The sequence below is a fragment of the Mobula birostris genome, chromosome 9 (genome assembly GCF_030028105.1).
Source record: "Mobula birostris isolate sMobBir1 chromosome 9, sMobBir1.hap1, whole genome shotgun sequence".
NCBI classification, from domain to species: Eukaryota; Metazoa; Chordata; class Chondrichthyes; order Myliobatiformes; family Myliobatidae; genus Mobula; species Mobula birostris.
The window spans coordinates 53698379-53820274 of record NC_092378.1 but is presented as its reverse complement, the minus strand read 5'-3'; the positions used below and the strand labels follow the sequence as shown (position 1 = coordinate 53820274).

At 45.2% G+C, this 121896-nt stretch overlaps 1 protein-coding gene across 7 annotated transcripts; it reads right to left on the bottom strand.

The window, feature by feature from the left end:
* Positions 1 to 2123: 2123 nt before the first annotated feature.
* On the bottom strand, positions 2124 to 101241 carry LOC140202761 (aldo-keto reductase family 1 member D1-like). 7 transcript variants are annotated; one of them, XM_072268065.1, is made up of 10 exons: positions 101183 to 101241; positions 67083 to 67219; positions 49534 to 49701; positions 43678 to 43794; positions 31553 to 31630; positions 19884 to 20006; positions 11240 to 11349; positions 6463 to 6628; positions 5714 to 5796; positions 2124 to 2624 (listed from the first exon to the last, which is right to left on the bottom strand). In XM_072268065.1, exons 1-10 carry the CDS (start codon positions 101193 to 101195, stop codon positions 2582 to 2584), a joined length of 1038 nt encoding a protein of 345 aa, XP_072124166.1. In that variant the 5' UTR covers positions 101196 to 101241; the 3' UTR covers positions 2124 to 2581. The 7 variants fall into 7 exon arrangements, with proteins under 7 accessions (XP_072124166.1, XP_072124167.1, XP_072124165.1 ...); XM_072268066.1 differs by lacking the exon at positions 101183 to 101241 and adding an exon at positions 73884 to 73964 and having other exon boundaries at positions 67083 to 67224; XM_072268064.1 differs by lacking the exon at positions 101183 to 101241 and adding an exon at positions 73824 to 73935 and having other exon boundaries at positions 67083 to 67224.
* Between the last annotated feature and the right edge of the window lie 20655 nt (positions 101242 to 121896).

Below are 121896 nucleotides of genomic sequence, written 5' to 3'. Positions count from 1 at the left end.
CCAGGAGAAGTGCAGGGAACAACAGAAACCCCACTATGTCGCTTTCATCGACTTGACCAAGGCATTCGACCTTGTCAGCAGGGATGGGTTCTTTCAGACTCTCCTCAAGATCAGCTGTGCCCCAAAACTCTGAACTATCTTCAAGTCATTCCATGCCGACATGAGGGCTACTGTTCAGTATGATGGCAGCTCATCAGAACCCTTTGCTATTCGTAGTGGAGTCAAACAAGGATGCGTGTTGGCCCCAACATTATTCGGCATCTTCTTTCTGCTATTGAAGCACGTGTTTGGGATGTCAACAGAAGGCATCTACATCCACACCAGGTCTGATGGCCGGCTGTTCAACCCTGCGCGTCTGAGAGCAAGAACAAAGGTGTGAAAGATCTTAATATGCGACATGTTCTTTGCCAATGACGCTGCTATAAACTCGCACACCAAACAGCAACTACAAGCTCTCATGGACTGCTTCTCTAAGGCTTGCAAGGACTTCGGGCTTACCACCAGCCTAAAGAAAACAAATGTCCTTGCCCAGAACGTAATGGAGACTCCAGTCATTACCGTTGACAATACGATCTAGAAGTGGTCCACGAGTTCACATACTTGGGGTTGACCACTAGCGACACTCTCTCCCTTGATGCTGAAATCAATAGGCTACCGGCAAAGCAGCATCGATCCTTGCTCGACTCTCCTCGCAGGTCAGAGAGAATCCAAAACTCGCTACAAAGACCAAGACTGCTGTGTTCAATGCATGCGTTATCAGCACCCTCCTGTATGGTAGTGAGACTTGGACCATCTACTCCAAGCAGGAGAGGAAACTCAATAGTTTTCACCTGCACAGTCTTCGCCGCATCCTCGCATCACCTGGAGAGACAAAGCCCCAAACTCTGAGGTCCTGTCCCACGCTGGACCTCCCACAATGTTCACGCTTTTAAGACAACGCAGACTGCGCTGGCTGGGCCACGTCCGTCGTATGAAGGATGGTAGACTGCCAAAGGACATCCTCTACGGAGAACTAGCAACAGGCAAGAGGAACACTGGTAGACCCCAGCTTCACTTCAAGGACTTCTGTAATTGCGACATGAAAGCCTTTAAAGTCAACACAGAGAGCTGGGAGGATACAGCAGATGACCGCAACAAATGGTGAGGTACTCTTCAGCAACACCTAGAGCAAGGAGAAAGAGTGATCCTGAGTCAGTTTGAGGAGCGGAGAGCTAAACGGAGAGCACAGCGGACAGCGGACAACAATTCCACGATGCCCTACACATACAGCAACTGTAGCAGAGCCTGCCATTTCAGGATCAGCCTCAATAACCACAGTCGACGCTGCTCGACAAGCCAGTGACTACCAGAGGTGCAGTACCCATGGTCGACCACGACCGACGGAGGCCACACACAGTACACGTGACAAGAATAAACCAATTTACTAGCTTATGTACAGCTCATATACTGTGTCAAGAATTGGCAAAAGGCAGGATTCTGTGATAGAGGGATCTCAGTATCAAGCCAAACTGCACCATCCATTTGGCACTTTTGATAAGTGCAGCAACCAGAGCTTTAGAATAGTATTTGTCACTCACCCATATCTGTGTTCTCTTGTTCCTCATCTAGAGGAAACAATCTGCCATTGTGTACCTTAAACTTTTCATAACTTCCCCTAAAGTCTGAGTAAGTGTTAGGAAAAACTGATCTGTCTGGGCCGGCTGTTGGCGCAATGACATCAGCACCGGACTCCGGAACGGAGGTTCCTGGGTTCGAACCCAGTCGGGTCCACTCCCGAGTGTGCTTTCCATCCGTGCCGGGTTGAGTGTCCAGATCGCAACTCGACCTCATAAAATAAAGGGAAAAATACTGCGAAATGTCTGTGTGAGGAGTGGCGTGCCACACAGTCTCTCTCTCTCGCTCCGCGCCTTGTAAAGGCATGAAAAAGATATTGTCCCGCCAACATCGCACACACACGGACACAAGCACACAGACGCACACACGTGCCAAAAAAAAAGGAAAAGCTGGTTTGCGTTTCCGACCAAGCATAATCTCATCTTTGTCCATCCCTAGGTGTGCCCAGAAGGCTGCAGACCGTTACCTACACATCAATAACATACAGACCGGGATTTATGCTGATGCAGTTAGAAATTTATATTTTTTATTTATTACATTTCAGAAATTGTATTACATTTGTGGGCTGCAGTAGAATAGTGATCACCCCTCATTTGAGGTGCAGTAGACAAGACACAGCGTCCTTAGTGGTAAAGCTGAGAGCAGCCCTGCTCAAAGGATCAAAACAGAGGCAGAGAGAGCCCAGGCATTTGATACAGCACAACTACTGATCAGGCACCAAATTTATCCGGTTATATCTACTACTGTGTGAAAGCGCTAACTACTTGTGGCAAGTCTTTGTGTCTCGTGAATTCTGGGAAATGTGATCAGGCACCACTAAAATGTGAAACTTTGTCCTTATTTGCATTTGCTAAATTTACTACTATGTTGCGGTACATATGTACTGCCAAATTAATTTCATTTTGCTCGATTCAGCACCACAGCTTCCCTTCTGCATTGTTGCAACACTTCCAGCAGACTCTCCAGTTTAATAGTCATCATCGAAGGGGTATTCTAGGTGATCCTTCCATCTACAGTGGGAGAGCAGAGGGTGACAGTGTGAGGTTTGATTACAAAAAACACAACCAGATTCCGCTCTAATTCCATCTATAAATTTGCAGATTATACCACTGTGGTGGGCTGCATTTCAATAACAATAGGTCAGACTACAGAAAAGAAGATAACTTAGTAACATATACAAGAGAGATTCTGCAGATAGTGGAAATCCAGAGTTACACACAAAATGTAGGAGGAACTCAGCAGGTCAGGCAGCATCTATGGAAATGGATAAGCAATTGATGTTTTGGGTCGAGACCCGTCATCAGGATTGGAAATCATTCTGGTATCTTTGCCCTTTCCTTCCAGTCCAGCTGTGGATTTTTTTTTGAACAACAGCTGCTCCAATAAAGTTGGCAGGTTGTGTACTTGAAGTAGGTTGATCATTATCTGCTTGTACCTTATTAATGCTTTGTTAGTTCATCCCAATGGAATGGTTACATCAGTGGGAAAGGTCAGGGGAAAATCAAAGCGGTCATTCAAAAGAAAATAAGAAACATAACGGATTCTGCAGATGGTGGAAATCTTGAGCAAAACACACAATGTGCTGAAGTAGGTCAGCTACCACTGTCTGGTTAAAGAAATTGCTCCTTACCTCTCTTCTATAGGGATGTCCTATTATGAGGCTGTACTCTCTGGTCCTAGATTCGCTCACTATTGGATTCATAGAAACATAGAAAATAGGTGCAGGAATGGGCCATTCAGCCCTTCGAGCCTGCACCGCCATTTAGTATGATCATGGCTGATCATCCAACTCAGAACCCTGTACCTGCCTTCTCTCCATACCTCCTGATCCCTTTAGCCACAAGGGCCATATCTAACTCCCTCTTAAGTATAGCCAATGAACTGGCCTCAACTGTTTCCTGTGGCAGAGAATTCCACAGATTCACCACTCTCTGTGTGAAGAAGTTTTTCCTCATCTCGGTCCTAAAAGGCTTCCCCTTTATCCTTAAACTGTTCTGGACTTCCCCAACATCAGGAACAATCTTCCTGCATCTAGCCTGTCCAATCCCTTTAGAATTTTATATGTTTCAATAAGATCCCCCCTCAATCTTCTATTCCAGCGAGTATAAGCCTAATCGATCCAGTCTTTCATCATATGAAAGTTCTGCCATCCCAGGAATCAATCTGGTGAGCCTTCTTTGTACTCCCTCTATGGCAAGAATGTCTTTCCTCATATTAGGGGACCAAAACTGCACACAATACTCCAGGTGTGGTCTCACCAAGGCCTTGTACAACTGCAGTAGTACCTCCCTGCTCCTGTACTCGAATCCTTTTGCTATGAATGCCAGCATACCATTCGCCTTTTTCACCGCCTGCTGTACCTGCATGCCCACTTTCAATGACTGGTGTATAATGACACCCAGGTCATGTTGCACCTCCCCTTTTCCTAATCGGCCACCATTCAGATAATAATCTGTTTTCCTGTTTTTGCCACCAAAGTGGATAACATCACATTTATCCACAATAAATTGCATCTGCCATGAATTTGCCCACTCACCTAACCTATCCAAGTCACTCAGCATCCTCTTAGTATCCTCCTCACAGCTAACACTGCCGCCCAGCTTCGTGTCATCCGCAAACTTGGAGATGCTGCATTTAATTCCCTCGTCTAAGTCATTAATATATATTGTAAACAACTGGGGTCCCAGCACTGAGCCTTGCGGTACCCCACTAGTCACTGCCTGCCATTCTGAAAAGGTCCCGTTTATCCCCACTCTTTGCTTCCTGTCTGCCAACCAATTCTCTCCAAACCAACTCTATCCAAGCCTTTCAATATTCGGTGGGCTTGAATGAAATCCCCCTCATCCTTCTAAACTCCAGCAAGTGTAAGCCCAGAGCCATCAAATGCTCCTCAAACATTAATACCTTCATTCCTGAGATCATTCTCGTAAACCTCCTCTGGATCCTCTCCAATGCCAGTGCATCCTTCCTTAGATATGACACCCAAAACTACTCACAATATGTTAAATGTGGTCTGACCAATAACTCAGCTTAACAGCCCTGCTTTTATACTCTAGTCCACTCAGAATGAATGCTAATATTGCACTTGCCTTCCTTACTCAACCTGTCTGTTAACCTTTAGGGAATTATGCACGAGGATTCCCCAAGTCCCTTTGCACTCTCATTTGTGAATTTGCTCTCCATTTAGAAACTAGCCAATGCCTTAACTCCTTATACTGAAGTGCAAGACTATACACTGCCCTTTTGTCCCCCTGCACCTGCGTCTCAGTGAGTTCCACGCCCGCCTTGACGGTGACTTCTTTATCCACTCTCCTCGGTCTCCTGTGCTCGAGGGAGTAAAGTCCTAACCTTTTCAACCTTTCCCTACAATGCAGGTCCTCAAGTCCCAACGACATCCTTGTAAATTTTCTCTGTACTCTTTTAATCTTATTAATATCTTTCTTGTAAATTCTGACCATCAGTGTAGTATATTCTCCTTCACAGACGCTGCCTGATTCCAGCTCCAGCACTTTGTGTGTCTTATCAAATAGGAAGTGTTGTGAGAACCAAGTCTAGAACTGGGTCTGGTTGAGATTAGTGAGATTTGTGTGAACAAGGGACCGCGTCACATTAAACAATCATCCCTCATTGTTCAATCAAAGTGATGCACATCACAGAAGCAGGCCCTTCTGCTCAAAAACTCCATATTGCCCATTGTACCAGTTTCCATTAGTTCCACTTTACTGCACAGGTCAGTGCCCTTTTATGCCTTGGTGATTCAAGTACTTGTCTGGAGGTTTGTTTTTAAATGTTGTTAGAGAATCTGCCCCTACCACTTCCTCAGACGGCATGTTCTGGACTACTGTGAGGTAAAACTTCCTCCTCACGTCCCCTCTCAACTCCTTCCTCTCACCTCAAACCAGAACCCTCTTCCCTCTTATCTTTGCCACCCCCCCCCCCCCCCCAAATAGAGATCCTATCTGTTCTCCTTATGATTTTGTATATCTCTATCAGGTCACACCTTAAGGCTCAAAGAGGACACAAGCCCAGCCTCAAGTAGGTGGATGCTCTGAAATGAGACTGCTAGCAATGAGATCTGTTCAACAAATGGGAGGCTTACATTAAAAGCTCCACGTATCGTTGATTTTTGTTGAGTGCATCAATGGCTTTCATCTCTTCATCCGCTAAAGAAAAGTCAAAAATCTACAAATAAAAAGAGAATTCAAAGCAGTAAGATGAAAATAAAAGTTATTTGGTTTTTATCGACTGAAGTTCGCCTTTAAGTTATTCCTTGCCTGGATAGCAACCGCACTGTTGCTCTCGCTTCCTATTCATCCTGAGAGGAATGATTGGGCTGACATTGTGTTTGCTTCTACCAGAAACATTTCGGTGTCTATCCAGAGACCAGAACGAGAGTAACAGATTCGGTTGGGAATCTAGGACAAAGTTGCCCCCACAGAACAGGTAGAATATGAAGCTAGCTGTGACACAAAGTAATTGAAGTGTGTTACGCTGCACGGAACAAAAATGGTGACGGAGTAAGTGGGAATATGGGGTATTATTGAGTGATGTCAGCCATGGTACATGTGGGCAGCCTACAGCGCGGGAGCAATGTACTGGGCCTGCGAAGCGTAAACGTGCGCACCCGAAAGTCTGCAAAATCAATTCACCATGTGATCGATTGGCCACATGCTCACCTGCCATAGTCTTGCAATCGATCCAATACGGGTTCAAGGTGAATAAGTAAATTTAAGTAAAGGAGTTGGAGGAATATAAAGAGGTTCATATGGTGCAAAATCATTGTCATGGGTATATTCATGCAGCTGTTTGAAGTGTTTATCTCGTCATAAAAGAATCTTAAAACTTTACCTCAAAATTCTGCTTGATGCGCTCTGGGTTAAAACTTTTTGGGATGACAACAATTTTGCGTTGGATCTGGTAACGCAAGGCCACCTGTGCAGCGGTTTTCTTGTACTTAGTTGCCACAGCATTGAGGACAGGATCTTCCAACAAGGGGGGAATCTTCATGTTCACCCTGCCGACAGAAAAGCAGCATGTCATTGGAGAATGCAGTGGCCGTTCCCGAGAGAAAGGTGTCCTGTTCTGCGGTGCTGCGTATCACCTGGCGCCTGTGAGGCAAGATAGTAGTTACCAGGCCAAGCTGTTCGGCACCCATCCCGACTCTGCACACAGTCGCAGTCGTGGGAAGATTGAACAGTGGTTGGCAGTGGGAGAGCACAAGAAGAATGGGAATTCACAGTAGAGATTGGTGTGGGGAGGAGTGATGGTGGTGATAATCCTCCTTAATTCTCCCCGACTCGGGACACGTGACTGCGGTTCACTCAGCAGAGAGTAGGAACTGAACCCCAGTATTTCTGGCTCTTTCCAGTCCAGTGGATTTGATCATGTGATTAATTTGCTGTGACGACATTTGAAACCACAGGCTTGTCACAGTAGAACGAACAGTGCGCACTAAGAGACAGGGAACACCTGAGTGGTATTGGTTTATTATACAGTACTGTGATACAGCTAAAAGCTTGTCTTGGATACTGTTCACACAAATCAATTCATTACTCAGTGCATTAAAGTAGTACAAGACAAAGCGATAGCAGAATGCAGAACAAAGTGTAAGAGACGCAGAGGAAGTGCAGTGAAGGCAGACGACAAGTTGTAAGGGCCATGTCGAGGGCCATGTGAGGTCGGGAGTCTATCTTATTCTACTAGAGAACCATTTAATAGTCTTATTGCACCGGGATAGAAGCTGCCATTTAGCCTGGTGGTATGCGTTTTTAAGCCCAATGGAAGAAGGGACAAGAGAGAATGTCCTGGATAGGTAAGGTCTTTGATTATGCCGTGTCTCCCAGGCCCCAAGGTCAGCTCTTGGGTACATGGAGCCTCCATTTTCCTCCCACCCCAACTTTCCTCTCTCATCTGACATGACCAGCCCTTCTTCCCTGCTCTTCGATCCTAGCTCTCATCCGGTCCGGATATTCACAATTCCCTCTGACATTCCCCTCTCTGAGGCAGAACATTCTGTCCTCATAGGGGCCTCACCTTTTGTCCCCCTGCACCTGCGCCTCAGTGAGTTCCACATCTGCCTTGACGGTGACTTCTTTATCCACCGCATCCGTCTCGGAGCCTGCTTCTTTGCAAGGACTCTCCAGCCCGCGCTGATGACCACTTCTCCCATCTTCAGCACTCTTCCTCCTCCTGAATGCCCTGCTCTGGTCTTCTGCCTGTTCTGGATCTTTTCATTGCTGCCACCAAGACATCAACCATCTAGACTTTATCACTTGTCTCCCCAATTCTAACCTCACTCATTCCGAACGCACTGCTCTCTACTCTCTCCGCACTAATCCTAACCTCACCATCAACCCACAGTAGTCTCGTGGACTGACCTCTACCTCTACTTCTTCTTCCCCTCCCCCTACCTTCTTTTTCTGACTTCTTCCTTTCCTTTCCAGTCCTGATGAAGAATCTCGGCCCGAAATGTCGACTGTTTACTCTTTTCCATAGATGCTGCCTGGCCTGCTGAGTTCCTCCAGCATTTTGTGTGTGTTGCTTTGATTATGTTGACTGTTCTACTATGAAGAAGAGTCAACAAGAGTCTATGAAGGGGAGGCTGGTTTCCATGATGTGCTGAACAAGCTGCAGTTTCACAAAGTGGTTGACCCTGGATACGGAGTGGGGAAAATGTGATATACAGCGTTCTAAACCACAAAGGCAAGGAATGGACATATGGTGATAAATAGCAAAGAAATAAAATTGCATAATTTTTTCAGTATTATGTGATTGAAAATTGATTTTTCCTCTAATGAGATATCACATCATTCTGAAAAGTGATTTTGGCATTTCTGGGTGTCATTCAGAATGACTTTATTCCTTGAGCAACATGTTCTTACCAATACGCCGCTGAACAGGCTCTCTGCAGTGGCATCACACCACTTATGGCCACAAAAGCACACCAGTGCCTTTACCTCCTCAGGAGACTGAACATGTCCCCTTTGACCCTCACCAATTTTTATCGATGCACCATAGAAAGCATCTTATTCAGATGCATCACAGCTGGGTATGGCAAATGCTCTGCCCGAGACCACAAGACACTGCAGAGATTTGTGGACACAGCTCAGCACATCACTAGACTTTCCTCCATGGACTCTGTCTATACTTCTCGATGCCCCAATAAAGCAGCCAACATAATGAAAGACCCCACATACCCCAGACATTCTCTCTTCTCCCGGCTTCCACTTGGCAGGAAACATACCACTAAGCTCAAGGATGGCTTCTATCCCATTCTTATAAGGTTATTGAACAGTTTCCAAGAACGATAAGATGGGCTCCTGATATTACAATCAACTTTGTTACAGCCTTGCACCTTATCATCTGCCTGCTCAGCGATTTCTCTGTAACTGTAACACTTCATTCTGCATCTGTTATTGTTTTTCACTTGTACCAACTCAATGCACTGATGTGAAATGATCTGTACGGATGGCACATAAAACAAAGCTTTTCCCTGTACCACAGTACCTGTGACAATAAAAAGATAATTTACCAGTTCTTAAAAAAATCAATTTACATACATCCTTGAGCCTCCCACCCTGTTTTGAGCAACTTGTATCACCCCTCAGCATGTCCCAAACCTTCCCCACGAATGTTGTGTTCGCATCCGTCACCATCTCCTTCTCATCCTGCCACACAGGCCTGAGTTAGGTCTATGACCTCTGGTCTCTTAAACCCACACCTTACTAAAAGGTTTCTGATCCTCACACACGATTCCTAACCCGTTCCGGAGGACGAGGCCAAAATTTGAAGCTGAAGAGGTTGGCATTCTGTTGGTTCACCATTCTAGGAGAATCTAAAGAGTAGACTAGAGTTCCTTTAGGCAACTCAGTTGTCTCTGAGAGAGGTAAGTTACAAAGAAAATGTCAACTTTATTGTCATGTGCACAAATATATGTATGCACAGGTGCAATGAAAAACTTACTTCTTGCAGCATCACAGACACAGAGCATCAGAGAAACAACTTTTACAAGAAAAAGTGAAATTGAGCAACAATGACAGAAACAACACAATAAGAACAAAAAGCCCATGTCGTGCAAAGTGGTCATAGTCTTCCTATACTGAGGCAGTAATTAGTGTTCTGCAGGTTGGTTCAAGTACTGAATGGTTGAAGGGGAGTAGCTGTTCTAGAACCTGGTGGTGTGGGACTTCAGACTTCTGTGTCTCCTGCCTGCTGGTAACTTCAAAAAGATGGCATGGGAGATCTTTGATGAAGGTTTTTGTCTTTGATGAGTCAGCTGTCATGCAGATGCTACTGATGGTGGGAAGGGGTGTGCCTGTGTTGTATTGGGTGGAGTCCACAACACTCTACTCTGTCTTATTGATAAAGGCACTTTTATTCTGTCCATGATTACAATGTTCTGTCCATGATTACTATGTCGTGTCCTTTTCAGGGTGGTTAGTCCACCTTTGGTCCCCACCTGGCACTCAGCTCTCACCTGTGGCTCCCCGTAGCTGTTTGCATGCGACAGTGGCCACACCCCGGGCAACGGCTTCGACAAGCCGGCTAAACCAGGTGAGGGTAGCTGACGGGTCTCAAACCCTCGGTGAGATGGGGTGTTGTCTATCCCAGCATGTGAAGACAGACTCCGGCGGATTGAGCGGACAAGACCAATGGAAGGTCCAACGGTCAAGAATGCGGTCTCTGCAAGCGTCGTGGAACGTGTCGAGCAGGACAAGACACAGAAGACGTCCTAGTCATCCACTGCGCCTAGTCCCATCTCCAGACGTCTCGACTCTGTCTTGCCACTGGACCCAGATGGGAATTGGGAAGAGAGAATGAGGCTGACGCTGCGCAACTCTCCCTCACTTAAATCCAAATCACGTGCTAGTCTCGACACCATCATCATGGTGGCGAGGTCCTCATCGACATCAACGATGGACAAACAACAATGTTCATCCATTGTCAAATGTTAAAGCATTAGATTCAAGGTGAGCTGAGGATAGAATTGGAATTGGTTTATTATTGTCTCATATACTGAGATACAGTGAAAAGCTTGCCTTGTGTACTCTCCACACATATGAAATTATCACACATTGCACTGAAGTAGTGAAGGATGCAGAATGCAGAATAAAGTTACAGAGAAAATGTCGTGGAGGTAAACAGTAACATGAAAGACCATAACGAGGAAGCCTGTGAGGTCAAGTGTCCATCTTATTGTACTAGGGAACCTAGAAGTCTGATAACAGCAGGGTGGAAGCTGCCCTTGAGCCTGGTGGCACATGCTTTCAGGCTTTTGTATTGTCTGCCTGATGGGAGAAGGGAGACGAGAGAATGTCTGAGGTGGGTGGGTGTTTGATTATGCTGGGTAATTTCCTGAGGGAGCAAGAAGTAACTGGATTAGAATGAGATGTGGGTTATCTAATTGACTGGTACTGTGTGCTGACTCATGCTATAACACGAAGGGTCAATAAATGTGTATTACAGCAGTCTGTCTTAGGAGGATATCCACCCTCATCAAGGATAGCAGCTGAGGCACAATAGCCAGCTGCATCTTGATGGATACTCCATGTTCTGTCTGAAGGACTGAAGGACTTGGGAGAAACCTCAGCAGCTCCCACAGAAGGAAGTTAGTGACTCTGCTTACCATGTGGGGTCACGGCAGGTGCCCAGAGGGCTGTATCCCACGATGACGATGCCGTGGAGGTTACAGAATTCCCTCAACTTGGGCTGCGTGAAGTATGGGTGACATTCGACCTGAGCGGAGACAAAGACAAAAAAGAAAAGGCTCTTCTATGTTCGACAAGCCAGCAGGGGCATTTGTTCTGTAGCAGCAGGAATGAAAATAAAACAGCTCTGCCGTCTACTTTGGAGTATCAAAGTTAAAGAGTCATAGATCACAACCGCACAGAAACAGGCCCTTCTGCCCATTGAATACATGCTGAACTATTATTCTGCCTAATCCCATCGACCCACACTTGGACCATACCCCTCCCATCCATGTACTTATCCAAACTTCTCTTAAATGTTGAAATCCACCACTTCTGCTGGCAGCTTGTTCCATGCTCTCACCACCCTGTGAGTGAAGAAGCTCCCCCTCACGTTCCCCTTTCACCCTTTACCCATGATCATTACTTCTAGCCTCACCCAACCTCAGTGGAAAAGGTGCCTGCAGTCACCCTATCTATACCCGTCACAATTTTGTTTTCGTTTTTATATAATTTTGAAGTCAAAGTCAAAGTGAATTTATTATCTAAGTATGTATACGTCACCATTTACTGCCCGGAGATTCACTTTCTTGCAGGAGAGTCAGGGAATCAGGAGCTTAGCGGTCAAGAGCAGAGAAAGTGTGTTAGGATTCAGTAAGGACATTCAGTTCTGTTCACCCCCCATTATAGGAGGGATGTGGAGGCTTTGGAGAGGGTGCAAAAGAGGTTCATCAGGTGGCTGCCAGGATGACAGAGGATGTGCCCAATAAGGAGATGTTGGGAAAACTTGGCTTGCTTTCCTTGGAGCGGCAAATCCTGAGGGGAGATTGGATAGAGGTTTATAAGATTATGAGAGGCATAGATTGGGTAGAGAACTAGTATCATTTTCCCAGGGTTGAAATGTCTAATACCAGAGGGCATGCATTGAAAGTAAGAGAGAGAAATTTCAAAGACATGCAGGCCAGGTTATTTTTATGCAGTGTGGTGGCTGCCTGAAATGGGCTGCCCCGGTGGTGATGCAATCAAATGACTCTTACATAGGTACATAAATGTGCAGGGAGTGGAAGGATATGGGCATTGTGCAGGCAGAAGGGATTAACTTAGTTAGGTATTTGATTGGTAATGTAAGGTATTCAGTTTGGTTACAAGGAAGATAGGAGAGACGTTAAAGGCATGAGTTCGTGAGCTATAATTTGTTGGAGATGGAGACGGACAAAACACTTGTAACGTTCACTTATATTGGCTCGTGTATGTCTAGGGGAAATCCAGCCCAGCACACCCAGTAAATTTTAACAAATACACTTTATAGATATTACTAATTCTATGACATTAATATACATTTGATACAGAGAGGAAAGTAATGAAAAAAAAAGGCGCCAACGCTTATCAAAGTCCAAGTTCTTTGCGCGCTACGTTGGAGCTCAATTCGACTTCAGACGACCACCCGAATTCCGTCGACTCACGGCTCGGGACCGCCCTGAGTGATCGACCGGAGCCTCTCCACACGTCCGCGGTCCTCCTCGTCTCTCCTCCGACTCCCCGCCAAAACTCAGTCCACAGTCATATCATACAGCATGGTATCCGAAAACAAAACGATACATAACCACCCTTTGGCTACTGGCACCTCCCTTGGGGCCTCATCTAGCTCCTCCTCCCTGGCACCTCCTCACTTGCGTCCTCGGTCAGCCGCCCGAATCAATCACAAACATCAATCATCAGTTTGGGATTTGATGTTTACTACAATCCATTACATGTCCAGAATAACAAGTATGTTCTTAATGATTCATGGTAGATTAAAGAAGTTGCTCACCATTGTTGGACTGGGTGTAGAATTGTTACTTTTCTTGTAGTTTAACTTTCCTATGCTTGTTTGTATCTTTATATAATCACCAATATACTGAAGATGGAATTATACAGTGAATTTTCCAGTAATTACAGTACAGTTGTTTCTATATTTTTTTCTGGCAACTTCTTAGTTTTCAGTAGCAGGAGTCATGCCACATAAAACTGCCTATTTTATATGTTAATTATTATCAATGGAATTTTATTATCTCTAGTCTGATATGATATGAACATAACTACTTTTTAGAAAACATAGAAAACCTACAGCACAATACAGGCCCTTCAGCCCACAATGCTGTGCTGAACATGTACTTACTTTAGAAATTACCAAGAGTTACCCATAGCCCTCTATTTTTCTAAGCTCCATGTACGTATCCAGGGGTATTTTAAAAGACCCTGTCGTATCCACCTCCACCACCGTCGCTGGCAGCCCGTTCCACACACTCACCACTCTCTGCGTAAAAAACTTACCCCTGACATTTCCTGTGTACCTATTTCCAAACACCTTAAAACAATGCCCTCTCATGTTAGCCATTTCAGCCCTGGGAAAAAGCCTCTGACTATCCACATGACCACATCATCTTATGCATCTCCATCAGGTCACCTCTCAAACTCTGTTGCTCCAAGGAGAAAAAGCTGTGTTCTCTCAACCTATTGTCACAAGGCATGATCCTTGTAAATCTCCTCTGCACCCTTTCTATAGTTTCCACATCCTTCCTGAAGTGAGGTGACCAGAACTGAGCACAGTACTCCAAGTGGGATCTGACCAGGGTCCTATATAGCTGTAACATTACCTCTTGACTCTTAAACTCAGTCCCATGATTGATGAAGGCCAATGCACCGTATGACATCTTAACCACACAGTCAACCTGCGCAGCTGCTTTGAGTGTCCTATGGACTCGGACACCAAGGTCCCTCTGATCCTCCACACTGCCAAGAGTCTTGCCATTAATACTATATTCTGCCATCATATTTGACCTACCAAAATGAACCACTTCACACTTATCTGGGTTTATCTTATCGATGTCCTGCTGTAATCTGACACCCTCCACACTATCCACAACACCCCCAACCTTTGTGTCATCACCAAATTTACTAACCCATCACTCCACTTCCTCATCCAGGTCATTTATAAAAATCACAAAAAGAAGGGGTCCCAGAACAGTTCCCTGAGGCACACCACTGGTCACCAACCTTCATGCAGAATATGACCCATCTACAACCACTCTTTGCCTTCTGTGGGCAAGCCAATTCTGGATCCACAAAGTAATGTTCTCTTGGATCCTATGCCTCCTTACTTTCTTAATAAGCCTTGCGTGGATACCTTATCAAATGCCTTGCTGAAATCCATATACACCACATCTACCGCTCTACCTTCATCAATGTGTTTAGTCACATCCTCAAGAAATTCATACTCAAATCAATTCAATCAGGCTTGTAAGGCACGACCTGCCTTTGACAAAACCATGCTGACTATTCCTAATCATATTATGCCTCTCCAAATGTTCATAAATCCTGCCTCTCAGGATCTTTCCCATCACACTGGTTTATAATTTCCTGGGCTACCTCTACTCCCTTTCTTGAATAAGGGAACAACATCTGCAACCCTCCAATCCTCCGGAACCTTTCCCATCCCCATTGATGATGCAAAGATCATCGCCAGAAGCTCAGCAATCTCCTCCCTCGCCTCCCACAGTAGCCTGGCATACATCTCGACTGGTCCCAGTGACTTAGCCAACTTGATGCTTTTTTTTGGGGTGTGCCTGCGTGTGTGCGAATCTGTGCGTGTGCGTCTGCGTGTGCGTCCATGATAATGTCTTTTTCATGGCTTTTGTTTTACAAGGCATGGAGCGAGAGAGAGAGACTGTGTGGCACGCCACTCCTCACAGAGACATTTTTGCAGTATTTTTCCCTTTATTTTACAAGGTCGAGTTGCAATCTTGACACTCAACCCAGTGCAGATGGAAAGCGTATTTGGGAGCAGACCCGACTGGTTTTGAACCCGGGAACCTCCGCTCCCGGGTCCGGCGCCGATATCATTGCGCCACCAGCCGGCCCAACTTGATGCTTTCTAAAGGCTGATTTATACTTGTGCGTTAAATGTACACCGTAGGTATGGCATAGCTGCGAACCCTACGTAGTATCTACGCTGAACCCTACGCCGTAGCCTAACGCGGACCTCTCCCAAAATGTAACTACGCGTCGCGGCATCGCAGACTGCAACAGCTGTGATTAGTCCGCTTGGTAGCATCGCATTTCGTCCTGCGCTGTAATGGCTTCCCATTGGGCGACTGAAGGGCAAGGAAGGAACTCTGGCTGCAATGTTTTCCATAAAGCTTTACAGATCTCCGAAATTATGGAGGACCCTGTGCTTGATGCCAGTTTGTAGCTAGCTGCTACAGCCTGTTGACTTCCACCCGAAGCTAAAACTGGAATGGTGATTGCCAGTCCCTGACTATACTGTGCGTACACTGATGCGAAATAGATGGTTGGAGACGATGAACCAAATCGTCAAACCTACCTGCCGACATCTGAAACTATTTGAAATGCATTTCCTCGTCCATGTCTCTCAGTGGCCGGACAAGCACAGAAAATTCACCCTCCTTCAGTTTCAGTTGCCGTTGTTTGAAGTTTGAGTTTCTTCATGTTGAGTTTCAACATGAAGAAACTCAACACAGTGGCATAGAAACCCCACCGCCAACTAGCATTTTGGTGGTGAATTGCAGAGTGACGCAGACACACCAACGCACAAGTATAAATGCTCACAACAGCGTAGCCAACTTGTGTAGCCTGCAGCGTAAGCTAGTAAGCACAAGTATAAATCAGCCCTAATAGCTCCAGCACATCCGCTTTCTTAATGTCTATATGCTCAAGCTTTTCAGTCCGCTGTAAGTCATCCCTACAATTGCCAAGATCCTTTTCTATAGTGAATACTGAAGCAAAGTATTCATTGCATAGCTCTGCTATCTCCTCTGGTTCCATACATGCTCTTACATGCTCTTCCACTGTCACACTTGTTTGGTCCTATTTGCTCACATCTTATCCTCTTGCTCTTCACATACTTGTAGAAGGCCTTGGGGGTTTTCCTTAATCCTGATTGCCAAGGTCTTCTCATGGCCCGTTTTGGCTCTCCTAATTTCTTTCATAAGTTCCTTCCTGCTAGCCTCTAGATCTCTATCATTACCTAGTTTTTGAACCTTTCATATGCTTTTCTTTACTTATTGACTAGATTTTCAACAGCCTTTGTACACCACAGTTCCTGTACCCTACCAGCCTTTCCCTGTCTCAATGGAATGTACCTATGCAGAACGCTAGACAAATGTCCACTGAACATTTGCCACATTTCTGCCATACATTTCCCTGAGAACATCTGTTACCAATTTATGCTTCCAAGTTCCTGCCTGATAGCCTCATATTTCCCCTTATTCCAATTAAACGCTTTCCTAATTTGTCTGTTCCTATCCCTCTCCGATGCTATGGTAAAGGAGATAGAATTGTGATCACTATCTCCAAAATGTTCTCTCACTGAGAGACCTGACATCTGACTAGGTTCATTTCCCAATACCAGATCAAGTACAGCCTCTCCTCTTGTAGGCTTATCTACATATTGTGTCAGGAAACCTTCCTAAACACACCTAACAAACTCTAAACCCCTTTCTCTAGGGAGATGCCAATCAATATTTGGGAAATTGAAATCTCCCACGACAACCCTGTTACTATCACATCTTTCCAGAAGCTGTCTCCCTATCTGCTCCTCGATGTCCCTGTTACTATTGGTGGTCTATAGAAAAACACCCAGAAGAGTTATTGACCTCTTCCTGTTTCTAACTTCCACCTACAGAGACTTAGTAGACAGTCCTTCCATGACTTTCTCCTTTTCTGCAGCTGTGACATTAACTCTGATCAGCAGTGCCACGCCCCCACCTCTTTTGCCTCTCTTCCTGTCCTTTCTGAAACATCTAAAGCATGACACTCTAAGCAGCCATTCCTGCCCCTGAGCCATCCAAGTCTCTGTAATGGCCACAACATTACAGCTCCAAGTACTAATCCACGTTTTAAGCTTATCCGCTTTGTTCATGACACTCCTTGCGTTAAAATAGACACATCTCAAACCATCAGTCTGAGTGCATCCCTTCTCTATCACTTGCCTATCCTCCCTCTCGTACTACCTGCAAGCTTTCTCCATTTGTGAGCCAAGTGCCATTTCCTCCGTCTCTTCAGTTCGGTTCCCACCTCCCCCCCCCCAGCTTATACTCTCCCCAACAGCCTCAGCAAAGCTCCTTGCCAGGATATTGATCCCCCTTGAGTTCAAGTGCAACCCATCCTTTTTGTACAGGTCACGCCTGCGCCTAAAGAGGTCCCAATGATCCAGAAATCTGAAGCCCTGCCTCCTACTCCAACCCCTCAGCCACGCATTTATCTTCTACCTCATGCTATTCCTATACTCACTGTCGCGTGGCACAGGCAGTAATCCCAAGATTACTACTTTTGAGGTCCTGCTTCTCAACTTCCTTCCTATCTCCCTGTAGCCTGTTTTCAGGACCTCTTCCCTTTTCCTACCTATGTCATTGGTACCAATATGTACCATGACCTCTGGCTGTTCACCTTGCCACCTCAGGATATCGTGAACACGATCAGAAACATCTCAGTCCCTGGCACCTGTGAGGAAAAACTACCATCCGCATTTCTTTCTTGCATCCACAGAATCGCCTGTCTAACCCCCTAACTATAGAGCCCCCTATCACTGCTGCCAGCCTCTTCCTTTCCCTACCCCCTGAGCCACAGGGCCAGACTCTGTTGCTTCCCCCAGGTAGGCTGTCCTCCCCCCAACAGTACTCAAGCAGGAGTACTTTCAACAGCCACAGTGGTACGCTCTAGTACCTGCCTCTTGCCCTTCCCTCTCCTGACTGTTACCCATTTATCTGTCTCCCAGGGTCCCGGTGTGACTACTTGTCTATAGCTCCTCTCTATCACCTCCTCACTTTCCCTGACCATACGAAGTTCATCAAGCTGCAGCTCCAGGTCCCTAACATGGTCCCTAAGGAGCTGCCACTTGACACACCTGGCGCAGATGTGGCTGTCCGAGATGCTGGGAGTCTCCCAGACTTCCCGTATCTGACACCCAGTACAGAACACTGGCCTCACAGAACACCATAAATCCCCTTACCCATTTTCCTTGGAGAAGGGATGGAAGGAATGATGATGGAGAGCAACCAGAGGGATGATTTTATTAGAGATTGAGTCACAAAATAATGCAGCCAATGCAGAAATGTTCTGGATTTTAGAGGATTGCCGATGAGGCTATTGGAAACAATAATCTATTCCGAATGACTTTGTAGCAGATGCTTTTCCAGCAGTGGCACAGGAGTGGGCATGGCAAGAAAACAGTAGACCAAGATGAAGTATGATATAAGGGGTTTATCATGAATGAACTCGGCATCCCCACTGACTCCTCAGAAACTCTGGCCCATAATGAAGAAAGAGCGTTCAGAGTGGTAGTGAGGACCTCTGAGTCAATGCACCAGATGTCCCAAGGAAGGAGTTGCCATGTCACAAAATCCCCACTGGCCTGCCCAGCAGCATCAGGCTCCATCTGCTAGAGAGGCAAGCCCTCTACACTGGCCTCATTAGTTACTTCCGAACCCAAAAAAACCGGAGTGGGAGCAAATCACCTTGACCACTGAGGGATGTCAATGGAAAAGATCAGTGGAATGTTGACTATACTGAGTTGGACAACAAGGCACAGGGATAGTCTTTGAAAATATGTTTGGGACTTAGACCATTAGACTATAAGACATAAGAGCAGAATTAGACTGTTCAGCTCCTCAAGTCTGCTCCACAATTCCATCATGGTTGATTTATTACTGCTCTCAAACACCATTCTCCTGACTTCTCCTTGTAACCTTTGACACACTTTCTAATTAAGATCCTATCAACCTTCACTTTAAATATTCCCAATAATTTGGAATTCACAGACATGTGTGGCCATGAATTCCACAGATTCACCAGCCTCTGGCTAAAGAAATTCCTCCTCATCTCTGTTCTAAAGGGATGTCCTTCTATTCCAAGGCTGTGCCCTCTGGTCCTCGACTCCCCCATAATAGGAAACATCCTCTCCACATCCAGTCTATCTAAACCTTCCATTATTTGATAGGTTTCAATGTGATCCCTCCTCATTCTTTTAAACTCTAGCAAGTACAGGCCCAAAGGCACCAGACTTCTCCTCATTCAATAACACTTCCATTCCTGGGTTAATTCTTGCAAACCTCTTCATGACCCTCTCCAATGTCAGCACATCCCTTCTTAGATAAGGGGCCTGAAACTTTAATATGGAGGAAGACGGTAAGTTGGGGTAGGAAGCAGTAAACAAAGAAACAGGAGCATTCGGTACGAAGTGGAGATTGAGGTAACTGAGGTGGTGAGGTGAGTCAGTGCAGGGGCTGAGGGAAAGGGAGCAATGCAGGCACACTCACTATGATTCCTGGGTGTTAGACTAAAGTCATGATATGAGAGCTGAGAAATGTAGAACACTGAACTGCTTCAGAGAAGGTGCCAGTGGATAAGATGGCCACGTTCTGTTGACTATCACAACACCGTCATCACAATGGTTTGACCAGGAAAACAGAGGAAGGTGTACCTGGGCAGGAAAGCTGTACTCAAGGTAAAGGTTTCATCAGATGAGTTTGGCAAGGTGTGATTATGATACAGTGCCGCGACTCTGCTGTTCTCATGGGATGGTACCTGATTAACTGCTGGCTTGTACTTCAGGCCCTTCTTGTGCAGAATCTGCTCCAGCTGCCTGCGATTGAAGTTGGACACACCGATCGACTTGACCAGGCCGGCATCTTTACACGCTTCCAGAGCCTAGCAAATAAAAAAAAACCCTTATTCAAGAGTGTAACTCCGTGCATGTTCCAAATCCAAAATCAGAATTGGAATTATTATCACTGACATTGATTATGAAATTTGTTTTGCGGTGGCGGTACAGTGCAAGGCATAAAATACTATAAGGCACAATAAGACATTAAAAATATTAAGTAGTGCAAAAAAGTGAGGTAGTGTTCATGGGTTCATAGACGATACAGAATTCTGTTGGTGGAGGAGAAGAAGCTGTTCCTATAATGTTGAGTGTGGGTCTTCAGAATCAGAATCAGGTTTATTATCACCGGGATGTGACGTGAAATTTGTTAACTTAGCAGCAGCAGTTCAATGCAATACATAATCCAGAAGAAAAAAAATAAATTAAAAATAATAATAATAATAAGTAAACAAGTAAATCAATTATAGTATACATATATTGAACAGATTTTTCAAAATGTGCAAAAAACAGAAATACTGTATATTAAAAAACAGTGAGGTAGTGTCTAAGGATTCAAGCAACACACATCAAAGTTGCTGGTGAACGCAGCAGACCAGGCAGCATCTCTAGGAAGAGGTACAGTCGACGTTTCAGGCCAAGACCCTTCGTCAGGACCCTTCTCGGCCTGAAACGTCAACTGTACCTCTTCCTAGAGATGCTGCCTGGCCTGCTGCGTTCACCAGCAACTTTGATGTGTGTTGCTTGAATTTCCAGCATCTGCAGAATTCCTGTTGTCTAAGGATTCAATGTCCATTTGGGAATCGGATGGCAGAGGGGAAGAGGCAGGAGGTACAGAAGCCTGAAGGCACACATTCAGCTATTCAGTGACATTAATGGCCAAGTGAGAGATTTGATGTGGTGAATCTGATTGGGTCCTTTACCATGACCTCGTTCAAGCTCACTTTGCCATTAATATCACTGAATCACCGAGTGTGCGCCTTCAGGCTTCTGTACCTCCCACCTGATGGTAGCAGGGAGAGGACATATCCTGGACGGTGAGGGTCCTTGACAATGGATTCCGCTTTCTTAAGGCGTCGCCTATCGAAGATTTCCTCAATGCTGGGGAGGCCAATTCCCACCATGGAATTGGCTGAGATTACAAACCTCTTTAGCCTTTTCCAATCTTATGCTTTGTTGCCTCCAGACCAGAAAATGATGCATCAGTCAGAATACTCTCCTTGTTACATCTCTAGAAATTTAGTAGAGTATTTGGTGACATAAATTTCCTCAAATTCTTAATGAACTATAGCCACTGGTGGTGCCTTTTTCATAGTTGCATCAATATATTGGTCTCAGGATTAGTCTTCAGAGATGTTGATGTTCAGGAACTTGAAACTGCTCACCCTTTCCACCTCTGACTTCTCAATAATGACAAGTGTGTGTTCCCTCGAATTCCCCTTCCTGAGGTTCACAATTCATTCCTTAGTTTTATTGAGTGCAAGGTTATGTCGCACACCACTCAACTGACTGATGTGACTCACTCTTGTACACCTCCTCGTCACAGTTAGACTGAAAGGTTGCCTCTATTTACTCTCCATGGATGCTGCCTGACTGTTCCTGCCACCTCCTGTTCTTGCACACTGTAATAATCTTGTTCCTGGAAACACTTCTAACAGAGAAAGAATTGGGGAGGGGTACCAGAGAAAGGACTGTTCTACATAGCCAATAAAGATACAGTCATAGCTGGAATCTTTGCAAGTGTCTGTAGCTGCACATTTGAGGTGCAAGGAGTGCAAGAATTCGAAGAAGTGTTCAGAATAAGAATAAGGTCACTGGGAGGATGAGAGATTTCATGTACTGGAGATTGGGTCCTTTAGCATGACCTCATTCAAGCTCACTTTGCCATTAATATCACTTTAGTTTTTTACTTTAATTATTAGAGATGAAGAATTCTTTTTGAGTATATATATAGTTTCTTATAAGACTATCTTTCTCACCTTCTCTAACGCCAGAGGATTTAGACACACTGTTAAACGTAAGGCTTTATTCTTCTTTTTAAAGCAGCATAAACACATGGACTTTTCTTTTAATCCAAGAGTCACACTCTGTGACTGAAGACATTAAACTATGGAAATCCCAGTGGGGGAATGATGTTTGGTTTTCACATGATTCTGAACATTCTGCAGGTGTTCTTACTCTGATGTTTAGCTTTAAAGGAGATGTTTTGCACTTTGAGGCAGATACGAATGGACATTTTTTGGTTCTTATTGTTCAATATTGTGGTAAAATGTTTCTTATTGCTAATATTTATGGTTATAATATTAAAAATGATAATGATAGATTACTTGGGATCTTGGAAAAACATTTGGATTATTGGCTTTTTAAATTTCCTGATCTGTTTATTGTTATGGGAGGAGACTTTAATATGGTTTTAGATGAAAATATTGATTGATGGCCACCAAGGCAACTCTCTACTTATAATAACTTCACAAGCTTTATTCAGAAGTTTAATATCATAGATATCTGGGGAGAGCACTTTCCTGAAGTTAGAAATTATACCTGGACTAATAAATCTATTACGTGCATGTCTAGATTAGATTACTGATCACTGTCCAATACCTTAAGAAATAATAATGTCACTTTTAATTTTTCTCCCTCACCTTTAACTGATCATAAAGCTATCTCTATACAAATTGCATTATCTTCAGCTGAATCCAACTTTAAATCTTATTGGAAACTAAATAATTCCATTTTGGGGCATGAACTTGACTCTTTGCACATTAAAAAGTTGACAACCTACTTTTTACATAAAGCGATGGTAGAAAATAATTTCTCTACAAATTGGGAACTTTTAAAATTTGAATCTGACAAATTTTTTTAGGAAATACAGTAGTGATTTAGTAAAGAAAAGAAAATTGGAAGAACAATTATTGATCTCAAAGGTTGCAAATTTATGTGAATTGTTTCCAGATAACCTTTCAGGGAGAGATAAAGAGGAGCTGGCTTTGTTAAAGGATGAGCTAAACCATTTTTATCTTATAAAGGCAGAAGCTGCATATGTGAGATCTAGAAAAAGCAGCATGCCCAATTCAATTTCATTCATCAGTTTAATATTGATGGTGTGACCACAGAGGACTCTAAAAAAAATAGCAAAATATTGTTCTGCTTTTTATAGTCTCTCTCTCTCTCTCTGGCTATCCATCCCATAGGATGATGATGGTTCCTTTCAGTCAGTTAGTGGGGTGGTACCCCACTCCTCAGAAAGGAATAGCGTGTGCATGAGTGGATTTTAGGTGAGTGGGGGGTTGCACAGGTCCAGACCCACCCTCTCGACATCCCCTCCCGGATCCAGCGGCATGGTGGAGTCCAAGACAGCTGGGGGAAGTTCTGTTGCAGTGAATGGCCAGACCAAGCTTCGATGCAAGGAATGTCCTTTCCACGCTCCACGACACGTGTTTGCTAGATAGAGGTTGACCCTACGAGAGGGTTCATCTGCCCTTTGACAGGTCTTGTTCTTCACCCTGCGGGGTGTCTAGCCACCCTCCTCACCAGGCAAGCCTGGTGGGGGAGCCGGTTTAGTCGCCAACCACCCGACCGTGCGACGGGTAGTACTGGGTTACATGGTACCGGTGGCACTCAGACAAGTGACCCGACCTGACCTTTTTCTAGTAAACTGTATAGCTCAAAATATTGTGAAGCATCTACACTAAATTTCATGAATGATATTAATATTCTTAGGAACCTGTCCAATGATCAGAAAGACCTGTGTGAGGCTCTTATTACCTTGGGAGAGGTTAAGGCTGCCATTTCAAATTTAAAAAACAATGAGCCGCCAGGTGTGGACGGTCTGACTGCAGAATTTTATAAGATGTTTTCTGACACCTTAGCTCCCTTTTTGCTGAAATTGTTTTTAGAGTGTGTTGATAAAGAATTTCTTCCCACTTCTTTAATACAGGGCCTTATTACTTTAATTCCTAAACCAAAAAAAGATAAATTATTTATCAATAATTGGCATCCTATTTGCCTTCTCAATAGTGATTATAAAATTCTGGCCCAAATCTTTGCTAACAGAATGAAAGTAGTTTTACCATTTATTATTGATGAAACACAGTCAGGTTTCATGAGGGGTCGTCATATCTCTAATAATGTCAGATTAGTTTTAGATCTTATTGATTATTCCCATCTTGTTCAAAATGATAGTTTTATACTGTCTTTAGATTTCTACAAAGCTTTTGATATTATTGAGCACCCATTTATTTTCTCCGCTCTTGGCAAATTTGGATTTGGTCCATTATTTTGGAAGGTGGTTAAGGCTTTGTACACAAACACTAATAGTTCGATAAAGTTGAAGTTGGGGACTTCACCGAGGTGTGATGTGAATTGGGGGTGGGGGGTGAGACAAGGTTGTCCTATCTCACCTTATCTATTTCTTTAATGTGCTCAGCTGCTCACCTGTTCCATCAAGTCTAGTCCTCTAAAAGGCATTTCCTGTGCAAATTCCAATTTGCTGATTAGTCAGGTTGCAGATGATACGACTCTTTTTAAATGGTGTTTCTGAAATTTCATTAGCTTTAAATTGCATTTCCGTTTTTTCTAAAGCCTCAGGTCTCTGTTTAAATATTCACAAACGTGGATCGTTTCCTCTTAAAGGTTGCACTCAATCTATAATTAATAATAGGTATTCCAGTAAAAGATAAAGTCACATATTTGGGGATAACTATTGTTAAAAATGAATACATAAGGTGTGTCCATAATTTTTAACCTCTTATAGACAAAACCAAAAATAGATTAAACCAGTGGCTTCAAAGGGACTTATCTTTGGAAGGCCGGGTTTTGCTTTGTAAAGCAGAAGCTCTTTCCAGGCTTATATATTCAACTCTCTCCTTATACGTTGATAAAAAAATTTGTAAGTTTATAGTATGACGAAAAACCAAGTTATCAGAAGATTGATGCTGATGAGAGAGATAAGGGAGACAAATGGAGAAACGTTCAAAATGTTAATGACAGAGGAGAGAGATAACGAAAAGAGACACAATGCAGAATATTGACAGACCGGTTGCTTTGAACCTGAACTGTTTGAAGTTTGATGGACAGGCGATACCCCAGCAGAGGGATAAAAAGAACAGGTTCGCTAATGCATGACACGCCACAAGGTCACGAGACAATGAGACCCTGGAAGAGTGGTGTGCCCCCACAAGTTGGTGGGAGTTTGGAGGTCTGGTTCAAAGGAACCGACCATAGACTCACAGGGTGAAAAGGGACGATTGGCGGGAATCTGGTGTGTGTGTCCGCCCTTGCCTGGGTGCTGGGTTCACCATGGAAGAACGGTCGTATCCGGAACAGAGGGGTCACAGTTGGTGACCACAGCGGGATAGAAGACATAAAAGCGTTCGCCTGAAAGCTAACTGCGAAGAACATCAAAGCTCTGTTTGAATCAAAATTTGCATTCTCTCTCTCTCCAATGGCACAACAGCGATTACTGCGAACTGTACTAAGCTGAACTGAACTCTGCGTCACTTGAGACTGATCATTTTACCCCTAGACTGCGATAGAGCTTGGTTGATTCCTATTACCCTAGTTCTGTGTACATGTGTGTTTTATCATTGCTAACCTGTTGCATTTATATCCTTACGATTAGAGTACTGTGTTACTTATTTCTTTAATAAAACTTTATTAGTTTCTGTTAAACCAGACTTCAACATGTGGTCCATTTCTGCTGGTTTGGCAACCCATGTTGCTTAAATTTTTATGGAAAAACAAAGTTCATTATGTTAAAAAAAATCTGCTGTCATGAATAGTTATGACAAAGGGGGGTCTAAATTTTCTTGATTTTGACAGTCTTAATAATACTTTTAAAATTAATTGGATTGAACAACTTTTACATAATCCTACTTCTATATGGAATTGTATTCCTTTTTTTGTCTTTTCCAAGGTTGGTGGATTGAAATTTTTTCTTTTATGCAATTACAAAATCGACAAAGTTCCTCCCCATTTATCTCAGTTCCATAAACAGATGCTTTTATCTTGGTCTTTGATTTACAAACAAAATTTTTCTCCTCATAGTTATTTTATCTGGAATAACCACAACATAATTTATGAGAATAAATATTTGTTTGATAAAGGTTTGTTAGTTAAACAGTGAATTTCCTGTGACTTCAAAAGAACTTGCTGTTGTTATGACCTGGTGTAATTATGTTGTTTAGAAATACATCATATTTGGTAGTTGAATTACCCAGCTTGGATCCATCCAGTACAGCTGTAGGAAAGATTTGTTTTCTTCCATCTTTTTTTTAAAAAAATAGAGGTATTAGAAGTTTGTTTCAAAAAGACATCACTTCTATTCCTACAGCTGTCAGTTTTTGGAATAGTCGCTTGGGGAATCTGAGGTGGAGGAGTATTTGGGGCTTATTTAATAAATTTTTATTGAGGAATAAAATTAAAGAAATTTCTTTTAAAATTATACATAGATATTATCCAACCAATGTTTATTTGACAAAGTTTAATTCTGATATTGAAACTAACTGTTCTTTTTGTGGTTCTGTGGTTTTGCAGTAATCTGAATGATTACCGTCCCGTTGCCCTGACCCCCATAGTGATGAAATGTTTTGAACGGCTTGTCAAGCCTCATATCACAGCCAGCCTCCCCTCATCACTGGATCCTCTGCAGTTTGCTTATTGTCCAAATCGCTCTACGGAGGACGCAATATCCTCCACACTGCACAGCGTTCTCTCTCACTTGGACAACAAAGACACTTATGCCAGAATCCTGTACATTGATTTCAGTTCAGCGTTCAATACCATCATCCCACAGAGACTAGTGGGGAAACTGTCGCTGCTTGGCCTTAGCACTGCCATGTGTCGCTGGATTCTGGATTTCTTGACAGAGAGACCACAGTCAATCTGTGTTGGCAGGAACATCTCTGACTCCATCACACTGGATCCCCACAAGGCTGTGTGCTTAGCCCATTGCTGTTTACACTGCTAACACATGACTGTGCAGCCAGATTCAAGGAGAACCTGATCATTAAATTTGCTGATGATACCACAGTGGTGGGGCTCATCAGCAAAATTGATGAAACTATGTACAGGGAGGAGGTCAAACACCTAGAGAGCTGGTGCAGGGATAACAACTTGATGCTTAATGTCACCAAAACCAAGGAGATGATCGTCGATTTCAGACGGTCTCAACCTGAGCGCACACCCCTCAGCATCAGCAGCTCCACAGTGGAGAGAGTGGAAAACATCAAGTTCCTTGGGGTGCAGATCTCGGACAATCTCATGTGGTCCAGGAACACCACTGGGATTGTGAAAATGGGCCCAGCAGAAATTGCATTTTCTGAGGAAGCTTAAACAAGCATCACTCCCCACTAACATCTTAACTACATTCTACAGAGGCATGGTTGAGAGTGTGCTGACCTTTAGCATCACAACCTGGTACTCCAGCTGCAGTGCTGTCGACAAAAAAGCCTTGCAGAGGGTGGTTAGGGGAGCAGAGAAGTTGGGGTCTCCCTACCTTCTGTCCAAGACCTCTTTCAGAGTTGATGCCTCCAGAAGACATGGTACATCATTAAAGACCCCTCACACCCTCTCCATGAACTGTTTGTTCTTCTGCCATCAGGCAAACATTACAGGAGCATCAAAACTAAAACCACAAGGCTACTAAACAGCTTCCTCCCACAGGCAGTCAGACTGCTAAATAGCTGCCCTACCTGACTCTGCCTTGGACACTTTTAACTTGCACCGGACACTTATAACTGATTTTAACTGACATGTGGCTGTTGTGTTTTACTATTTATTGTTATGTTTATTATTTAGTGCTGCATTTGTTATGTTATGATTGCACTGCTCCTGGGAAACGCTGTCTCATGCTGCCCTGCAGAGCTGATGTACAGTTAGAATGACAATAAAGTTTTTTGAATCTTTGAATCTTATATCTTTATATCCAGAGGATTTATTTAATCTGTTTTGGGATTGTGAATATGTTAAAACTTATTGGGTCGATGTTTGTCAATTTATAGATCAATATATTAATGTGGATTTTACATTTTGTATTGAAAATGTTTTATTTCGGTTTACTAATAATATCAAATTTCATAGGGATCATTTCTTTATCATAAATCTTCTGTTAATTTACAGCAAATTTTATATCTATAAATGCAGATAGGCATCTGTTAGTCTCGTGAGACCATGGATTTGCGCCTTGGAAGGTTTCCAGGGCACAGGCCTGGGCAAGGTTGTATGCAAGACCAGCAGTTGCCCATGCTGCAAGTCTCCCCTCTCCACGCCACCAATGTTGTCCAAGGGAAGGGCATTAGGACCCATACAGCATTGGTCGCAGAGCAATGTGTGGTTAAGAGCCTTGCTCAAGGACACAACACGCTGCCTCAGCCAAGGCTCAAAAAAACGTCCTTCAGATCACTAGACGAACGCCTTAACCACTTGGCCATGCACCAACATGCAAATACAGCAATAAGAAACCTTAATTTATATTTTTTACGTTAGACTTCAAACTATACATTAATACTTTGAAAACTTCCCACAACCAGAAAGCTGTAGACTGTACAAATTTGTCAATGTTTCGGATTATTTCTGTAAATGGTTTTGTTTTGTGACTCTCTTTAGATATAGTTCTTTCTATCCAGCAGTATTTAGAGTGGATTTTTTTTTGTTTGTATATTTAAAATTAATAGCTATATATTTGTTACTGCTTAAGTGTGATTCCCTGGCATTGTTAGTATATGTTCAGTGTTTTTGGTTGTGTTTAATAATTTTTTTAAAAAATCACTTTAACTTTATTTACAGGTATTGTATTTTATTTAGAGATAGAGCATGATAACAAGCCCTTCTGTCCCAATGAGTCTCTGCCACCCAATTATCCTCACGAACAGGAGAAAATCTACAGATTTGGAAATCTGGAAATCCAAAGCTACACTCATAATGAGATCTGATGAAGGATCTTGGCCTGAAACATTGACTGTTTGCTCTTTTCCATAGATGCTGCCAAGTTCCTCCAGGATTTTGTGTGCATTGCTAACCTATTAACCTATATGTCTTTGGCACACACACAAAGTACTGGAGTAACTCACCTATTGAAGGGAATAAACAGTCAATGTGTTGGGCTGAGACGCTTCATCAGGACTGGAAAGGAGGGGAGCAGAAGCCAGAATAACAATGTGTGAGGGGTGGGGGGGAAAGAACTAAAAGCTGGCAGGTGATAGGTGAGACCAGCTGAAGGGGAAGGAGGGGGTAATGTGGGATATAAAGTGAGAAGTTGGGGGAAAGGGAAAGGGCTGAAGAAGAAGGAACCTGCCAGGAAAGGATAGTTGACTATGGGAGAAAGGGAGGGAAGAGGGGTGCTAGAGGGAAGTGATGGGTGTGGGGGTGAAGGAGCAAGAGGGGAACCAGAATGGGGAATAGAAAAAGTGAGGAGGGGGAGGAAGGAGAAATTAACAGAAGTTGAAGTACTGTGTGGAGGGAACTGGGCAGTCAGAGGAAATGCAGGCAGTCACAGAGACAACGTATACACTACCTTATATACAGCGGCAGAATTGAATCCTCGTTGCTGGTACTGTAATAACATTATGCTAATCGCTATATGACCCAAGATTAAATCCTGTCTCAAATTGTTGCTGGCCCTTCATTGCTTTAAGTGCAATGTAGTTATATTTCCAAATGGGCTCTCTTATTATTTTGTGACAGTAAACCCAACTCTCTCATTTCAGCACCATGAAGAGGCAATGCCTTCTACAAGTCCCTTCCACACCCTCCAGCACACACCCCTCACTCCCACAGCACTTTCCCACGGTCCACGGGGATTGTTCTTTGAGTCTTCCCACCCCACCGTCCATGGACACACACTCGGCGTGCCCCACTCAGTTTGTTCCCGGGAGCCGAGGAGACTGCGGGCAGTCGATGGTTCTACTCGAGTTGGATACCTGCCCTTCTCTCCCTGGAGAAACAGCACATGGTATCCATGGTACATTGAAGGTCTTCCAAGACCGATGGATGCCGGTACGTTCAAAATAGAGGTGGCTGTGTTGTGATATGAAGTTGGTGTTTGCAAATAGTGTGTATAGTGAATCACTGTAGTGTCATGAATGCTTTGGATCAGCAAGAGACCTCCAAGGGCTCCAAACCTTGGTATTCTACTTCACCTGAATATTGCTAATTTACCTTATTGTAGCTTGTTAACTGATCCCTGACCCCCCCACCCCAGCCCCCTGCTGTTTATTGGTAACAGCGGGTTTCTCGTGCGACCTTGTACAATTTAAGTTACGCATGCTGAGCACTCATCGCTTAGTCTTGAACTAGCCTTTCCACAGTGGCCTTCGTTCCGAGTGACCTGGGTATCTTCGTTGATTCTTCCGTGAATAAATTCTCGTTGGTGTTTTCACTCGAGTCTCTAGTTACCCCGTGCTTGAGTCTGTTACACTGTAATACTGCAATAACATGATGTTGTATTCAATGAACTAACTGTGAGATGGAAGGGTGAGGCTGATCTTGGAGCAGATTGACAGGTTGAAGGGCCTGTACAGTTCTACGTTCTATTCATGAAACAATGAACCTTACCTTGTTATTCTTTTCTTTTTGCACTTTTTTTTGTAACTTATAGATTTCTGTTTTTGCACTACCTCTGTCACAAAGTAACAAACCTCACTTCATATGTCAGTGATAATAGATCTGATTTTTTGGAAAAGGGGATGGGGGTTGCAAGACCCACTCCTTCTAGGTCAAGCACTCATTGCCTGTGTAAGGGGGTTTCGACTTTTATGTTACCGCAGAGGCTAATTAAAATGGCGTCTTTGTTATGTTAATCTGGGGAATGCGGCTTTGTTGTGTTAAACGCTGAGAAAGTTTGCGCTAGCAGCTTGTTTTGGTTTAGAGTGTGATAAGAAATATGTTATTAACCAATTGGGATAGTTGTTACGTTTTTGGTTTATTTGAAGATACTGTATGTGCGGGGTTTTGGGGGCAGAAGGCGGGAGAGCGAAACAGAGGATGGACGAGGTGCTGTGATGTCCGCTAACGGGGTTGGACCCCGAGGAGGGCGTTCGGTGAGGAGACGGAGACGGACTCGTGTGGAGTGTCTGGTCGACCACCGTTGTTGGTCCCAAGTGGCCAGTCGAGGTGGTCCGAGGGGTCGCAGGGTGAAGAAGAAGGTTCTTGAGCTCCAACTGTTTTGTGCACGAAGAGATTGAACTTTGATAAGTGTGGCGCCTTTTATTTTCCTTTAATATTTTATTCTCTCTTAATTATATAGTTCCAGTAATATCTATAAACTGTAACTCATTTAATCGTATCTGGTGTATTGTCTGTTATTTGGGCGGGGTGGGGTACCTCACACAGCATCCACACAAACGAATTATCCAGTTTGGCGGGGCTGAGGCTGTTTCCCTAGACGACAGCGAGCCGAGCGACCCTGAGGGTGGCCGGTGGGGGGGGGCTACACCGGCGTTTCGGTCAATTTATCATGCTGCATTCACTACTTGCAGTGTGACCCCGCCTACTGTGAGAAATCAGAAACTGACTGGGTGACTGTTCTGCCAAGACCTTCCGCTCTGCACGCAACAGAACCGCAAGTTGCCTGACGCTTAGGCTTCCCTGACCTTACCTCCCAGGTGGCGCACAGGTCTGTCTGGTGATACAAATACTTCCTATTTTCATCTTGTGGATAAATCGCATCCCCAGGCTGGAAAAGATACACACAAAGGTTTACAAGACGTGAAGCAAATGGACATCAGGCAGCATGTGTGCAAACATGAATTAGAAGCTGGAGTAGGGTACAGAAATCAACGCCATTAAACAAAACAGCCGTTTATCTGATGGTAATCTCAGCTCTGTATGCCTCTCTGTGCGTAGTGACCCCCCCCGCCTGTTTATCGTACCTACCTCTGCCTTAAACATATTCACTCTGAGGATAAAGACTAACTTTGTGTGTCACAAGTACATCAAAACATAAAGTGAAATGTGCTGTTTGCATCAAATCAAGTCAGCGAGGATAGTGGTAGACAGCCCACAAGTGTTGCCTTATTTCCAGCAGCAACGTAGCATGCCCACAATTTAACCCTAAACATATGCCTTTGGAGTGCGTGGGGAAACCGGAGCTAGAGGAGGAAACCCCCACGGCCACGGGGAGAACATACAAACTCTTCACAGGCAGTGGCGGGAATTGGTCGGCAATCGCTGGCAGGCGCTGTAAAGTTCTGTGCTAACCGCAACACTACCGTGTCGCTCGTGTGGAGGGAGTGAGTTCCCAGGGTGCACGATCCTCTGAAGAGAAAAATTTTTCTGTCAAGTGAATGGGTGATCTCAATGAGTTTTTGCACAGCAACCTTCCAGTTCTCTCTCAAGGAAAAACATGCTGTCTGAACCCGGTCTTTCAGGACGCCTCGACACCTTGAATGTTTCAGTTAAATTGCCCGTTAGTGTTCCCAACTCTGGTGGATAAATGCTATGTTTAACTCTTTCCTCGCAACCTGCTCATTCCGGGTATCAGGGTGGTAAAATGTTTTGTATTTTTCCTAAAGTAAGGGCCCAAATACTGTTTTCAGGCCATGTCTCCAAGAAAATGTCAGAAGTGGTCTAATGAGTGCTCGATATATTTTCCTTCCCTCGGGAAGCCTCTGGGATTGAGGATTCCTTGTATTGCAGAATAGGCTTTGAACACCTACTGCTGTGGTGTGAGGTGTTAGCTCAATGGCAGGGGCTCTAAAACAACTCTATAGTTAGGGGGACAGACAGGCGATTCTGTGGATGTAGGAAAGAAACATGGATGGTAGTTTGCCTCCTGGGTGCCAGGGTCTGAGATGTTTCTGATTGCATCTACGATATCTTGAAATGAGAAGGTGAACAGCCAGAGGTCGTGGTACATATTGGTACCAACGACATAGGCAGGAATAGGGAGGAGGTCCTGAAAGCAGACTACAGGGAGTTAGGAAGGAAGTTGAGAAGCAGGACCTCAAAGGTGGTAATCTTGGGATTACTGCCTGTGCCACGTGATAGTGAGTATAGGAATAGAATGAGGAGGAGGATAAATGCATGGCTGAGTGATTGGAGCAGGAGGAAGGGATTCAGATTTCTGGATCATTGGGACCTCTTCTGGGGCAGGCGTGACCTGTACAAAAAGGACGGGTTGCACTTGAATCCGAGGGGGACCAATATCATGGCAGGGAGGTTTGCTAAGGCTATTGGGGAGACTATAAACTAGAATTGCTGGGGGGTGGGAACCGAAATGGAGAGACGGAGGAAGGGGCAGTTGGCTCACAAACAGAGAAAATTTGTAGGCAGTGTGAGAAGGAGGATGGGCAGGTGATAGAAAAGGAATGTGCTCAGACTGATGGTTTGAGATATGTCTATTTTAATGCAAGGAGTATCATGAATTAAGCGGATGAGCTTAGAGCATAGATCAGTACTTGGAGCTATGATGTTGTGGCCATCACACAGATTAATGGCTCAAGGGCAGGAATAGCTACATAGAGTGCCAGGCTTTTAGCTGTTTCATAGAAACATAGAAAACCTACAGCACAATACAGGCCCTTCAGCCCACAAGGAGGCGCTGAACATGTCCCTACCTTAGAAATCACCCAGGGCTACGGTGGGAAACTTTGTCACATGATGTGAGCAGAATTATCTGCAGCTTAATGTGAAAAAGACTAAGGAGCTGGTGGTAGACCTGAGGAGTGCTAAGGTACCGGTGACCCCTGTTTCCATCCAGGGGGTCAGTGTGGACATGGTGGAGGACTACAAATACCTGGGGATATGAATTGACAATAAACTGGACTGGTCAAAGAACACTGAGGCTGTCTACAAGAAGAGTCGGAGCCGTCTCTATTTCCTGAGGAGACTGAGGTCCTTTAACATCTGCCGGACGATGCAGAGAACGTTCTATGAGTCTGTGGTGGCCAGTGCTATCATGTTTGCTGTTGTGTGTTGGGGCAGCAGGCTGAGGGTAGCAGACACCAACAGAATCAACAAACTCATTCGTAAGGCCAGTGATGTTGTGGGGATGGAACTGGACTCTCTGAAGGTGGTGTCTGAAAAGAGGATGCTGTTCAAGTTGCATGCCATCTTGGACAATGTCACCCATCCACCACATAACGTACTGGTTAGGCACAGGAGTACATTCAGCCAGAGACTCATTCCACCGAGCTGCAATACTGAGCGTCATAGGAAGTCATTCCTGCCTGCGGCTATCAAACTTTACAACTCCTCCCTTGGAGAGTCAGACACCCTGAACCAATAGGCTGGTCCTAGACTTATTTCCATCTGGCATAATTTACATATTTAATTATTTATGGTTTTATATTGCTATATTTATACTCTATTCCTGGTTGGTGCAACTGTTATGAAACCCAATTTCCCTCAGGATCAATAAAGTATGTCTGTCTGTCTGTTACCCATAGCCTTCTATTTGTCTAAGCTCCATGTACCTCTCCAGGAGTCTCTTAAAAGACCCTATCATATCTCCCTCCACCACAGTCGACCGGCAGCCCATTCCACACACTCACCATCCCTGCGTAAAAAACTTACCCCCGACATCTCCTGTGTACTTACTTCCAAGCACCTTAAAACTGTGCCTTCTCCTGTTAACTATTTCAGCCCTGGGAAAAAAGCCTCTGACTATCCACATGATCAATGCCTCTCATCAACTTATAAACGTCCATCAGGTCACCTCTTATCCTCCGCTGCTCCAAGAAGACTGGCCAAGTTCACTCAACCTGTTCTCATAAGACATGCTCCCCAATCCGGACAACATCCTTGTAAATCTCCTCTACACTCTTTCTATAGTTTCCACATCCTTCCTGTAGTGAAGTGACCAGAACTGAGCACAGTACTCCAAGTGGGGTCTGACCAGGTTTCTATCTAGCTGTAATGTTATCTCTTGGCTCCTAAACTCAATCCCACGATTGATGAAGGCCAATGCACCGTATACCTTAACCACACAGTCAACCTGCACAGCAGCTTTGAGTGTCCTATGGACTCGGACCCCAAGATCCCTCTGATCCTCCACACTGCCAAGAGTCTTACCATTAATACTATATTCTGCCATCATATTTGACCTACCAAAATGCTCCTGTCATAATGCAAGACACAGACACTGAAGTACTAGGAACAGGACTTGACTAGAGAGCTGGGACAAGAACACAGACTAGGGCTAGGGCATTGGCTAGGCAAGCGGGACCAGAACAAGGAACTGGGAACTAGGAGTCTGGGCTTGGACTCCAAGCTGGAGACTGGACAAGGACCCAGAACCTGGGTCTTGACTTGGGCTTGTCCCTGGAACTAGGCGAGGACATGACGTGGCTACAGGACTGGACATGGCCTGGGTTCTTTGAGGCGAGGACATGATGAAGCTTGGGTTCTTCGATGCAAGGACATGACGAGGCTTGGGTTCTTCGAGGTGAGGACATGACAAGGCTTGGGTTCTTTGAGGCGAGGACATGATGAGGCTTGGGTTCGGACTCCGAGCCAGAGACTGGACAAGGACCCAGAACCTGGGTCTTGACTCAGGCTCGGACTCCAGGACTGGACGGGGCCACAGGGACAGGACAGGATGAGGGGACACAGGGACAGGACAAGAACACAAACCTTGACTTGGTACTCAGGAACAGGATGAGGGGACACAGGGACAGGACAAGAACACAAACCTTGACTTGGTACTCAGGAGCCTTGGACTTGGAATGACAGGAATCTCGGAACCTTGGACTCGGGACGACAGGAATGCAGAACACAGAGCCTTGGTCTTGGGGAGGATAGGAGCACAGAGCCTTGGTCTAGAGCACGGTAACACAAAGCTTTGGACTTGAGAGACAGGAACACCGGGACATGGAACACAGAGCCGGGACCCCTCCTTGGGAACTGAACTTAGGGCTGGGATTCTACACAGAATGCTGAACATGACGAGACAGCTCCCAACACTAGGTAGCGGCAAATGGCCAGACCTACCTAGCAAAGGCATGGACACAGAGACGGTACGCAACACTAGGTAGTGGCAAACGGCCGAACCTACCTAGCGCAGGTGTGGACACAGTGACAGTTCCAACTCAATGATAGACAGTTCTTTATCTTGACACAGCAAGGCTCCGGTCTCACTCCGGTGATAGAACTTGATAAGGTTGCTGGGTAAGGTTGCAGAAGGAAGGAGAAGGGAAGGGAACAGTCACAAAGGAGGCCTGACTTACCCCATGGAGGCAAGAATAGGAAGGGACAGATCCATTGCAGAGTAATGGGAAAGATGGCCTGACTTGCCCAACAGAGGCGAGGATGGGATACTGACGAGATGAACCAGCAACCACACTTGAACCCAGGGTCACTTATATTCCCAGCCCCAAGACGAGCATCAGGTGCCTATGATTAAGCCCAACTGAAACAAGGGACAGCCGGAAGACCCAAAGTCCAGAGTCCATGGACCAGACTGTGACAGTACCACCTCATACTTATCTGGGGTGAACTCCATCTGCCACTTCTCAGCCCAGTTTTGCACCCTATCACTGTCCAACTGTAACCTCTGACAGCACTCCACACTATGCACAACACCCCCAACCTTTGTGTCATCAGCAAATTTACTAACCGATCCCTCCACTTCCTCATCCAGGTCATTTATAAAAACCACAAAGAGAAGGGGACCCAGAACAGATCCCTGAGGCACACCACTGGTCACCGACCTCCATGTAGAATATGACCCATCTACAACCACTCTTTGCCTTCTGTGGGCAAGCCAATTCTGGATCCACAAAGCAAGGACCCCATGGATCCCATACCTCCTTACTTTCTCAATAAGCCTTGCATGGGGTACCTTATCAAGTGCCTTGCTGAAATCCATAAACACTACATTTACTGCTCTACCTTCATCAATGTGTTTAATCGCATCCTCAAAAAATTCAATCAGGCATGACTTGCCTTTGACAAAGCCATGCTGACTACTCCTAATCATATTATGCCTCTCCAAATGTTCATAAATCCACATACACACACACACACACACACCCCTAATCTGTATATATACACAGGTACATGGACACACACTGCACACTCAGTTACATGTATACACACACACATACAGATACTGCTGCAACTTGGATTGTGCCAGTTGGCAGCATTCCTCCATGGACATCTCGATATCCTGGCTGACCAACAACTTTCATGCAGACCAAATGCGTCTTTCACTAAGTTGATGATGTGCCAGCAGCACTTGATGTTTGTCTCCAATGAAACAGCTCGTGGATGAGAGAGTCCTCTGTCACTCAACTGCTCGGCCCTTACATCTTTCTCCACACTGTCCTCATAGATTCACAGTCCGCAACGAGGTGAGGTCAGTTCCCCACTGCTGTTATCCCGTGGACAGCGCATGGTGAGAGTGATGCTCTGGGCTTACAGGGAGACCTCTCTCACCGCAGTTGGCCATGGAAGAATTAAAATATGGAAGAAGAAGTCAAACTCAAATGGATCAAGGACAGTAGAAGCAGACAAACCAATTCTTTGTTCATGGGGTCAAAGGAATGGAGGCTGCCATTTTGTACAGCTGCTCTACATCCTCCATTTTGTGAATCAGAGTTGCTTGGCTTTTGGTGTTTTAAAGTAGACACAATGATGCTCAAGGAAATCTGATGGACTAGAGATTATTTCCAAATAAGAAGTTATTTGTGAGGTGTTCTTTGGTTGGATATAACATCAGGTTTTTGGTTGGATATAACATCAGGTTTGTGACTGTTGGGATCTGTGTCTGCCCTGATTGATTCAAACTAGTTACTGGCTTTATAACTGATTTAAAACAAAGAGCATAAATTACTAGCTATCAGTTGTCATTTGCAGAAGAAGGGCAATAAATGGAATCTGGTTTGGACCAGAGCCAATAAGAAGGCGTTAAAGGTCAGTCAGATGACCCTTAGCCAATAACACTAAAATGCAACATTTGAAATGGTAAGCAATGAATATCAAAACAGAGGTTTTCAGATACAAGGTAGTGATAACTTCAGAAATTCACCATCTCAAGGAAGAACCCCACACCAGGGGCTGGGAGAAGAAGGATCGATTGTCTGGCCAATAGGAGATCCCCTATTTTGGTGTTATAAATTGGAATAGTGGTCTGAGTGTGTATTGGTACAGAGGAACAGTAGAAGTCATGTTCTAAATTGTTGGCCCAGGGTTAACATAGTTACTTCGCCGTCTGCGCAGAGACAGTAAGGTGCGAGCTTTGATTAATTAGGTGTTGCGTAGTGAGTTTCATAACTAGCTTCATTGATGAATGGTCAACACTGCCAGCCAGGCAAGGTCTTGGTTCCTGTTAGTGGGGTCTGGTGATGAGGCATTCTGCCAGATGGTTTGGACAGTCTGATCAGGGAATTGCCCTACTGTTTCCATCAAGTCCTTCTTCTGAAGTGTCTGCAAAACGTGCTGTGCTGACCACTGCTTGATGGACTTGTGGTTAAAGGTGTTGGACTGGAAGAACTTTTCCACGAAGGACAGATAGTGTGGCAACGACCAGCTGACTGGGATGTTGTGCGGCAATTAGGCCAGACCCATCCTTTGCAACACTGGGGACAGATAGCACCTTGGTATGTGGTAGTACTTGTTTTCTACGTATTTAAGTTCCATACACAGCCTGATGCAACCACACACAAAGGTCTATGGCAGTATTGGGTACGTTTTTGCTGCCGTTCTCCAGGGATTAGTGTGGCCTGTGTGACCTGCTCCATTCTTAGATCCTCAGGTGAGCCTGAAGACAGTTCTGGTGATTCTCAAGCTGGAGAAGCAGGGGATGGGCCCATACCTGCACCAAGTACAACTACCCTGAGATCACCTCACACCTGATGACCAGCTTCTACCCAGTCATTGACAGGGAGTGCCTTCCCGCAGTCCCAATTTATGTTTTACCTTCCCAGTCCACTCTAGCCAATTCTAGTTGCACACTTCAGATTCCCAGCTGCCGACGATCATGGCCTCACTCTCCGTGCGGTTAACTCTGGCCCTTGATGCCAACTCAAATTGACCTCAGATCTGAGCAGTAGACAGTGGCATTGTTCATGTACAGGGAGGACTGGCGTTCCTCCGTTGCCTGACAACATCATCCCTCATATGCTTTTGTCCTTCCTGATGGCTTTGGTAAAGGGTCCTATGCAGCACACAAGCAAAACAGGGAGAGTGGGCAACCCTGCCTGACTCTAGATTTGATGGGGAAGCTATCCGTTTCCACCCATTGATTTGGATTGCGCTACAGATGTATGTGTAGAGCAGTTGGATCCAATTCTTGATTAGGTCCCCAAAGTCCATTTTGGAGCCAAGTACAACTCAGCCAGTAAGCCGTCACATCTGCTAGTTTTATTCGAGTCAATGAATCAGCCAATCCAGGGCTGGAGGCTCTTCCTCTTGCTGTTGTCTAACACCTCTGTGATAGAGAACAGGAAGTTCTGGGTGGCCACGGTGTCCATAGCCTTTCAAAGAACTTAAGGTAGATTTATATAAATTATACAATCTATAAATTATACAACCTTGAGATTTGCCTGCTTACAGGCAGCCACAAAGCAAGGAACCCGAAAGAACCCAATCTAAAAAAAGACCAACACCCACTGTACAGAGAAAGAGGAAAAAAAACACAAATCATGCAAACAATAAAAACAAGCAACAGCATTCCGAACCAGATTGAGTGCATAGACCCAGAGCCTGACCAGCTGGAGTGGGCCTATAGCCTCAGTCTTAGTTCATCACCTGGCAGGGAAAATTGCCGCAAAGCTCACAAGCACAAAGCGCATAGCAGCTGGAGCAGAATCACGGCCTCAATGTCATGGAGTGAGAAATAAACATTGCAGAAGATGATCAGAAGCAGTGCAACCCTTACCTCCTGTCCCTACATCCTGCCCTTTTAGTTTATCTGGGTCGGCATTTAAATTGAATTGACTTTGTTTCTTACATCCTTCACATACATGAGGAGTAAAAATCTTTACATTAGGTCTCCACCTAAATGTGCAATCATAGTAATTTATAATAACTTATAATAAATAGAACAGTCAGTGAAATGATGTAACATAAATTGTCCGAACACTGCGTCATACCCCGCACTAGGACCTGGGCCCTGCCGCAGTGATATGCAACGGGTCTAGACCTCACTGCCCAGCCCATGGCTGCAGCTGTACTCCACCTCTCCAAATCGGTACAGCATTTAAATTGATTCAACCTCGTTCCCGGTTTAGCTGGATGGGCTCTGAAACTCCTCTCTAAATTCTAAATTTGTGTATGTTTACAAAATACAATTAAGTTGGTCAGTAAAACTATTGAAAATCTTTTCTTTGTACTTTTGTCAGTTAAATAAAGGTTCACGTGAATTAACATATCACAGATTTTTGTTTTTATTGCATTTTGGAAAATATCCCAACTTTTCTGGAATTGGGGTTTGTACATTTGTTCTGCAGATTTGCTAAGTATGCCCACAGTAAAAGAATCTCAGGATTGTATATGGTGACATGCATGTACTCTGATAATAAATTTTATTTTGAGCTTTGATTTCTGAATGGTCCATGAACCTATGCACACTACCTTACTAACTTGCTCCCATTTTGCACTAGTTTTTAAAATGTATTTTTTACTGTAACTTATAGTATTTTTTACGTATTGCAATGTACTATTGCCATAAAACAACAAATTTCACGCGTACGTGCCGGAGGAACTCAGTAAGCATTCTATGAACACCACAACAAACTGCAACTGCCCTTCAAATCCTTGGAGGAAGAACTCAAGGTAACAAGAGCCAGAGAAGTGCTACAGTATAGGGACTCAAGTGACCCGAAGGTGGCTGGAGCAGGGATCCAAGTAAGTACTGGTAGGAAGTGGAGGGCAGAGGAAGCTGTTCAGGAGGCAGAGGCAAGACTGCGTCACAGGAGGCTGGTGGGAGTGGTCACACGAGGCTGAGCTGGGCTAGGATCCTTTCCAACTCCCGAAATGGACATCAGAGGGAAGGAAAGGCGTTGTCTAGTTCAGGAGGAGGTGAGGGCAGTAGTGGAGGAGACGAGAGCCTGCAAGGCGGTGGGAATGAAGCAACAGGGAGCTTGGACAAGATGGGAGAATGTGGTTGAGAGGAAAGTGACCTGGGCTGATCTTTGGAAAGCCGAACCACACCACATCGAATTTCTCATCCAGGCAGTGTACGATGTGCTTCCAAGCCCATCAAACCTGCACACATGGGGCAAGGCAGAGTCATGTGCGTACCCACTGTGCTCCAAGTGAGGAACCCTGGAGCACATCTTCAGCGGCTGTGCAAGGGCAATTGGTGAGAGACAGTACCAATGGAGGCATGACCAGGTCCTGAAGACCATCGCTGAAGCCATCAGTGCAGGTGTTGAGTGGGCAAAGCGGTCCCGACCCTCCAAGCAGACCATCGCCTTTGTCAGAACTGGGGAGCAGCCAATACGCGCCAAAAGGTCAGGTATCCTGACGTCTGCAAGGGACTGGCAGCTGTTGGTGGACCTCAAACGACAGCTGAAGTTCCCCAGCCATATCGCAGCCACCACCCTGCGACCAGACATTGTCCTTGTGTCTGAGTCTACTAAGCAAGTGGTGCTGCTGGAGCTGACAGTCCCATGGGAAGATCGCTTGGCAGAGGCCTTTAAGGACTGGTCAGCAAGCATCAGCAGGCTGGATGGAGAGTGAGGTGTCTCCCAGTGGAGGTTGGATGTAGGGAATTCGCAGCCCATTCCTTAGCCAGAGCCTTCAGCATCTTGGGCATCGAGGGAGAGAGGAAGAGGAGGGCCATCCGCAGTACCACCAATGCAGCAGAGAGGGCCTCAAGATGGCTGTGGCTCAAAAGAGGGAAGCCATGGAGTCATAAGTAGCTAGCCATCTGGACACAAGATGGGGTCTGATCAGCCCCGGCTGGGTCACCTGGAGGAGGGTGTATGATGTTGAAAGACCCGAAACACTCGATGATTCCAGGAACATCACTGAAAATGTGTCCAGAGGCATCAGTAGATGTATGTACACAGCATGGAAAAGAGTATAGTCAACTGTTTTCCCTTTCCCACTGATGCTGCCTGACCTGCTAAGCTCCTCTAGCATTTTATGTGCATTGCTTGGATTTCCAGCACCTGCAGATTTTCTCTTGTCAGTGATAGTAAACCTGATTTTGATGCTGATTGTATAATTTTATCAAGTAATTCTGTGTATTTTCTGACTTACGGAGAAAATTGTCTTATGAGTATATGTAAACACCCTTTGAAATCCAGGTATGTTATTCCTCAGTTCAAGAGTTAGTTGTGGAGCTGTACAAAATGGAGTGTGCTAACCATGAAACAGCCATTGACACTAATCTTGTAGGTTGTGTGACCAACTCAGTCGTTCAATTTTGAATATGCCACATAAAGAAGATGGCGGCGCGACACAGCGCGCAGCGGCCACTCCGGTGATGAATATCTGTTATCTGTCAAGTAAGGTGCCGTGCACAATCCTGATTTGATGGAGACAGACGTGAGAGCACGGAGGAACATCTGGTGAAACTTCTGAAATGCCTGTTTCGCTGCCACTGCTACTGTGTGATCCAGAATCTCCGGAGGGGAAGGTCCCGAGTCCTCGGCTTTGCTTGTTGCTCGGCAGCTGGGGCGGGGTTGAAGCGCTCGGCAGAGATGGTTCTCGGTGCTTGGTGCCGGAGGCTTGAAGTTTTCGGATGGACTCAGAGTCAGCTGTGGTCGGGTGCTTCCAGGGTGCTGCATTGACAAGTTTGCGGCGCTGGAGGTTCATGGCAGGGAGAGTTTCTCCCCTCTACCGCCTGTGTGAGATGATGGGCTATCGGGACTTTTTTTTACCATGACAATGGTCTGTTCTTTATCAAATTACAGTATTGCTTTGCACTGTTGTAACTATATGTTATAACTATGTGGTTTTTGTCAGTTTTAGTCTTGGTCTGTCCTGTGTTTCTGTGATATCATACTGGAGGAACATAGTATCATTTCTTAATGCATGCATTTCTAAATGACAATAAACGAGAATTGAGTGTCCTCATAATCTAATCTAATCTAATATTTTACACTAAAACCCACCTTTGCTGAATCCATGGACTCCGTCCAGTCGCAATGTCCCATGGAGCAGCACTGTAGAAATGGGGGGGGGGGCGGAATCGCAGCTGAGGGCACATTTAAGGTCCAGTGCGAGCTTCACAACCTATGCTTTCATGTGAAGAAGGAATATTTAGGTGAAGGCCAGTGTGGTGGACATGGGGCAGAAGACATCTGTGGGCTGTCCCAGACTGGCGCATGCCCTTGCGAGCAGGACGCATGAGGTGATGTGGGTCGGTTAGTTGGCATACTTGGAGATCGAGCCTGGAATTTGCGATTCTGTTGTCGGCTAGCCTAGGGGTCAATGTTGAGGATCAAGGCTTGAAAGTCTGGAAATCATTGCCTGATGGCTAAAGACTGCAGACTGAAGACCTGGAGGGCTGTCCACGTGTGTGGGTGGGAGGGAGGTTGTTGTTGTTTTGTTGCTTGTTGTGTGCTCTGTTCTGCTGAGCATTGATGGGCATACCAAGTTGGTGCCAGAAGATGTGGCAACACTTGTGGGCTGCACCAGCACATCACTATGAGTATTGGGTGTTAGCACTAATGATGCATTTCACCGTATGTTTTGACATATATGTGATAAGTAAACCTGACTCAGTCTGAAGCTGATAAAGACAGCCAGCGACAAGCGGACAGAGATCTGAAGAGGAAGATGAAAAAGCAACTTCTTTAGACAGCACTATAGATTTCAAGATCTCACCTTAAAGGCTAGCGGCAGCTCAATAATGTACAGGTCAATGTAATCAAACTTCAGGAGTCTCAGAGACTTTTCCAGGGCAGGCCTTACCAACTCTGGGGGATGGAATGTGTTCCAAAGCTGTAAGTTAGACAAGCTTGATATTAGAAAAGCAATCTGAATCAGCTTATCCAGGATTTCTTATCTTCATTATGCATATATGCTGTAGCTGTGTTCATGGCTGAATCTCAGGACGAGCCTAAAGGCTGTATGGGCTCCTGTGTTGTGGGAGAAGGGGGAACATGCACATGGTAAATGTACAATGTCTGAATCACAGAAAACTGAGAGACTGCAGGTACCGGAATCTGGTGCAACATACAAACGGCTGAAGGAACTCAACAGGTCAGGCAGCAAATGTGGAGAGAAATATAGGGTTGACCCTTCAGGATGACACCCTTCATGACCTGAAATTCAACTGTTGACTTTTTTGAGTCACAGAGTCATGTTTGATTCATAAGCTAATAAGCTGACACGCTGCTGGAAATCGATACTTCAGACCAGGAATATTCAAAGAGGTGGATCTAATGAGCCAACTCAGCCCGAAATGTAAACTGTTTATTCTTTCCCATAGATGCTGCCTAGCCTGCTAAGCTCCTCCAGCATTTTGAACGTGTTGCTTAGATGTATTTTTTTTTTTACCAGGATGCTACCTGCATTAGAGAACATATCTTATGAGGAGAGGCTGAACAAGCTAGGGCATTTTTCTTTGGAGTGAAGGAGGATGATGGAGTTGTATTAAGATTATGAGAAACATAGATATTGGATAGCCAGCACCTCCTCTCTAGGACTGCAATTGCCAATACCAGAGGAAATCAGTTTAAGGTGAGTGGAGGAAAGTTTTGGGGAGATGCAGAGTGCTGAGTGTGTGAAATGCACCACCAGGGGTGGTGGTAGAGACAGATACATTAGGGACATTTAAAAGACTCTTAGGTTGGGACATAATCTTCAAGGGTAATAATTTGTTCTATTCCTAATTCATCAGGACCTGCTGCCTTTCCTTTCTTCATCTTATTCATTGCATTATGAACTTCAGATTTTAAAATATTTGGACCTTCAATGTTCTTCTTAATTTCTGGTGTTTCGCCTCGATTGTCTTCAAACAATTCCTGAACATACTCAGTCCACCTGTTCATAATCTCATCTTTTTCCATGATAATGGTATCATCTTTTGCTTTCAAACATCCATCTGAAGAACAGAGGAGCTTTTTACCAGTGATATTCTTGATTTGTTGATGTAACCTTTTTGGATCAGTAACAGGGATTCTTTCTATTTGCTCACGTTCCTGGTTTAACCATTCTTCTTTGGCCTTCTGACATAAGCTTTTAACTTTTTTATCTAAGGACTTATATTCTATAGGATTTGCTTTCTTCTGTCTCCTTTCTTCAATTAGATTTTTGATTTCATCTGTCATCCATTTATTCTTTGTGCTTTTTCCTTTTTTAGGAATCACTGACTTTGCTGATTCTACTAAGGCATCCTTCAGAGAGTTAAACTTCATTTCTACATGATTGCTATCATCTTCAACAGATTCTATTTCTAGACTTTGAAATCTATTCCTTACTTCAGTTGTAAATTTTTGTCTTAAGTTTTCTTCTTTAATTAATTGCGAGTAGTCAAGGGATTGTTCAGGTTTTCGCTTCTTTAGTTTTTTAAGTTTTACTTTTACATGACATATTACTGGGTTATGGTCACTATCACAGTCTGCACCTGGATATGTTTTGCATTGAGTCACTGAGCTTCTAAATCTTTGGTTTATAGTAATAAAGTCAATTTGATTTCTGGTGTTATCACCTGGACTCTTCCAGGTCCACAAGTGTCTTGAATGGTTCTTAAAGTAGGTATTCATAGTGACCTGATTATTCAACTTGCACCATTCTACCCATTTCTCACCTCTTTCATTTCTTTCCCCTCGTCCAAATTTTCCTATGGTATTTCCATCAGCACCTTGTCCTACTTTAGCATTTAGATCTCCCATGACAATAACAATATCTTGAGATTTGCATCCATTCTTTGCTTGTTCAAGCTCTTCATAGAATTTATCTATGTCCTCATTTGTTCCATCTATTGTTGGTGCATATACCTGTATAATTGCTAAATCAAGTGGTTGTCCTCTGAATCTAACAAGAAGCACTCTTTCTGATATTGCCCAATGTCCTAAAAACACTTTTTGCCATGTTTTCATCCATAAGAATTCCTACTCCATTAGTATGGGATGTTCCACAAGAATAAATTAAGTGTTTTATTTCTATTCTGACATGTTCCAGCACCTGTCCGACAAACTTCACTAATTCCCATGATGGTAAACCTGGAGCAATAGAATGTGAATTACATAGTACCATATGTTTAATGAGTCATATCACCAAGATACTTCTAAGAACTTTGATGACAAGAGCTAAAAGTAAGATACAAGTTGAAACAGGTAAAGAGCAATGTGGTTTTGTGAAAGACAAAGGTACAAGAAACGCAATATTGATGTTAGGGATACTATCAGAATGAGCTATTCAGATGCAAAAAGATTTGTTTGTTTGTTTTATCGACGACACAAAAGCATTTCATAAAGTGAAGCACAATAAGTTATTTGAAATATTACAGGAAACTCGAGACTAGATCTAGATTCGAAAGACCTCCGCCTAATCAGAAATCTGTACTGGGAACCAACTGCTGCTGTGAGAATAGATGGAGAAGTGAGTCAATTTATGAAAATCAAGAGAGGCTTTAGACAAGGGTGTGTTTTCTCCCCTGATTTGTTTAATGTGTACAGTGAAACAATACTACAAAAAAATAAGAGGCATCTTGGGGAATCAAAGTTGGCGGTGAAAACATCAATAATTTCAGATACGCAGATGACACTGTGTTAATTGCAAGTACGGAGGAAGAACTACAAAACTTAATAGATATAATTGTTGAAGAAAGTGCAAAAATGGGTCTATCTATCAATTGCAAAAAGACGGAATGTATGGTGATATCGAAAAAGAAGGAGAATCCTATCTGCAGGATGAGAATAAACGGGGAAGACATAAAACAAGTACAGAACTTTTGCTACTTAGGAAGCTGGGTGACATCAGATAGCAGGTGACACATGGACATCAAAAGAAGAATATGGTTGGCAAAAGACACCTTTACGAGAATGAAGAGTATACTGACTAACACTAAACTAGGCATGACAACCTGGTTCAGAGTACTGAAATGTTACGTTTATCCAGTTATGTTATATGGCTCAGAATGTTGGACGATATCTAGTAACATGAGGAAACGAATTGTAGCAGCAGAGATGTGGTTTTTGAGGTGGATGCAAACAATATCATGGATGAAACGAATATCTGACGAGGATGTCATGAACAAACACAAAAAGAGAAATAATGTATGAGATCATGAAAAGGCAACGTAACTTCATTGGACGTGATTAGGAAAGAGGAGTTAGAATTGTGACGAGAATACACATAGATAAGATGTTAGCTGTCCTGTGTGATCAGCAGTTGGTCTGCCACCTGTCTTCAAGAGAGAGATAAGCAAGACAATGGAGCAGCATTTGGAGATGTGTAATGAAGGGACGGGAGAGAGAGCTGTCTAGAGCGGCTCCCCCTTTGAACCCTGAACTGTTTGAAGTGATGGACAGGTGATACCCCAGCAGGGGGATAAAAAGGGACTGGTTCGCTAAGGCAGGACACACGAAACCCGAGGTAACGAGACCCTGGAAGCGGTGCACCTCTCACGAGTCGGTGGGAAGTACCGGACAACGCACAGGGTGGATGGGTACGATCAGCGGGAACACGGTGTGTGTCCGCCCTTGCTTGGGTGCCGAGTTCACTGCAGAGGATCGACCGCATCTGGAGGAGGGGTCACAGTCGGTGACCTCAGGTGACATCACCAAGGACCTGCCCAAAAGCTGCTTGTGAGCAATTATCACCGGTCTGTGAGTGGAAGCCGTTTCTGAATGATCAGTCGTTCCCGTTCTCTCTCTCTCTCTCTCCCCCCATGTTGTCCATCGCCATGGCAACGATTACTGCGAACTGCACTACTAAATTGGACTGAACTTTGTGTCACTTTGAAATTGGTCATTTATCCCTGGACAACGATAGAGCTTGATTGATGCTGTTATCTTAATTCTGTGCACATGTGTGGTTATCATTGCTGAACTGTTGCATTTATTATCCTTTCGATTACTGTGTTGCTTGTTTCTTTAATAAAACTTTCTTAGTTCTAGTAATCCAGACTCCAACTGAGTGATCCATTTCTGCTGGTTTGGCAACCCAGTTACGGGGTATGTAACATAAGTGGGGTTCTCGTCCGGGATTTTGAACGCTAAATTTGGGACGGAGTAAATTGGTTGGGTTAAAATTCCCGAAAGAAAGAAAAGACAAACAGCAGAAATGGAGGCTGAGGAATTTATAAAGGCGCCGACCTTGGAGGCACTAGAGAATGCCAGGAAATCGGAATTGGTAGCTGTGGCCAAACGGTTGAATCTTGCTAAGGTGAAGTCGACAATGAAGAGGGAGGAGATACACAGAGCTATTGTAGGGCACTATGTATCTAAGGGTGTGTTTCCCCAAGGCGAGCTGGGAGTGGTGTCTATTGAAAAACCTGCTGGACACGCGGTACAGGTACAGCTTGAAAAACTGAGACTCGAGCACGAGTTCCGGGTACGACAGTTGGAGCGAGAAGAGAAGGAAAGAGAGGTAGAAAGACAAGAGAGAGAAAGACAGTTGGAGAGAGAGGAGAAAGAGAGGGACAGACAGTTGGAGAGAGAGGAGAAACAGAGGGAAAGGGAATTCGAGCTGGAGAAGTTAAGGTTAAGGGCCGAGCAGGGGCTCGTGCCGAACCAAGGTGGAGGGTTCCGGGCGACCCAGGAGGTTAGGCTGGTTCCCCCATTTGATGATACCGACGTGGATCGGTACTTTCTCCACTTCGAAAAAGTGGCTATAAGTCAGGAATGGCCGAGGGATAAGTGGGCTGTGTTACTTCAGAGTGTACTGAAAGGGAAAGCCCAAGAAGTTTATTCCGCTTTGTCCGCGGAAGATGCCCAGAGGTATGAGGTGGTAAAAGAGGCCATCCTCAGGATTTATGAGTTGGTCCCGGAGGCATACCGGCAGAGGTTCCGGAATGCGAGGAAGCAGTGGGACCGCACGTATTTGGAGTTTGCCCGTGAGATGCAGACATATTGTGAGCGTTGGTGCGCCTCGAAGGGGGTAGAGGGGGATTATGACAGACTGCTACAGCTGATCCTGATTGAGCAGTTTAAAGGTTGTGTCCCTGAGGGTATGAGACTCTACCTCGATGAGAAAGAGGCAGCCACGTTAGCCGCAACTGCTAAGTTAGCGGATGAGTATGCGTTGATGCATAAAATGAAGGTTGCCCCGAGTAAAGGCTACCAGAAGGGTAGTCAGGACGGCGGGGAGAGTCTGCTGGAAAAGTCAGAAAGTAAGCCGGGGACTAGTGAAAAAGAAAAGGTAGACCGGGAGCAGTCTGGTAGGGAGTGGCAGAGGTAAGTTTTATTTACACAGAGAGTGGTGAGTGTGTGAAATGTTTTGCTAGGGACATTTAAGAAACCTAGATAGGCACATTATGATAGAAAAATGGAGGGCTGGTTAAGAGGGAAGTGTTAGATTGATTGCAGAGTAGGTTAGAATGTCAGTACAACACCGTTGGTCAAAGGGCCTGTACTCCATGTTCTATGTACCATATCTGCATAGGTGTCTTGGCGCTGGCTTTCAGGTATCTGCAGCCACTGGGTGGAAAGGCTGGTTCTCCAGACATTCATGGAACAAACTAATTGAGAGTCAGCAGTTCGAGAGAGGGAGAGACCCTTGGAATGGAATTACCTTTCCACAGTAATAGATGTCGTCACGGCTGACTGTCCCATCAGTGATCTTTTCCTGAACGGCCCTTCCAACCTCATCTTCATTGCCATAGATCAATGCTCCGTCGAAGTGCCGGTAACCTACATCGATTGCTAATTTGACTGAATTATAACAAGAATCCTTGGGAGTCTGTGAAACAGGCAATATACGGCATATAAACAAAGTGAACAGAAGTTTGCAAATTATTTCAGACTGACAGAGCTCAGTGTTTAGTTATTACACCCTCTCCCCCTCGAGAACACAAGTGGGCAATGGCATTCATAAAGCCCAGAGCTGCTTGCCTTCGTGGCCTTAACAGGTATACGTAACAAGCTGGAGCACAGGAGAATGAGAGGTGACCGCATGGAAATTTATAAAATTGTGAGGGGAATGGATAAGGTGGACGGTCATATTCTTTTCCTCGGAGTTGGGAAGGCCAAAACTAATGGGCAAAGGTACGAGGTCGGAGGGGAGAGATTTAAAAAAGAGCAGAGAAATAATTTCTTTACACAGAGGGTAGTGAGTACCTTGGACAAGCAGCCAAGGGAAGTGATCGGTGCACTGATAACTCTCACTCTACAGACTCTCACTTCAGCGTCATGTAAACATTTAGAAGACACATCCTGTTCTTGTGTCCACAGTGTCTATGTCGCTGATGGGTAATAATGGTTTCAGCATGGAAACATCTGGGTAACCCCTGCCCTGGCCGCGACTCATTTTCAGTTTTGTAACCAACTTCCAATCCATCCTACAACTCAGTGTTGCATCGCACCCCTCCATAGGGACGTAAGCAATACCATATCATTTATTTTTTTATTATTTAGAGGTACAGCACGGAACAGGCCCTTTTGGCCTAATGAGCCCCCACTGCCCAGCAACCCACCGACTTAACCCTAGCCTAATCATAGGACAACTTACAATAACTAATTAACCTACTAACTGGACCGTGCAGGGAACTGGAACACCTGGAGGAAATCCACGCTATCATGGTGAGAACGTATAGTACAAACTCCTTAAAGACAGTGGCTGGAATTGAACCTGGGTTGCTGGTGTTCTAAAGCATGACACTAGCCACTATACTACCATGCCACCCCACTATGTACATATGGAACTGCTTGCAGGCAGTCATTAACTGAAACATCAACTCTTTTAATGAGCCTATACTCACTAGAGTTTAGAAGAATGAGAAGGCCTAATCTTATTGAAACCTATTGAATTTTGAAAGGCCTAGATAGAGCGAACATGGGGAGACATTTATAATAGTGGGGGGATCTAGGACCAGATAGCACAGCCTCAGAATAGAAGGATATCCCTTTAGAACAGAGTTGAGGAGGAATTTCTTTAGCTTGAGGGTGGCGTATTTGTGGAATTCACTGCTACAGGTGGCTATCCAGGCCAAGTCATTGGGTAGACTTAAAGCAGAAATTGATGGATTCCTGATTAGTAAGGACATTAAATGTTATGGGGGGGGGGGGAAGATGGGAGAATGGGGTTGAGATTGATAATTGATAAAGAATGGCAGAGAAGACTCAATGGGCCAAATAGCGTAATTCTGCTCCTATGTTTTATGTCGTATGGTCTTTTCTCTCCACAGATAATTGAGTTAAATAGATAGATAGATATACTTTATTAATCCTGAGGGAAATTTGGTTTTGTTACAGCCGCACCAACCAAGAATAGAGCATAAATATAGCAATACAAAAAATCCCAACAATCAAACAACAAAATGCAAACAATGCCAGATGGAAAATAAGTCCAGGACCAGTCTGCTGGCTCAGGGTGTCTGACCCTCCACGGGAGGAGCTGCACATTCGATGGTTATTGAGTGTTTACAACATTTTTCTGCTTTTTCTTGCTTCACATCAACTGATTTTTGATGTCTCTTGTGACATTTTAACAAGGGTATCCAAAAGTCCAGCAAAGTTTATCTGTTTCATAATCTCAATTTTTTCTCTTTGCTTACTCAAACTCCATGAGACTACTTCAGTGTAATCTGCTCTTCAGAAACCTGCATTCTTGGCTGCATGATATTTGTGAGTTCATCTTAGGAATGCTATTAGTACCCTTCCTGTTATAAATTCAACATAACTTCTCGATCTGAAGATTGGAATTACAATATGCTGGTACTTAACAGATTTCCACACCGATAACCATATCTGAATCCACCCATTCCTCCAAGCAGTACATGAAGGTGGCATTTGGCATGCTTGCCTTTGTTAGTCAGGGCTTGGAACTCACATCTCATTTCCTTGCCTCCCCCGGTGCTCCCCCAGCTTTTTCTTTCTTCCATCGCCTTCTGTCCTCTCCTATTAGATTCCCCCCCCCCAGCTCTGTATCTCTTTCACCAATTAACCTCCCAGCTCTTTACTTTATTCCTCCCCCTCCCAGTTTCACGTGTCACTGTGTGTTTCTTCCTCCCCTCCTCCCAGCTTCTAACTCCGACTCTCTATCTTTATTTCTTCAGTGCTGATGAAGGGTTTCAGCCCAAAACATCGACTGCACTCTTTCCCATAGGTGCTGCCTGGCCTGCTGAGCTCCTCCAGCATTTTGTGTGTGTTGCTCAGATTTCCAGCATCTGCAGATTTTCTCCTGTTTGTGCGTGGAACACAAGAGTTCAGATGTCATGTTACAACTATAGAAGTTGTTGGTGAGATCACACTTGGAGTATTGTGTGCAGTTTTGGGTCACCCAACTCGAAGAATGGCATTAAGCTGGAAATGGTGCAGAAATGATTCACAAGGATGTTACTGGGACTGAAAGACTTGAGTCATAAGGAAAGTCTGGATTGGTTGGGACTATTTTCTCTGGAGCTTAGAAGGCTGATGGGTGAGTTTTTAGAGATTTATAAAATCATGTGAGATGTAAAGATGAGTATTCACAGTCTTTTGGCCAGGAAAGACTAAAAGAAGAGGGCATAGATTTAAGGTGAGAGGGGATAATTTTAAAAGAGACCTTTTCTTGACACTGAAGGGCCTGTTTTCACGCTGTCTATCTCTGTGAACCTATGTCTGTTGCGGGAGGAAGTAATATCATGTTTATCTTCATTATTCTCTTTTTTTTAATTTTATTTTTATTTGGATAAGGAATTCACAAATATCATGTACTTTTTTCACACATATAACCTTTTCCATTTTTTTATATGTATAAAACTATAATTATTTATACATTCTTAAGTACACATTGAGATGATATAAAAGGAAATTAGACACTTAAATAGATAATTATGTACTGTGGTAATTCTAATCTATTAGGCTAAGTAATGGTATTAGTTGTTAAGAAAAATAGTAATGATAGTTTTCATATAACCCTTCTGAACCATTTCCACTGGTCCAAAATGTTGTATGTAAGCCTATGTAACAACCATTGTAGGTGTTTATATCCTAATTTGTTCACGCTTGCTCCTGCCCGCAGACATAATTATCCAATCCCTATGTACTTATTTACTTCATTTTTTCATTTTTTATTCCTTTCCCAAATCTTTCCCTTTACTTGTGTTAATTCTCTATTTTCCAAAAGAAAACAAAAAAAAACAAACATTTAGACTAGGGGTGCTTACGTTAGCAATATTACTGTGTTGATGAGAAGAGCAGTATAAATCATTAGGAGAGTCATCTAAAGTCTGCTCGCATTGGGGTTATATATTCAATCCATTTATTCCAGATTTGATAAAATTTTTCTTTTTGAATTCTCAGGGAGTAAGTCAACTTTTCCGTTTTAAATATTTCCAAGATAATTTCGTGCCAATCTTCTAATGTTGGTGGTACTGGATTTAGCCACTTTCTAGTGATTGATTTCTTACTTGCCGCTAAGAGGGCCTGCAGCAACTTTATATCTTCCTTCTGTTCAAGAAACAATACATGCCCCAAATAGAGCGTCTCAAAGTTCAGAGGTATCTGAGACCTAAGTACCTTAACTAATGTTCTATGAATACCTTCCCAATATAGACTTAATTTAGGGCAATCCCAGAAAATATGAAAATGATTTGCCTCCTTGGAGCCACACCTTCTCCAACACGTCACGTTTGTATCTTTATATTTTTCCTGATATGGGGTCTTGAAGTATCTTATAATGTTTTTCCAACAATGTTCTCTCCAAGTCAAAGAATTAGTCGGGGACCATTGAAAGCTGCAGATTTTCCCCCAAGCCTCCTCTGAAAGTACCAACCCCGCTTCTTTCTCCCACTTCTCTTTAATATACAGTGTATTTACATTTTTAGCATGGGAGAGTGCATTATATAATCGAGAAACTGATTTACTAGGTATTGAACTGCAAGCCGAATTCAGAATCTTAAAAAATTCTAATTCTACTGTTGATAGGTCTGTATATCTACAACTCTGGTTAACATAGTTTCGTACTTGAAGGTACCTAAAAAAAGTCATTGTGTTCTAGGCCATGTTTGTCCTGCAGGATTTGGAAACTTTGTAATACTCTTTTATCTATAAATGAGAGGTAGGTTGTAAGACCTTTCTTTATCCATAGCTCAAATCTTTTATCTCCTCTGTCGGGAAGGAATTCGGTATCATATGTACACCATCTAAAGAGTTTTAACATGTTATTAATTCCACATGAATTAACCACCTTCTGCCATACTTTTAATGTAAGATTTATCCAACTGTTTTTAAATTTTTCCAACTGGGCCATCAATCCTTTGTCACCTATTGAGGCCTGTAGAGGAAAACTGTCAACTAATCCAAATTCTATTTCCTTCCATCTAGCCTTATATTCCCTATTACACCAATATAACAGAGGGGTTATTTGTGAGGCATAAAAATAATTTCTCAGGCAAGGAAGAACCATACCTCCTCCTTCCTTCCCTAACTGTAAGGTGTTATATCGAATTCTAGGTTTCTTTCCTTGCCAAATGAAGCGGGAAATCCATTTGTCCCATTCCCTGAATTGATTATCATCCACCTCCACCGGTAAAGTACGGAAAAGATACAATAACCGAGGAAGAATATTCATTTTTATAGTATTTATCCTTGAATTTAAACTTAAAATGGGGATAAGATTCCATCTATGCATATCTGCTTTTATCTCTGAGATTAATGGCCCATAATTTACCTGTGACAGTGTTGAAAGATCCTTCGGCAGGGTTATTCCTAAATACTTTAATGATTTAGCTTCCTACTTAAGATCGTATATGTATCCTGCAATTTTTTGGATGGTGTATAATTTAGGGACATAACCTGCGTTTTCTTTACATTTATTTTATAACCTGATATTTTCCCAATGTCATCCAACAGTGTAAACAATCCTATAAATGATTTTTCTGGTTCACTCAGATAGACCAAAACATCATCTGCGAATAATGCCACCTTCTGTTCAATCCCTGCCACCTTGATACTTTTTACAATTTCGCTCTGTCTTATTAGTTGGGCAAGCGGTTCAATATATAGCGCAAAAAGGGGAGGAGAAATTGGGCATCCCTGTCTAGTGCCTCTCTCTAAGATGAAGGAGTCAGAGAGGTTCCCATTTATCTTAATTCGGGCTGTAGGGCTGTCATATAGAGTCTGAATTACTTTAATAAACTTTTCTTGAAAGCTGAATCTTCCTAACACTCTGTACAGGAATGCCCAACTAACCGAATCAAAAGCTTTCTCAGCGTCCAATCCTACTACCATTGTCTCTGTCTCGTTCTTATTAACCTGTTCTAATATCCTTATGTTGTCCTGTGTTTGTCTTTGTTGAATAAATCCAGTCTGGTCTAAATGGATTAGGCCAGGTAAAAGCTTTTCCAATCTGCGCACTAATATAGATGTAAATAGTTTGTAATCTAAATTAAGAACACTAAATGGCCGATAATTGCCACATTCTAGTTTATCTTTACCCTCTTTAGGAATAATTGAAATAATCGCTTCTCTCCAGGAAGGTGGAGTTTCTTCTCTCTGCAAGATCCAGTTAAAGGTGTTAAGTAGTAATGGGGCTAACTGTGTCTTCAGGGACTTGTACCACTCTGAGGTAAACCCATCAGAACCCGGGGACTTTCCAGCCCTTAACATAGAGATGGCCACGTTCAGTTCTTTGACAGTTACTGGTTCTAATAAACTTTCATTTTGTAAATCTGTAAGTTTAGGTAGATCTAAAAAATTCAATACACTGTCTATATAGGGCTCATTGGGGGCCCGAGGTTGGGAGTACAGCTCTCGATAATATGTTTCAAAACTCTCTTGAATTTCCCTATTGTACTCTCCACAAGCTTTGTCTTTGGATTCTTTATTTTATGAATTGTATTGTCTGCTTGTTGTTTTCATAATTTATATGCTAATAATCTAGCTGATTTACCTCCTACTTCATAATTCTTTTGTCTCAGGTAAAGAAAATTTCTTTGAGTTTCCAACGTATAAATATCATCAATTTCACTTTGCAATTTCCTAACTTCCTGTTTTCGATTTGAATTACTTTTGTTGCTATCTACAACTTGAAGTTGTTTTAATTTTCCTTGAAGGTCTGCTAATTTTTGTGCATTGATTTTTTTCATGTGAGTGGTAATGGAAATAATTTTCCCTCTCAGTACAGCTTTCAATGTATCCCATAAGATCACTGGTGATGTTTCTCCCGTGTCATTAAGGTCTAGATATTCTTTGATTTCTCCCCTTAATCTCTCCATTACTTTCGGGTTATTGAGTATATGTGAGTTTAGCCTCCATAGTGTTTTCCTCATTTTCCTTTCCAGGTTTAGAGACATAGAGACTGGGCTATGATCCGACAGATCAATTGTTGCAATATTACAGTTTTTTATCCTGAGTCTATCTGTATTAAAGATAAAGAAATAGTCTATCCTTGAATAGGCTGAATGAGGGAAAGAGTAATGTGTATAATCTTTACTAGTAGGGTGTAATTCCCTCCAGACATCTATAATTCCCAACTCCTCCATCAATGAATTCATTTTCCGAGTCAGAGGTTTATTCTGAGTAACTATTCTTGAAGAATCTAATACAGGATTTAATCTAATATTAAAATCTCCTCCACAAGTTACTACCCCTTGAGAACTGACCATTAGGTCAAAAATATGTCTATAAAATAACCATTCACAACCTGGAGGAGCATAAACATTCAGCAATGTTATTTCTGTACCTTCTAATCTACCTGTGATTTTTACAAACCGTCCTTCTTCGTCTCTAGTCTCTGAAATATGTTCATAATTAAGAGTACTTGATATTAAAGTAGCTACCCCTCTTTTGTGACTCAATTTATATGATGAATAAAATACATGCTTAAAGCCCATTCTTTTTAATTTTCCATGTTCAGATTGGCTCATATGTGTTTCCTGGAGGAAAGCTATTTGTGCCCTCTCTTTTTTCAATTTAGACATAACCTTATTTCTTTTAATTGGATTCAAAACCCCATTAACATTATAGGAAATTATTTTTACCAATTCAGTTTGCATTTTTCTCTAGTAGAAAAAAAACACTCTCCTTTTCTTACCAAACAGTAAGCAATCCCTTCTCAACAGTAAACCAAGACATATAACTACACCCTAGACATTTTTGAACGTGTAACATTTGAAAACTTTTCCCGACTTCCCACAGTGAGGCCTGAGCACCGACCCACCTCAGTTCAGAGGGATAACCTCTATCTTCACCCTGTGTTAGAGGGCCCTCAGCAGTTTGAATAATCATAGAGAATTTTCTCCTTTTTATGTCTCGACCATATTGCTATCATTCAAGTTATTCCGCCTAGTTTATTTTCAGTTACCAGTTTTCATTTTACCTTTAAGTCCGATTTACTCTTTTCAGTCATTTCTCTTAATTAATCTGTGTTCTCTGTACATTCGCGTCTGAATATTTGCAGCTTTTCCTTGTAGTTTGACACTCTGGTTCGTGTGGAGCGTCCTCGCCCCACTAACTGCCACGACTTCTGCCGAATCCTCTCCAGTAGCGACTCCGGTTGGGTGATAACTTTAATAGGTAGTCCCCGGTCCGCCAGGTCCAACGTTGCCTCCTCCACCGTAGCGTAAGTTTTTGTCCCTTCATCGTAAAAGACTCTCAGCTGAGCTGGATACAGGGTCTGGAACCTGATGTTGTTTTCCTTCAGGACCCTCCGTGTTTCCGCATATTCCTTCCGCCCGGCAAGAATCCCCGGTGCGTAGTCGTGGTCTAAACTGTTTTTACAGTTGTTCCACATGAAGCCTTTCTTTTGCCATGCCCTTTTAAGCACCTCTTCCTTCGTTCTGTAACTGAGAAATCTGACCAGAATCGATCTGGGCTGGGCGCCTGCCGGGGACTGTGGTGCCAACGCGCAGTGAGCCCTTTCTATCTGTAGGTCTTTTGCGGCCAGTATATCAAGGTTCTCTCTAAGCAGCTTCTCTATGAAGGGAATCATCAATCCGAGTTTACCTTCGGTTCCTTCGGGAACTCCGTAAATCCTCACATTTTCCCTTCTTGAGCGGCCTTCTTGATCTATTAGTTTCCACTGGAGCTGGTCTTGCAGCTTCAGCATTTCTGCTATCACTTCCTCGGCGTTTTGTAGCTTCTCTTCAATTCCAACTATCCTCGCTTCGGCTTCATCTATCCGCGAGTTAGTTTTTACTATTTCTCCTTTAATATCTTCCAGCTGTTTGCTGTTATCTTGTCGGAACTCGCGAATCTCTCCGAGAATCAAAGACAGAGTCACCGATTCCCCTCATTATCTCCGTCCTGGCTTGCCGTGGGGGAGCTAGGCCCGTCGCCTTGCTGCGTCTCTTTATGTTTATCAGCCTTCGGAGCGGACTTTTTAATCTTGTTCTTAGACATCATCCTTGTCCCTTTTATTAATATAGTTATGCAATATTAAGTATTTGTCTAAATTCGATTTTGGGGCAGTTTACCTTCTTTTTTGTCGAGAGACCTTTTCCTTACGCCGCCATTCCCTGGATGACCCGCTATCTTCATTATTCTCAAAGAATATTCTTTTCAGGCTTGGAGGCCCACAATTAGCAATTCCCAGTTAGTGATCTTCGATGCCACAGTGTAAGAGTGAGGTGAATTTTTTCCCACTAAAACAAATGCCGTTTCTCCTTCTCACCCATCCACTCACAATACTGCAACACTAGGACAGGCCAATTCTGCCCTCTACTATCATCATCTAAAGCATATCAATAGTATTTAAAATACATTAAGATTGTGACGGGGTCTTGAATTACCCCTATGAACTGTGCTCGATTACCCCAATGAACTGTGCTTTTGAAAAGAGTTATTTAACACCAACATCTTGTTTTTAAGAGAGAGAGAGAGACAAAGACTGCTCACAGTTATTATACTTTCCCAAGGACATTGCCTGCCTGTACGTTCTTACAGACAGTGAAGGGAGGAGCTGTTATTTGAGAGACAGTTGGTATTCAGTACAGGGAGATAAATAGAAGGTCAGATGACAGACCTGAGACACATGATTTTGGACGCTGAATGAACTTTGTTGTGTCCACAAAAAAAGTGGGTTTTTGAGGATCGATCAGTGGCTCTTGCAGTGTGAACAGGGCGTGACCAGTGGGGAGTTATTTGTGTGTCCAACCCTCGCCTGGGTTGATAGCTCCACCACAGAAGAACAGTCCCCTTTGTTGTGGTCACAGTTAGTGACTTCTAAAGGATTTCGGAGGACAACGGGAAGATCGATGGCGACAGTTCACCTGAGGACTCAAATCTCTCCCTCTCTCTCTCTCTCTCCATCACTACTCAACTCAATACCACGAACTGAACTGAACTCTACTCATCATCGTAAGACTGTATCCATTTACCCCTAGACTTGAAGAAGCTTGGTGTTCATATATTTCCACACTTACTGATATACTTACTTATATATAATCATTGCTAACCTATTTTATATATCTGCATTTATATTACTGTATTGCGTAGTTATTAATAAATACCATTAGTTAATAACAATACTGGACTTCAAAGTGTTTTCCATTTCTACTGGTTCTTTAACCCGTCACGGGGTATGTGACAAGAAAATAATTTTATCTAATTGAAGGAGTTTGGTTGCATTAGTAGGCATCATGGCGTATGCTGACAAATGACTGAACCCAGATGCAGAGGAGCAAAAAACTCCTATGTTGAGACCAAAACAAGAATTTATTCATTGGAACTCCAACTAGACTTCGGGGGCTTGACTGATTGTGGAGGAATTCTGCCAGACTAGGGGTTCATACCTTTGTGCGACTGTAGAATTGCATGTCTGCACTGCTCAATGCACAGATCAGCAGAGATCAGGTAGTCCCACTTCGCCCACCGGTGTCAGTCACAAGACACGAGGAAATCTGCAGATGCTGGAATTTCAAGCAACACACATCAAAGTTGCTGGTGAATGCAGCAGGCCAGGCAGCATCTCTAGGAAGAGGTACAGTCGACGTTTCAGGCGAAGACCCTTCATCAGGGCTAACTGAAAGAAGAGCTAGTAAGAGATTTGAAAGTGGGAGGGGGAGGGGGAGATCCAAAATGATAGGAGAAGACAGGAGGGGGAGGGATGGAGCCAAGAGCTGGACAGGTGATTGGCAAAAGGGATATGAGAGGATTATGGGACAGGAGGCCTAGGGAAAAGGAAAAGGGGAGGGGTGAAAAACCCCAGAGGATGGGCAAGGGGTATAGTGAGAGGGACAGAGGGAGAAAAAGGAGAGAGAGAAAAAGAATGTGTGTATATAAATAAATAACGGATGGGGTACAAGGGGGAGGTAGAGCATTAGTGGAAGTTTGAGAAGTCAATGTTCATGCCATCAGGTTGGAGGCTACCCAGACGGAATATAAGGTGTTGTTCCTCCAACCTGAGTGTGGCTTCATCTTTACAGTAGAGGAGGCCGTGGATAGACATATCAGAATGGGATTGGGACATGGAATTAAAATGGGTGGCCACTGGGAGATCCTGCTTTCTCTGGCAGACAGAGCGTAGGTATTCAGCGAAGCGATCTCCCAGTCTGCGTTGGGTCTCGCCAATATATAGAAGGCCACGTCGGGAGCACCGGACGCAGTATATCACCCCAGCCGACTCACAGGTGAAGTGTCGCCTCACCTGGAAGGACCGTCTGGGGCCCTGAATGGTGGTAAGGGAGGAAGTGTAAGGGCACGTGCAGCACTTGTTCCACTTACACGGATAAGTGCCAGGAGGGAGATCAGTGGGGAGGGATGGGGGGGGGACGAATGGATAAGGGAGTCGCATAGGGAGCGATTCCTGCAGAAAGCGGGGCGGGGGGGAGGGAAAGATGTGCTTAGGGGTTGCATCCCGTTGGAGGTGGCGGAAGCTACGGAGAATAATATGTTGGACCCACAGGCTGATGGGGTGGTAGGTGAGGACCAGGGGAACCCTATTCCTAGTGGGGTGGCAGGAGGAAAGAGTGAGAGCATATGTGCATGAAATGGGGGAGATGTGTTTGAGAGCAGAGTTGACGGTGGAGGAAGGGAAGCCTCTTTCTTTAAAAAAGGAGGACATCTCCCTTGTCCTGGAATGAAAAGCCTGATCCTGAGAGCAGATGCAGTGGAGACAGAGGAATTGCGAGAAGGGGATGGCATTTTTGCAAGAGACAGGGTAAGAAGAGCAATAGTCCAGATAGCTGTGAGTCAGTAGGCTTATAGTAGACATCAGTAGATAAGCTGTCTCTAGAGATAGAGACAGAAAGATCTAGAAAGGGGAGGGAGCTGTCGGAAATGGACCAGGTAAACTTGAGGGCAGGGTGACAGTTGTAGGCAAAGTTAAGGAAGTCAACGAGCTCAGCATGCATGCAGGAAGCAGCGCCAATGCAGTCGTCGATGTAGCGAAGGAAAAGTAGGGGACAGATACCAGAATAGGTTTGGAATATAGATTGTTCCACAAAGCCAACAGAAAGGCAGGCATAGCTAGGACCCATACGGGTGCCCATGGCTACACCTTTAGTTTGGAGGAAGTGGGAGGACCCAAAGGAGAAATTATTAAGAGTAAGGACTAATTCCGCTAGACGGAGCATAGTGGTGGTGGAGGGGAACTGGTTAGGTCTGGAATCCAAAAAGGAGCGGAGAGCTTTCGGACCTTCCTGATGGGGGATGGAAGTATATAGGGACTGGACATCCACGGTGAAAATAAAGCGGTGGGGGCCAGGGAACTTAAAATCATCGAAAAGTTTCAGAGTGTGAGAAGTGTCACGAAGATAGGTAGGAAGGGATTGGACAAGGGGGGATAAAACCGTGTCGAGGTATGCAGAAATGAGTTCGACGGGGCAGGAGCAAGCTGAGACAATAGGTCTGCCACGACAGGCAGGTTTGTGGATCTTGGGTTAGGAGGTAGAAACAGGAAGTGCGGGGTGTGGGAACTATAAGGTTGGTAGCAGAGGATGGGAGATCCCCTGGTCGCGATCGCCGTTTTTTTGACTTTGTCATGTTAGGCAAGGATCACAAGATCTTACACCTGCAGAGGCCAGAGCCTGCTGGCCCCGACGCGAGCAGGCATGAACTTCAGAATGCGGCTCCTGCCATTGATTTCGCCGGCTCCAACACCTCAGGGCATATTCAAAACCCGGACTCCAGCAACGACCATGGACACATTCACAGCGATTGCGCAACCACCAACTGTGACTCCAGCCTTGAACTCCAGGCCGGGTCTTTATGTGCTGCTATTGTGACTCCCGTCTCCCCTTCCCCCACCACTACTCTGCAACCCCGTCTCCCTCAGATCCCACCGTCAGCTCCTTGACCCTCAGAGGCTCCATCTTCCTCTCACCCCAACCCTCCTCTCTCCACTGACACCCCCAGCCTCTCCCCTCTGATCCCAGCTCTCACCCTTGCCGGGTCTTTACCATCCCCTCCGACCTTCAACTGTCTGAGGCAGAGTGCTCTGTCCTCAGTAAGTGCCTCACCTTTTTCCCCCTTCGCCCACACCTCAGCGAGTTCCGCGTTCGCCATGACGCGAAACTCTTCTTCCGCCGTCTCTGTCTCCGAGCCTACTTCTTCGGCAAGGACTCTTCCATCCCCACCGATGACCCCTTCTCCCACCTTCAACCCTCCTCCTCTTCATGGACACCGGGCTCATGTCTTCTGCGTGCCCTGGATCTCTTTATTGCTGACTGCCGACGGGACATCAACCGTCTCGACTTCACCGCACCTTGTTCCCATTCCAACCTCACTCCTTCGGAACGCTCTGCTCTCCACTCCCTCCGCACTAATCCTAACCTTATTATTAAACCCGCCGATAAGAGGGGAGCTGTTGTAGTCTGGCGCACTGACCTCTACCTTGCCGAGGCACAGCAACAACTCGCGGATACTTCCTCTTATTTACCCCTCGATCCTGACCCCACTAAGGAGCACCAGGCCATTGTCTCCCACACCAGCACCGACTTTATCAGCTCAGGGGATCTCCCATCCACTGCTACCAACCTTATAGTTCCCACACCCCGCACTTCCCGTTTCTACCTCCTACCCAAGATCCACAAACCTGCCTGTCCTGGCCGACCTATTGTCTCAGCTTGCTCCTGCCCCACAGAACTCATTTCTGCATACCTCGACACGGTTTTATCCCCCCTTGTTCAATCCCTTCCCACCTACATTCGTGACACTTCTCACACTCTGAAACTTTTCGATGATTTTAAGTTCCTTGGCCCCCACCGCTTTATGTGAAAAAGACTAAGGAGCTGGTGGTAGACCTGAGGAGTGCTAAGGTACCGGTGACCCCTGTTTCCATCCAGGGGGTCAGTGTGGACATGGTGGAGGATTACAAATACCTGGGGATACGAATTGACAATAAACTGGACTGGTCAAAGAACACTGAGGCTGTCTACTAGAAGGGTCAGAGCCGTCTCTATTTTCTGATGAGACTGAGGTCCTTTAACATCTGCCGGTCGATGCTGAGGATGTTCTATGTGTCTGTGGTGGCCAGTGCGATCATGTTTGCTGTTGTGTGCTGGGGCAGCAGGGTGAGGGTAGCAGACACCAACAGAATCAACAAACTCATTCGTAAGGCCGGTGATGTTGTGGGGATGGAACTGGACTCTCTGACGGTGGTGTCTGAAAAGAGGATGCTGTCCAAGTTGCACGCCATCTTGGACAATGTCTCCCATCCACTACATAATGTACTGGTTGGGCACAGGAGTACATTCAGCCAGAGACTCATTCCACCGAGATGCAACACAGAGCGTCATAGGAAGTCATTCCTGCCTGTGGCCATCAAACTTTACAACTCCTCCCTTGGCGGGTCAGACACCCTGAACCAATAGGCTGGTCCTGGACTTATTTCCTGGTATAATTTACATATTACTATTTAACTATTTATGGTTTTATTACTATTTATTATTTATGGTGCAACTGTAACGAAAACCAATTTCCCTCGGGATCAATAAAGTATGACAACTACTACTAACAAAAACCAATTTCCTTCAGGATCTATAAAGTATGACTATGACTATATTTATTTTCACCATGGATGTCCAGTCCCTATGTTCTTCCATCCCCCGTCAGGAAGGTCCCAAAGCTCTCTGCTTCTTTGTGGATTCCAGACCTAATCAGTTCCCCTCCACCACCACTCTGCTCCGTCTAGCGGAATTAGTCCCTAAGGCTGATTTACCTCTGCGTCAAAGCGGCGCCGTAAGGTCTGCGTCGCGCACCTCTCTCAAAATGTAACTGCGCGTCACGGCTACGCAGACTGCAGCAGCTGTGATTGGTCCGCTTGGTAGCATCGCTTTTTCTCCTAAGCTGCAATAGCTTCCCATTGGGCGACTGAAGGGCAGGGAAGGAACTCTGGCTGCAATGCTTTCCATAAAGCTTTACAGAGCTCTGAAATTATGGAGCACACATTTCGCACGAAAAAAGACGCTCGCGTCTTGTTTACCCCGAGACTACCATGACTATGAATCCTTGCGCGGGCAGGCGAGTGCGTATGCGTGACGTGCGCGAATTGACGAGCGACGCAGACACACCAATGCACAAGTATAAATGCTCACAACGCGCGTAGGCCACTTGCGTAGGTTACGGCGTTCAGTTAACGCAGAAGTATAAATCAGTCTTAATAATTTTTTCCTTTGGCTCCTTCCACTTCCTCCAAACTAAAGGTGTAGCCATGGGCACCCATATGGGTCCTAGCTATGCCTGCCTTTTTGTTGGCTTTGTAGAACAATCGACAATGTTTGTATGTTCCAAACCTATTCTGGTATCTGTCCCCCATCTGTCCTTCCAGGTGAGGCGACACTTCACCTGTGTGTTGCTGGGTTGATATACTGCGTCTGGTGCTCCCGATGTGGCCTTCTATATATTGGCGAGACCCGATGCAGACTGGGAGATCGCTTCACTGAACACCTACGCTCTGTCCGCCAGAGAAAGCAGGATCTCCCAGCGGCCACATATTTTAATTCCACGTCCCATTCCCATTCTGATATGTTTATCCATGGCCTCCTCTACTGTAAAGATGAAGCCACACTCAGGTTGGAGGAACAACACCTTATATTCCATCTGGGTAGCCTCCAACCTGATGGCATTAACATTGACTTCTCAAACTTCCACTAATGCTCTACCTCCCCCTGGTACCCTATCCGTTATTTATTTACATACACACATTTTTTTTCTCTCTCTCCTTTTTCTCCCTCTGTCCCTCTCACTATACCCCTTGTCCATCCTCCGGGCTTTTTCCCCCTCTCCCCCTTTTCTTTCTCCCTAGGCCTCCTGTCCCATGATCCTCTCATATCCCTTTTGCCAATCACCTGTCCAGCTCTTGACTCCATCCCTCCCCCTCCTGTCTTCTCCTATCATTTCGGATCTCCCCTCCCCCTCCCACTTTCAAATCACAATACTATGTGATTTGAGTGTTCTTGTGTGTTAGTATTCAGTTGAACAACAACTGGGGCAAAATTCTTGTCTTATCACTAATAATTAGTGATCACCAATCACTAAAACATAAAATAAAAAAAAATAATTAAAAAAATCACTAATGGTTTTTAAGTTGTGTAAAGCAACTCTCTGTATCCAAGGGAAGAGTCACCGCTCTTGAAATAAAGAGTCTCTTGAACGCCTGGGTCAAAGTCTGGTGTGGAAATTGTGCTTAGTGGGGGTCTGCTTTAAATGATCACAGAACGCAGTGTTACGTACCCCGTAACTGGGTTGCCAAACCAGCAGAAATGGATCGCTCAGTTGGAGTCTGGATTACTAGAACTAAGAAAGTGTTATTAAAGAAACAAGCAACACAGTAATTGAAAGGATAATAAGTGCAACAGTTCAGCAATGTGCACAGAATTAAGATAACAGCATCAATCAAGCTCTATCGTTGTCTAGGGGTAAATGACCAATTTCAAAATGACGCAAAGTTCAGTCCAATTTAGTTCAGTTCGCAGTAATCGTTGCCATGGCGATGGAAAATGTGGGGGCGGGAGAGAGAGAACGAGAACGACTGATCATTCAGAAACGGCTTCCACTCACAGACCGGCGATATTGCTCACAAGCAGTTTTCGGGCGGGTCCTTTGTGATGTCACCTGAGGTCACCGACTGTGACCCCGCCTCCAGATGCGGTCGATCCTCTGCAGTGAACCCGGCACCCAAGCGAGGGCGGACACACACCGGGTTCCCGCTGATCGTACCTTTCCACCCTGTGCGTCTAAGGCTTGGTTCCGCAAGCAGCCTTCCAAACGACTCCCGCCGACTTGCGGGGGGGCACCGCTTCCAGGGTCTCGTTACCTCATGGTGTCGTGTGTGTTTTGCCTTAGCGAACCTGTCCCTTTTTATCCCCCTGCTGGCGTATCGCCTGTCCATCACACTTCAGCAGTTCAGGGTTCAAAGGGGGAGCCGATCTTGACAATACCCAGACCGATGGCTCCTTCATTAACATCTCCAAATGCTGCTTCATTGTTCCTTATCTCTCCCTCCCCTGAGGATAGGTGGCAGACCAACTGCTGATGCCACTGGTGCTAGCCCAGGCCAGCTGACATCTTAATTTATGTGTATTCTCGTCACAGCAGAAATACTTTGAGAAAATTAGACAAAAAGCACAAGAGTTTAACATCTCGTTAAGACAACAATTAGTAAATGCAGATACTGAAGAAACCTGGAAGTCCAATGCTCAATGGCAAGCCACAGAGCTCATGACGGTTACACTGGATTCCCAGCATCTATAATTCCAAGTCCAGTATTTTTTTTGGGGGGGGGGATGTGGGAAGAAGCTGAAGCATGGGGAAGAAACCCACATGTTTGCAAGACAAAACTGCAAACGATGTGCGACAACACTTTTACCAAAGTCTGCAAGTGTGTTCCCAGCCGCCTCTGTTCAATTACATTTCCTTGTTCCCTTCCTTTCACAGTATTAGTTCTATGCTGGTTTGACTTTCCAAAATGCATCAGCTCAGATTTACCCGTAATGAAATCCATTTGTCTCAGCTTGGCCCAGTGAAAGTGACCCCACTGAAATCTACAATAACCATCTCAACCAACTCCTGACAGCATCCATGGAAAAAAGTATAGTTGGTGTTTTAGTCCATTATTCTGAAGCATGCTGCTCGGATTTCCAGCATCTGCACATTTTCTCTTATTTGTGATTCAACAACTCCTGATTCTGTTTCCGGATATTGGTGGAAGGAGCAGAGGATATAGTTGGGAAGACGTTCAGAAAGTAAAAATGCACTTACTGTTTTGGAATTGGAGTAGGTTCCCAGTCCAATGAGGGGAATGCTATGTCCATCATTTAAAGGTATTTGGTGATTCTGTGCTGTTGGGTTCAAGCCCATGAACTTCCCTGATGACATTCCTGCAACTGAATGTTGATCTGGACTTGCAAGCCAAGTCAACAAAAAATGTGTGATTACTCATGACGAGTACTGTTCAAGCATGCAACTGTTAACTCATTCAGTACCATCACAGATCTATATATTTTAATTTAATTTATATTTAATTCCTCTTTACAATTACCATCATTTGCAAAGGTAAAATTATTATCATTGAGGGCTGTGGGAAGGTGTGCCACATCATACCACAAGACAAAGGAGAATTAGGCCACTCAGCCCATTGAGTCAGCTCTGCAATTCCATGGCTGATCCCGGATCCCACCAACCCCATACACCTGCCTTCTCACCATATACTTTGATACCCTGTGTGGGAGAAATGGTTAAAACTAGTGTATTGTGGGATACCTGACCTCGCTGGAGCAGCTGGACAAGACTGCTGATGCAAGTCAAGAATAAACTTGGATGATAAATGCAGTGCCAGGAACTCAAATAAACAAGGCACTAGGCCCCTGGAACCAGGAGTGGGGGTGGGGGATGCATCAGAGAGTAAATTGTGAGTCCTGATAGTAGGGAATAAAGAGGACTGTTAGACCCACGCTGTGAGACAAATGACATATCTTTTCAATAATCGATCATATACTGACTGTGGGCTGCTGAACAAAGTTACGCAAAAGCTGTTTGACTTGCTGTACAAAAATGAGCACTGTATAACCAAAAAGTCAGAGCTCTGGTGGCAGGGGAGACTGCTGCAGACTCTCCATGCTATCATGTTAATAAATCCCTGAAACGAAACTCAGAATCACCCTGGCGTTCTTCGTTAGTATTTCCACAATGCCCTGACCGATCAGGAAATGATGAACTTGCACCTTATCAACAGACTTGGAACCCACCACAGTCTGTGACAGAACATTCCATGATGTACTACTCCCTAGCTAAAAAAAAATCCTCCTTACCTCTGCTCTAATTGGGGGCTATGGGTAACCCTAGATAATTTCTTAAGTAAGTACATGTTTGGCACAGCATTGTTCTATGTTTCTATATTAAAGGGTCGCCCCCTCAATTTTAAGGCAGTGCCCTCTAGTTCTGGATACTCCCACCATAGGAAACACCCTCTCCACATCCACACCATCTAGTCCTTCAACACTTGGTAGGCTTCAATGAGATCCTTCCACATTCTACAGTGAGTACAGGCCCAAAGCTGCCAAACGCTCCTCATATATTAACCCCTTCATTCCTGGAATCATCCCTGTGAATCTCCTCTGGACTCCCTCCAATGACAATACATACTTTCTGAGATATGGGGGCCAAAACTGTTGACAATACTCCAAGTGTGGTCTGACTAGTATCTTAAAAGGCTCTGCATTATCTCCTTGCTTTTATATTCTACTCCCCTTGAAATGAACGCCAACATTGCATTTGCCTTCATTACCACAGACTCAACCTGGAAATTAACCTTCCGGGAGTCTTGCATGAGGACTCCAAAGCTCCTCTGCACATCTGATGTTTGAACCTTCTCCCCATTCATGTAATAGACCACATTATTGTTCCTTTTACCTGAAACCCCCTAGTTTCCAGGGCTGCAGAAGTCTCGGGAAGACACTCTTTGGTCCCGCCACCCGTGAGACTGAGACAGTACTCCCACCCCAAACTCCAGCCTGTATGGATGCCGTGTCATAAACTACCCTGTTACAAATTAGTGCCACAGTACACTGCATAAAATTAAACGAATTATATTTATGAATCTTAACTCAACTAAAGGGTTAGTAAAGAAAAACAAAAAGATAAGGGCCAATTTTAATTAAATAGTCAAATGTGCACACGTTGGAGCTCAACGTTTCACCATATTCACCCCTCCTCAATTGATCTCAGCACCTGGCTTCATTGAATCATGGTCCCGCACCGGGTCGAATACTACAACCTGCTCTCCCCAGCATCTTCTCTCTCCATCTCCCACTGAACAAAAGACCCAAGACCAACCTCAGAATCCCTCACCAAAAAATCCTCCCCTCAGTTCCACCATTCTAATGAAGATAAAGATGATGCCGGTATCTGGCGACTCTGCGTGCGCTCCCCCGAGCAAACTGCCCTCTACACTATCTTATACCCGAGAAACCCTTCTAAACCTCTAATCTGCTACATCTGGTTCAGTCGAAGCAAGCAGCTGAGAAGAAGGGAGTGAAGAAATCAGGTGCAAAAAGTTTTTTTTTAAACACTGCTCGGGGAGAAGGGTCTGCACTGTGCAGGCACGTGACGTAGCGCGCCAAGGTTTAAAAACGGACCACCATATACAGCGGGCAGCATTGTGAGAGGGAGCAGAGTGGGACGGCTTTGGCTCAACAGGCTTTGGTGAGAACAGGCAGAGGCCAGGGTAGGTTCCGGTAAGTTTTTAGTCCAAATTGTTTAGAGTAGAGAGAATGCCAGGCAGGATGTTGGAATGCTCCTTTTGCAGGATGTGGGAAGTCAGGGAGCCCTCCGATGTCCCTGACAATGACACCTGCAAGAAGTGCATCCAGCTGCAGCTCCTAACAAACCGCGTTAGGGAACTGGAGCAGGAGCTGGATGACCTGCGGATCATTCGGGAGAATGAGGAGATTATAGATCGTAGCTACAGGGAGGTAGTTACGCCAAAGGAGCAGAGTACGTGAAATTGGGTCACTTTCAGGTGAGGGAAGAGGAAAGGGCAGGCAGAGCAGGGTTCCCCTGTGGCCAGTCCCCTCAACAACAAGTATACTGCATTGGATACTGTTGGGGGGGATGACTTACCTGGGACAAGCTGCAGTAGCCAGATCTCTGGCACTGAGTCTGGTTCTGCAGTGCAGAAGGGAGGGTGGAAAAAGAGGAGCGTGGTAGTGATAGGGGACTCGATAGTTAGAGGTACAGATAGGAGGTTCTGTGGTCATGACAGAGAATCCAGGATGGCTTGTTGCCTCCCGGGTGCCAGGGTCAAGGGTGTCTCTGATCGATTGCATGACATTCTGAAGTGGGAGGGTGATCAGCCAGATGTCGTGGTGCACATCAGTACCAATGACATAGCAAGGAAGAGTGAGGAGGTCCTGCAGAGTGAGTATAGAGAGCTTGGTAGGAAGTTGAAAAGCAGGACCTCGAGGGTGGTAATCTCAGGATTGCTACCTGTGCTACGTGCCAGTGAGGGTAGGAATAGGGTGCTCTGGAGGATGAACAAGTGGCTGAGGAACTGGTGTAGGGAGCAGGGTTTCAGATTTCAGGATCATTGGGACCTCTTCTGGGGCAGGTGGGACCTGTACAAGAGAGACGGGTTACACTTGAACTACAAGGGGACCAATATCCTTTCAGGGAGGTTTGTTAGTGCTATTGGGGAGGCTTTAAACTAGACTTGCAGGGGGATGGGAACCAGAGTGCCAGAGCCGACAGTGTGGCTGGGGTGAAAATAAATGATGTTAAAAGTTCAAGCAAAGCCACAAATAGAAAGGCTGTGAGTGGTGGTAAAAATCTTCTGAGGTGTATCTATTTCAATGCTAGGAGTATTGCAGGGAAGGCAGATGAATTGAGGGCGTGGATTGACATGTGGAATTATGACATTATAGCAATTAGTGAAATTTGGCTACAGAAGGGGCAGGACTGGCAGCTTAATATTCCAGGGTTCCGATGTTTCAGGTGTGATCGAGGCAGAGGAATGAAAGGTGGGGGATAGCATTGCTTGTCAGGGAAAATGTTACAGCAGTGCTCAGGCAGGACAGATTAGAGGGCTTGTCTACTGAGTCCTTATGGGTGGAGCTGAGGAACAGGAAAGGTATGGCCACATTAGTGGGGTTGTATTATAGACCACCCAATAGTCAGCGAGAATTGGAGGAGCAAATCTGCAGAGAGATAGCAGGCAACTGCAGGAAACATAAAGTTGTGGTGGTAGGGGATTTTAATTTTCCACATATTGATTGGGACTCCCATACTGTTAGGGGTCTAGATGGTTTAGAGTTTGTAAAATGTGTTCAGGAAAGTTTTCTAAATCAATATATAGAGGGACCAACTAGAGGGGATTCAATATTGGATCTCCTGTTAGGAAACGAGTTAGGACAAGTGACGGAAGTGTGTGTAGGGGAGCACTTTGGTTCCAGTGATCATAACACCATTAGTTTCAACTTGATTATGGACAAGGATAGATCTGGTCCTAGGGTTGAGGTTCTGAACTGGAAGAAGGCCAAATTTGAAGAAATGAGAAAGAATCTAAAAAGCGTGGATTGGGACAGGTTGTTCTCTGGTGAGGATGTGATCAATAAGTGGGAAGCCTTCAAAGGAGAAATTTTGAGAGTGCAGAGCTTGTATGTTCCTGTCAGAATTAAAGGCAAAGTGAATAGGAATAAGGAACCTTGGTTCTCAAGGGATATTGCAATTCTGATAAAGAAGAAGAGAGAGTTGTATGACATGTATAGGAAACAGAGAGTAAATAAGGTGCTTGAGTATAAAAAGAGCAAGAAAATACTTAAGAAGGAAATCAGGAGGGCTGAAAGAAGAGGAGGTTACCTTGGCAGTCAAAGTGAAGGATAATCCAAAGAGCTTTTACAGGTATATTAGGAGTAAAAGGATTGTAAGGGATAAAATTGGTCCTCTTGAAGATCAGAGTGGTCGGCTATGTGCAGAACCAAAAGAAATGGGGGAGATCTTAAATGGGTTTTTTTTTGTCTGTATTTACTAAGGAAACTGGCATGAAGTCTATGGAATTAAGGGAAACAAGTAGTGAGATCATGGAGACTGTACAGATTGAAAAGGAGGAGGTACTTGCTATCTTGAGGCAAATTAAAGTGGATAAATCGCCAGGACCTGACAGGGTATTCCCTCGGACCTTGAAGGAGACTAGTGTTGAAATTGCAGGGGCCCTGGCAGGTATATTTAAAATGCCGGTGTCTATGGGTGAGGTGCCGGAGGATTGGAGAGTGGCTCATGTTGTTCCGTTGTTTAAAAAAGGATGGAAAAGTAATCCGGGAAATTATAGGCCGGTAAGTTTGACGTCAGTCGTGGGTAAATTATTGGAGGGAATACTAAGAGACAGAATCTACAAGCATTTGGATAGACAGGGACTTATTAGGGAGAGTCAACATGGCTTTGTGCGTGGTAGGTCATGTCTGATCAATCTATGGGAGTTCTTTGAGGAGGTTACCAGGAAAGCGGATGAAGGGAAGGCAGTGGATGTTGTCTACATGGACTTCAGTAAGATCTTTGACAAGGCCCCGCATGGGAGGTTAGTTCGGAAGATTCAGTCTCTAGGTATACATGGTGAGGTAGTAAATTGGATTAGACATTGGCTCAGTGGGAGAAGCCAGAGAGTGGTAATGGAGGATTGCTTCTCAGAGTGGAGGCCTGTGACTAGTGGTGTGCCACAGGGATCAGTGTTGGGTCCATTGTTATTTGTCATCTATATCAATGATCTGGATGATAATGTGGTAAATTGGATCAGCAAATTTGCTGATGATACAAAGATTGGAGGTGTAGTGGACAATGAGGAAGGTCTTCAAAACTTGCAGAGGGATTTGGACCAGCTGGAAAAATGGGCTGAAAAATGGCAGATGGAGTTTAATACAGACAATTGTGAGGTATTGCATTTTGGAAGGACAAACCAAAGTAGAACATACGGGTTAAATGGTAAGGCACTGAGGAGTGCAGTAGAACAGAGGGATCTTGGAATACATAACAAAATTCCCTAAAAGTGGCGTCACAGGTAGATAGGGTCGTAAAGAGAGCTTTTGGTACATTGGCCTTTATTAATCAAAGTATTGAGTATAAGAGCTGGAATGTTATGATGAGGTTGTATAAGGCCGAATCTGGAGTATTGTGTTCAGCTTTGGTCACCAAGTTACAGGAAGGATATTAATAAGGTTGAAAGAGTGCAGAGAAGGTTTACAAGGATGTTGCCGGAACTTGAGAAACTCAGTTACAGAGAAAGGTTGAATAGGTTAGGACTTTATTCCCTGGAGCGTAGAAGAATGAGGGGAGATTTGATAGAGGTATATAAAATTATGATGGGTATAGATAGAGTGAATGCAAGCAGGCTTTTTCCACTGAGGCAAAGGGAGAAAAAAACCAGAGGACATGGGTTAAGGGTGAGGGGGAAAAAGTTTAAAGGAAACATTGGGGGGGCTTCTTCACACAGAGAGTGGTGGGAGTGTAGAATGAGCTGCCAGACGAGGTGGTAAATGCAGGTTCTTTTTTAACATTTAAGAATAAATTGGACAGATACATAGATCGGAGGTGTACGGAGGGATATGGTCCGTGTGCAGGTCAGTGGGACTAGGCAGAAAATGGTTCGGCACAGCCAAAAAGGGCCAAAAGGCCTGTTTCTGTGCTGTAGTTTTTCTATGGTTTCTATGGTTTTCTATCTAGCAAGATCAACAACACCCTGGCGAAGCCTCTGACCCAGCTGGAGACCACCGTAAAGCCCCGTTGGTGGCCATCCACAGCTGCCGGAAGTGAGGCCTCCGCCGCCGACCTTGGAAATCGAGTCCAAGGCTTGGCTGGAGCAGAGGCCTCCGCAACTGTGACTCAGCTCACGGACTTGTTTCAGCCAGCAGCCCAGGCCCCCGGCAGCTGGAAGTGGCAGTGGAGTCTCCCCTGTCACTCGGCCTGACCCGGAGCGCCGACGACGCGACCCGCCGATCGATCCCCGCGTCCACCAACCTCAAAGAGCTGACAAAAACACACTGCATCGATGGAAACCTGGAAAGATGCACTATTTACCGAGGAAGCGTAGGAAAAGAGCTGGGCTGCTGGTTAGATTGAAGCTGAGAGACTTCAGGGTCCAAGGTCCGTCTGCTAACCAACCTACTAACTAATGTGTAAGCCATAGACAACAAGGTGGATGATCTTAAAGAGAGACTCACCCACTGCAGGGAGATGCAGAATTGCTGTGTATTCTGTTTCACCGAGACCTGGCCCTCCCCTGCCACCTCTGACTGTGCCATCCGACCGGAGAGATTTTCGATCCATTGGATGGACTGCACAGCGTCTTCGGGCAAGACGAGGGGAGGTGGTGTCTGCCTACTGATCAACACTGGGTGGTGCTCGGACACAGTGGCACTGACAAGCTCCTGCAGCCCGGACCTGGAACACCTGTCGGTGAAGTGTCGTCCCTACTATCTGCCATGGGAATTCACCTCGGTCATACTGACAGTGGTCTACATTCCCCTCCAGGTGGACGTGGAGTGTGCTCTGAACATACTGTATGCCAACATCAGTGAACTTGAGACTAGGTATCCAGAGGCTTTGCTCATTACAGCCGGGGACTTTAACCAGGCCAACCTCAGAAAGGTGCTGCCAAAGTTATACCAACGTGTCTCCTGCCCCACTAGAGTCCCGAATACACTTGACCATTGCTACACAGCAGTCAAGGATGCCTACTGTTCTGTCCCACGACCTCACTTCGGAAAATCGGACCATCAGGCCGTACTCCTCCTCCCGGATTACAAACAGAAACTGAAGCGGGAGGTCATGGTGTCAAAAGTAGTGTCGCGTTGGACGGAGGAAACGGATGAGGTCCTCTGTGACTGCTTTGAATCAGTGGACTGGTTAGTATTCAAGGACTCGGCAGCTAACCTCGATGAGCATGCCTCAGCTGTCACGGACTTTATCTGGAAATGCACAAAGGACTGTGTGTCTCGCAAGACGATCCGGGTATTCCCTAACTGGAAAACTTAGATGAATTATAATGTCTAGTCCCTTTTGAAGGCTAGAGCTGCGGCTTTTAGGTCCGGGGATACCAGTCGCTACACGGAATCCAGGTGTGAACTCCGGAAAGCCATTAAGGGTGCCAAGAGGCAATATCGAGCTAAGTTGGAAGCCCAGGCTAACCAGAGGGATGCCAGTAGACTATGGCAGGGTCTAAATGAGATCACTGGGTGCATAGAAAAGGCTGGGAATATCAATAACTGTAGCGCTTCTCTTCCTGACAAACTTAATGTATTCTACGCAGGTATTCGAACAGAAGAGGAGCGTCCTGCTCCCTCCGGATGAACCGGACCTGGTGGCATCGAGATTCACTGTCACCGAGGAAGACGTTAGAAGGGTCTTCCTGAAGATAAATCCAAGGAAGGCGACAGGCCCAGATGGCGTCCCAGGACGGGTTCTCTGGGCCTGTGCAATCGAGCTAGCTGGAGTGTTTGCTGACATCTTCAACTGCTCCTTGCTTCAGTCTAGGGTCCCCTCATGTTTTAAGAAGGCAACGATAATCCTGGTGCCGAAGAAGAGCAAGGTGGCATGCCTGAATGACTATCGACCTGTGGCTCTGACATCAATTGCTATGAACTGCTTCAGTGATTGGTTATGGCACACATCAACCACAGCCTACCGATCAACCTCGACACTTTGCAATTCGCCTACCGGAGCAACAGGTCAACAGCAGATGCCATCTCTCTGGCCCTACATTCCTCCTTAGAACACCTGGGGAATAAAGGTGCATATGTAAGGCTCCTTTTCATTGACTACAGCTCTGCCTTTAATACCATCATTCCAAAAAAACTGATTCCTAAGCTCTGGAACCTGGGCCTTAGCACTCAGATCTACAACTGGATCTTCAACTTCCTCACAGACAGGACCCAGGCTGTAAAAATAGGGGACAAGCTCTCCTCTACAATCACTCTGAGCACCGGTGCCCCACAAGGCTGTGTACTCAGCCCCCTGCTGTACTCACTGTACACCCATGATTGTGTAGCCAAGTTTCCATCGAACTCTGTATATAAGTTTGCTGATGACACCACAATTGTAGGCCGTACCTCGGGTAATGATGAGTTTGAGTGCAGAGGGGAAATTAAGAACCTGGTGGCATGGTGCAAAGACAATAACCTATCCCTCAATGTCAGCAAGACGAAGGAATTAGCTGTTGACTTCAGAAGGAGTAGCGGACCGCACGACCCAATTTACATTGGTGGTGCGCAAGTGGAACAGGTCAAAAGCTTTAAGTTCCTTGGGGTCAATATCACAGCCTCATGTGTGGCACCTGATCAAATGCCTTCTAAAAATCCAAGTAAATGGCATCCACTGCCTCTCCTTTGTCCATCCTTCTTGTTACTCCTTTGAAGAACTGTAACAGATTTGTCAGATAAGATTTCCCTTTACAGAAACCATGCTGATTTTGACTTATTTTATCATTAGTCTCCAAGCACCTCGATACCTCATCCTTAATAATCGACTCCAACACTTTCCCAACCACAGAGGTTAGACTAACTGAGCTATAATTTTCTTTCTTTTGCCTTCCTCCCTTCTTAAAAAGTGGAGTGGCATTTGCAATCTTCCAGTCCTCCGTGACCATGGCAGAATAAAGTGATTCTTGAAAGATCATGACCAATGCATTTGTTATCTCTTCAGCAACCTCTCTCAGGACTCTGGGATGTAGACCATCTGGCCCAGATGACTTATCCACCTTAAGACCTTTGAAGTTGCCTAGCACTTTTTCCTTTGTAATAGCAATGGCACTCACTCCTGCTCCCTGACACTCACGGACCTCTGGCACACTGCTAGTGTCTTCCACAGCAAAGTACCCATTAAGTTCTTCTGCCATTTCTTTGCGCCGCCCCCCCCCCCCACTACTACCTCACCAGCATCATTTTCCAGTGGTCCAATATCAACTCTCACCTCCCTTTTACTCTTTATATAACTGAAAAAACTTTGGTATCCTGCTTTATATTATTAGCTAGTCTGTCCTCATAGTTCATCTTTTCCCTTCTTATAGCTTTTTAGTTGCCTTTTGTTAGATTTTAAAAGCTTCCCAATCATCCAACTTCACACTCACTTTTGCTACCTTATATGCCTTATATCCCTTGGCTTTTATGCAGTCCTTAGCTTCCTTTGTCAGCCACAGTTGTCTACCCCTGCCATTTGAGAACTTCCTCCTCTGTGGGACATATCTATCCTGCGCCTTGTGAACTATTTCCAGAAACTTCAGCCACCTCTGCTCTGCCGTCATCCCCACCAGTATCCTCCACCAATACACCTGGGCAAGCTCCTCTGTCATGCCTCTGTAATTCCCTTTAATCCATTGTGATGCATGTGAGTTATGCTTCCCCCTCTCAAATTGCAGTATAAACTCAATCATGTTATGATCATTGCCTCCTAAGACTTCCTTTATGTTAAGCTCCCTAATAAAATCTGGGTTATTACACAACATCTAATAGTCTTTCCCCAAGTCGGCTCAAGTACAAGCTACTCTAAAAAGCCATCTCGTAGGCATTTCCTGTTTTACGATCTGACACCAACTGGATTTTCCCAATCCCTTTGCATATTGAAGTTCCTCATGACAATTGTGTCATTACACTTATTGCATGCTTTTTCAGCTTCCTTTGCAATCTCAACCCCACATCTTGGCTACTATTTGGAGGTCTATACATGATTCCTATAATGGTTTTTTCATCCTTGCAGTTCCTTAACTCCACCCACAAAGATTCAACATTCTCTGACCTATGTCACCTCTTTCTAAAGATGTAATTCCAGCTCTTACCAACAGAGCCACACCACCACCTATGCTTTCCTGCCTGTCCTTTCGATACAAAATGTATCCTTTGATATTAAGCTCCCAACTATGGCCTCCTTTCAGCCACGACTTAGTGAGGCCCACAACGTCATACCGACAAATCTCTAAGTGCGCCACAAATTCGTCCACCCTATTCTGAATGCTATGTGCATTTAAATACAGCACCTTCAGTCCTGCATTCTTCCCCCTTTTGAATTTTGCCTCTGTGGTACAACCTAACTCTTTTCTCTGTCTGCATTTGTACCCAATCATTGGTTTTCCTTCCTCGCACCCATCATCTACTTGGCTCATCCTCAGCTCTATCAAATTGGTTCCTATCCTCCTGCCATATAAGTTTAAACCACCCCCACAATGGAACACTTAATGTTGAGGGAGTCAGCCACAGAGATGCTCTCCACTATCAGACAATCCCCCTTCCCTCTTCTGACAGTCACCCATTTAAATGCTTCCTGTAGCCTTGGACTGAATACCTCTCTGAAGCTCCTGTCAATCACTGCTTTACTTTCCCTAACAAGCCAAAGGTCATCATGAAAGTGTGTAGCATATGAAAGGTTATGTAAGTCAGTTGTGGCTGAAGGGTGTGTGTGGGTCACTTCAGATGGGAAGTACAAGTTAACTATGCTCCTGAGATTTCAGTGTCCAGTGCAGACCTCTGCAGTACAAATCTACTTACTATGCACTATTCTTGGAACATGAACATACTTGTCTAGAAGCAACAGGCACAGCCCTAGTATAGAGGAGCCTCCATTTAGAACAGAGATGAGGAGGAATTTCCTTAGTCTAGAGGGTGGTGAACCTGTGGAATTCATGGCCACGGGTGGCTGTGGTGGCCCAGTCATTGGGTATATTTAAAGCGGAGGTTGATAGGTTCTTGATTAGTCAGGGCATCACAGGTTACAGGGAAAAGGCAGGAAATGGGGTTGAGAGGGATAATAAGTCAGTGTGATGGAATGGCAGAGCAGACTCAATGGGCCAGATGGCCTAATTCTGCTCCTATGTCTTATAAGAACATAGGAAATATGAGCAGGTGTTGGCCATCTGGCCCAATCGAGCCTGTTCTGCTGTTTAGTAATGTAATAGCTGAAAAGTAACAGAGAGACAAAGATCATGGTGCTTCAAGTACACTTACCATAGGTTTATTAATCATTAACATTGACTTCTATAATGCAAAGATACCGGAGAGAGGAACAAATGGTAGTTTTGCCTGCTTGGGACAGCTGCAGGCATGACATCATTTTTTGCCTACTGTTCTGCTGGCTGTTGGATGGGACCCTCATCACCCCAATGGAGCAGTAGAACCTTCTGAACTCTCAATACAGGAGCCCCTCAGGGCTGTGTACTAAGTCCCTTCCTTTTCTCCCTGTATACTGTGACTGTCTGGCCACCCACAGCTCTAATCTGCTAATTAAATTTGCCAATGATACTACATTAACTAGCCTCAATGTCGCAAAAACAAAGGAGCTGGTTCAAGAGGAATGGAGACAGACTAACCCCTATTGACATCAATGGATCTGGGGTTGAGAGGGTGACAGCTTTAAGTTCCTCAGCACCTACATCACTGAGGATCTCACATGGTCTGTACACACCAGCTGTGTGGTGAAAAAGGCACAACAGCGCCTCTTTCACCTCAGACTGTTGAGGAAGTTTGGTATGGGCCCTCAAATCCTAAGAACTTTCTACAGGGGCACAATTGAGAGCATCCTGACTGGCTGCATCACTGCCTGGTATGGGAACTGTACTTCCCTTAATCGCAGGACTCTGCAGGGAGAGGTGCAGGCAGCCTAGCACATCTGTAGTTGTGAACTTCCCATGATTCAGGACATTTACAAGGACCGCTGTGTAAAAAGGACCCGAGTCACCCCAACCACAATCTGTTCCAGCTGCTACCATCCAGGAAATGGTACCACAGCATTAAAGCTAGGTCCAACAGGCTCCTGGACAGCTTCTTCCACCAGGCCATCAGACTGATGAACTCACACTGATTTAAATGTATTCTACGTTACATTGACTGTTCTATTTATTATAAATTACCATAGATTACTATGATTGCACATTTAGACAGAGACATACGTAAAGATTTTTACTCTTCATGTATGTGAAGGATGTAAGAAATAAAGTCAATTCAATTCAATATCCTACCTTCTGGGTTGCAAAAGCTGGCACTCACCCTCTGCCAGGTGACAGCATTACTTCTGGGAAATGAGTGTCCTTGATAAGAGGACAGACTATTACCGAAATGGAGAGAGTTAGCAGCTGAGAGACGTTTCGAGGTAAGTTTTTAAACACAGAGTGGTGCATGCATGGAACACCTTGATGGGGGTGGGAGTAGAGGGACTTACATTATGGACATTTAGCAGACTTTTCAATGGGCATATGGATGACAGGAAAATGGAAGGCTGTGTAGGATTGATCTCAGAGTAGGTTAAAAGGTCAGCACAACCTCATGGGCTGAAGGGCTATAGTATTCCATGTTCTGTTCGTAATACACTGTTGCTACTACTGTGAAAAGCTAATTTTCATAGCATTTATACCCTGTGCATGTACAACAAAAACCATAATTGTGAATACTTGGTCCTGTCAAATTCTTAACTCCATAATTCTACCTCTTCTGTTATGATTACTTTAACATTTCTTTCGGCTCTCTCTTGGGCTGCACTGCTATATTTTGCAATCTCATGCTTTCGCATCCTTTGCTATATCAAGGATGTTCATTGCACCCTGGTGCATATAAAAATTACTGAGTCAGTTTCTGACTAAGTACAATCCTTTCATGTCCCTGTCAGACTGCAGATATCACTGAAGTTGGTGGTGAATGACTTGACCTCTCTGACATACTTTACAGTCAGCAGCCTTGGATTTGAGAATCTGCACTGCCACAGAGTCATGTGCTGGTAGTCAGTTCCCCAGTAAAAAGCCTTTACTCATGCCATGGCTAAAAGCAATCTTCACTGCCTTGGCAGCAGACAGCAGTGAAGATCAACCCTCATGTACACCTGGTGGCCTATCACATTCCTGTTGTGAACTTAACATACACAATGCACCACAGACCTTCAGCCAACAATGTTGAGTCAATCTACATAAACCTACTGCACATTAAATCTAGCCTCTTACATAGCTCATACTCCTTATTTTGCTTTCATCAATGTGCCTATCTAAGAGTCCCTTAAATGTATCTGTCTCTACCACCATACCTGGCAAGTGCATTCCATGCAGTTACCACTGTTAAAAAAAACACTCATCTCTGATATCCCCCTATCCTTTCCTCTATTCATCTTAAAAGTATGGCCTCTGGTATTGGTCATTTCCACTCTGGGAAAAAGTCACTGCCTCTCCACTCTCTCTCTCTTTTCATCTTCCTTCGCTCCAAAGGGAAAAATAAGGTTTCTCGATTGCTCAACCTGTCCTCGTAAGAGAAGCCCTCTAGCTCAGGCAGCATCCTGGTAAATCTTCTCTGCACCCTCTCTAAAGCTTCCATATACTTCCTATAATGGAGGAAATATCATATCATTTCTTAATGCATGCATTACTAAATGACAATAAAAGAGGACTGCGTGTCTTCATAATCTAATGCAACCAGAACTGAATGCAATATTCCAAATGTGGTCTGACTAGAGTTGTATAGAGCTGCAGCAATACCTTCTGGCTCTTGAACTCAATCCCTGACTAATGAAGCTGAACACACCATATGCCTTCTTAACAATCCTGTTAACATACACAGCAATTTTGAGGGATCTATGGACATTGATCCCAATGTCCCTCTGTTTCTCCTACTACTAAAACTCCAGCCATTAACCCTTTACTCTGCCTTCAAGTTCGACCTTCCAAAGTGAACCACTTTACTCCTTTCCAGGTTGAAATCCATCTGCCACTTCTCAGCCCAGCTCTACATCCTAACAATGTCCCGTTGTAACCTATGACAGCCTTCCTTGCCACCCACAACATCACTCCAACTTTTACATCATCTCTTCCTGACACCTTCCCTAAATTTTCCTCCATTCTCCTCAAAAGGATGCCTTCTTGTAATAGCCATTGCTGTTCTGGGAGAGAAGTGCAGACTGTCTGCTCCATGTCTCCTATCATCTTACACACCTCAATCAAGTTACCTCTCATCCTCCTTTGCTGATGAATCAACATTATTTCTTTTACGTTGGTGGCTTAACAGTAACTCCAGGCTGTAGGAAATTGGAAATGTGTTTCCAGTGGAAACAGCAGAATCCTGGCCAGGACAATGGCTTGGTTGCTACAGTAGCCCACCGGCCAGCGAACTGGGACACTAAGGCCAACTCTTTCAACAGGCAGCTGGGATTGCTGCAAAGATACAGTTCTGGAGCCATAACACCAGCTGCATTGCAGTGTTATTTAACACTCTGAGACTCAAGTGTTCCTCCACTTCTAGCCTCTTGATGCACAGTTTGGTCTGTCAACCACTCCACCCGAGACCAGAAGAAACTGCAGAGAGTAGTGGGCACAGCTCAGCGCATCACAGAAATGGTCTATACTTCTCTCTGCCCTTATTAAAGCATCTAGGATAATCAAAGCCCCTACCCACCCAGCTATCTCTCTTCTCCCCTTTCCCATCAGGCACAAGATACAAAAGTCTGAAAGCATATAGTATACCATCAGGCTCAAGGACGGCTTCTATCCGGCTGTGCTAAGGCTATTGAATAGTATTGTAAAATGATATATTACCTCATAATCTTCTTCATCATAGCCTTGCACCTTATTCTTTGCATGCACTGCAACACTGTAGTACCTCAATAATTGTGCTAGCTCAATAATCAAATGACCTGTACAGGTGACATGCAAAACATCTTTCCAACATACTTCAGGGCATTTGACAAAATAAACCAGTTTACCAATTTCTTCAGCTGTCAAAGCTGCACCATTGGTAACAACACCTTCAACGGCATGGGTTTAAGATGTAGAATTCCTATCCAGAAACCTCACTACCTCTATCCATTGACCTTTCTCATTTTCTTCTTCACCATGCCCGGTGTGGTTTAGTACTCAGGTTTCTTTGACAATCACTTCTAAAACAGAGAAACAGTTTGGTAAGTGTTCATTAAAAAGCAACGCTTCACAGGAATTTCTGCATTTGAAGAGCGGTCAATCAGATACTGGGAATGAGAGAAGAGGAGACTCATGTCATCAGCATTTGAACAGCAGCCAATCGGTGATTGGGATTCATTAGGAAGGGCAAATAAAAATACGAAGTGTGTGGATTGGACAGTGTTATAGAGTGGGGATTTGAAGCTTTAGCTCAAGAAGGTGAAAAGCTGTAGGTAGATTTCTTTTTCAGTGTTTAGTGTTTCCTTCTTTATAATTGCATAGTTGCAGCAGTATGGATGGCAGGCGGGACAGTAGAATGCTCCAATTGCGGGACCTCCAGTGTCCTTGATGACTTCACCTGCAAGAAGTGCATCCAGGTATACCACTTTGGATGCTGTTGGGGTCGGGGCTGTAGCACCCGTCTGGTCACATGTGACGAGTTGCAGCACCCTTTGAGAAAATCAAATTACATAGTACTACACTAGATGCTAGTAGCCCATCGGAAGATTCTGGTATCTGAAGGAGGCAGTGAATAGAAACCACACACTTCTGGAGATAAGGTTTGTTTAGAAGAAAAATATTTACATGAGCAAGAACAATTCAAAATCGTAAATATCAAACCAAAACAAATTCCTTTTCATTCACAGAAAGTCAACTCACAAACTTGTACAAAATCTTGACCAAATCCCTTGGTATAATTTTACAGAACTAATTCCCGACTACACGGTAGGGATTTTGGACACTCGTCTTTTCCAATACTGTTGTTACGTACCCCGTAACTGGGTTGCCAAACCAGCAGAAATGGAACGCTTGTTGGAGTCTGGATTACTAGGAACTAATGAAGTTTTATTAAAGACATAAGTAATACAGTACTCTAATTGTAAGGATATCGATGTAACAGGTGTGACGAGAATACAGATAGATAAGATGTTAGCTGTCCTGTGTGATCAGCAGTTGGTCTGCCACCTGTCTTCAAGAGAGAGATAAGGGAAACAATGAAACAGCATCTGGAGATGTGTAATGAAGGGACGGGAGAGAGAGAGCTGTCTGGAGTGGCTCCCCCTTTGAACCCTGAACTGTTTGAAGTGATGGACAGGTGATACCCCAGCAGGGGGATAAAAAGGGACCGGTTCGCTAAGGCAGGACACACGAAACCCGAGGTAACGAGACCCTGGAAGCAGTGCGCCTCTCACGAGTCGGTGGGAAGTACCGGACAACGCACAGGGTGGAAAGGTACGATCAGCGGGAACACGGTGTGTGTCTGCCCTTGCTTGGGGGCCGAGTTCACTGCAGAGGATCGACCGCATCTGGAGGAGGGGTCACAGTCGGTGACCTCAGGTGACATCACCAAGGACCTGCCCAAAAGCTGCTTGTGAGCAATTATCGCCGGTCTGTGAGTGGAAGCCGTTTCTGAATGATCAGTCGTTCCTGTTCTCTCTCTCTCTCCCCCCACGTTGTCCATCGCCATGGCAACGATTACTGCGAACTGCACTACTAAATTAGACTGAACTTTGTGTCACTTTGAAATTGGTCATTTATCCCTAGACAACGATAGAGCTTGATTGATGCTGTTATCTTAATTCTGTGCACATGTGTGGTTATCATTGCTGAACTGTTGCATTTATTATCCTTTCGATTACTGTGTTGCTTGTTTCTTTAATAAAACTTTCTTAGTTCTAGTAATCCAGACTCCAACTGAGTGATCCATTTCTGCTGGTTTGGCAACCCAGTTACGGGGTACGTAACACAGGTTAGCAATGATAATACACACATATACACAGAAATAGGGTAATAGGAATCAACCAAGCTCTATCGCAGTCTAGGGCTAAACTGATCAGTCTTAAGTGAAGCAGAGTTCAGTTTAGTGCAGTTCGCAGTAATCGCTGTTGTTGTACCGTTGGAGAGAGAGAGAGAGAGATGCAATTTGGTTCAGGCAGACCTTTGATGTCTTTGCAGTTGGTTTCGGGCAGACCCTTTTATGTCCTCTAATCCCTGCTGTGGTCACCGATTGTGACCCCTCCGTCCTGGGTACGATCATTCTTCCGCGGTGAACCTGGCACCCAGGCAAGGGCGGACACACACCTCAGGTTCCCACCGATTGTACCTTTATACCCCGTGAGCCTCTGGTCGGTTCCCGCGAACCGGACCTCCAAACTCCCACCACTTGTGGCGGTACACTGCTCTTTCCAGGATCTCGTGGTGTCTTGCGTGCCTTAGCAAACCTGCTCTTTTTATCCCCCTGCTGGGGTATCACCTGTTCATCAAACTTCAAACAGTTCAGGTTCAAAGCAACCAGTCTGTCAATATCCTGAATTGTGTTTCTTTTCTGTTAATCCCTCTCTTCTCTGTTATTAGCATTTTGAATGTTTCTCCATTGTCTTTCTTATCTCTCTCATTAGCATCAATCGTCCAATAGCTTTGCTTGGCGTCACACACCCACTATTAAAAGGATTTTTACCGGGGTAAAAATTATGGGCATGAGTGCACATTATTAGATACACACTAATATACATGTAGTCATCAGCAATTCGGCTAATACAGATAACTTCAAGTTTTAACACCTTGACAGACAGTCAGCAATCACATTGTCCGTTCCTTTTATATGTTTTATTCTAATATCAAATTTCGGTAAGACCAGGCTCCAACTTAGTAACTGTTTGTTTTTATCCTTCATAGTGGCCAAAAACACTAATGGATTGTGATCAGTGTAAATTATCAGTGGTTTCCATGCTGGACAAATATAAACCTCAAAATGTTGTAATGCTAGTATGATTGCCAATAATTCCTTCTCCACAGTGGAATAATTTCTCTGATGGACATTAAACTTCTTAGAAAAATAAGCCACTGGGTGGTCAATCTCCTCTTTGTCTGTCTGCAACAGCACTGCCCTGGCCGCTTCATCGCTAGCATCTGTTGCTAGGGAGAAGGGTTTTGAAAAGTCAGGCGCATTCAGTACAGGGTGGTGATACAGAATCACCTTCAGACTCTCAAAGGCTTGTTGAGAAAGGTCGTCCCACACAAACTTCGCATTCTTCGGCAAGAGCTTAGTAAGAGGGAGGGTAATATCTGCAAAGTTTTTGCAAAACTTCCGATAGTATCCCACCATCCCCAAGAACCTTCTCAGGGCTCTCTTGTTCGTCGGGATGGGAACTTCAGAGATAGCCTGCATCGGGGCCAGCTGCCCCTGTCCTACCACATATCCCAGATAAGCGACCTTGACGTGGCCGAATTCACTTTTTGCGAGGTTCACTGTCAGGCTGGCTTCAGACAGCAGTTTAAACAGTTCCTCTACTGCCACAATGTGCTCCTCCCACGTGTCACTCCAGACCACTAAATCGTCAATATACGCTTCTGCATTCTTTAACCCTTTTATCACCAAATTAATCATCCTTTGGAAGGTCCCTGGGGCGTTTTTCATGCCAAAAGGTAAAACATTATACTCGTATAACCCGGATGGAGTGACAAATGCTGAGATTTCTCTAGCCCGGTCAGTTAAAGGAACACACCAGTACCCTTTTAGCAAATTGATCTTTGTGATGTACTTAGTTCTTCCCACTTTATCGATGCAATCATCTACCCTTGGGATGGGGTAAGCATCAGTTTTTGTGATGGCGTTCACTTTTCTGTAATCTGTACAAAATCGTATGCTCCCATCGACTTTCGGGACAACCACAAAGGGAGACGCCCATTCCGATTTGGATGGCCTAATAATATCTGCGGCTAGCATGTGTTCAATTTCTTTCTCCACTAGCTTGCCCTTTTCCAAGCTCATCCTATAGGGGTGTTGCTTAATAGGCTGGTCTGAGATGACAACAACATCATGTACCATCCCTTTGCATCGCCTTGGGACATCCGGACACACATCGGCATGCCGGTTAATTAGCTTTAGCAGTGGGTCACTCTGTTCAGAGGTTAAGTGAGAGACCTTATCAGCAAAGTTGGCCAAAACAATAGAGTTCTCCAATCTGGTCAGCACCATATTTATCTTTTCAAGATGGGTTTTCCCCTTATCATTTGGCACCCCAGCCTCATTAACTTTCATGATAATACCAACTAGATCTGCTTTCTGATCGTGGTAAGCTTTTAACATATTAATGTGTTCTAATTGTGTTGGCTTACGCCTGTCCGGTGTTTCGATAACATAATTCAGAGTCTATCTTTTTAATCACCTTGTACGGACCGTGGAATCTCGCCTGCAGGGGGGTGGTCACCACTGGAAACAGAACTAAGACCCGATTGCCCACTTGAAACACTTGTTCGCGGGCATGTCTATCATACCACTGTTTCATTTTAGTTTGGGAGTGTCGTAGATTTTCTTTGGCAAGGTCACAGATCCTTCTAAGCCTCTTATGAAATTTTAAAACATAGTCAATTACATTGACTTGTTCTGCCAGACTGGACCATTGCTCTTTCAGTAAGGTCAGGGGTCCTCTGGGCCGATGACCGAAGACGAGCTCGAATGGGCTGATCCCCAATGACTCCTGAACTGTGTCCCTTACAGCAAATAGTAGAAGAGGCAAGGCATCATCCCAGTCCCTAGTGTTCTCTTGACAATAAATTCTAATCATGGTCTTTAATGTTGCGTGGAATCTTTCCAACGCCCCGTGGGACTCTGGGTGGTACGCGGAGCCCAAAATCTGCTTTGCTCCCATCTCATCCAACATCCGTCGGAATGTGTGAGATGTGAAGACACTTTCCTGATCTGACTGGATTTCCCTGGGCAGCCCCACCGTAGTGAAAAATTTCACAAGGGCCTTTACCACTGTGGGATCCTTTACGCTGGCCAAGGGCACCGCCTCCGGAAACCTGGTGGCGGCGCACATCATAGTCATCACATACTCTCGTCCACTCGCACTTCTGGGCAGGGGACCGACAAAATCTTTAATTATTTGGGAAAAAGGTTCCCCGAAAGTGGGTATCGGTCGAAGGGGTGCTTTAGGCAGGACCGGGTTCGGCTTTCCTACCACTTGACATAAATGATACCGTCTACAATATTCAATAATATCCTTCCTCATGTTCGGCCAGTAAAACTCTTTCATAATTCTATCGACTGTTTTCCTCACTCCAAAATGTCCACTGAGGGGTATCTTGCGGACCAGGTTAAAAATCTTGTCCCTATAAATTTTCGGCACTACCACCTGGTGTACCACCTCCCACTCCTCATCTGCGGGCACGGTACTTGGTCTCCACTTCCTCATCAGTACTCGCTCCTTCACATAATAGCCCACTGGCTCCCTTTTTATTTCTGCTTCAGAGAGAGCTGTCTCTGTCAAAACCATCAGCTCCCCGTCTCGTTCCTGTGCCTGTATAAATTCCTTCCTCGCTAATGATAAATCTACCTCAACTCCCTCACTTCCTTCCGCTCCACTATGCTCCTTCTTCTCACTTTCTAACCCTCCCCCCGCTGGTACAAGGCTGGTAAAAACGTCTCAACTAAATCTACATTCGCTTCGGCAGCCTTTCTGGACATGTGCCGAGTCACTGCACAAACAGGATAAACCTGTCAGTCCATGGGCGGGTCCTCAGTTCTGGCAGGCTTGCTTGTCAGCTTTACTGCTGGGTACACATCTCCGCCTGCAAGGTTATTACCGAGTAAGACCTCCACGTCTTCCATCGGTAGTTCGGGCCTCACCCTGATCGTGACCGGTCCGGAGACCAAGTCGCTTTCTAGGTGTATCTGGTGCAAAGGTACTGCTTCAGTCCCTTTCCCAATGCCTTTTATCACACTGACCTCCCCAGTCTCGGTCTCTGAACTAAAGTCTAACACCCTCCTTAAGATCAATGACTGACAAGCCCCACTGTCTCTCTAGATCTGTACTGGAATTGGGTTTGACCCCTCCTTCACCGACACTAATCCAGCCGAAATAAACCTCTCGCGCCCTTCCTGAACTCTGTCAGACCTCTTCTCCCCTAACGGTTTGTTTGCCGGCTCAATACAGCCAGTCGGAGTCGTCGTTTTTCCCTTCCCCGTCTCCTTCGTTGGGGCAAAGCACCTGGACGCAAAGTGACTGGCTTTCCCACAATTATAGCATACGACCCCAGGAGACTTCCTACCAAACTGCTTACTGTCTTCCTTACCCTTCTCACCAGTCCCCGACTTACTTTCTGGCTTTGCCGGAGGACTTACTCCGCCCTCTTGACTACCCTTCTGGTAGCTTTTACTTGGGGTAAACTTTGCTTTGTGTGTTAACGCGTATTCATCCGTTAACTTAGCAGTTGCGGCTAAGGTTTCTGCCTCTTTCTCATCTAGATAGGGCCTCATACCTTCAAGGACACAACCTTTAAATTGCTCAATCAGTATTAGCTGTAGCAGTCTGTCATAATCCCCATGAACCCCTTTCGAGACACACCAACGCTCACAATACATCTGCATCTCACGGGCAAACTCTAAATACGTGCGGCCCCACTGCTTCCTCACATTCCGGAACCTTCGCCGGTATGCCTCCGGGACCAACTCATAAATCCTGAGTATAGCCTCTTTCACCACATCATACCTCTGGGCATCCTCTGCTGACAACGCGGAGTAGGCTTGCTGAGCCTTCCCCTTAAGTACGCTCTGAAGCAAAACAGCCCACTTATCCCTCGGCCAGTCCTGACGCAGCGACTTTTTCAAAATGTAGAAAGTACCAATCATCATCAGCCTCCTCAAATGGGGGAACCAACCTAACCTCCTGGGTCGCCCTGAACCCTCCACCTTGGTTCGGCATTTGGCCCCTCTCTAGCGTCATCCTTAACTTCTCCAACTCAAACTCCCTTTCCTTCTGCTTCTCTCTCTCTTCCCGTTCTAACTGCTTGTCTCTCTCTTCTCGTTCCAACTGCTGTACTCTCTCTTCCCGTTCCAACTGCTGTACTCTCTCTTCCCGTTCTAACTGCTTTATTCGGATCTCGTGCTCGAGTCTTAATTTTTCCATCTGCGGCTGCACTGCTTCTCCACCAGGTTTGCTCATAGACACCACCTCCAGCTCCCCTTGGGGAAACACACCTTTAGGTACATAATGCTCAATGATAGCCCTGAGCATGTCCGCTCTCCTCATTGTCGGCTTCCTCTTAAAAAGATTCAACCGTTTGGCAACAGTCGCCAATTCTGATTTCCTGGCATCCTCTAATGCCTCCAAGGTTGGCGCCTTTAGAAATTCCTCAGTCTCTATTTCTGCTGTTTGCCCTTTCTTTCTTTCAGGAATTTTAACCCAATCAATTTACCCAGTCCCAAATTTGGCGTTCAAAATCCCGGACGAGATCCCCACTTATGTTATGTACCCCGTAACTGGGTTGCCAAACCAGCAGAAATGGAACGCTTGTTGGAGTCTGGATTACTAGGAACTAATAAAGTTTTATTAAAGACATAAGTAATACAGTACTCTAATCGTAAGGATATCGATGTAACAGGTTAGCAATGATAATACATACATATACACAGAAATAGGGTAATAGGAATCAACCAAGCTCTATCGCAGTCGAGGGCTAAACTGATCAGTCTTAAGTGAAGCAGACAACAGGAATTCTGCAGATGCTGGAAATTCAAGCAACACACATCAAAGTTGCTGGTGAACTCAGCAGGCCAGGCAGCATCTGTAGGAAGAGGTGCAGTCGACGTTTCAGGCCGAGACCCTTCGTCAGGACCCTTCGTTAGTCCTGACGAAGGGTCTCGGCCTGAAACGTCGACTGCACCTCTTCCTACAGATGTTGCCTGGCCTGCTGCGTTCACCAGCAACTTTGATGTGTGTTGCTTAAGTGAAACAGAGTTCAGTTCAGTTTAGTGCAGTTCGCAGTAATCGCTGTTGTTGTACCGTTGGAGAGAGAGAGAGAGAGAGAGAGATGCAATTTGGTTCAGGCAGACCTTTGCTGTCTTCGAGTTTGGTTTTGGGCAGACCATTTTATGTCTTCAAATCCCTGCTGTGGTCACCGACTGTGACCCCTCCGTTCCGGGTACGATTGTTCTTCCGCGGTGAACCCGGCACCCAGGCAAGGGCGGACACACACCCTAGGTTCCCACCGATCGTACCTTTACACCCTGTGAGCCTCTGGTCAGTTCCCGCGAACCGGACCTCCAAACTCCCACCACTTGTGGGGGCATACTGCTCTTTCCAGGGTCTCATGGTCTCGTGGTGTCTTGCGTGCCTTAGCAAACCTGCTCTTTTTATCCCCCTGCTGGGGTATCACCTGTCCATCAAACTTCAAACAGTTCAGGTTCAAAGCAACCGATCTGTCAATATTCTGAATTGTGTTTCTTTTCCGTTAATCACTCCCTTCTCTCTTATTAGCATTTTGAATGTTTCTCCATTGTCTTTCTTATCTCTCTCATTAGCATCAATTGTCCGATAGCTTTGCTTGGCGTCACACTGTCTTGTTATACCTGCTGCGTGCTATAGTCATAGCTTCAATAAATCTTTTATTGCAATTGTCTCTCCTCTAGGGGTTTCACCCTGAGGTTTTCAAGACAGTAGCATAAAGATACAGGGTGGGGGGTGAAGCTAGAGTTGCAAAGGGGGTGGGACCAGAGTGCCAGAACAGATATTGGAGTTGTTGTAGAGACAGATGTTGCAGAGACTTCAGACAAGGCCGGGAATAAAATGTCGAGCATGGAGGGACTCATGTTCTGGATTGTGTATATTTAACCATAAGACATAGGAGCAGAATTAGGCCATTTGGCCCATAGAGTCTGTTTTGCCGTTCAATCATGGCTGATCCTTTTTTCAATTCCCCAGCCCCACTCCCCAAGCTTCACCCCATAACCTTTGATGCTGTAGCCAATCAAGACCCTATCAATCTCCGCTTTAAATACACCCAACGACCCGGCCTTGACAACGAGAGTGATGGGGACCCCCAAATTTCCCGAGGGCCTGAGGGTGAGGCCCGAATTGCAGAAGCCCTCAGTTGTACAGGCAAGCAGGATGGCAGTGATCATTAGGAACACTACGAAGAGGAAGGTCACCTTCAAGCGGGGGATGCCCCTAGCACGTCTGCTCCTGGTGACAGTAATATTTAGTGTCCCTGTGAGACAAGCCAGGGAGAACCTATTGGAAAAAGAGGGAAAGTTGACTGCTGATTCATTCAACTTCAGGGACTCCCCAGTTCCTGTGGGTTGGAAGAGGAGGTTGCTAGAGAAGATGTTGAAGCTGTAAGGTGTCATTTCCACTGACGAGTTTGATGTTGGTTGTTCCAAGAGCACTCGTCACACTATCCGGGTGACTGAGGACACCTCGTTTAGAGAGCAGTCACGGAGGCTAGCCCCTGCTAGCCCCTGGATAGTCCCAACTTATGTAAGTTGAAGGAAGCTGGGATCATCACTGAGTCCTGAAGCCCCTATGCATCCCCAATAGTAGCGGCTCGAAAGAAGAATGAGAAGGTACGGATGTGTATAGAGTATAGGACTCTGAACAGCTGCACTGTCCCTGACCAGTATACTGTCCCGAGGATTGAAGACGCGCTGGCCTGTCTGAGTGGTGCGAAGTGGTTCAGTGTGCTGGACTTGAGGACTGGATATTACCAGATCCCCACGAGTGAAGCTGACAAAGAGAAGACGGCATTTATATGTCCACTGGGATTCTTCCAGTTCGAAAGGATGCCCCAGGGCATATTGGGAGCCCCTGCAACCTTCCAGTGTGTCATGGAGAAGATAGTGGGGGATATGAACTTACTTGAGGTATTGGTGTATCTGGATGACCTCACAGTGTTTGGATCCACCTTGGAAGAACATGAAGTGAGGCTGCTGAAGGTGCTGGACCGCCTGAAAGCTGAAGGGTTAAAACTTTCCCTGGGCCAGTGCCAGTTCTTCCAAACGTCTGTTAGCTATGTTGGGCATATAATCTCACGTATGGATCCGGCTAAGATAGAGGCGGAGATCACTTGGCCAAGACCCAGACTGTGAGCACCCTGCGCTTGTTCCTCGGGTTCTGTGGTTACTATCGGAGGTTCGTGAAAGGCTATGCGAAAGTGAGTCACCCGTTGGATCAGCTTCTGTGCGGTTACCCTCCCCGGGGAGAAAGGGAGGGGGGAAAATGGACAGGAGGGTGGAGAGTATCTTAGCCCGTCAGAGCCCTTTGGACGGAAGTGGGATGCAAAATGTGAGGAGGCCTTTCAGTTGCTGAGGGAGCTGCTGACCCAGGCACCGGTGCTGGCTTTTGCAGACCTCCAATTGCCGTATGTACTGCACACAGATGCCAGCCGAGGGGGCTTTGGGGGCATCCTGTATCAGGATCAGGGCACTGGGTTGATGTCTTACATCTGTCAGCTGAAGCCTGTTGCCCTCTGAGAAAAACTATCCTATGCGCAAGTTGGAATTTCTGTCGTTGAAATGGGCAGTGGTGGATAAGCTAAGTGACTACCTCTATGAGGCCAAGTTTGACCTGGGAAGTAGGAACATTGATGCTGATGCTTTGTCCCGACGGGCACACAAGGGACTGGTCAGGGACAAGGAGTGGGAGAGTGTTCCTGCCCAGGGGTGAAGGCCATGTGTCAGTTTGCCATCACTGTGAAGGCAGAGGGAAAGTAGGGGCAGGATCGAGCAGTGGATCAATTGGGAGCTTCTGATGCCACCATTCCCCAAGTTTACTGTAACCTGACTGCTCTGAAGACAAATCAGCTGCTGGAATTGAGCTCTGAGGAGGTAGCAGCTGCTCAGTGAGATGATCTGGGCATTGGTACCATTTGGGCAGCGGTCGAAAAGAGAGACATGGCTCAAGTGGAGAAGACGAAACATGTGTCGGTTCCTCCATTACTGCAAGAATGGCCTGGGTTGGAGTTGAAGAACCAGATCCTATACCAGGTCACGTAACCCCCAGACCGACCTCGGCGTTGCCAGCTGGTTCTGCCTGAGAAGTATCGGAGGATTGCGTTGCAGTCACTTCATGATGATTCTGGACATTTGGGGGTTGAAAAGACCTATGGATTGCTCCGAGACCGGTTTTACAGGCCCCGGATGAAGTCAGAGGTCAAAGAATACTGCAAGTTGTGCATTTGAGGCATACGGCAGAAGATGCTGCCTAAGTGGGCAGCTCCCTTGTCCCACTTGCAGAGTGGGGGGGCCCATGGACCTGGTGTGTATGGATTTCCTGTCAGTAAACCATATGTCAGCAACATGGAAAATGTCTTAGTCATCACGGACCACTACACCAGATATGCACAAGCTTTTCCTACTAAGGACCAGAAGGCGTCCATGGTGGCAGAAATGTTATGGGAGAAGTATTTCATTTATTTTGGCCTCTCCAGGTGGATCCATAGTGACCAGGGACGGGATTTCGAAGGCAGACTGAACCATGAGTTATTGGGCATGCTTGGAGTCGAGAAATCGAGGACCACACCCTATGACCCTCAGGGTGATCCCCAGCCAGACAGGTTTAATCGGACCTTGCTGGACATGCTCGGGACCCTGGAGATCAGGAAGAAGAGCAGGTGGAGTCAGCATATTGGAATCTGGTCCACAGTTACAACTGTAACGGAAATGAAGCTGCCGGGTACTTGCCATACTATCTGATGTTTGGGCATGAGACAAGGTTGCCCATTGACCTTTGTTTTGGGGCTGATGAGGGTGACTTACCACCGAGGACTCATCTGAAGTCTGTGTGGATGCTGCATGATACGTTACCCTGTTACAAATAAGTGCCACAAAATAACGGACAGTACACTTCATACAATTAAAAGATTTCTTAATTTGACTAAATGGTTAGAAAAGAAAGAACAAAGAAAAGGGCCTATTTTAATGAAATAGTCTAACATGCATGAGTTGGAGCTCACGATTTCCCCTTCGACGATCCCTGTTCAATCTCATCCTGGGCTTTGTCGAATCACGGCCCTGCTCCAGGCCGAATTCTATGTCCTCTTCTCTCCAGCATCTTCTCTCTTCATCTCCTCAGCAAAGCACCCCAAGCCCAGCCTTAGTGTCCCTAATTGGATGGCATACAAATCCCCTATCTCTTATCTTCAACAGTAACCCAAACAAGCAGCTTGCAGAGAACAGCACAAAAATCAAGTACAGAGGAGCATAACAGTGAAATATGCAGCAGGGCATGACACTGTCCCACCACCAAAATGGTCATGTCCTCATGACTTTGAAATAATTTGTCATTTTGTTATTAATAACTGCACTTCAAAGGAATTTTGTGATGTCAGAACCAATCCATTCGTAAAGGGTAGTGACATATCTCACTAGGGGGATAGCCATAGCACTCTGTTCCGCTGGTGCTACAGAGGCCAGCCTATCTCCTGATTCCTTACCCCGGCATCTACTTCAGGTTCCAACACTCTTTGTGATACATGGTGAGGTCTCCCTCAATCTATCACTCATGCCATCCTGTAACTCGGATTCTTCTGCCACTTGTCTGAACCCTGCTTCATTCCCTTCATAGTCCCACGTGAAACCCAGCCTTTCCACAGATAGTCCCTCTCCCCCCCCCACCCCCTCCCCCCCGATTTCACCTGCCTCAGTGTGGGAAGAGTTGGGAATCTCTTCCTCAGTTAGTGGGGAGTTAGCAAAAGACAGCATATACCAACCCCGTTTCCTCATCCTCCGAGTCTGTATCCCATTCAGGGGTGGGGGCCGGTCTAATCTTTCCTGCTGGTGGTCCTTCAGTCTCCCACGTCACCGGAGAGTCCTCTTACTAGGTGTAGGATCCAGGTCAGGCTCTGGGTCAACCCACAGCTCTTGTCCCAGAGGGAGGAGTTAGTTCTGATGGAGAATCTTGACAGGCCCATTCTCATCCTCTGGTTTCACTCAGAAAACTGGTATGTTTGGCATCTGACTCTTCACCACATAGGGCGAGGTGCCCAACAGTCAGCCAACTTATGCTTCCCAGCAATCCCCAAATTCCGTATGAGGACTCAGTCCATAGGTCTTTTCAACCCCCAAATGGCCAGAATCGTCATGAAGTGATTTCAACGCAATTCTCCGATACTTCTCAGACAGAACCAGCTGGAAATGCCGAGGCCAGTCCGGAGACGACGTGACCCGGTTCCGTACTCCAATCTGGGCCACTCTCTCAGTAATTGAGATACCGCAGCGTGTTTCATTCCTCTCCGCTTGGGCCATGTCTCCCTTTTCCATTGCTAACCAAATGGCACTGATGTGCGGGTCATCTTGCTGAGCAGCTGACGCTTCCCCAGGCCTCAATTCTGGCAACCGGTTTGTCTTCAGAGCGGTCAGGTTACAATCAACTTGTGGAATAGCGCCATCAGAAGCTCCCAATTGATCTACCGCTCAATCCTGCCCTTGTCTTCCCTCTGCTTTCACCGTGATGGAAAACTGACACGTGGTTTTCACCTCCCAGGCAGGAACGCTCTCCCACTCTTCGTCCCTGTCCAGTCCCTCATGCACACGTCAGAACAAAGCATCTGCATCAATGTTCCTGCTTCCCGGCCGGTACTTCAGGCTGAAATCATAGGCAGACAATGCCGCCAATCACCGACAGCCAGTTTCACCAAGGTCAGGATATAAGTCAGGGGACTGTTGCCCATCCTCACCTCAAACTTGCCACCGTAGAGGTAGTCACTCAGCTTATCCACCACAGTCCATTTCAATGCCAGAAACTCCATCTTGTGCGTGGGATAGCTTTTCCTTAGAGGGTGACAGACTCTGGCTGACAAACGCAACAGGTCTCAACCCGGTGCCCTGATCCTGATACAGGACACCCCCTAAGCCTTCTCTGCTGGCATCTATATGCAGTACATATGGCAATCGGGGGTCTGCAAAAGCCAGCACTGGTGTCTGTGTCGGCAGCTCCTTAAGTGACCGAAAGGCCTCTTCACATTTCGCATCCCATCTCACTCCAAAAGGCTCCAAAGAGCTAATTTCATCTTTACCCTTGTCTTCTTTTGCCTTCCTCCCTTTCTTCTCCAAGGGAGGGTAACTGCACAGAAGCTGATTTAGAGGGTGACTCACTTTCTCATAGCCCTTCATGAACCTCCGATAGTACTCATATAACCCAGGGAACAAGCACAAAGCGCTCACAGTCTGGGGCCTTGACCATGTGGTCACCGCCTCTATCTTAGATGGATGTGTAACTACTCCTGCCGTGAGACTATGTGCCCAACATAAGACGTTTGGCAGAATTGGCACTTGTCCAGGGAAAGTTTTAACCCTTCAACTTTCAGGCAGCCCAGCACCTTCAGCAGCCTCACTTCATGTTCTTCCAAGGTGGAACCAAAACTATGAGGTCATCCAGATACACCAATACCTCAAGCAAGTTCATATCTCCCACCATCTTCTCCATGACACGCTGGAAGGTCGCATGGGCTCCCAAGATACCCTGGGGCATCCTTTCAAACTGGAAAATTTCCAGTAGATATATAAATGCCACCTTCTCTTTGTCAGCCTCACTCGTGGGGATCTGGTAATATCCAGTCCTCAAGTCCAGCACACTGAACCACTTCACACCACTCAGATTGGCCAGTGTGTCTTCAATCCTCGGGACCGTAGATTGGTCGGGGATTGTACGCCTGTTCAGAGTTCTATAGTCCACACACATCGTACCCTCCCACTCTTCTTTCAGGCCACTACTATTGGGGACGCATAGGGGCTTCAGGGCTTGTTGATGATCCCAGCTTCCTTCAACCTCCACAAATGCTGCCGAACATCTTCCACCCCTGCAGGAGCCAGTCGCTGCAACCTTTCTCTAAACGGGGTGTCCTCGGTCACCCGGATAGTGTGACAAGTGCTTATGGTACAACCCACATCAAACTCATCAGTGGAAAAGACACCTTCCAATTTCAACGTCTTCTCTATCAACCTCCTCTTCCAGCCCGCAGGTATCGGGAAGTCCCCGAAATTGAATGACTCGACAGTCAACTTTCCCTCTTTTGAAGGGAGTTTCTTTCCGGCTTATCTCACAGGAACACGAGACATTACCGTCACCGGGAAGAGATGCTCCATGGGCATCCCCTGCTTGAAGGTGACCTCCCTCTTCATAGTGTTCCTGACAATCACTGCCATCCTGTTCAGCCTGTACAACCGAGGGCTCCTGCAGTTTGGGCCTCACTAGTACCCCAGCCGGTAAGCTCGACTCCTTCATGGTGTTCCAGAGCGTCCACCAAGAGGCCATCAGCTTTTCAGAAAATTCTCTCCAGCTTTCTCCTTGCAGGCTCCCATTAGCCTTCGCACGATAGAAGTATTTGTCCCCACAAGAATTGAAACGCCGTCCTTCTTAATGGGGTCCAGACAAACCAGCGCTAGTGTACCAAACATCAAGGACCTCAGCTATTCCCACATCTGCCTCCGAAAACTCCACCTTCACTGACAAATAACCATCATACGGATAACCACCCACACTAAGACCCCAGATCTCTAGTGCACTGAGTTGCGTCAATGGTAAATGCGTCAAATACTGGTTGTAAAATAAACGGTTCAGCAAAGTTACCTGTGACCCTGTGTCAAGTATGCCTTCAGCATATCCATAGTGATACTCTGTAACTTGGCCCCACTAAGCCTTCAGGAATAGGGTTTTTTGCTTTAGGGTGTTCCTTGATATATTGCTGGGATGCCAGGTCATTCCCTCACTCTCTTCTAAATTTCCAGATGTCTCTCTTTGCTTAGGTAACTGGGGGGTACCTCCGAGGCATTTCCCATCGTTCATACTCCCACCTTTCCATCACAGTTATAACAGAGAATACCAGCCGCTCCCCTTCTCATGGGACCCCGGCCCCTAGCAGCCCTCTACGTAGACCGTCCCCTTAGGGGGTCTGCCTCCCATCAGCTCAATCATACGGGGGGCGGGGGGCCACACCCACTGATAACAACCGAGACATCTCAATACTCAACTCTGCCATGATCTTCTTTACCACTCCCAGGGGTGGGCTATCCATGGTCACTTCAGTGCAGGGGGCTACTACCGAGGACTCTACCCTGCTGACAGAGTACCCCCCCCCACCCCCATTGCACCTCTGATGCGTTCTCCTCCTCTCGTACTTCTCTGATCAGCTCAACAACTGGGGGGTGGGGGCGCATCTTACAAGACAGTCGGAGACCCCAAGCAATCAGGTCCTGGGACTGGGCGCCTTTCGTTATTTGGTCCATCCTTAACTGATCCACCTCAGCCGTCTGAATGGCCCCTGTACGTCACAAGCAATTTAGCTGCCTCTCTAGCCAAAAAATGTAGGCAGAAAGCCCCTTCTCCTGACACATGTTCTGAAACCCCGTCATGAGCTCCCATCGTGCCAAACACCTGTTCTAGTGCTTGCATATAGGCCACAGAAGTTCTTACCTCTGCTTTCCTAATATCATAATTTCAAACATAAAACTGAATTCAATGTCATTCTACCCTTCCAGAATCCGCTCTGATAAAACGCTATATCACCTCTTTTTTCCAAAATATAATTCAACCACTCTATTACCATATGTTCCATAAGTTTACACAAATGGGACATGTATGATATTGGTCTATAACTAAAAGGATCTGATGGGGGTTTTCCAGGTTTTAGAATAGGCACTACCACTACCATTTTCCATGAGGAGGAAAGATGGCCTAAATTCCAAATATGATTGAAAAATTTTAAGATTATCTTAAGAAAGCTGTCAGCCATATGTTTAAACATACAATAACGTGTATCATCTTTTCCTGGAGTCGTCTTACCTGTTCTATTAATAGCTTTCTTAAATTCACACAAAGAAAACTGTACATCACCAATACTATCATTGCTACAGCTAGCTTCTCACACATTAGGGTATTCTTAGAAATTCATCCCTACATTGTTTAGCCTCTTCACTTAAATTATCTTGATTATGAATTGCAGCAAATGACCAAGCCAGTACTTCAAACTTCTCCGTTTCAGTAACAATTGTATTAACTTCTTTAATCAATGCTGGAATGTTATTAGCCCCATGAATCCCCACACTCCTTAAACCATTTTGCAAATATCTCCAAGTTTAGTATCCTTTCCAATACTATTACAATATGACCTTGTGTAAATCTTTTTTGCAGCCTTCACTACTTTCCTCACCACGGGCTTTGTCTTTTACTTAATAAGGTCAGTCAGAGAGTGATACTTCTTAACTTTCCTAGATGCCTTATTTCTCTCCCTAATTGCCTCTGCACACTCCTCAGTACAGCTCATGGTACAGCCTTTCTCCTATTAATGCCATTTTTAATTGGAATCATTTCCACCGCAGTTTGATGAATAATGTGACATAACCTTTCATTGCAGAAATCCACATCATCCTCAACATTCAGCCCAGATGTTTATCACATAAATCCTTAAACCTCTCCCAATTTGCTACCAAAATACCACCTCCTAAAATTAGCCTTCTGTTCCCTATATAAATCCACACCCAAGTTTATAATTTAAGAACATTAGATTATTAGATTATGAGGACACGCAGTCCTCTTCTATTGTCATTTATTAATGCATGCATTAAGGAATGATAGAATGTTACTCCAGTGTGATGTCACAGAAACACAAGACAGACCAAAAAACTGACAAAAACCACATAATTATAACATACAACAATGTAAGTAATACTGTAACTTGATGAAGAACAGGCCATGGGCACAGTAAAAAAAGTTCAAAGTCTCTCGAAAGTCCCATCATCTCACGCAGACGGGAGAAGGAAGAAAACTCTCTTCCTGCCATGAGCTTCCAGCGCCGCAAACTTGCCAATGCAGCATCCTGGAAGCACCCGACTACAGTCCGACTCTGAGTCGTCCGAAAACTTCGAGCTTCCGACCAGCCCTCCGACACCGAGCACCGAGCACCATCTCTGCTGAGCGCTTTGACCCCGGCCCCGGCCGCCAGCAACAGGAAAAGCCCAGGATTTGGAGCCTTCCCTCCGGAGATTCTTGATCGCACAGTAGCAGCGGCAGTGAACCGGGTATTTCAGAAGTTTCTCCAGATGTTCCCCTGTGCTTCTCACGTCTGTCTCCATCAAATCAGAATTGTGCACGACCCCCTATTTAACAAATACGATATCATTTCATTGGAGTGGGCGCGCGCGCTGCGTTGTGCCGCCATCTTCTCCTCCCAATGTTTCATCTCCCATGACATCCCACTCACTCACTCCAGCCAGAATGTTCGAAACTAAAGTTAAATCTATAGCAGATTCAGAATAGTTATGAACATTAGACTTCACTTCATCAAAATATATCAACACAGATCAACTATCTATCATTTCCCCATTTCTGACTACTTGCAATCTCTTTACCTCCTTAATCTTGCCTCCAAATAAGTGAAATTTAACCTTTTCTATCTAAATTTCCACAGGAACACGCAGTATAACTCCCCTAACAACTATATTTTCATTAGACAACATAGATACTTTCTTTTTCCCATGTAAAGTCTTCATTGTAATGCCTTCTCACACTGCTTTTTATCCTTACAAACATTTAACACCTTCCTTCTCTTAAAAGTACGAGCACAATCTATATTCCCTATGGCTAATTTTAACTTGACTTAGTTAATTTAATGGGATTGATAGAAGGCAATTGTTCCAGATCAAATTTAAACAATACCTTCAAGATTTCCTTCCATTTTAAAAATATCCTACCTTTCCTCTCCATTACTTGAAATCATTCCAATATTAAGCTTCCTTTTCCGTTTTCCAGATCTAAATTCAACTTCACTCCAACACGCTCCCGCCAAACTGCCTTCACCTGAACCCTCTATTTCTAGTTCCTTTTCCAGCTCCTTCCCCCACCTGAACCTACACTATTTCCCGACATCCCCACACCATTCACAGCAGCGCCAACAACCGTCACTGATCAACCTTGAGCCGACCAGCCAGCCAAAACAAACTCAGTCAGCCGAGCCAAGCCAGCCGTTGGACTTTCCAGATACAGGTGTATTTTTACTACAATCAATTGAAGGACCTTGACTGCACACAGGTGATCTCCATTCAACTAATCATATGACTTCTAAAACCAATTGGCTGCACTAGTAGTGATTTGGTGTGTCATATTAAAGGGGTTGACCACTTATGCAAACAATTATTTTGTGCTTTATATTTGTAATTAATTTAGATCACTTTCTAGAGATCTGTTTTCACCTTGACACTGATCTGTTGAACAGTGTCAAAAAAAGGCCAAATTGACTGTGATTCAATGTTGTAGAACAATAAAAGATGAAAATTTTCAAGGTGGGTGAATACTTTTTATACTTCTTAATTACTGTTTCCCATGTGTCCACCTGACACTTTGTCTGCCTGGTTCACTTCATTTTTCAGAACCAAATCATCCATTGCTCCCTCCTTGGTACCTGTACATATAAAAGAATTGTACTGATGTATGTACAAAAGAAATTCTCTGCTTTGCTCTGATTAAACCACTGAATTTTTGAGTAATTGATCCCTGATTTTTTTTAAACTATGCTACAAATTATTATTACACTTATTATTGTCACTTGTACTAAGGTATAGTGGAAAACTTGTCTTGAATACTAATCATACAGATCAATTTGAGGAAGAACAAGGTAAAACAATACAAAATGCAGAATAATGTAACTCCTGGAGAGAAAGCGTAGGGCAGACAATGAGGTGCAAGATCATAGGTAGATTGTGAAGTCGAGTTTATTTTATAGAGCTAGGGAACTAAATAGTCTTACAAGAGCAGGCTAAAAGCTATCTTTGAGTCTGGTGGCATGTGCTTTCAGGCAGTGCTATCTTTTGGCTGATGGGAGAGGGGAGAAGAATGTTGAGAGTGGGTGTGACCTTTGATTAGTGGGCTGCTTTATTGAGGCAGTGAGAAGTGTAGACAGGGTCCATGGAGGGGAGGCTAGTTTCTGATATGCTCAGCTGTGTCCACCACTCTGCAGTTTCTAGCAGTCATGGACAAAGTAGATGCAGTACTAGTCTGTGATGCATCCAGCTAGGATGCTCTCTATGGTCCAGCAGTTGAAAATTGCTTAGGGTCGAGGGGGACATGCCAGATTTCTTTAGCCTCCTCAAGTAGGTGCACTTTCTTGGGCCAGGATAGACTATTGGTCAAGTTCACTCTTAAAAAACACAGTTGACATAGTCAGGAGCATATGCGCAGCTCCCTTCCTGAATCAATGACTTGATCTTTTGTCTTGCTGGCTTGAGGGAAGGGTTGTTGAAACATGTTACTAACTACCCTCTCCTTCCTGTACTCTGACTTATCATTATTTGGAGTATGGCCCACTACAGTGGTGTCATCTGCAAACTTGTAGTTGGAACGGAATCTGCCCAGTCATGAGTGTAAATTTGTTGCTCCATTACACTTTCACTGCTTGGCTTCTTGAATACACCAGTCATGTAACAACATTTCTAGTTTATTTTCATAAGAATGTGAAATGGTAACAGGTGTGGTCCACTTGGTCTGTTGAGGCTATTATGCCATTGCGATGTGGAGATTAGCAGTAAGGGAAAAGATGCAGTTGAACGACATGCTTCCACAGGTAAACATCAAGATAATACTTGTACTGTTGGGAAAACTAAACCAAGAGCTCTGTGTGAAAATATTCTAGCACCGTATTCTGTACAAAAGCACGTAGATTATATCAAAGAACATGGCTTGCCCTTTTCAGTAGCAACTGATGCTTCAAACAAAGGTGCAGCAAAGTGTTTTCCAATTACTTCTGAGATACTTTCATTTTGAGAAGGGAGTGCAACATGTGTTACTTGATTTTTACAGCAAAAACATTGAATCATAAGAGGACATAACAAATCAACTGCTGGTTAAATGAGAAATGTCAGGTCTGGATCTGAATAAAGTGTCCACATACACTGCTGACAATGCAAGTGTAAACTATGGAAAGCACAACAGTGTTTATCAAAAACTGAAAATGGCACAAAAGAACATTATGGCTGCAAATTGTCTGGCCCATGTTTTGTACAATGCAACAAGATTTGCTACATGAAAACTGGAAACTGATGTTGAAAATATTGTGCTCAAAGTGTACAACCATTTCAACATCTCAGCTCACCCCCTCCCCCTCCCTCACCACCCAGCCCCCAGCCAGTGGAGGAGCCTATGCAAGTGGGGCGCATGCGCCTGTCTCAGGAGGAACGAAAGCGGCGCTGGAAAACAGGTTCCTGCCTCTACTGTGGTGATCCAGGACACTTCCGGGTGGCATGTTCCAAGCATCCAGTAAAAGTGAATACCCGTCAGCGGGGAGGGGAATCCTGACGGCTCGGTTCTCTCTTCAGTCAGCTTCCCCTAATTCTGTAATGCTCGCAGCTTCCTCGTCATGGAGGTCTCAGACCCATGAACTTAAGGTGTTTATTGACTCCGGTGCAGCCGGGAATCTTATGAACATCTCTCTCGCTGAAAGTTGGGGAGTTCCAACTCAGGAGTTAAGAGAAAAGATCAACGTCAAGGCGCTGGAAGGTCAACCTCTGGGAATCGGCCAGATCCACTTTTACACCAAGTCCTTCAACTGGTGCTCGAAGGCAACCACCATAAAGAAATATCTTTCTATCTGGTTAATTCACCTGAACCGCCACTGGTACTTGGTCTCCGCTGGTTATCCCAACATAACCTACTGATCGATTGGTCTCTGAAGGTACTCTAAGAGTGGGGACCAGCATGCCTGTCTGCCTGTCTGGGTCCAGATCAAACTCCATTCCATGAATCCCCTCCTGTGTCAGTTAAGGATGTGGACCTATCTGGGATTCCGGCTGAATATGCGGATCTCCTTGTGTTTTCAGTAAAAGAAAGGCCACCACCCTGCCCCCACACCGGCCATATGACTGTGCCATAGACCTCCTACCTGGCACTAGTCCTCCCCGGGGCTGGCTCTTTTCCCTCCCTCGTCCTGAAACGATGGCCATGGAGGAATACATTAAGGAGACATTGAGCATGGGGTTTACCCATCTGTCAACCTCGCCGGCAGGAGTGGGCTTCTTTTTTGTGAGCAAGAAAGATAGCAAGCTCCGTCCCTGCATCGATTATTGGCCCCTGAACAACAGCACTGTGACAAACCGCTACCCTCATCCCTCACTGGCATCTGCGTTTGAACACCTCCAGGGAGAAACAATATTTTCCAAAATTGATCTGCGCAATGCTTGCAATCTAATTCGCATAAGAGAAGGGGATGAGTGGAAATCGGCTTTCAGAACCTCTAGTAGCCACTATGAATACCTGGTGATGCCCTTTGGTCTGACCAATGCCCCTGCTGTATTCCAGGCCTTGGTTAACGATGTGCTGAGGGACATGTTGAACTAGTCTGTGTTTGTGTATTTAGATGACATCCTTGTCTATTCCCGGTCTCATCAGGAGCACGTCCAGCATGTCCGGAGAGTACTAAGACGCCAATGAAAATGACCTGTACACCAAGCCAGAAAAATATGAATTCCATAAAGACCAGGTGTCGTTTTTGGGCTATATACTTACCCCCATCCAGTTTTCAAATGGACCCTACTAAAGTTCAGGCAGTTGCAGAGTGGCCTAAACCATCTACAGTCAAACAGATACGGCTCTTCATAGGGTTTGCAAACTTTTATCGCCGCTTCATCTGGAATTTCGGCTCCATCGCGGCTCCAATTAATGCACTCACAAGAAGACCTCAGCAGGATTCCATTGGACGGACGATGCTGACCAAGTATTTTCTGAGCTAAAGCGACGTTTCTCCACTGCCCCGCTGCTGCAACACCCAGACCCATCTCGGCCATTCATTGTCGAGGTGGATGCATCCAATACAGGCATTGGAGCTGTCCTCTCTCCGCGCTCGTCTGCGGATAGCCGGTAGCACCCTTGTGCCTTTCTTTCCTGTCGCTTGACTCTGGCGGAGGGGAATTACGACATCGGGAACCAGGAACTTCTGGCTGTCAAGGAGGCCCTGGAGGAATGGCAACACTGGCCGGAGGGGTCAGAGCATCCATCCTTGGTCTGGAGAGATCACAAGAACCTCTCCAATATTCAGAATGCTAAGAGACTCGACTCTCGTCAAACCCAGTGGACTTTCTTCTTCACACAGTTCAATTTCGTCCTCACTTATCGTCCCGCAGCAAAAATACAAAGGCCGATGCTCTCTCCCGGCAGTTCAACGGATCTGAGGACAATGTCAATCCAGAGCCCATTCTTCCTCGCTCGTGTATCGCTACTCCGGTGATCTGGGGAATAGAGGCAGAGGTGAGGGCTGCCCAACAATCAGATCCAGGCCCGGATGGGATTCCTCCCAACCAGCTGTTTGTCCCTGCTGCGGTGCGTTCCAAAGTGTTGGAATGGGGTCCCTCCTCACATCTGGCTGGACATCCGGGAATTCAACGGACTTAGAACTTTATAAAGAGACAACTTTGGTGGCCATCTATGTCCCAGGATGTCCACATCTTTGTATCTGCTTGTCCCACCTGTGCTCGGAACAAAACAGACCCACAGGACGCTGGCGTGATGTCATGTCCACTACCTGTATCCCACTGCCCCTGGTCCCACCTCTCAGTAGATTTCATCACTAGTCTGCCCCCATCTAATGGAAACGCCACCATTTTGGATCGATTTTCCAAGGCTGCCAACTTCATTGCCCTCCCCAAGCTCCCATCGGCTCGTGAGACTGCCACACTCATGGTTCACATTGTGTTCAGGCTCCAGGCTTTCCTCAAGACATAGGGTCTGATGGTGGACCACAGTTCACTTCCCGCTTTTGGAAGGCTTTCTGCTCTTTGTAGGAGACACGGCCAGCCTCTCGTCTGGCTTCTATCCCCAATCTAATGACCAGACTGAGAGATTCTAATGGCCTCTTCCAACCCCACATCCTGGAACTCCCAATTGGTTTGGGCAGAAATCGCTCACAATAACCTCCATTCGTCCTCCACCAGTATGTCTCCCTTTGAATGCCAGAAGGGATTCCAGCCCCCGCTCTTCCTTGATCAGGAGATTGACGTAGGAGTTCCTGCTGCCGAACAGCTGATTCAGCGCTACAAGCACACCAGGAGACGAGCCAGGGCTTCTCTGCTGCATGTCCAGAAACAGCATTCCCGGCAGGCTGATCAGCTCCGTTGACAGGTAAGGCCTTTCAAGCCAGGAGAGGAGGTCTGGTTGTCATCGAGGTATCTTCCCCTGAAAGTTGAGAACCAGAAATTGGCACCGCGCTACATTTGTAGTGGAAAAGGCTGTCAACAAGGTGTCCTAAGATTGCGTCTGTCAGCGTCACTGAAAATTCACCCAGCATTCCATGTTTTCCCAGTTCAAGCCGGTTACTACCTCTTCCCTGGCCCCAGTCACCCCAGCTCCCCCTCCTCACAGCCTGGTAAATGATTCCCTTGTCTATACTGTGCGGCGCCAACTGGCATCTCGCTGGTAAGGTCCAGTACCTTGTGGACTGGGAAGGATATGGCCCAGAAGAACGTACCTGGATCCCAGCAAAGGACATCTTGGACAAGTCGCTGATCCGGGACTTCCAGCGGACAGAGGTCTGTGGTGCCTCAGGGGCTGCGCCTAGAGAGGGGGCCTGTCACAACACGGATTCGGCAGCACAGTAGATACGGTAATTGCACTTGTGAATTTGCACGTACCAGATAATTATTACTCAATCGTGATAGTATTTAACTCCATTCTTGTCATCGTAGTGCTTGCCGAGACTTGGACAGAGCATAGCAATGCTTCACTCCTGTTTTGTATTCGGCCTTCCCTGAGTTATTGGACTTTCAAATCAACTGACTCTGAAGACTAGCGGTATTCGTTTAATGTTTTGATGTTCTTTTCAGCCACAGTGTAAGCTTCGTTTTCCTTTGAGAGTTTTAGTTAACGGCCCTGTTTGGCCTAGCGTTTACTGTTTTATCTTCCCTTTAATACTGTTCATATTAAAGTCTGTGAACTATCGACCTGCTTCAGTGTCTCTCACTCCGCACTTGGGCCACATCCGAACCGTGGTGACAACACCTCAGCAGGGACTGTCTCCGCTCTGATGACCAGAAAAGGCTTACTAGAACAGATTGTGAGTGACAACAGACCACTATACATGTATGGAGAATTCCAACTGTTCAAGAAAAATCAATTCAGACATTTCAAGTCAGCTCCTCACCACCCGGCAATGAATGGGTTAGCTGAAAGGTTTATCCAAACCTTCAAGAAGTCCGTTAAAGTGATGGACGAGGAGGACATTTCTCTACAGAACAAGGTGGACAACTTCCTTTTTGTGTATCGGAACTCTGTTCAACCAGTTGCCAATTGAAACAGCAAGGAGCTTCCAGATTGCACCGGAAGTCCTAGCGCGTGATTACTGGGAAGACATGTGGACACCCAGTAGGATAGCTACAAGAACTGGACCACAGTGGATGTTGGAGATCAGACATGGAGATGTCATGTGGGCCAGATGCTGGATGATCAACCAAAGAACACACGTGAGTCAATTGCATCCAACAAAATGGACACATTACAGTCACCAGACTTGCCTCTCAGAGATGATCATGTCACTGACAGCTATGTGACACAGGAAACACACATCAAAGTTGCTGGTGAACGCAGCAGGCCAGGCAGCATCTCTAGGAAGAGGTACAGTCGATGTTTCGGGCCGAGACCCTTCATCAGGACTAACTGACAGAAGAGCTAGTAAGAGATTTGAAAGTGGGAGGGGGAGGAGGAGATCCAAAATGATAGGAGAAGACAGGAGGGGGAGGGATGGAGCCAACAGCTGGACAGTTGATTGGCAAAAGGGTTATGACAGGATCATGGGACAGGAGGCCCAGGGTTCTCCTATCATTTTGGATCTCCCCCTCCCCCTCCCACTTTCAAATCTCTTACTTATTAATGTTATTGTGAAAAGCTTGTTTATTTGGAATGTGGGTTTATGAAAGGGGAAATTGAATGTTTTGTATATATACAGTTTAATGTTGCATTAATCTAATGGGTGAGGAAGTGTAATGTACGGATCTATTTCTTTTTGTGCAATGACCTCCCCTTGGCACTACATTGATCTGCTGTCTGTGCATGTGCATTGTTCTCTCTCTCCTGCTGCAATGTGAATCCACCAGTTAAAGCATTTCCTGCATGTGTGCTTTTATTTAATTGATATGTAGTTGTGCACAGACACAAGTTTAATGCTGTTTCAAACTTGTGGTCATGCAATTAGAACATAAAGCAAACTTTGACATGACTACTCTGGGATGTGTTCTGTCCACATCAACATCATACTATGAAGTTGGTAGTGTTACCTTAGGAATCTTTAATATTGACTGGAACCAATGAAGCCTCATCAGATCAAAAAGGAGCAAACTGAATCAGTACCCTAATCTATTGAACATTGCTTGGGAGGAAGCAATAACACAATAGAGTGTGAAGGGCGGGCTTAGCCATCCATCATGAAGGCTGATTCAAAACTATGAATACTGATCCCCAGTGGAGTAGTACAACATAGAATTGGGCCCTTTGATCCAACAGGGGCAAGTCCAGTGGCCAGCATTGGAGTGATCATTGAGCTAGAGCGGAAATTTTTAGGTTTTAGCTCTTCAAGGCTTCAGCAAGGAGAGGCTTCAGTCTGAGAAGGCAAAAAAGAAAAGCTGTAGGTAGAGCTCCTGAGGCGCCATAAACCTGGAAGTCCTGGTTGAGAGACTTGGCCAAGGTGTCATCCGCTGAGATCCAAGTACGTTCCTCAGGACCATACCCTTCCCAATCCATGAGGTGCTGGACCTTGCCCTAAACCAACGAGATCTCAGGAGACATCGCATAGTATAGACCAGAGAACCATGCACCAAGTGGGGGAGCAACCAGCTGGGAGGAGTGACCCCATTCCAACACTTTGGAGCACATCATAGCAGGGATAAATATCCAGTTGGGAGGTCACCCACCTGGGCCTGGATCCAACTACTGAGCAGTCCCCACCTCTGCCTCTATTCCCCAAATCACGGGAGCAGGAATGCAGGAGCAAGGAAGGATGGGCTCAGGACCTGCATTGTTCTCAGACCTGTCGAACTGCTGGGAGAGGGCATCTGCCTTGGTATTCTTGTTGCTGGAATGATAGGTGAGGATGAATTAAAATGGGCAAAGAGAGCCCAACGCATTCGGGTTTTCAGACAACCCCTCAAGAATATCCTGTCCACCAAGTCAGAGAAGTGCGAATTCTGTTAAGACCAGGTGTCGTTTTGGGGCAGCAGTTGAGTTTCTTGGCATCCTGAATGAAGGAAAGGTTCTTATGGTCTGTCCAAGCCAAACAAAATAATTCTCTGCCCTCTCCAGCCAATGTCTCCATTCTTCCAGGGCCTCCTTGACAGCCAGAAGTTCCTGACTCCTGACATCATAGTTCCTCTCGGCCGGAAAGAAGCGACGGGAAGGAAAAGCAGAAAGGTGCAGCCGGCAATCCACAGAAGAGCTCTGAGAGAGGACAGTTCCAATACTGACATCAGACATGTCCACCTTGACAATGGATAGCTGGGATGGGTCTGGGTGTTGAAGCACTGGGACAGTGGTGAAGCTTCACTGTAGTTCGGAAAATGCTTAGTTGGTTTTGGTCGTCCAATCAAATCCTACAGAGGTCTTTCTAGTGAGTGCATTTCACTTATGGGGGCCGCGATAGAGCTGAGATTTTGGCTGAAGCAGCAAAAAAGTTCACAAACCCTATAAAGTGCCACACCTGTTTAACTGTAGACAGTTTGGGCCGTTCCATAACTGCCTGAATTTTACTCTGGTCCATTTGAACACTAGAAGAGGTAAGTGTACAGCCCCCAAATGACACCTGGTCTTTATGGAACTTGTGCCCCTCTGAATTGGTGTACAGGATACTCTTGAGGGGCCATTTGAAAACCTTCTGGGCATGATCCTGGTGAGAGCGGGAATAGATCAGAATGTTGTCCAAGTACATAAAGCGAACTGTGTCAATGTGTTCCTGAGCACATTGTTGACTAAGGTCTGAAAAACAGCATGGCCATTGGCAAAGGACAGAGGGCATCCCAGGCGAACTTCATAGTGGCCTGTGGAGGTGTTGAAAGCTGTCTTCCACTCATCCCCCGGCTCTGACATAACCAGATTTTAAGCATTGCACAGGTCTGTCTTGGAGAGTATAGTTGCTCCCTGGAGATGTTCGAGCGCAGGGGCAAGCAGGGGAAGGGGGTAGCGATTCTTCAGGGATATTACTTTGGGGCCAATAATCAGTACAATGATGAAACTTGTCATCCTTCTTACTCACACAAAAAAGAAGCCCATGGATAAACCCTAAAGCTGCAAAGCTAATACCACCTTGATATACTCATCCATGGGCATCGTTTCTGGATGAGACAGAGAGCTGGCACCAGGTAAAAGGTTGACGGCGCAGTCGTATGGGCAGTGTGGAGGCAGGGAGGTGGCCACCTTTTTACTGAAGATCAGCATATCCAGTTGGAATCCCAGATAGGTCCACACAGGGACTTCATACAGGAAGGGATTTGCAAACTGGAGCTTGAGATGGACCCAAACAGGCAGACAGGCATACCACTCCCACTCTTGGAGTGCTTTTAGGGACCAAACAATCATGGGTTATGTCGGGATAACCAGGAGAGACCAGGCCCAGTGGCAGTTTGGGCAATTCAACCAGGAAAATGGAGAGTTGTTCCCTGTGATTACCTTCCAGCATAAGTTGTAGGGAGGAAAGATGGATCTGGCCTGTCGCCCAGATGTCAACTGTCCAAGGCTTTGACATTGATCTTTTCTCTCAATTCCTGAGCCAAAAGTCCCCATCTTTCAGCTAGATTCATGTCCATGAGAGTCCTGGCTGCACTGGAGCTGATAAATGCCTTAAGTTCATGGGTTCGAGATCCCAATGACAAGGAAGCTGGGAGCATTGTATAATTAGGAAAAGCTGACTGCATAGAGAACCGAGCCATCAGGATTCCCCTCCATGCTGAAGGGTATCCTCTTTTGCTGGACACTTGAGACATGAAGCCCAGAAAAGCCCCTGGATCACCCGTGGAGGCAAGAAGCTGTTCTCCTGCGCCAATCTCATTCCTCCTGAGATAGGTGCATGCACCCCACTTGCATGCGCTCCTCCATGGACTGGGTGCTGGGTAATGAGGGAGGGTGAAGACAAATGGTGATCAGACGCCGAGTAGGAAGCTTGAGCCATTCTTTCCCTGCGCCAATCCAACCTGAGGGCATGAACATCGATTTCTCGAACTTCCACTAATGGCCAGTGCCACCCCTCCTTGACCATTCTCCATTCCTATTTCCCTCTCTCACCTTATCTCCTTACCCAGTGCTCCTTCTCGTTCCTTTTCTTCCATGACCTTCTACCCTCTCCTATCAGATTCCACCTTCTTCAGCCCTTTATCTCTTTCACCAGTCGACCTCCCAGCTCTTTACTTCGCCCCTTGCCCCTCTCCTGGTTTCACCTATTACCTACTACCTTGTATTTCTCCCACCCTTTCCCCTCCACCTTCTTACACTGACTTCTCGTCGTTTTTCTCCAGTCCTGATGAAGAGTCTTGGCCCAAAACGTTGACCTTTTAGTCTCTTCCATCGATGTTGGCTGACCTGGTGAGTTTCTACAGCATTCAGTGTGTGTTTCGACCACTCACTTCCAGCATTGGTCAAATGGTAGTCCTCTTTCTCAGACAAGGACAAAGGTAAGCAGGGAGCATAATATTGCTATGCTTTTGCTCACATCTCGAGAAGACGATGATGAAAAGAAAGGAATTAAATGCCGCCATAATCAACCAGTAATTAGCTGGAACATGCATATTCATGAGTGCAATTGCCAAGCCTGCTGCGCAGCCTGCCCAAAGGCTGATTTATACTTCTGCGTCAAATCAACGCCGTAGGTACGGCATCGCGGCGAACCCTACACAGAGCCTACGCGGATCTCGACGCCGTAGCCAGACACGCACCTCTCCCGAAACGTAACTGCGAGTCGCGGCAACGCAGACCGCAACAGCTGTGATTAGTCCGCTTGGTAGCATCGCTTTTTCTCCTAAGCTGCAATAGCTTCCCATTGGGCGACTGAAAGGCAGGGAAGGAACTCTGGCTGCAATGCTTTCTATAGCTTTACAGACCTCCGAAATTATGGAGGACACATTTCGCTTTTACGAAAAAAGACGCTCGCTCCTTGTTTACCCCGAGAAAGACTACCATGACCATGAAGCCTTGCGCGGGCAGGTGTGTGCACATGCGCGACATGCCCGAATTGCAGAGCGACGCAGACACACCGACGCACAAGTTTCAATGCTCACAAGGCGGGTAGGCCACTTGCGTGTTAGTGGGAGAGTTTTTAATTGGATTAAAAATTTTTTGTTTGGTAGAAAAATTCAAGTTCAGATTGGATCAGAATTATCAAAACAGTATATAGTGGAAAATGGCACACCTCAAGGTAGTGTGATTAGCCCGTTACTTTTCATCATTATGATCAATGATGTCTTCACAAAGGTACCAGTGGATATAGGTGGGTCACTGTTTGCGGATGATGGGGCCTTGTGGAAAAGAGGCAGGAACATGGAGCATATAATCAGGAAACTACAAGAAGCAATTGATGAAGTGGTGGAGTGGGGTTATGATTGGGGATGTAGATTTTCAGTAGATAAAACTCAAACTGTATTTTTTACCAGGAAAAGGGTTGAGGTAGGGAAAAAGTTAAGGATGTATGGGGTTGAATTAGAAAGGGTTGTATCATTTAAATTTCTGGGAGTTATATTTGATTCATGATTAACATGGGCAGACCATATCAGGAAAGTTGAGGAGAAATGTAAAAAAGTAGTAAATGTGATGAGATGTTTGACTGGTAGGGAATGGGGAGCAAGTTGTTCAGCTTTGAAGAGAATGTATGTGGCTTTAGTAAGATCTGTATTGGATTATGGAAATATAGTATATGGATCAGCAGCTAGGTCTCTTATAAGGAAACTGGATGTGATTCAGGCTCAGGCCTTGAGAATGTGCAGTGGGGCTTTTAAAACATCACCGGTGTCAGCACTACAGGTAGAAATGGGAATAATGCCTTTGGAACTAAGAAGGATGCAACTGATGGCAAACTACTGGGCTAACTTGCAGGGGCACAATGATTCTCACCCTACTAAAGGAGTGTTGCAGGAGTGCTGGGAAAATGGGAGGTTTCAGAGGGATACCTTTAGTCGGGAAGGGAATGATATGGCGAAAGAATGTGGAGTGTTTGATCTGAGGATAAGTCCTTCAGTAGTTTATCCGGTTGTAGCTCCATGGAAGTTTGTATGGCCTGACATAGACTGGCATTTGTTAGAGGTAAAAAGGAAAGAAAGATATAAGCAGATTTGGTAAATGCATTTAACTGTCATGTGATGGAAAAGTATAGTGATTATACTCACATTTATACAGATGGTGCGAAGGAACCTGAAACAGGAGTGACAGGGTTTGGGGTGGTAATACCAGCAAAAGAAATTGGAATCAGCAGAAGAACATCTAATAAGTTAGGGGTGTTTACAGTGGAGATGCTGGCAGTGTTGGTTGTGTTGCAATGGGTGCAGAAAGCCAGACAAGCCAAAGCATTGATATGTTCAGATTCATCCTCAGTTCTAGCAAGTTTAAGGTCTTTTCACACAAACAGTCGGCAAGATGTACTTTATGAAGTCCTTAAGTTAGTTACAAGAATTGCAAATCAGGGAGGTCAGGTAAAATTTCTATGGGTTCCAGCACATGTAGGGGTGAAGGGGAATGAGAGGGTGGATGAGTTGGCAAAGAGGGTGTTAAAGAAACAAAATGTGGAAATGCACATTAGTATCAGTAAAGCAGAGGTTAAGTGTGTAATCTGGGAAAAAGTCAACCGAATGTGGCAAGAAAGATGGGACAGGGAGGGGAAAGGGAGGCATTTATATCAAATACAAAAGAGTGTTGCAGTTACTAGGGTAGGTAATGGAAACAGAAGAGAGGAAATGGTGTGGACTAGGTTAAGGCTGGGGCATTGTGCATTAAACAAAACATTGAAAATGATAGGGAAACACCAGACAGGATTGTGTGAGGAATGTCAGGAAGAGGAGTCAGTAGAATATGTAGTTCTGAGTTGCAGGAAGTATGGGATACAGAGAGAGATGATGAGAAATAAATTAAGGGAGTTGGGGATGCAGGAATTCACATTAAAAGGGTTGCTGGGCATGGGTGAGAGAGCATAAGTCCGGGTATTTTGTAGCGTTTTTAAGGGGTACAGGGGTTTTTTATAGAATATGACGAATAAACAGGAATACGATACTAGGATGGTCAAAGATGGGAGGGTGAAGTGTAGGTTTGTATATATGTATGTGTGTGTGTGTGCGTGCGCGCGCGCGATTGAGTGAAGGGACTTAGAATGTATGTCTAGTGCACATTCTGGAGCAGAGGGTGGCGGTAATGCACCATTAAGCTGGATGCCAACCGCCGTAAAACAAGATACAGACAGACAGGCCACTTGTGTAGGTTACGGCGACCATTTGACCTACAAGCATAAATCAGCCTTAAAGGGGTGTCTAGATCCTACAGCAGGGTCCATGGTTGTGACAGTGAGAGGCATAGATAAGGCAATCAGCTGGTATCTTTCTCTGAGGAGTGAACTGTCAAACCCCAATAAGTAGGAATTTAAAATGAGAGGGAGTAAGTTCAAAGATGTGTAGTGCAAGTTTTTAACATAGATAGTGGTAGGTGCCTGGAAAGTATTGCCAGGGGAGGCAAATACAATAAAGGCATTCAAGATAGACATGCAAGTTTGATTAAATTAGTAATCAAATGTTCATCTGAACTAATCCCTTCTGTGGCACATACAAAATGTTGGAGGAACTCAGCATGTCAGACAACATCAGTGGAGGGGGAATAAACAGTTGGTCTTGGGCAAAGACCCTCAATCAGGATTGGAAAAGAAGGGTACAGAAATCAGAATGAGAGGGTGGGAGGGGAAGGAATGCAGGCTGGCAGGTATAGGAGAGACCAGGTGTGGGGAAAGGGGGTGAGTGGAAGGAAGATGAAGTATGCAGCTGGGAGGTGATAAATAGAAGAGGTAAATGGCTGAAGAACAAGGAATCTGCAAGTGGACCATAGAAGAAAGGGAAGGAAGAGGAGCACCAGAGAGAGGTGATGGGCAGGAGAGGAAAAGAGGAAGAGTGAAAGGATTATCAGAATGGGGAATGGAAAAAGAGAAAAGGTGGTGGGGAAAAATTTCCAGAAGTCAGAGAAATTGATGGTTGGAGGTTACCCAGATAGAATATGAAATGTTGTTCCTCTAACTTGAATATGGCTTCATTGCTTTGTACTGTTCCATGTTCTAGCTTACAGAGTTCATGGTGTGATGTAATTCCGGTTATCCATTGTAGATCTCTCACTAAAATAAATAAAATATTACCAGGAACATGGCTGAGACTAACAAGAAAAGATAAAGATGTTTGACAACGGTGCAAACTCTGATTTATCTGAGATAAAACTTGCAATGCACACATGTGATGAAATAACTTTAAATTACATAACAGGAAAAGGTTTTCTGTTCAAGGAGTGTTACATTGACCCTTATATTACTCCCATTGGCATGTAGTTTTCTTTGGAAATGTTGCGTTATTGTTTCTCATTGATGTTTTGAGCCTCAGTGGAAAATCTCCTGTATATTGCGCAGGATAGTTTGGTCAGCGACCCTCTCAAAGTCTCTTGGACTGTGTCCTGATGTGTTCTTCCACGAGAATTAACCAAGAACAGAGCCTGGTAGTTTATACACATCAGATCCTAGGGATAGAAGAAAATGTACAATCACCTTTAAAACAGAGGGTGGTGGGAATATAAAACGAGCTCCAGAGGAAGTGGTAGATTTGCAACAGTTAAAAGACATTTGGACAGGTTAATGGATAGGAAATATTTAGGGGGATATGGTTCAAATGGGATTAGCTCAGGAAGGCTTCTTGGTTAGAATAGATGAGTTGAGATGAAAGGCCTATAGTGCTGTATAACTGTGACACTATGTCGATGAGCTGGAATTATGCCTGTTTGTTCCTTGTTGACTGGGGGAATGCCATACTAGATCTAGTACTAGTAATGAACCGGGTGAGGTCACAGATCTCTCAGTGGGTGAGCATCTAGGGGACAGCGACCACCTCTCCCTGGCCTTTATAATTATCATTGAAAAGGATAGAATCAAAGAGGACAGGAAAATTTTTAATTGGGGAAAGGCAAATTATGAGGCTATAAGGCTAGAACTTGCGGATGTGAATTGGGATGATGTTTTTGCAGGGAAATGTACGATGGACATGTGGTCGATGTTTAGAGATCTCTTGCGGGATGTAAGGGATAAATTTGTCCCGGTGAGGAAGATAAAGAATGGTAGGGTGAAGGAACCATGGGTGACAAGTGAGGTGGAAAATCTAGTCAGGAGGAAGAAGGCAGCATACATGAGGTTTAGGAAGCAAGGATCAGATGGGTCTATTGAAGAATATAGGGAAGCAAGAAAGGAGCTTAAGAACGGGCTGAGAAGAGCAAGAAGGGGGCATGAGAAGGCCTTGGCGAGTAGGGTAAAGGAAAACCCCAAGGCATTCTTCAATTATGTGAAGAACAAAAGGATGACAGGAGTGAAGGTAGGACCGATTAGAGATAAAGGTGGGAAGATGTGCCTGGAGGCTGTGGAAGTGAGTGAGGTCCTCAATGAATACTTCTCTTCAGTATTCACCAATGAGAGGGAACTTGATGATGGTGAGGACAATATGAGTGAGGTTGATGTTCTGGAGCATGTTGATATTAAGGGAGAGGAGGTGTTGGAGTTGTTAAAATACATTAGGACAGATAAGTCCCCGGGGCCTGACAGAATATTCCCCAGGCTGCTCCACGAGGCGAGAGAAGAGATTGCTGAGCCTCTGGCTAGGATCTTTATGTCCTCATTGTCCACGGGAATGGTACCGGAGGATTGGAGGGAGGCGAATGTTGTTCCCTTGTTCAAAAAAGGTAGTAGGGATAGTCCGGGTAATTATAGACCAGTGAGCCTTATGTCTGTGGTGGGAAAGCTGTTGGAAAAGATTCTTAGAGATAGGATCTATAGGCATTTAGAGAATCATGGTCTGATCAGGGACAGACAGCATGGCTTTGTGAAGGGCAGATCGTGTCTAACAAGCCTGATATAGTTCTTTGAGGAGGTGACCAGGCATATAGATGAGGGTAGTGCAGTGGATGTGATCTATATGGATTTTAGTAAGGCATTTGACAAGGTTCCACACGGTAAGCTTATTCAGAAAGTTAGAAGGCATGGGATCCAGGGAAGTTTGGCCAGATGGATTCAGAATTGGCTTGCCTGCAGAAGGCAGAGGGTGGTGGTGGAGGGAGTACATTCAGATTGGAGGATTGTGACTAGTGGTGTCCCACAAGGATCTGTTCTGGGACCTCTACTTTTCGTGATTTTTATTAATGACCTGGATGTGGGGGTAGAAGGGTGGGTTGGCAAGTTTGCAGATGACACAAAGTTTGGTGGTGTTGTAGATAGTGTAGAGGATTGTCAAAGATTGCAGAGAGACATTGATAGGATGCAGAAGTGGGCTGAGAAGTGGCAGATGGAGTTCAACCCGGAGAAGTGTGAGGTGGTACACTTTGGAAGGACAAACTCCAAGGCAGAGTACAAAGTAAATGGCAGGATACTTGGTAGTGTGGAGGAGCAGAGGGATCTCGGGGTACATGTCCACAGATCCCTGAAAGTTGCCTCACAGGTGGATAGAGTAGTTAAGAAAGCTTATGCGGTGTTAGCTTTCATAAGTCGAACGATAGGGTTTAAGGGTCGCGATGTAATGATGCAGCTCTATAAAACTCTGGTTAGGCCACACTTGGAGTACTGTGCCCAGTTCTGGTCACCTCACTATAGGAAGGATGTGGAAGCATTGGAAAGGGTACAGAGGAGATTTACCAGGATGCTGCCTGGTTTAGAAAGTATGCATTATGATCAGAGATTAAGGGAGCTAGGGCTTTACTCTTTGGAGAGAAGGAGGATGAGAGGAGACATGATAGAGGTGTACAAGATAATAAGAGGAATAGATAGAGTGGATAGCCAGCGCCTCTTCCCCAGGGCACCATTGCTCAATACAAGAGGACATGGCTTTAAGGTAAGGCGGATATTAGAGGAAGGTTTTTTACTCAGAGTGGTTGGTGCGTGGAATGCACTGCCTGAGTTGGTGGTGGAAGCAGATACACTAGTGAAGTTTAAGAGACTACTAGACAGGTATATGGAGGCATCTAAGGTGGGGGTTTATATGGGAGGCAGGGTTTGAGGGTCGGCACAACATTGTGGGCCGAAGGGCCTGTACTGTGCTGTACTATTCTATGTTCTATGTTCTATTATCAGTGGCTCAAATGCTGGACCACTACAATGACGAGATTGAGTAAATATAGAGTGCAGCTCACCAGTACCTAGTTCAAGAACAAAACTCAAAGTGATTCAAATGTTGCTTTTCTCATCAACACTTCAATCCTGTGAATGAACAGTAAAACAAATGTGATGATGTTGATTCTTTTCTTGAAATGAATACACTCAGTGGCCAGCTTGCTAGGTACACCTGCTTGTTAATGCAAATATCTAATCAGCCAGTCAAGCGGCAGCAACTCAGTGTAAGGTAGTCACAGAGTATAAAGGCTAAGATAAAGATGAAGAAAAAAGTTTTCATTTGAAAGATCAAGTAGAATCAGTTTGGATGGAGCTGAGAAAGAATTAATAGCGGAGGACACATATGGAGTTGTCTACAAGCCCCAAACAGAGTAATGTACATATCGTAAATCAGAGAAATAGTTCTGCAAGTAATAAGGATAGTAAAACTAAAGGGATGTAGACAGAACTAAATTAGCGGTAGGTGTTGTACATAATGAATTCATAGAGAATATAGAAGATGGCTTTCAAGATCAGCATGTTGTGTGATAATGGAAGTGTTGTCCAAATATTGCTGACAAGAGAAGTTAAAGAAAAGACAATTTAAAAATGTTTATCATGTTGCCAAAAGACAACCTGGCAACATCACCATGAAGAGGATGTGGAAGAGGGAACCAATGGTCTAATAGCAGTTGGGAAGAGGCTGTTCTTAATTCTGCGAATCTTGCCTCTATATCTTTTCCAAGAAGGAAGAAGGTAGCAGAGAGAAAAGGGAATGACCAAGGTAGCAAGAACCTACACAAAATGCTGGCAGAGCTCAACAGATCAGGCAGCATCTCTGGAGAGGAATAATGGTCTCACCTATCACTTGCCAGCTTGTACTCCCCTCCTTCCCCCACCTTCTTATTCTGGCTTCTGCCCCCTTCTTTTCTAGTCCATGATGAATGATCTCACCCCAAAAAGTCAACCGTTTATTCCTCTCCATAGATGCCGCCTGACCTCCTCCAGTATTTTGTGCGTGTTGCTCTGGATTTTCAGCAACTACAGAATCTCTTGTGTGGCAAGAACATATCCGGATTCCCCAACTCTATTGCAATATCCAGGCACCAGAATATCACTGGGATCTGACTGGACACTTGGCAAATTAGAGGATAGGAGAACTGATGGCAAAATGGAAGAGGCCTTGAACTTATCAAGTGGTGAAGTAGGCTTGAGGAAGAGCATACCCACCTTGTGCTTCTGGTAAGTTTGCACGTATGAATACCTCAAGCAAACCCTGGCCGTAAAGGTTAAGTTTAGTCATCTTAGTCAGTGCAATTCTTGTCAAGAGTGTAAGAGATATGGTCAAGCATGGAATGGAGACAGTGAATTAATAACCAATAGTCATAGTCATAGTCATAGTCATACTTTATTGATCCCGAGGGAAATTGGTTTTCGTTACAGTTGCACTATAAATAATTAAATAGTAATAAAACCATAAATAATTAAATAGTAATATGTAAATTATGCCAGGAAATAAGTCCAGGACCAGCCTATTGGCTCAGGGTGTCTGACCCTCCAAGGGAGGAGTTGCAAAGTTTGATAGCCACAGGCAGGAATGACTTCCTATGATGCTCAGTGTTGCATCTCGGTGGAATGAGTCTCTGGCTGAATGTACTCCTGTTGTCCACCCAGTACTTTATGTAGTGGATGGGAGACATTGTCCAAGATGGCATGCAACTTCGACAGCATCCTCTTTTCAGACACCACCGTCAGAGAGTCCAGTTCCATCCCCACAACATCACTGGCCTTACGAATGAGTTTGTTGATCCTGTTGGTGTCTGCTACCCTCAGCCTGCTGCCCCAGCACACAGCAGCAAACATGATCGCACTGGCCACCACAGACTCGTAGAACATCCTCAGCATCATCCGACAGATGTTAAAGGACCTCAGTCTCCTCAGGAAATAGAGACGGCTCTGACCCTTCTTGTAGACAGCCTCAGTGTTCTTTGACCAGTCCAGTTTATTGTCAATTTGTATCCTCAGGTATTTGTAATCCTCCACCATGTCCACACTGACCCCCTGGATGGAAATAGGGGTCACCGGTGCCTTAGCCCTCCTCAGGTCTACCACCAGCTCCTTAGTCTTTTTCACATTAAGCTGCAGATAATTCTGCTCACACCATGTGACAAAGTTCCCCACCGTAGCCCTGTACTCAGCCTCATCTCCCTTGCTGATGCATCCAACTATGGCAGAGTCATCAGAAAACTTCTGAAGATGACAAGACTCTGTGCAGTAGTTGAAGTCTGAGGTGTAAATGGTGAAGAGAAAGGGAGACAAGACAGTCCCCTGTGGAACTCCAGTGTTGCTGATCACTCTGTCAGACACACAGTGTTGCAAGCACACGTACTGTGGTCTGCCAGTCAGGTAATCAAGAATCCATGATACCAGGAAAGCATCCACCTGCATCGCTGTCAGCTTCTCCCCCAGCAGAGCAGGGCGGATGGTGTTGAACGCACTGGAGAAGTCAAAAAACATGACCCTCACAGTGCTCGCTGGCTTGTCCAGGTGGGCGTAGACATGGTTCAGCAGGTAGACAATGGCATCCTCAACTCCTAGTCGGGGCTGGTAGGCAAACTGGAGGGGATCTAAGTGTGGCCTAACCATAGGCCAAAGCAGCTCCAGAACAAGTCTCTCCAGGGTCTTCATGATGTGGGAGGTCAATGCCACCGGTCTGTAGTCATTGAGGCCGCTGGGGCGCTGCGTCTTTGGCACAAGGACGAGGCAGGATGTCTTCCACAGCACAGGAACCCTCTGGAGACTATAAATTAAGAATATAGATAAGAAATCAAAGGGTACAACTAAGTGATGGACATGACAAATAGAGGATAAGGGAAGAATTACACAATATGGAGATTAGTGTAATGTAGAGAACAGAGCAGTAAAGAAAGGGAAAGAAGATTGGGGAACAGCAAAGGCAGCCAAAGTGCAGAAAACCTTTGCAAAGTGCAGAATTTTGCAGAGAACAAGAGACAGGAATTCTTTAAGTTTATTTCTCCAGTAAACTGACTTTTTTGTTCCAGCAATGTCTTGGATTGGAAATGTACCTGCATTTTACATAAT

Coding starts and splice junctions, on each gene's coding strand:
- LOC140202761 (XM_072268064.1), bottom strand. CDS start 73,852: ATGCAGTGTGTTTTTGTCAGCTCTTTGAG. Junction 67,225..73,823: donor GTTTTTGTCAGCTCTTTGAG/GTTGGTGGACGC, acceptor TTGGCTTGCAAG/TCCAGATCAACATTCAGTTG. Junction 5,797..6,462: donor GCATCAAGCAGAATTTTGAG/GTAAAGTTTTAA, acceptor TTTTATTTGTAG/ATTTTTGACTTTTCTTTAGC.